Genomic DNA, 144,179 nt, shown 5'->3' on the forward strand with positions numbered 1-144,179 from the left:
CTTGACACTGTCTCACTATTTCCCCCAAAGACCCCTGTACCGGCTAGTGTAAAGTCAATGCGACACAAGCTGGTCACGTGAGAGGAGGGGGGGGACTCTCAACAGAGAAAATGCCTCCATAAGATTGGTGTAGGGGCGAGTCTACAGTGCATTTTCTTAGTGACTGATGCAGGAGGGCCCTGCCCATTGAAGGCAGTGCCACCCCAAGAGTGGTGGTCCAAGGTGCTATAAGAAAGCAGGCTGACCAAGCCGTGGTGAGCAAGCCAGTAAACAGAGCTCCCCTATGGCGTCTGCATCAGCTCCTGCCTCCAAGAATGCTGCTTTTCCTGTCCCGACTTCCCTCAGTGAAGGACTGTGATATGGTAGTATAAGCTGAAATAAACCCTGTCCTCCCAAGTTGCTTTTTGGTCATTTTATCACAGCAGTAAAAACTACTTCTTTAGGTTTCCTTTTTTTTCTTTTCTTTTTTTATTCCGAGATAGGGTTTCTTTGTGCCTTTCCTGGAACTCACTTGGTAGCCCAGGCTGGCCTCGAACTCACAGAGATCCGCCTGCCTCTGCCTCCCGAGTGCTGGGATTAAAGGCGTGCACCAACACCGCCCGGCGATTCTTTAGGTTTCCTAGTGAGAACTTAACTCAGGTCCGAGAATCTGAGCTTGCTTTACCCAGCAGGGCTGCATAAGGGAGTGATTTGCCCACGGGCGTGGTTACCAGGTGTTGGAAGGGGTTACACTTGACTTTGCGGTGTGCTTTGACCTAGCGAGGGGAAGGACTTTTGCCCCACCCCTTGGCATTGTTATAAAAAGCTCTTTTGACTAAACGGCATAGACTGTTGGGTATTGACACAGGTCTTTCTGAAGCTACTCTGTGTTTCTGTCTTTCTCTTCGCTATCTTTCTGATTTTTTCTTATCCCTCTCTCCTCATAAGAACCCTTCCTTGAAAAGGTGGGAGCTGGCCTCCCACAGACAACTCCCCACCTCCTCTTTCTACAGCTGCTTGCCCACCTCCATGCTCTTTTAAAAGCGTGATTTTTCTCTATCTTCTCCTCCTCCCAGCAGCTGCTGATACCTACCATTTGCCTGCCCTTGTTGTCTTTCTTTCAAACTTTGTTGGTTTTTCAAGACAGGGGTTCTCTGTAGCTTTGGAGCCTGTCCTGGATCTCGCTCTGTAGACCAGGCTGGCCTCAAACTCACAGAGATCTGCCTGCCTCTGCCTCTTGAATGCTGGATTTAAAGATGTGTGCTACCACCGCTTGACTTCTTTCAAACTCTTAATGGTCCCAGACTACTTTAAAAAAAAAAAAAAAAGTTAAAATACTTTAACTCTTTGGGTGTGGTCATAAACCTCAGGCTGCTTTCCCTGAAGTTTTCTAGTTATACGGTCTGACAGTTGCTCTTACTTCACTGAGTCAGGTTACATTCACAGGGAGAACTAGCTAAGCCTAAAATAGGGGAACAAAAGCTAGACTTGCTAGAGGAAGAGTCAGCATGTAAGCTTGTTAGAGGAGTCTGGCTACTTTGCTTGAGGTCATCTCTATTGTAGTTACTCAAGTTTTTTACATTTCTAATCACCGGTAAGAGTTACGATTATAAGCCTTTTGAGATTGGTAGGCTACAGCTGATGTTTTGTCTGCTAAATTGGACAGCTATTGTTTAAGGACTATATTCTCAGCCAGGCTGTAGTAGTGTACTCTTTTAATCCCAGCATTCGAAAGGGAGAGTTTTTTTTTGTTGTTGTTGTTGTTTCTGTATTTTGAGACAGGCTTTCTCTGTGTGACCTTGGTGGAGACCTGCCTACAAGTGTGCACTACCACTTCCCAGCCAGAACTTAACTGAAATCTGGTCTTTTGAAATTTGCAACAACTACTTCTGTTCAAGCCTGCTAAAACTTCTGGGGAAGGGGCAGGGAGCAAGGCATGCTTTCACTGTTACAGACCACAGCAAAATAAATTGGCTAACAAGTCTATCCCACTTCTGTTGATGTAGAATACTGTACAATTCTGGTTGGGTTTTTTTGTTTTTTGTTTTTTTCTTAGATTTATTTATTATATATACAGCATGTATTGTGGTGGTATTGTGTTCCCCAAAATATTGTGTACTCTAATAAATTTATCTGGGGTCAGAGAACAGACAGCCACTACATACAAAGGCTAGAAAATGGTGGCACTCACACCTTTAATCCTAGCATTCCAGAGATAGAAATCCCTCTGGATCTGTGAATTTAAGGCCACATTGGAAATAGTCAAGCATGGTGACACACGCCTTTAATCCCAGAAAGCCAGCCTTTAATCCCAGGGAGTGGTGGTAGAAAGCAGAAAGATATATAAGGCGTGAGGACCAGAAACTAGAAGCATTTGGCTGGTTAAGATTTTGACTGGTTAAGCATTCAGGCTTTTGAGCAGCAATTCAGCTGAGAGCCATTGGGATGAGGACACAGAAGCTTCCAGTCGGAGGAGACAAGACCAGCTGAGGATCCGACGAGGTGAGATAGCTGTGGCTTGTTCTGTCTCTCTGATCTACCAGTATGGACCCCAATAACTCGTCTCGGGTTTGATTTTATTAATAAGAACTTTTAAGATTCCTGCTACATCTGGTGCCCAACATTCGTGTTACGAATTCATGAAAAAGCTGTTTGCCTGTGGCCTTGTGAGCCTCAGCTCAGGCCCAAGCTACACTCAGCCGGTTGTGGTGGCGCACACCAGTAGGATTTGCTGAAGGAGGCAGAGTCAGGAGGATCCCGAGTTTGAGGCCGGCCTAGGAGGCTTGGGAGAAGCTTTGGCCTGGACTGAGCCACAAACAGTGGTGGGACCATGGAAGCAGTGGCTACTGCTCCACGTTGCCAGCTCCTTCTCATCGTGTTGGTGACTGCGGTGATGCTGCTACCTGGGACGAAGGGTTTACTGCTGCTGGTTCAGAGAAGAATTGCCAGGACCATCATGTTACAAGAAAGCATCGGCAAAGGTCAGTTTGGAAAAGTTTGGCAAGACAAGTGGTGGGGAGAAATTGTTGTGAAGATTTTCTGTTCTAGGGAAGAATGTTCATGGTTCCGAGAGACAGACATTTATCAGACTATGATTGCTTCAAACCACAGAAAAGGCAAAAAAAAAAAAAAAAAAAAAAAAAGTCTGCAGGAAACCATGACCATGCCTAACAGTGACTTTGAAATCTTCAAAAAGATGACAGGATCCTACAATGATGATTCCACATGGACTATGATAAAGCCATTAAGCCGATTAACACCATGGAAAAATCGACTTTGGACTACAAACTGGTCAGGACAATTTCGAGATGGCTAGCTGAGATGATCCAGCCTGACAGACTACTCAAACAAGGACTTGAAACAAGCCCTGAACTTTCCTATTATGCAGAGACTGGACAAACGATACAGGACTTGATGATTAACCCAAAATTTTTCTTTTCAAGATTCCCTAAAGATATCTTCACCCCTAGAAAGCAAAAAGAAAAAGAGAATAAGATATGAGATAGATCATCGAATCTACTCTGAGAAAAAAGATAAAGAAATAATAGGATAAATAGGTAGATCATTGAATCTACACTGAAGAGAAAGGGGAAGATATAAAAATGACAAAAGGTAGACTACTAAATGTATTATGAAAAGAAAAAAGAGAATATGGATATGATAAGATGAAAAGGGAGATTATGGAATCTACTTTTAAAAAGGAACTACTTGTTTTAAATAAGATAAGTAATGAAAATTTTTTGGTCTGAGTTTATCAGATGTTACTGGACTGGACATTGCTAATATATAATGGAGTTTTTTTGTCTGGATCTGTCAAATGTTAATGAACTAGACATTGTTAATGTAATCTTGACTGTATATTGCATATACTTATTGAAGATAGTTTTTCTTGTATTAGTTATAAGCTTTCTTAATTTTAGACAAAAAGAGAGGAAATGTGGTGGTATTGTGTTCCCCAAAATATTGTGTACTCTAATAAATTTATCTGGGGTCAGAGAACAGACAGCCACTACATACAAAGGCTAGAAAATGGTGGCACTCACACCTTTAATCCTAGCATTCCAGAGATAGAAATCCCTCTGGATCTGTGAATTTAAGGCCACACTGGAAATAGTCAAGCACGGTGACACATGCCTTTAATCCCAGAAAGCCAGCCTTTGATCCCAGGGAGTGGTGGTAGAAAGCAGAAAGATATCTAAGGCATGAGGACCAGAAACTAGAAGCTTTTGGCTGGTTAAGCATTCAGGCTTTTGAGCAGTAATTCAGCTGAGACCCATTCCGGATGAGGACTCAGAGGCCTCTAGTCTGAGGAGACAAGACCAGCTGATGATCCGGCGAGGTGAGATAGATGCGGCTTGTTCTGTCTCTCTGACCTTCCAGTATTCACCCCAATACCTGGCTCTCGGGTTTGATTTTATTAATAACAACTTTAAAGATTCATGCTACAATGTATGACTGCAGGCCAGAAGAAGGCATCAGATCTTGTTACAGATGGTTGTGAGCCACCATGTGGTTGCTGGAAATTGAACTCAGGACCTCTGGAAGAGCAGTCAGTGCTCTTAACCTCTGAGCCATCTCTCCAGCCCCTGTTTTTGTTTTTTTCAAGACAGGGTTTCTGTGTGGTTTTGGTGCCTGTCCTGGATCTTGCTCTGTAGACCAGGCTGGCCTCAAACTCACAGAGATATGCCTGTCTCTGCCTCCCGAGTTGCGGGGCATTTACTCACCAACCCCACAGTTCCCCAGAGTTTTCTTGAGTTTGAGCAGCAGGAAATATTGAATAGAAAGATTTAGATTATGGAGATAAACAGAAAATAAAGAATAACCTCAAGAGGGCCTGGAACCTATTCCAACGAGCCCTGTCTCTGCCCTAGGGTAATTATAGAAACAACAAGGGGTGGAGCAAAAGACCTCCCCCCAGCACAGCCAAGTGCAGACTATCTCAGACACCTGCACTCAGACCCGTGGTCCAATCATCCTTCTCTATGAGGACCTGCTGGGTAAAGCCACGAGGAACCTGAAAACGGACTCCCACACGGAGTGCTGGGATTAAAGGCATGCGCCTCCACCACCCGGCGAATACTGGACAATTTTGGATTAAGAGCCTTCAAAATAGTTTGGTAGGGCTCGGGAGATGGCTCAGTAAGGTGCTTGCTGTGTAAGCATGAGGAACTGAGTGTGGGTCCCCAGCACCCACACAAAAGGTCAGGCAAGGGGGCATGTACCTGTAACCCCAGCGCTGAGGCAGAGCAAGATGGATCACAGAGGCTCACTGGCCAGTCAGTAGAGCCAGCTGGTGAGCTGAGTTCCTAAGAGATTATCTCAAAATGTACAGAAGAGCAAGAGTAAGGTACCCAATGTCAACCTCTCACCTTCACACACATAGGCACAGGTGTACAAACACACCAGACAAAAACAAGCTCACTTCAATGAATACATAGTTTTTCAAGATAAAGTTTCTGTGTCGCTGTGGCTGTCCTGGAACTTGTTCTGTAGCACAGGTTGGCCTCGAACTCAGAGATCTGCCTGCCTCTGCCTCCTGAGTGCTGGGATTAAGGGTGTCCACCACATCCCACAGTTCACTTCATTATGTTTAATCTTCCTGTAAACTGGGGCCAAGTGCAAGCAAAGAAATGTTAACTCCCAGGTAATTTTATGTGTGGCTGCCGGTGCACATGTGGACAGGATAACTTCCTCAGGTGCTGTCTACCTGATTTTTCAGACGGGCTCTCATTAGTCTGGAGCTCACCAAGGAGGCTAGACTAGCTGGTCAGTTAGTCCCAGAGATGCTCCTGTCTACCTCACCAACACTGACATTACTAACATGGACCATGAACCAGTGCAGTATTTTAGAATTTCATCATTGTGTGTTTGTGTGTGTGCATGTATGTTGAAGTGCATGTGGAGGTACGAGTCCCAGTGTTTGGGAGTCAGTTCTCTTCCACTTTGTTGAGGCTCTATATACTACAGGCTTGCATTTCTTTGTTGGCTGCTGCTCACAGGCTGCCTGGCCAGAGCACCGACAGAAAAACCCTGTCTCGAAAAACCAAACCAAATCAAACGTAGGTTTGGGGGACAAACTCATGTCCTCATGAGCACTTCCCGGAGCCTTTTCTGGCCTCAAGTTCTAAGAAGCCCATAGTTATCAATTATAACTCATGCTCCCATGTACTGTGTCCATTTCTCAGTGGCTAAACCAGGATGTCAGGAAGAGGGGTTCTGGGGCTTAGAACGTTAGGGTCCAGGTCTCTACACAGACCTTTTACCTGTCCTGTGAGGCCACAGGACAGCCAGGGCCAGAGAAACCCTGTGTGGAAGAACCCAAACCGAACAGCCTGTGTTAGTGGTATCTGCAGACTGCTTCAGTGAGAGCTGTTCCTTTCTGCTGTGGACAGCACGTCCCCAAATTCCCCCAAATTCGGAAAAGCGGTTCAAGTCACCGTGAAGAAAGGCCAGTGACGGGCTCATGTGGACGGGCTCCCAAAGGTAGTTCTCTGACCTTCACAAGGGCACGGTGGCACCTATCCCCCCCCCCCCAAAACCAAACCACATCACACCTACTTTTAGGCTTAACAGATTTTAGAGGAAACAAACCTCCCAATTCTACTTTATTAAAATTATGGCTAACTTTCATTTTCTTTAAGTAGAGACTACTAGAAAACTGGTGGAGAGGAGTTGGGAGCAGGTAAGAAGTGTTTAAAAAGCAGAGTGAATCCGGTGTGCGTATCTGTAGTCCCAGCACTTGGGAAATGCCAAGGGCAGCTCAAGGCCAGTTTCAGCTTCGTAGTGAGTTCGAGGCCAGCCAGTCTTCGACCTTGGTTGTAAGAGAACAGAGCACAAAACCCAGTCCTTTACCACGGCCATCACTGTCAGTTTGAGGCTGACACTAGTGTAAAGAACCTGACTCCAGTTAAACGCTTTCCTGGGTGATTTCTAAGGCACTTGGATGGATGAGAGTCAATTATATCACAGTGAACTTCCCATTTCCCCAAGGAACTGATATTTTGGATTCACATTAACACATTACAGCCTTGGATTTGGTTGTCAATAAACAAACTTTATTAATAATTCCTTATGTATTAAGAAGCTGAAATTCAACGGCTAATTCATGCCATTATACACATTTTCTTGTTTCATTCAATTATCCACAAGGGTTTTGAACGCTCAAATTCCACCGCCCATAACAAATTAGTACTGCAGGGAAGTTTTTCTAATCAAGGGAAGCTATCACTACTGAGCCAATCAAGTTACATGAACTACTAAATGAACTTGTCAGTTGGAGGATTTTACTTGAGGCTTCCTTTCAAAACTTGGAAACAAAGGGAAGCTACAGAGTTCATAGGACTGACTGACTCTTGAGATTATTTTATTGCAGTGAATGGACAAAGCCAGCTTTATGAGAACAGAACTGCCCCTACCCATGCAGTCTTGGGCATGCCAGCACACCTCAAGAGTATGCCAGGCAGGAAGATGGTGAATTATAGACCAGGAAAGGGGACTCACAGAGCCAAGAGCTGGCTGGACACAATTCAAAACTGGAATAACAAAGGAACATACTTGGAGCATGTCAGTACCACCAAGATCACTAACAATAAAGACAGGTGTTTCCAACAAGTGTCTGACTTGGCTTCCATCTAACTGCAATGCCTGCATTCTGAGCACACACCCTAGTACCAATAATCTCAACAGGGAGTACTGAGGAAAATAAGGAACACACTCATGTTTCAACCACCTATCTTCAACCAACAGGCACAGGAGAGTTAAACTCAGTCCACTCCCTTCCCTGTGTAAATGTGGTGAGTGGATCCTACCACTGGCCAAGAGTGAGCGGCTCCTGAGGGGAAACTGCTGAATCAAGTGAAATCCAAGTAAAGGTCTTTAGTTACCAAGAGTTTCCAGATTTTTTCTCAGCAAAGAAACGCTCAGAATCTTCAGGCAAATTTATCCTGCCTATATCCTTGCTACAGAGTAAGACTATCTCAAAAAACCCAAACTAGAAACTTTCCTCTTTCCTAGATGTTATCTAAACAAACTGTCTCCATAATGCAGGAGCCTGAGTTATCTCATCAACAAACCATGTTCCAACCGTGCATACATAGGCAGTGGCTTATTCCTCAGGTTGGCTAAGGAATAAAATCAGAATTTAAATTCTCAGGTAAGAAAATACACTTTTTGAAACTTCTAAAGGCAAGGTATCTGTAACTAATGAAAACATTTCAAACTGGTTCTATAAAGCAAATCTTAACTAGTCCTATTTTTAGTTCAAAGGGAATAGATAGGTCCAAAAGTTTGGGAGTTCGGTATAGCTACTATGTGTTGGCACAAAGTATGTACTCATGATGTATCATGGAAGACATCTTAGAAGGCTGAATATTCTCAATACCAGGAAAGACTGGGATGCACACGCACTGCTTTTAAGGGTAGCCGGGACTGGCACCATCGCCCTTCATCGCTAAAATCTGCTGCTAGGAGACATGCAAGGTCTTCTTCTCCACCAGTGGGCACTGCTGCCGAGTCTGTAATGCAGGTCTCCAAGAAGACCTCTACAAACACACACTCCTTTGCTTTGGTCCTGAAAACAGCACGTGTTAGTAGCTAAGGCAAGTATTTAGGAAGCACATATTGATTTTGGAAAATTAGCTGAGAGGTAGACAGGAAGCCTCTGATTACAATGTGCTTTTGTTAAAAGGTCACGAACCTAGGGAAACACACCTTAAGAATGAATCACTCTTTTATAGGACAATTTAAAGAGAATGCTTTTTAATATTTTCAAGTATTAAAAAAACTCATCAAAAATGAATCACCTTAACAGTACTTCGCACATGTGAAATTCACGCCTAAGTTTGATACTATTTTGGTTATTTATGGCTACTTACAAGACTCACAATAGAATGTCCATTCACTGAGTCTTTTTTCTTTGGTAGAGTCTAATGGGACCATGCAGATGAACTATTTTATGCAAACAAGATGGTTCAAGCAAACTCATGGTGATATAAATCATGAGGGTTTTCCTTAGTGGAAAGGGAACGTAAGAGGATTCACACACTATCCCCATTGTGGTTTTAGCATCTTGGTCAGAGGTTGCAGAGTTTGAATAGTTCACACAATCCTGTAAAAATCATGACTGACTGCCTTTTAATAAATAGTCATTGTAAAGAATTACATTTACAGAGTGGAAAGTGAATACATAGCATTTCAAAGTCAATTCTGGAAGTACTAAGTGTACTGATCCACAGCATATACACTATCTGTTTAACTGTCCGTCATTAGCACCAATAAGATTCAACAAAATTACCTTTATTCCCATATCTTAAAAACAAAAACAAAAACACCCCCAACACATTTCTGAAAATCCTTAGTGAAGTTTAACTATATAGTCCCAGACCTTAAATATTCACATTGTTTTCTATGTCATACTGAAAATAAGTTCACTACTACTTTTCTGGATATTCTTTACAAAAGCTGATTAAAATTCCTGGCATCACTCCCAATGATACAGTAGCATGACCACCCCATGTCAGTTCACATGATGCTCTGTCGAGGTTTCACATCTAAATCACCAAGAACAAAACCCTTCCCTCCCTCGCCTCGCACTGTTTAATTCTATGCTAGTCTTTGAATATGTTCCACAGTAAAACTGTAGCTGCATCAGAATCACCATGTTTATGATACAATAGTATACCACCACAACAAAATCACATAGTAACAGATTACTGATGCAAGAAAAAACAGAGTGAGGATGAGCCTGCTAGGCTGAGTTCCCACAAAGAGGCTCCTGACATCCCAAGTTCAAATAACATTGACAAAATAATCAACAATTTCTTTAAAAAACAAACAAACAAACAGCTACTGGCAAATTAGGTAATTGCTAAATAAAAGTAGAGTACAAGGCTCAACTCTAATATTTACAACCACAACATACTTGAATAAAATTACAATTGTGCACAGATCAGTGGCTTTATAACAAAACAGTTCATATACAGAGGAAAACTATGATTCAATACAAGTTGAATCCGACCCATCTTAAGAGACTCAACAGCTAAGACTTACCACAGAAATAAATTCAAGATTGGGCAAGAGACAAGAGCCATATTATTGGTGCTTACACCAAAATGTAGACAAGTCCATCTATCCCCTGACCAGGCGTCAGGGGACAGTGCCAGCATCACCTCGATGAGAAAGAACCTTCTGAGATGTGCAAACAAATGTAAAACCTCCAGCAGGGTCTTGCCTGAGGCTGGCCTTTTTCCTTACATTTTCCTGATAATGACCATAAGCTATAAATACAGGTACAATGCACAGTCAGCAATGTGTTCTTTTTATTTATTGTTAGAATATAAAAGAATCAAGAGAGCAGAGGTTTCATTTCATTTGTATAAGGAAGACTGCATTTACCTGAAAAAGAAATACGGTATCTCTCTCGCTTTCACATACTCATTCACTCTCTCTCTCCATGGGAAGAGTATATTCAAGACTATGGTGTCACTGCAAACGTTAAAGGAAAAGAGATTCCTGTTCACTGCTAGAATCGGTAGTGTCAAAGTTCTTGAAGAAATGGACCAATTCTTCCCTGGGAGTTCCTGTGAGCTAAGTCACAGTCATCCTCATCCCCATTATTAACTGCTCTTCTCCAGCACTGCACAAGCCAACAAACATTTAAATGCACTTCACATCAAGTGTATGTAAACTTTATTTTTTTTTTCCTCTTCAGCCTTCAGAAATCAGGGGCTGATTCTGCAGCCAATCTGGTCAGAACCTCTGAAGGCAAACTGAGCACTTCCCAGTGTTAAGGGCCACCTGTGGCACCGCATCCCCGCCTAGTAGTGAAGTGTCCCCTCAGCGGCTTCCAGTAAGGCCTAGAGTTTAAGGTTAACATAAAAAAGTGCCACTTGTGTTTTAGATTAGTGATGGACTCTGACGAGAGAAAATAAAGTTATTCTGTATATTGTTATACTTACAAGCAGCTCCGATCCTGAGTATTTATGGTAATATCTACACATACAAAAATGTATGTACATTTTTCTCCACTTCCTTGTAAACAGTTGTCAGTATACTGTTTTATCCCTTTATCACTGAGACATGCAAACCATACATACAAGTATAAATACACAAAAGGAAACAGTTGACACTCATTCAAAGCCAAGCAACAAAAATAACAGCTACAGTATTCAAATCATAAATAACAACAGCTTGAGGCAGCTTAGACTCCTAGCAGCAGCCAGCCATTCATCCTAATGTTCTTAGCTGCATCTTCCATGCGTTTACAGGACTGTAACACTATGGTGTGTGGAGACAGACTCGTTTCCTATCATCTCTTCTTTTCAGAGGGGAGAATAAAGCAGCACTTACAAACACGGAAGCAGTGGCCCCACTGCTGGATCAGGAGGAAGCTTCCATTCCAACCGTTTTTAAATTCAAAAGAAAGGAAGAGTTGACCTAAACAAGTGATTACATATTCATTCCTTGGGCACTTAGCAGCGAGTCCAGCATGTCGAATGTGTCTTTGTAGTCCAAATGCTGGCTGCTTGTACTGTACTCGTGATTGGCCTCAGGACCGTGGGGCTCCACTGGTTTCTTGTCCAGTTTCACGAGGGTGCTGAGATGTCCGTAGCCCACCTGGTATGTGACAGGGGGAGGAGGGGGTAAGGGATGGTTAAAAACAGAGCTGTGAGAGGATAGATACTGCTTAACAGAGGAAGAACTAGATGAACTACCTGAACTTTTGGAACTTTTGCTCATTTTGGAGTGGTGGTTGTGGGAGGCATCGTTGACATGCAGCTTCTTCCTTGCACTGGAGCTGGAGGAGATGCCTTCTGGGCCCAGGCCTACAGGACTCCTCAGCACAGTGGGTGGCATCCCATCAGCAGCATGCTTAACGCTGCCACTGCCGACACCGCTGCCTCCTCCTCCACCTCCTCCTCCACCGTGCATGTGCAAGTGCTTGTGGCTGCTGTGGTGGCGATTGGCAAGGTGCTCCTTGTGCTTCTCCTTGTGGTCTCTGCTGATGTGTGGGCTCGAGTGCTTGCTCTTCCCGCTGCCTTCGTCAGAAGAGCTGTGTCTTTCCGAGGACGACACTTTGATCTTCATCTTCAGCTCTTCTTTACTGGGACCTTTATCAGGCGGTGGGATGGGAAGGCGTAACTTCAGCGATCCACTCTTTTCCTTTTTCTCGGCCATGCTTCTCTCAGGTTTGTCGGAGTTGGCGATGGCAAGTTTCATTTTAATGGGAGAAGTGACAGAGCTGCCCGCGACAGCCTGGGCTGGCCCATGTCTGTGCTGCTGCTCTGCATGGGCAGCTATGTAATGACCCCTTGTGTCCAGGTCGAGGGTTTCCAGCTTCCGCTTCTCTCTGTACTTATCTAAAGACATTTTCTGAGGTGCTAATCCGGGAGCAGCAGGGATGGGCCCATGGTGCTTGCTGCCCCCGGATTTGTGAGCATATTCTTGCTTAGCCGATGGAGGCTCGGCAACTTTGTCCGGCCTGTGATGCAATCCTGAATGCAGTGTCATTGAAGGTCCCTGCTGGAAGCTGAGGTACTGGCTCCCAGAGAGAGTGGACTCCTGTTTCTGAGTGTATACCGGGTCTGTCCTGGCTGAATCTGGATGCTGAGGCCATTCCTGGTGTGATGAGGACAAACTGTATGAGGTACTGGGCATTCCTGTTGCCAGTATCGACAGACTATCAGATGCACGGCTGTCCTGAACACAAGTACTTCCCGAACTTAGAGGTACTGGAGCAGGGAAGGTTGATGTTGAAGGTTTCTGGAAACTTGGGTTGGCAGGCCCACCAGTGACACTATCTACTAACAGGGAATTCTGGACCAGAGATGGACCGAGCAGTGGTGTCTCTGATGCTGGTCCATCTACTTTTGGTTTCTTAGCCATAGCCTAGTTAAATGAGAAACAAGACAATGACAGCAGGGGTTAATACAAGTCTTTGCTTGTAAGACTAGAGCAAGTACACAGAAATAAAACCACTAGGCTCAAAGGTCTAAGGCAACGATGAATGTCACAGAAGACTCGAAGTTTGGAGAATCAGATACAATTACATCCTAACCCAGCACTTGAGACAGTAACTTGTGTAGGCTTTAGCCTCACTTGTAAAGCTAAGGGAGTTTCCCCATGACTGATAATAATAATAAAAATAAAAAAAAAAGCTATGACATGGAGTCCACTGGACACAGGAGCTGAGTAAGTATGAGCACCTGCAGTCCAAGTGTGGTATACCATAGGAAAATACTGCAAAGCGCAGTATTTCATCATTCCATTTCAAACCGTTTGCTAGGTAATTGCCAGAGGAGTGACAAACTGATACATTTTGTTAAATCCTGCCAATTCTCTTACCCTCCAGTTTCGAATCCTCTTCAACCTACTAGGCGTTTTCTCCAATATTTGTAGAAACTCATGTGTTAGCTCTAAAAATAAAATTTAAATTTAAAGCTTAGACGGTGCCTTTAGGATCTGAACTTCTCTCAAGTGGGCAATATTTAAAAGGGGTCCTAAGAGCTCATCTCATTATAAAGAGAAAGAATAGCTTCACAATGAAGAATTCAACACCACTGTTATACCACGTGACCAGCATGGTGGTAAGACACACTGAGTCAACACTGTCCCATGCTTTGAGAGGCAAGCAAGGCACCCAAGGCACAACTGACTTGTGCAGCATCCTTGCCAAGAACACTCAATCTCAATCATGAAAAACTATCTAAAGGTTGTCATAGCATGACAACTAACCAAACTCAGCCTGCAAAGGGATGAGGTGTAGCTCAGTGGTACTTGCCTAGCACATAGGAGACTCTGGGTTCAATGCCCAGCACCCCAGACAATGACGACTGTATTATACCACCGTCACCAAGATCAGTCTATAAAAATTATGCTAAAGAGCATTCATCAACTAAACTCTACATCAACCATCAATTTCAGATGGAACTTCCTCAGTAATTCCAAGACTGTTTCCTTTTTAATCTCAGGAGCTTTTTGAGCAAGTCTAGATAAAATAAAATATTCAGTGCTGGGAACTCTGTTTACTTTTGGGTCCAGTGTGAATGAGGATGTTCTGCTTCAAATTTCCTGCACAAATTTTGTCTGCACATAGCAGACAAAAATGCAAGCTTTGCCTTTCCTAAGTATCTTATTCTGTCAAATTTTGTAATAACCTGTTAATGTAAACAAATAAGCTCATGCACTATAGAGTATGAGGTCTAAAATAGTGGCCTTTCTCCTATCTCTCTCTCCATCTCTCCATCCATCCATTGACAGGGACTCATGTATAGCCTAGGCTGGCCTGGGAGTATGGCCTCAAACTGACTCTCCTGACTCCAACTTCTAGGGACTTCTTTACTGAGATCTTTCTTCCTTAGAGCTAAACTACAGACAGAATGAGACACAAACCACTTTACACATATACCCATACTCACATGCAGGGAATCTTACAATTAGGCTAAATCTGAGCCAATGCTGTTTGGGGGCAGTTACTAAATATATAGCTTCAGGAAGTAATAATAGTAGAAATAGTACAGACAATTCAAGACAACTTGATCAAAACAAATTATGGTACTATTTTAATATACTGAGTTTCAACTTCCAAATCAATCCTGAACTTGAGCCTATACAGACTAGAAGTGGAGGAAAACCCAGGTGGCTCTGAGGTCAACGATGTAAGGTAAGTGTCCATATGGCAGATGACTCACTGCTCTTGACAGCCGAGGTCAGACAGTGATGACACAGTAACTGGACTTTTCAAGGACAGGGCAAAGGGAGCCAATGAAAAGGCCTTTACTGGTTGTTAGATTTGCTTTCCTCCAAATAAACTGAATAAAACCAACCATTTAAAAACAGCATCTTCAGCTGTTAGCTCAGCTTGTTAGAGCATGACAGGTGACAGGAACAGGAATATATATATCTATATCTATCTATATATCTCCCACTCCCGAGAGGAGAAATAAAAAGATTCACGGTTTATACACGGGGCAGGCCAACTGTAGCCAGTTAGGCAAATGTGACCTGCAGCCCCACTACTGACTCCTGCTCAGCTGATGTGGAGCTCTATTCCCAACAGAAACCCCACTGCCCCACAGACTCCAGAACTCAGGGCTCTGCACTTCCATAGTAAGTTAGTGTTTTTAATAGTAACCAGGTGAAGCCTGGCTCCCCACCAACCTTTCCCTTGTAAATAGAGACTGGGAGTCTAAAGAGAAGATGCCGAAAACCTGGCATCTGCTTCAGTTTGTTGTCTACTCTCTTTCCGAAACCTAGCACCTGCTGGAGAGTGCTAATCACTCATCTCAACAATCTGTCTCATTTTTAAATCGGTGACTACTGTTTCTTACCAGAGACCCTCCAATCTCAGGTTCACAACTGGCAGGACTTGTACTATTTATTCCCAACTAATTAATGTAAGAGAACATCGTAAGGGAAAAGCCCTTGGCCTAATGTTTCAGTTTATAGAGGAATTAGTACCCAGCTTTGAGCTTACACTTCTCAAAGTGCTTGGCATTGAGCCCAGGACCTGGTAGGTTCCAAGGACACATTTATTCCCTAGCTATACCCTAGTCCCAGTTAACACGGTTCCAACTCAACAAAATCAGTGTCCCTTAACAGCTCCTATCTAACAAACAAAACGAACTGTATGTAGTATCTCCAGCTTATTCTTTGTTTTACTTCTGTGAGACAGGGTCTCACTGTGTATTCCTGGATGGCCTTGAACCCTGGATCTATCTGCCTCTGTCTCCCAATTACTGAGATTAACAGTATGTGCCCCTACACCCAGTCTAGCTTATTCGTGTTCCATCAACCTCCAGTATTTAATGGGGTAAGGGGACAAATTAGAACAAGATACAGTGACTCCTCTTTTTTGAAAATGCCATAATGAAACTCATTCATTACATTACTTTGTACACAAACGTTAAGATAATAAAATTTAAAAGTTCTATTTACTGAGAAACCCTAAAAGGGCTTTCTGTGAACTGGTGGTTAGTAAACATTTGATGGTTGATGTGGTTCATAGGTTCCATATTTCAATGTACTCCTAATTGTACTTCCAAGTTCTTCCACCAAATTACTAAAAGGGAATTAAATCCAAGCTTTTAAAGAGATGTTATCTTCTGAAATCTGAATACTAATGAATTAAAGGACATCTGGGATTAACACTGGAACCACTGTGGTATACCTGTGGACTGACCAGCACTGGTAATACTTCAGGTAGGCAACACATATACAGAAAAAGCTTACAGTATATTCTTTACATAGAAAAGGACCTCTTCCCTCTGCTTACCATCTAGCAGCTCTAGGGTAACCGTAGGGTCCACATATTCCCACCAGTGCTTTCCATCCGTTGACACAGGGATCTCCCAATTGGACCATTTGCAAGCCAAATGAATGCACACACATGCTATGACCGTGGGTTTGTACTGGAGACAGAAGGTCGTAAGATGCAAACTGGTGTAGAGCAGGTTTAAAAGTGGAGGGCCACAACAATTCAAAATATGTAAGACAAAGAAAACATTGCCAGTAAGACCAAAGCAAACATAAAATGAGAAGTGCTTTTCTTTACATAATGATATTCTATTAAATTCAGAGCTAAAACTACTGAAAATTATAATAAAAACCCTTTACATAATGAAATACTTCCCTCATTCTCACCCCTCCATAGCATAGTAATATTTTATTTACATGATTAATATTAATAAATTTTTTGTTTTAAAACCTAACAAAGTATTATACAAAGGAAAAACTATATTTACAATAATCATCATATACAAAATATAACCTTTTAAACCTTTTTTTGTGGTAGGTAGTCTTGGTTCTTTTTTTTAACATTACAGCAAAAATATAAAGACGTTATAAAACAAAGCAATTTTCACAGCACAATCAAAGATCAGACCATTTGATGTGGCTTAACAGCAGAAATACTTCTTAGTAAGTCAGAGCTTTCAGTTCATGTAAAATTCTGTGTCTGTGCCAGCAAAGGATCAAAGAGAACTTACCTTTGGCCATAAAATTCCAAGGCTCAAAATAGGCCAATACTAGTAAATATTATCTTTCCTTTTCATTATGTCCCAACAATTGGGCACATGACATTTCATAGGTTAGCTTTTTAAACCAAGTTTTTTGAGACAGGGTCTCATGTAGCCCAGACTGGCCTCAAACTCTCTATGTAGTCAAGGACAACCCTGAAATCCTGATCTTGTCTCCATCTTCCAGGGCTGGGATGACAGGGACATGCCACCATGCCCAGCAAACTAAGTTTTGCTAATCCAAAAAGGTAGTTTGGTTCCCATTTCCACAGTGCCCACTTAAAAAACTTTCAACATTTAATACCAATCCAGAACAGAATTATACATTCAATTTTAGAGCCTCCTTCAAACTATTCTTCTCTTTAGAATAGATTAAACAATTACTAAAGAGCCACAAATACATACTACATTTTTACTTTCTATAAATGGAAAAGCGGGACTTAAAAAATAAAAAAAAAGATTGTATCTCTGCAAGCCTAGGCACTGATAATACTTGACTATTTCTAATTTGCTATTTGGAATATTATCTGGAACAAGTCCCAAATCACATAAATTTTACTTAAGAAACTTTAGCAATTATTTTAAAAGACTGGATCAATGTGAAAATTAAAAAAGAATGTCATTTAACTATAATTGTAAACTAGAAATAGCTTTATACTTACCAAGTTTCTAGGTTAAGTTTAGCTCTGTGTAATCTTTAGCTGCTATTCAGGCTACCAAGTTTAGACTTATGCACTCACAAATCGAGAATATGCCACCAGAAAGCACCACTACACTTCACAGTGTGCATTTAACCCCTCTGTGCCCAAAGTCCCTTGTACAATACACCGCAAAGCAACCAGGAAGGTACCACCACAGTAGATGGTCCAGTCTCCTGTTGCAACAAGGGCAAGAGACACGTTGAGGGGGCCCTGCATTAAAGGAAGCTATAGTGTGCTACAACAGTGCAACAAAGAGGGTCAGGATAACAACCTGTTGGTAGCCATGAAATAGGATGTCTGTGCCAAATCCTTGCTTGCTGTAAGAAAAGAAAGAAGAGCGAAGACAACGTCATCAGCTTCAGCGTATAAACACCACCCAACTCTCAATACAACAAGACATCAAAGATTTGTACACAAAAAGTAAAATTTACTTACTACTTACAAATATCACAAGAGCGCCATCATTTTCTATACTACTGACAATCTTCAACAACATTCACTCAAATGTTTCTTGCTATCCCCCATAGATCTGAGAAACAAGCCGATTTGCTTTTAGCTAGGCTAAACTTGTTACTAAGTTAAGCATCTAGTCAGCTAAAAGTTGAAATAAAGCATTCTCCTGGATTAAAAAAAACAAAAAACAAAAAACAAAAAGAAGAAGAAGAAAAGATTTTTGAAGTCTAATACAAAATACAAAGAGTTGCCTGCCAAACTTAATCCTGTCATCATTATTTAGGCTGGCTTAAATTTCCTTCAAAATGGAACAAAGCAGCCCCCACCCCCCACTCAGAGCACATGCTGTTTACACATGAACAGAATGTAGGCAGCCCCACTACACTTGTTTAACTTACAAACTCCAACTAGAGATAATACCTAGAAAGAGGAGTATTCTAGGGGGAATAAGGATGCTTCCTACACTGGTCTCCAACAGGAAAGGAATTTTTAACTAGTTTCTTAAGACATTAAATAGTTTTCCTTCCCTTCTCCTACCCCATATTCTCCCCAAAAAGGAAGGACCTCACCAGCCCCACCCCCACCCCTTCTGTTCAAAAATCACTGTTCACCTAGCGTGGTAGCCCCGAACCCCATCCTCTCTAGTCCCCAGACTCTTTCCCCTCCTGGTTTTCACTCTTGGCACCTGTAATCCCCGCTGCCCCATGTGATCATCAAGGGAAGGTTTAACAAAAGGGACTGGGTCTGGCAGAGCTGTGCTAAGGAAGACTGTCAGAGCACCAGAGGTCTTGGAGGCAGGGTGACTTAAGTATGGCATTCTTTCCTGGTGGGGAGGGAAGGAGAGATCAGAGTGAAAGATCCCTGTAAAATGACAACAGCCAATTCTGCAGCAAAGTAGCAACTGTCTCCTCTGGAGCGGGAGGTGAGGGCTTTACATGAATCACATCTACCCACCACCAAACAAACAAGCACCCCATAGAAGAATAAAAACATTCAATTGTGGCATCACATCTCCTAAGGACGGTATCTAAATTCAATACACAGGAATGAAGGGCAACTGTTCTTGTTAGTTCAAAGTCATAACAGAACAAAAGAAACAAAGACACTAAAGATGAAAGAACATCTTTAAAGGGAAGAAGCTCAGCTACCTCAAAGCTGAGTCAGATAGAGCTCTCCCCCACCCCTGCACCAACCCATGAGAGCACGCACGCACGCACGCACGCACGCACGCACGCACACTTTGTATTCTATTCAAGGTTCATGCTACATAGACTTTAGCAGAACATCAAATCTGTAGTTTTTGTGAAGTGTTAATTTAAAATACAGCTTATTTCCTAAGGCAATACATAAACCTTTGCTAAACACACACTAGTATCTTTCTTCATTAGGCTCTTGACTTAGAGCAAATTACATGGTGTGCTACTTTGCAAAGACGAGTTTATTCTTTCAAGTTTTCAGGGAGATCAACCTACAAGCTTTTCTTAACATCTACAACTAGTTAAGTTAGCTATTTAATTTTGTACTACCCTGTAACTAGGGAAGAGAATGTGCTACAAAATATATCTGTATGATTGTGAAGAACAGGAAGCATAATTAAAATACTGTGGTTTACAAGTGATTGACTGATAATGTGTGATCCTAGGATTAAATAAGAGTCTTAGAACTCTACTGTTAGCAAGGGTGCTGGTTATGAAGACTCTAGGCTTGTTTTCCAATGCTACCATTAGTAAAAGAAAATGCTATCTAGATATAAAACGAATTCAATTTAGAATGAATGAGACTATTGAGCTAAATACTAATGCACACACACACACACACGCACGCACGCACGCACGCACGCACGCACGCACGCACACTTTCCAAACCAAAAAACCCCAAGGTCTTTAAAAGTATTATCCATTTTTTTAAAAAAATAAACCTTAAAAGTCCTGCAAGTAAGAGACCAAAACCACAGGATCTTATTTTCAAAAAGAGAAAAAGAACAGAAGTGGTCCCTAGAGGCTGTGATGTGCCCACAAACAACCCAAACGGGAACCAGAGCAACACTGGCAACCTGTGGGAAGAGTTCTAGAGCCACAGCAAATGCAAAGGGCTGCTGCTCACATGTGGCTTCATAGGAACCACAGTGGTATATGATATGTTTTGTTAGTTTTCTCCATTATCACACAGAAGCAACCAAATGCACTTGGAGAAGCGCATACATACAGATGAAACAGCATTCATACAGTAGATGAGTACTATTTCAAAATGACATTTGCCCCTCCCTCCCACTTTTTGAGACAAGGTTTCTCTGTGTAGCCCTAGCTATCCTGGAACTCACTTTGTAGACCAGGCTGGCCTCAAACTGACAGAGATCCACCTGTCTCTACCTCCTAGGTGCTGGGATTAAAGAAGTGTGCCACAACTGCCCAGCTTATATTTGCCCTTCTTAATAAAACCCAAAGACTAGAAGAATACATTGCATCCATACCAATCCTAGAGGGAAAAAACCATCAACATTCATCCCAGGTGGCTGAGGGACCACTCACCTCTTACTAATTGGGTGCATTTCACTACATCTGTGTGTGGGTGTTCAATGGTGATCTCAAAACCTGAAATGAGAAGCACTTTTTTTCCCAACTACTTACCATTACAATACTTGCCTGGGCAATGCAGTTCACCATATGATCATGTATAATACACTCTTCAGTATTAAAGGGAAATCCAAAGCCAACATTAAAGCTTCTCATTGCTGACATGTCCATTACCCTCCAGAATAAAGGATAACTAATTTCTTATGTCTTAATAGGAAAACAGACAATTATTTAAACATCAAGGCCAACCTGATCTGAAATTTAGAATTTTAATTTTAATTCATCCAAGCTATGTTCAAATCATCAAATAGTTATTACCATGGCTGTAGCTTACATATTCTCTTTTTAATACTCAAAATCCTTATTTCAAAAGATGTGGGAAAAATATTTCTCCTAAACATACCTGCTGCCCACAGCAGCATCAATGAACTTAACATAGAGCAGCTCTCTTCACTTTCGTGGTAAATCACAGGAGCACAGCTCCATCTCCTAACTAGAACCACGCAGACAGTGAGCTATACAGGCAGACATTTCCAAAGAGACTTCAGAAATTCAAGGAAAAATGCTGGCAAGCTTTCAATGAATATCCAATCAGCTCTTCCATGTGGCAGGATATTTGTTTTTATTATCTAGTATCTTTAGAACGCTAACAAATGGGTAATCAGGATTTATAAAGGTGTATTTTATTTATCTCTCTCCTGTAATTAACTAGCAAAATAACATTAGCATAATAACTACAAATAAAGACATGTAGTTTTAATGTACACGTAAACAGTATGCATTCATTCTCCATGTTTAAGAACGTGTCATTAGACATGCACATCACACAGGCACTATTTTTGTTAGTGGCACTGGGGATGGAACCCAGTCTCACAAACACAAAGTTGAGAGTTCTTCTACCTGACCCCTATCTTCAGCTCCTATGTAATGCCTTCATACCATAAAAATACATAACATTAATAGCAAATAAATATAACTCATAAATTTTGTAATCAAGACAATATGTCAAATAATTGGATGAAGAGGCAATACTCTTTCACTTTTTTTTATCTTCTAATAAAACTTAATTCTTGTGCTTTAAATACGCTACTTTTATAATAAAAATCTGCCAGCACATGTAGCTGTATTTCTACTTCCTTTTTACTTTGTTTGACAGAGTTACTGTGTATTCCTGGAAGTCGTCAAACTCACAGAGAGCTGCTTGCCTCTGCCTCCTGAGGGCTGGGATTAAAGTCATGTACTACCATTCCTGTTTGTACTTATATTTCTATTCCACATTTGAAAATGGAATAACAGTGAAATAGAAACAAAAAGTTTGCAGTCTTTCTTCCATATATGTGGGATGGAAATGTAAAAGGGAAGAAAACTGCCCCAAGCTTACAACGGTGGTCAGAAGTCTATAGATTTAAATTTGGATTTCCTCAGAGCTTGTATTTATCTGACCTCATCCTGCTAGGTTCAGCTCTAAGAACCACCTAACTTTGGATTAAGTCTAACATTCTTGTTTTTGTTTGTTTGTTTGTTTGTTTGTTTTGTTTTTTTGGAGAAAGGGTTTCTGTGTAGCTTTGGCTATCCTGGAACTCATGGAGATCCACCTGCCTTCGCCTCCCTCCCAGTACTGAGATGAAAGGTGTGCACCACCACCACCTGGCCCCAAACTAGTTTTAAACAACTTTCTTCACTAAGAAGCTATTCTAGAAATTTTGTTTAGAATATTGTATTAGTGAACACAAAACAATATGAGCACATACCCAGTGTTTGTAGCATTATGGTTTCAAGTAAAACCAGTTCTTGAGTCTGCTGAAGATAAGCCTGTCAGACAAAAATGATATTAGATGTTTAGATAAATACAACACCACTAGAGTCCTGGACCGTTAGAGCTCATGAGGATTACAGTACAGCTGTTGCTTGCAAATATGTGGCAAAGAAACTGAGGGAACAGACCGCTCTTGGGACAAGTCTAAATGGAACCACTTTTAATAGCTAGGAAACAAAGGCAAAGGAGCAAATAAAACAGTGTCATGAAGCAGGGTAGGTTAACCCGCAGTCTGCACAGCACAAGTTCACAGGCCCTGGTGCTTCTAGACACCAAGTACAGGAGCGTCAAGCTGAGGAAGAGCACTTAAATCTGCCTTTTGAGAGAAAACTTACCAACTTGTATCTGTGAGTTATTTTTAAAATTAACTTCCCTAGAAAAGGCAAATCTTAAGTCCCTAGATCATTTACACAGAGATACAAATTATCACAGAATCTTCCCCTTAAAATTCAAGGACCAATCTCCCTTTCATAAAGCTCTTGGAAGAAAGAACATAGAAGTTTTCTTGCCACCCCAGTCTTATGGACCCTAACAACTGACCCAGGTGAGAAGGAAGCAATATATCACATTTAAGATGGCATGGTAGCTACATGCTACCTCAGGAGGCTGAGGCAGAATAGCTCAGTTTGAGGCTAGCCCAGTCTACACACAGAGCTGGACCCTGGTGTACATCTGCTCTAAATTCATGTACACACACATGCATGCTTTTTCTGAGAACACACTAAACCCAGAGAGTGAAATTACCTTTAATGTCACTGACCTGATTTTAAAACTAGCATGTACACACTAGAGTGAGTTTATTCTATTAACTATGAGAACCATTGTTAAACAATTACAAATTGCTTATTATTCAATGTACACAATGGCATTTTGTTCATTTAAAACGTAGCACCAATGTATCAATCTTCTATTAGAGCCTAAACTTAGGACTTTAAACATGGCCTAAATCAAATGGAACTAACATAACTTGGTAGTCATTAAGTGGGTGAAGATTCCTGATTGAATGACTTGCCCATAATGCTAAAAAAATAACTGCAATGGCCCACACTTGCAGCTCTCATTTTAGGATGTCAGAATTTGAGAAGAGTCACCAATCTTAGAGTACACTGGAGTCTCTATTCCTTCCTCTACCAACAGTTTCATAGGAGTTATTCAACTTCTAGTCTTAGGCACATCTACCAACAGGTCACACAGGACCTACCCTTTCTACTGCAGGTGAGCTGTGAGGATAAGTCACTGTGGTGGTTTGAATAGGAATGACCCCATAGATTCATGTGTTTGAATGCTTGGCCCGTAGGGAGTGGCACTATTAGGGAATGTGGTCTTGGTAGAGGAAGTGTGTAACTGTGGAGGTGGGCTTTGAGGTCTCATATATGTTCAAGCTATGCCCAAATACAGTTTTTATTTATGCTGCTGTGGATCAAGATGTAGGGCACTTGGCCCCTTCTCCAGCACCATGTCTGCCTGCACGAAGCTATGTCCTGCCATGATGACAATGAACTCAACCTCTGAAACTGTAAGCTATCCCCAATTAAATGTTTTCTTTGTAAGAGTTGCCATGGTCATAGTGTCTCTTCACAGCACTAGAGACCCTAAGACAGTCAGTCATTCACCAACACTTCAAAATAACTGTGAATCAAGTAGCATGATTCAAAATCTTATATAATTCAGGATGACATACGAGTTCATGAAGCATACAAAAAGTTTTCCCGTCAGACAGTTCCTGGTGTCAAATTTATAAAGAAAACAAAGACAACAAAAGCACCTCCCTCCCTTTTTACATACATCACATTTTGTATCCAGCAGTGGCTCTAGGGGGTGAAGACAAGCGTGTGCTACTTTGATAACATGTTCAAGCTTTCGAGCCTGTTCTTCCACTTTTGCAGCCAAAAACAATGCAGTAGGTGATATTATCTGTAGAAGAGATTGTTATAAATGGTCATTTAAAAGCAAATTCATTTTGGGAACAGTCTCTACTTCCTGGGGTTGGGCAGGCAGAGAAAGGGATATATTATTACAGCATGAAGTACACACTGGGGTTGAGCTAAAAGGAAGACTGATGGGAAAGCTTTCCCTTTCTTCGTGCTGGGGATGGAACCAGAGAATTGCACGTTTAAACACATGCTTTGTCATTGAGCCGCGCATCTCCTGCACTGATCTCATTCATTCTCCTCTCCTCTTCATAGACCAGTGTGGCAATTGGATACACTGGGCATCACCTTCTTTGACACTGATGTGAAAGTTCTCAGAACTCAGCACCATAGGACCAGCCAATATTGAAAGTTTTAAATAATTATTCATTGTATTTATTTTGCAAATAAAAAAGAATCTGACCTTGGTTAAGTAAAAAACAAGCAAACAAACTTTGGTATTAGTATATACACAGTGGAGGTAAAGGAAAAAAATAACACCAAGTGATACTACAGCTTTAAAAGAGTTAAGAGAGCAGGCCAAGCACACTGCATGGCCTCTTTTGGCTTGACCACTAATTTGAGTGCTTGCTAAGTCCAGCATCAACTCTCTGTGGCTAGGAGTCATGTTATCTTATTTATGGGGCAGTAAAAGACTTTGGGGCACAACACAAAGAGAATTCTGAAAATGAATGGGCTACATAGAATCTTCATTACTTCACTACAGTTATAAAAGCAGTTAAAAACAAAATAAAACAGGAGAAGCATAATAAAGACCAAGAGAGTAGAACCTTTGCTAAGAGGAGATCTGGAAAGTACCTCCCCACCCCTGCCCCGACAAAGTATAGTAAGGTAAATTCTTGGGGTATAACGACGTAGCATTGACTATGATAGAGACACATAAATTTCAATAACTACCTACTCCTGGAATTAGTAATAAACCAAGCAGTTATTGGCTCAGAAAACAAACACACTATAAATTAAAATGTTTTTTTAAGATTCTACCCTAAAGAGCTGGCGACGCCCCAGGAGCTTAGAGCATTTGTTACTCTTGTAGAGGACTCAGGTTTGATTCCCAGCACCCATACCTTGGCTCACAACCAACTGTAACTACAGTTCCAGGGGGCCCAATGCCTTCTTCTATACCCCAAAGGCATGGTGCACAGACATACATTCAGGCAAAACATTCATACACACACACACAAAAAAAAAAAAACCTTAAAGTTTTTTTTTTAAATTACACACAAAAATTTCCCACAGAATGGCAATTTCTTTCTTTTTTTTTTCTTTCTTCCTTTTTTTTTTTTTTGGTTTTTCGAGACAGGGTTTCTCTGTGTAGCTTTGCACCTCTCCTGGAACTCACTTGGTAGCCCAGGCTGGCCTTGAACTCACAGAGATCCACCTGGCTCTGCCTCCCAAGAGCTGGGATTAAAGGCGTGCGCCACCACCGCCCGGCTCTTTCTTTTTTTTAAAAAGATTTATTTATTTATTATGTATACAGCATGTATGACTGCAGGCCAGAAGAGGGCACCAGATCTCATTACAGAAGGTTGTGAGCCACCATGTGGTTGCTGGGATTTGACTCAGGAACTCTGGAAGAGCAGTCAGTGCTCTTAACCTCTGAGCCATCTCTCCAGCCCCAGCAATTTCTAAATGCTAAGATGCAGGTACCTACTGTTCAAAAGGCAAAGGAACATGTGGCTGTTACCTGAGGGATCATTCATTTCACAGAAATGACAGGAGGTGGGGAATGAGGCAGACCCTATCACTAAGGGATCTGTGACTTCAGCTTAGGGAGAATAATACCCTTTCCTGCTAAGGTTGGCCACTGGCAGGAGATCCACATCGGACTGTGGATCTGCAGGGGACTGTTCCAGTTTAACTGCACAGAGAGTAAGCCGAATAGAAATGATTTTGAGAAACTTTCTGAAGAACTTTTGAGACAGAGTCTCACAATGTCGTCTTGGCTGGCCTCTAACTCAAGGGATCCTCTACCTTCTAAGGGAAGGGATTAAAGGGGTGTGCACCACATTGAACTTTGGTTTCTATTACAGTTTGTATGTTCAATAACCCTCAAAGGTCCATGTACTCAAGGCCTAGGGTAGCACAACAGATTTTTAGGTTACCGGAGGCAAGTCCCCAAGGAAACTGACCTTTTCCTCCAAATCGACAAGACAAGTAGTTTGCTGTGCCTTGGATGTTTTCTTAGCCAGAATCTCAAAGCAATGGCACCAGAAACATAATTCTTAGTTTTTTTTTTTTTTTAAATAACAGTAACAGAAACCTGATTAATACTAATTAACAGCCAGAAATAATGTTATGATGTAATGCTAAGGAATTTCAAATTATCAAGAATGCTTCTAGTAAATGAGTCTGCAATCAGTTAAAACACAGACCAATTCATTCCTCTGAATTCCTGTTCCCTATCACTGGGTAGCTGATGTGAGTATTTCCTGAGTGTATGATGCGGCCAATGATACCCAAAGGCACCAGTATCAAATTCCAAGCACTCCAGATGCCACTCTGAAAATCCACGAACCATCAACTGTGGAAGAAATTCAAGAAGTCCTCAAGTAAGTGCTTCCCCACAATCTTGCACACAATCTAGGAGGAGAACAGCTAGCTACCCTAGCCTTCAAATGCTAACACGAACAAAAGGAAAGCAATAGCAATTCAAAAAAAAAAAAAAAAAAAAAAAAAAAAAACCAAGGCAGATGTGAATTTCCTTCCCAACTACAGAAGTTCTCCTATTTGCCCCAAACATTTCTCAGCTAACTCACAATTCCCAGTCATATCTCCCTATCCTCTTCACACTAGCAAGCAGACTAGTCTCAATATCAGAAATAAAAACATAGCCAAATGGTGGTGGCTCACACCTTTAATCCCAGCCCTCAGGAGGCCAGCCTGGTCTACAGAAGAAATGCCAAGACAGCTTGGACTACACTGAGAAAACCTGTTTTGAAAAACCAAAATAAACAAGTAATAAAAACCATACAATTTTCAAGCTGCACAACTTTTCTTCTTAAAAGATAAGACAGCCTCAAATGGATTCCTAAGTATTACACTACTTTTTTTCCCCCGTTTTTCTTTTTGGTTTTTTGAGACAGGGTTTCTCTGTGTAGCTTTGCGCTTTTCTTGGAACTCACGCTGTAGCCCAGGCTGGCCTCAAACTCATAGAGATCCGACTGCCTCTGCTTCCCGAGTTTTAAACCATGAAGCATACAAGCAGTTATGCAGGAATCTTTGGGACAGACGCCTGGTTTGGGCACCCATACTTTCTCAAGAAAGTCTTCGTGGACCCCATAAACAGCTTAAGCCTTGTCTTCTGAAGTACAATACTAAACCCAACACTCTTCCCAGGTCCTGGAAAACCTAACTTCATCCCACACCTCTACAGATTGTAAACATCCTACCCTATTAGGGCAGCAAAACAAATTCAAATAGGTTTCTAGACAGATACCTTGACTAAGGGAGGTGATTGCACCAGGTACTACTGCTTTCTATATGGAAGACTGACTTCTGGACATCTTAGAAGAATTCCTGAGGTTTGGGCAACAGAAGCATTACTAGCAGCTATGTAGCTAGCGTTCAAGGCTGAGTGTTCTGAAAGCTGCCAACTTTCTTTGGCACAGGTTAACATGGTTTAAAGCCCAAGAATTCACAGCATTATTTGAGAAGTATAGATAGTTTGGTTTCTGGGACCAAACAGAAACAGATTCAGTTCACTGGAGAGAGGCACATACAATACTTCAGTGTTCTACTATCCAGTTCAAGAAACTTTCTCAAATTACTCCAACTAAAGGAAAGCAGGGGGAAGCCAATTGTTTATGTGTTTGTTCGCTCATTTGAGACAGGGTTTCACTATGGAGTCCAGGCTGACCTGGAACTCATAGACCTGCCTGCCTCTGCCTCCTGAGGGCTGGGATTAGAGGTGTGCACTGCACCATCATGTGCAGCTCCCCCGGCCCTTTTTTGAATGTTACATTCTCAAACCAAGACAAACTTTCACAGAAATGTACTATACAAATACTGGAGAGGAGAGCAGAGGTGCTGAAGCCAGCTGGAGCCAATTAGCCAGGCTGTCTCACTGCAGTCTGAGTAGCACAGGCAAACTCTTCTGGGGCTCAGGAAATAGTACCAGTTTATATTCCTGGGGTGAGACTACAACCAACTAATATATGCATGGCACTTTAGGAAGCACTCCATGGGAATATGGCCAAGATATTTCTAAGTGAAATCAAACAACTGTGTACTGTTAGTTCTGATCTTAAATTTAAAAAAAGCTTATGTTTAAAATGCTCTTGTTTCTTGCTCATCTTTTTCCTTCAAGTTAAACTCAATTCTTCAAAGGGTTTGTTGCAGACCTAAGAATATTGAAGCACTGGAAGGAATCCTGACACTTCCTATCACTTCAATATTCATGCCCATGGTCCTCTCTCCCTTCGGCCTATTCCTTTATGTGTTTTCATTCCTCCTTGATCGGACTCCTTTCTCCACCTGCTCTCCTCCCGCTCATTTCTGGTCACTCACCCCTCTCTGCCACGACACCCTCTCACTGTTGCCATTCTTCACTCCACTGCTGCCTTCAACCTTGATGGTCAGAGGCAAAGTCAGTTGAACTAACAGAAGGCTGGGGTAATTACTAAGCTGTAGAAAGTTTCAGATGACTCCATTTGGTCCTCATTGATTTCTAGTCTTGATGAGCATGAATGCCACAACTAAATGAACTGAGAAAAGTCCCAGAGAGCCCAGCTTGCCATGCCTGCAAATAAACTAGCAGCAGGCTCACTCTAATTGGTTGTGTTGTATTTTTAAGCTCTCAGAGCAGGGAAGACATTCCTCCCCTGTCCTTTTAATTAACTGCCCTGTATATTTTCCTATCTCTGCCACCCTCACTGAGACTAGAATAACTATTTTTTTAGTGTCTTTTAAGAAGCCTTCATTCATTAATAAATACTCACCTAGCTTTAATCACAGCTAAAAACTGGGAAAGCACTTGCCAGAGACTATACATACTTTAGGAAAAGTGGTAAAGGCACACACAAAGACCTCAGAATAAGGACAGAAGTAGAACTTCAATATTAGGGAAGGCAAGGGAACATCTACCAACAAGCACTAGAATAAACCAGAATGTTTATTTGTTACCACAGGAAAGATTTTTAAGCCTGAACCAACTGAACCAATACAGCAGTATGTTTGAAAGTGCTCACTGCCTTACTTCTGATGTAAGGAGGCCCTGGCAGAGGAGCAGAGAGCATCAGTGACTCATTCATATAATTATGCACACAATACTGTCACACAAGAAAATTCACATTGATTTAAAATAATCTTCAGCTTGGAACAAATTATTACATTTAAAAGGTAGCTGGTTTGATAGGCTAAAAATTACTATTCAATACTGTTAAAAGCAGCACAGAAAACAAGAGCTGGTGCTTATAGACTGAGTGCTACAAACAACATATTTAATGTGTTACACAATCTGTCACCTGAAAAGTTGTCCAGTGGGGATTATTTCAACACTATGAATCTGTTTCTAAGAAAACTGAAAAAACGTTAACTTATACTTTGTAGGATAGATGTCATTTCATAGTTGTCTCCTGTAACAGAGACAGATCCCACCAGCCCAGGGAGTGGGCAAAACCACACAGCACTGGAGAGATGGCTCAGCAGTGTCACAACACTGGCTACTCTGGCAGGGGACACAGGTTTGATCACAACAGTCTGTAGCAGGAATCTTAACAGGTCTTATTAATAAAATCAAACTTGAGGCCAGGTATTGGGGTGAATGCTGGAAGATCAGAGAGACAGAACAAGCCACAGCTAACCTCACCTGGCCAATTCCTCAGGTGATCCTGTTTCCTCAGACTGGATGCCTCTCTGTGTCCTCATATCCAAATGGCTCTCAGCTGAACTGTGCTGCTCAAAACCTAAAAGCTTAACCAGCCAAATGCTTCTAGTTTCTAGCCCTCACGCCTTATATACCTTTCTGCTTTCTACCACCACTCCCTGGGATTAAAGCTCGCTTTCTAGGATTAAAGGCATTAGTCACCATGCTTGGCTGTATCCTCAAACAGATGAATTTCTGCTTCTGGAATGCTAGGATTAAAGTTATGTGCCACCACCGCCTATCCTCATATTTAATATTGTGGCTGTTCTGTTTCTGACCCCAGATAAGTTTATTAGGGTGCACAATATTTTGGGGAACACAATATCACCACAACAGTCTGTCACTCTAGTTCCCAGAGACCTGATGCTTTCTTCTGGCCTCTAGGCACACAGGTAGTGCATGTATATATAACATATGCAGATAAAAACACTCATATACATATAAATAAATAAATCTTAAATGTTGACATACTACTACTGCATGTATAAGAACATCAATGTGCAGGCTTTCAAATATTCTTACTTACAAGCCTTACTAAGGACACACCTCCAGTTGTGTATTGTGAAGACAACAATAAGAACTCACCAAACCTAACTGACAAACTGATCTTAAAATTCACATGGAAATAAAAGATCAGGAGAAACAATCTTTAAAACACAACAAAAACCAAACACAAACACAACTTGGGAGACTCACACTCTTTGAATTCCAAACCTACTCTAAGGCTATATTCGTAGTCATAACTGTGTGACTGGGGGTGGGGTGGGAGCTGAGATTTTGGTAGGGTCTCATTAGTGCTGCCAGAAGTGGAGACTTCACTAGGCTATCTGAAAGTCTATGAGGTAATCAGGGCAGACACAACACATTGTTCTGGGACAACTGTCTGTATATTCACATGTAAAGAAAGGAAAATGGCCGGGCGGTGGTGGCGCACGCCTTTAATCCCAGCACTCGGGAGGCAGAGCCAGGCGGATCTCTATGAGTTCGAGACCAGCCTGGGCTACCAAGTGAGCGCCAGGAAAGGCGCAAAGCTACACAGAGAAACCCTGTCTCGAAAAACCAAAAAAAACAAAGAAAGGAAAATGTCTACTTTAGATCATAGACAATAATGAACTGAAAATGTGCCAAAGGCCTAAATCCAAGAGTTGACTCTATAACAGAAATAAAAGTCAGATGTGTAGTATATGTCTATACTCCATGTACTTGGGAGGCGAAAGCAGAAGACCAAGGGTCCAAGGTTATGGAGTGGCTACATAGTGAATTCAAAGTGAAGTGAGCCTGAGACACAGGAGACCCTACAGCAATAAATACTGCTTTATTCAGCAAAAATAAATGCTTTGTCTGTTTTGACATTATTTACTTATTTATTTTTCATACCGAGAATTAAACCTAGGGTTCCTGCTCTAATCACTCAGCCTTTTTACTTTTTTGTTTGCTTTTTGAGACAGGGTCTCATTGTAAGCCAGAACTGGCCTCCAACTTCTACACTAAGAATTTGAACTCCAGATTTGCCTGCTTCTACCTCCCAAGTGCTGAGATTCCAGGCCTGCATCCACAGCAGGTTTGCCACAATATATTTTTTAAGGAATGTCCTTATCAAATGCAACAACGTAGACAGAATACTGGACTAAGTGAGATGAGCCTGAGCAAGAGCAAGTATTGCCAACTCCCACTGACGCAGAATACATAGACAGGGCAGATTCCTAAAGGTAAAGGCAAGAACAAGGAAAGTGGGCAGATGGCTACCAAGGAGAGGACACAGAATAAATTCTTAAAAATTAAAAAACAAACAAACAAATCCACAAATATTAGTGTTCCTAGATTAGACGAGGGGTTTTCCAATATGACACCCATATGACATCAATACAAGCACAGAAAAACTAAAATAAGAAACTGGATGTTTATATTACAAATAATATTGTCAAGAAAGTGAAAAATCACAATACATAAAGAACACACACACACAAAAACAAACAAACAAACAAAAAACAAAACAAAACAAAACCCCCAGGCTAATGTAATGTGGAGCTACTGAAACCCTCAAAAAGCATTTCTGAGGTAAAATGGTGTGACTAGTTTAGAAAACAGTTTGGCAGGTTCCTTGAAATGTGCTTCACAAAGCTATCTAAGACACTGAAGTCTAGAATTAACATACAATCCAGAACTTCCACTAAAATACTGAGTGCAGCATTGCTCATAAAGCTGACAAGCAGAAACAACCCAAATGTCCACTAATGATAAATGGGTGATGGTGCAGGCACATGATAGACCAAATATTCAGCAGTAAGAGGAAATGAAGTTCCAACAGCGTCATACCACAGATAGATCTTTTAAAAACGCTATGTTCAAGATCTTATCATTCATAATTCCACTAACATAAGATATATGCAAATTTATAAAGACAGAAGTTAGTTTTAGCACTTACTAGATCTGCAGAGAGGGAAGGGGTGGGTGAACACTTGCTACAGGGCAGTTTCTTTTGAGTGGGAAGAAAATACTGTAAATTGGGATTGTTGAAATGGTGGTATAGTATAACACGATGTGCTTTGAATTATGGGCTCTAAGTGGATGAAGTCTATGGTCTGTGAATTGCCTCTCAACAAAGATACTTTTAAACGAAGCTAATGTTAGTTGGGCATGGTAGTGGATGCCTTTAACACCAGCACTGAAGAGAAAGAAGCAGGTGGATCTGTGAGTTCAAGGCTAGTCTGGTTTACAGTGAGTTCCAGGCTAGCCAGAGATACATAGTAAGATTCTGCTATTAAGAATAAATAAATAAGAAAGCAACCAATGCTAAAGATATCTGATCTCTTCAACAGCTAGAGTAACATTACAAAACAACCATTAATGCCCACCTTGGAGAGGTTCAGAAAAACTCAGCCTCTCTGACCTCTTGGACATTTAATGATTGCCCTAAATCTTTAGAAGCTTTTCTAAAGATTTTTTTTCTCTGTGTCCTCCAAGTTGTTTTTTTTTTTTTCCAAGCACAACTCACTATCAGTTTTCACTATCTTCAGATTTACGCAGAAAATAGTAATATTTCCTATTTTAAAAACTTCTATTTAAAATTAGTGTTAGTGCACATTTGTGTCTATAGAGCACATTACTATAGCTGAGCCCCAACAGTTTTGGTTGATAATCCAGTATCTATAAACTAAAGCAGACTTTTCCCCCTCCAGACAGGGTTTCTCTGTGTAGTCTTGGTGCCTGGTGACTGTCCTGGATCTCACTCTGTAGACCAGGCTGGCCTCGAACTCAGAGATCCACCTGGCTCTGCCTCCCGAGTGCTAGGATTAAAGGCGTGCGCCACCACTACCTGGCTTAAAGCAGACTTCTTAAACAGAAAAACTCAGCCACAAATAACAAGAAACTTGGAAACCTCTTAAAAATAAAATTAATTCAAATGTACTTTATCTCAATAACCTAAAATCAATTGTAAACCTGTTAAATATGATAGTTTATATTTCTGACATGTTAGGCCTCTAAAATGTGGCATTTTATAGCAACAGTATCTCAATTCAGATGTTAGTATTTCAACAAGATAAAATATAGGCCTTTTACAAAAGCAGTCCTTAGGAATTATTTCACACCATTTGAGTTCTGTAATTCATTCATTATAAATCAGCTCCCTAGTGTAATTAATCACCACATTTATATGTGACATAGCCACTGTTGGTTAGTGCCTATTATGACCTCCCAGTTTCAATCCAGGAAGATGAAGCAAACATCTTCATCTTCACCAGTATAAACCAGCTCAAACAACTTGCTCCTAGTCACTTCACATTAGACTCCTGCTAACTCCTAGGTAATTTTTTTCTCTCCTACTAGGAACCTTCTTTAAGGGACACCATTGTTTATGTCTTCTGTATTTATGAGCAAAGTGACAAATCCCATTTCTGCTTGTCATACTGCTCTGAACCCAAATTTGTAGAACACAGGTCCTGCTGTTATGCAAATGAATGCACTGTTACCAAGCATAAGCAACCAGCTTCACATTTTTATTAGCGTATACTCTGTACAATAACTTCATATTTAAAACATTAACAATGAACAAGTAATGCCATAGCCTTAAGAGAAAACCGTAGGGTTAGGTACCATAGGGGAGGCTTGCTAAGATGAAAGATGCCAGGCCTTCCCACAAACTCTTAATTACGTAAGTCAGGGTACAGCCAGGTGAAGCTTAATTGTTATCAAGCCAGCTGCCGACACTGATGGAGGCAGCTGCTGAATCACTTTTCCTACACCATGACTTTTATAGTGCTTTCGGTGGGAAATTTCAGGGCTCTGAAGATGCCCCAGGAGCAGCTACCTAAGGCGGGTACAGAGATATGGAATTCACATCTGAGTTAGACTTGTTTTTGTCACTGTAGCTGTGTGACTTCAGACAGACTTTAAGCTTTATGATTCCTATCTTCCCTATCTTCATGGAAAAAAGAGAAAGAAGACACCAACGTTAAGTAAGTGTTTAGGAGCACACAAGAAATCCCTCTTCAGGACAATGTGGGACACACCTATGAGGCCACTCTAGTATGGGTTCCAGGACAACCAAGGCTACAAAGAGAAACTGTCTCAACAAAGAAAAAAAACAAAACAAAAACAAACAACAAAAAAAACCAACCCCTTCTCATGAAATTATTAAAGAAACCTAAGCAGAAGATAATGACAGCAAAATTAAATTTATATTATTTCGTTAACACATTTACAACAAACAAAATTAAAAGACAAAGTAAAAATACCTCACTAACAAGAAATGTGGAGCAAGCTCAAATAAGCTTAGTAACACACAAGTTCACAGGAAGGCAGTGTTTATTATATTAAATTTAAACTTACAATTTTTGAACTACTAAACTGTCCTTAGAGTTCTTAATTTAAAAAAAATCATGTTCATAAATTTTATTAAGGTCCTTGGAGACTAAGACATGTGATGACTCATTATAAGAAATGAAATGAATCTGCAATTAATTTAGTGGAGTCAACAGTTTTAACTGGCATCCATTCTGCCCTTCTCTCAATTCTTTAGGCTAATCCAGAATTCCTCAATCTCAGAACCAGTGAAATCGCCCCCAGCAGAGGTGGACCAGCTGCAGCCCTTTGTGCTTATAAACTGTTGAAAAGCATTCCCAGCTTCTGTGCACTAAACAATAACCCCACCCCCAACAACAAATATCTCCTGGAGGACACAACTGATGCACTATGCCTTTTGATGCCATCTTACAGATTAATAGCTCCTGGCTTGAGAGGTAGCTCAGTTAGAGAACATGTCTAGTATGTATGAGCTGAATTCTTACTACTGCAAAAGTAACTAACTATACCACACCTCATCTAGAAAGTAAAATCCAAGTCTGTGTGTTCCCATGCTAATGCTATGTGCTAAATCTAATGCTATGGGAAAAGAGAAATTTCTGTGACACAACACACACACACACACACACACACACACACACACACACACACACACTCACTCACTCACACAGGCAAAAAATATTTCAGAAAGGAGGCCCCAAAACGGTTAGCAGCTGATACTGTAAGTTAGGGGAAGATTTATTCTAACCCCTATATTGTTTCATTTACTACACACCTATAATTTTCAATAAAGAAATACTTTAAAATCAGCAGTTCTCAACCTGTGGGTTGAGACCCCTTTGGGGGGATGGCATTGAATGGCCCTTTCACAGGGGTCACCTAAGACCATCGGAAAACACAGATATTTACATTTCAGTTCCTAACAGTAGCAATGAAAATAATTTTATAGTGGTCCCTACAACATGAGGAATTGTATTAAAGGGTCGCAGCATTAGGAAGGCTGAGAACCACTGCTTGAAATGGATCTATGTGGGAGTATATTTATCAAGAAAATGTAGGTGACATTTCACTAGACCTGGGAGCCAAGACTGAACCTCTCTGACAGTCTAACTTGGAGAGCCTCTTCTTCGAGGGCTTCTCTAGGAACTAGTGATAGAATAGTGAATAAAGCCCCCAAATAAAACACCCCACCCTAGCAGCTTAACAGGCATGTTCTACAGAGGAACAGAAGAAAAGGAGTAGTGTTTCCTTGATGAAGAACAGCCTTCCTGATTCCTGAGACTCTCACTAATTAAAAACGAAGTCACTAAAGAGCATAACTATTGTAAATAAGAAAGTAATAATTTTTTAGTATAACAGGAGACTGAGGTAGGAGGTCTAGGAATTTGGGACCACCCCAGGCTACATAGTCATTCCAAGACCAGCCTGAGTATAGGGTCACCCCGCTCCTTCCCCAAAAGTTCTAGCACAAGCAGATGCACATCTGTTTTGTGTAGCTGGAGATCAAATGAATATGTATAAATGAAAATGAACTATGAAGCTGATGTATTCTCATAAGTCAATACCATCATTCCTGAAGATTACTGGCCCCCAATAGTTACCCTACCTAACTCACTCTTGGGTCCTTAAACAAGACAACAATACACTGAAGTTTGCATATTATAGGTAGTTCTGGCTGCAGCAGCCCTAGAAAGGTAGTAATCTAAGTAAAGAAACACATTATGGGGCTGGAGAGATGGCTCAGCGGTTATGATCACTTGCTGTTCTTCTAGAGGACCCAGGTTCAATCCCCAGTACCCACATGGTGGTTTACAACCATTCCTAACTCCAGTTCCACAGGATCCAATGCCCTCTTCTGGACTCCCAGATAACAGGCATGCATATGGTACACAGACATACATGCAGTCAAAACACTCATACACATAAAATAAAAATACATCTTTAAAACATTCTTTTATCTTTATTTGTGAGTGGAGGGAGGGAGGGGAGGGGAGGGAGGGGGGAGAGAGAGAGAGAGAGAGAGGAGGGAGGGAGGGAGGGAGGGAAGGAGGGAGGAGGGAGAGGGGGAGTGTGTGTGGGGGGAGAGATCGATCCTTCTTCTATGTGGGCCCCATAGATCCAATTCAGGTCATCAGGTTTGGCACAAGCACTTTTACCTCTTGAGGCATCTCACCAGCCACTAGACTTCTCTTGACTTGATCCAAGGAGGGCATTCTTTATTTACCAGTCCCAAAGGTGGGTTTATTCTTAAGCTGTATACAGTCACTTATTTGACTCTCCAAGAAAACTGACCACTGAATGACAGTTTCCGGGTCAAGGGCACAGGCTAAGATTGATTCCATTCTTAAATAAACAGCAAATAAATGCTTTTTTATTTTTAAATCTGTCTATCTGGGACACTAAAATGAAGCACTGAACATTGAAAGACACCATAGTATCATAGATACATGACAGTTTAAGACCTTACCGTTTGTCCCAGCACCTCAGCTTATCCCATTAGGTAATTTGTCAAATGATACTTTGTGTTTTTCCTTAATATGACACTTGATTATAACTGTCTAAGAAAAAAGTTTCCAAGAATGTAGGAAAGTAGGGATTCAAGCAGGACTGACAATCAATCTAAGATCATGCCTAAAGGATCAGGTGTGCAGGTGGGCTACTGAGGCTATGCAACTGATGCCGAGTACACAATACAAATATTAAAGCCATCTTGGATGCCACAAAAACAGAGGCAAGAAGAGCTGCTTCCCCAAACAGATATTTTTATCATCCTGCTAAAAAAGACTCAGTATAAAGTGCTCAAGTACTCCTTCATGTGTAAAAGATTAAGAGGGGCAATAAAAAATAGTGAATGGCTCTGTCAGTAAGAATGGTGAAAGCAATGATACAAATGACTTGGCCATGACTAAGTCAATCTGGAAACACAGATTCTACCTTTAAGAAAGACGTTTGTTTAAAGCACACAAACCAAGCCACCCAAACAGATGGAGGGATGGAAGGCTCAAAAAGCAGAACTTGTGGTGAGATCTTTTACTGAAAATAGAAAAGTAAACCCATCACAAAAAAGAATTCCCACAATTTTGACTTGTAGTTTCTACCAACATTATCCAGGGCTACTTAAAAAAAAAAAAAAAAGGGCTGGAGAGATGGCTCAGAGGTTAAGAGCACTGGCTGTTCTTCCAGAGGTCCTGAGTTCAATTCCCAGCAACCACATGGTGGCTCACAACCATCTGTAATGAGATCTGGCTCCCTCTTCTGGTCTGCATATATATATGCAGGTTGATCACTGTATACATAATGAATAAATAAATCTTTTAAAAAAAAAAAAAAACACAAATTTATATAGTGTTCAATATTAATTCATACTTTTGGGGAGATATGAAATAAAATCTCGATTCTCTTAGCTTGAACATTGTTATCAAGAGGTTCTTTTCTCCTCTACACCAGTTACCGAACTAAGAGTGATACAAAAGAATCAGGAAAGAGCAAGACTCAAGCAGATTAAAAGAGCATAGAAGGGGTTGGAGAGCGCACCAGCTGCTCTTCCAGAGGTCCTGAGTTCAATTCCCAGCAACCACATGGTGGCTCACAACCATCTGTAATGAGATCTGGTGCCCTCTTCTGGCCTTCAGGGGTACATGCAGACAGAACACTCATACAGAAAATAAATCTTAAAAAAGAAGAAAAAGAGCATAGAAGAGGGTCTGCAAGAGCCCCAAATCTACTAAAAATATGCACCGTCTTAAAAAAATTTGCAAATTTGATGAACCAAGTTAGATTTAAGATAACTGAACTTAAACCTGGAAATTTCTGCCACTTCAAAAGTAACAATGTAAGAAACTTCTAAAACTGTTTCCTTAGCAACTGAGAACCTAATGACTATCCACAAACAACATCGTCCCTTATGCGGCCCATTTTCCTACATCTACCTTTCAGAATAACATGATCAAAACTATAATAAATGGCAAAGAGTAAAGAGTGGTGAGAAACTGAAGTGGGAGCTAAACATTTCTAATACCCACGGGCACTCGGACTAAGAAAACTCATTGCATGTGACTCTGAAAGGAACAAACATCAACTCATAACTTTGATAGCTTTAAAATTTCAAATCAGGTCTGTAATTCTACAGGCCTATAATTCCAGCACTCAGGGGGGCTGAGGCAGGAGGATTCTGAGTTTGACACCAGCTTGCACTACAGTGATATGGTCTCAAAATAAACAAACTGATTAAAATAACTACCCATTTATAACGATGTGCACATGATATCAAGACCCGTACAAAACTACCCAAAGGTCTATTGCACCTGGAACTGACAGTATATTTGATGGGCGAGACGGAGGACTGACATTGCCATTGCCAAAACTGGTAAGGAGAGAAGACAAGCCACCCAGACCCTACCTTCTTCACACCGTGAGAAACGTCAAGGAAGGATTCCTCTCAACAGCCTGCCCTCTCAAAAGCATCACTTCTGCACAATGTTTACACAAATCTCAATCCCTAACAATTGAAACAATGAGTCCTATAACAATTAAGATGCAGCCTCCCCAAGGGCAAGAACATACTCTGTATCAGATTACTGAAATTATTCTAATATAAACCACCCCAGCTGCAAAGTGTAAACGAATAAAACACCGCTGCCTTTTTGAGCTAAGAAACATGTCCGCCCCATCCCCCTCAATAGTATATCCCAAACACTGGGGAGGCCGAGGCAGGGATCTCTTTGAGTTCAAATCATGGCCAGCCTAGTCTATATAGTGAATTCCAGCACAGCCAGAGTGACACAGTGAGAGCCTATCTCAAAAACAAACAACAAACAAACAAAACAAAAAACCCCCTCACAAAACCAAAAGCCAAACACCAAAACCAAACAAACCAACAACAAAAAACAAACCAACAAAACAAGTTCTGCTTTGTTTTGTTTTGTACTCAGAAGGTCTGGCAGAGGCTAAACACCACCAAGCCGTACAGTTTAATTAATAAAACACACACACACACCCTCCTGCATTTGAGGCAAAATGTTTACTACATAACTCACATTTACAGTAAACTCAGAACACTAAAGCCAACAGCAAAACCAATGACCAACTAACTTTTCCTGCATTACCTATTCACTTTAACATTCGGCGACTAAGACGGTAAAACAGTACTTACATTTCTGTTGAATTTGGTGAAAGAATGGTGCATATAAAACCTGTGCATATAAACAATCGCAGTGTTTATTGTAAGCTGAGAGCTGAGATGCAACGTTTAGGAAATAATCTGAGAAAAATAGTTCTAAAAACCAAATCAACTTGGATGGAAAACCCCCGATTAATTATAGTTCCTTTCCATTTACTCAAAATCCAACCCCTAACCTGTAAGTAAGTACATAAAAAAGTCTGCGGGGGGGAAAAGAGAGAGACCAGGCTCGATGCCAAATTACTCTAATATGCTACGTAAAGAGCGCCCGGGAATTATTTGCAATGACTACAGCTTAGTACAGCAGAAATAAAGTAGTCGAAAGGCGCGCGCCACACACCCCAAGAACATAAAAGATCCCCCCCACGCGTTCCCACAGCCCAAGAGAGCCGCCCCGGAGCCGGCGAGGAAGGCTTGGAAAACGCTTTCTGTGAAATAATCTGGGACCTTCCTGCGTCTCGAAGCCTTTCCCGACTTCCGAAGGAGTGGAAGGGGGGGCCGTCGCTCGGCTTCGCTCGTCCCGGATCCCCCTCTCGCCGGGGCAGCAATGCTATTCCCCAGCGCATCACGCGCTTCCCGGCACAGGTTACACAACGCGGGCTGCCGCCGGCCGGCCTCCCCCGGCTCCTCTCCTCCTGGGGCTCGCCACGGCAGCCCGGGCCCAAGCCTTCCGTGTCTCCCTCTTCCCCGAGGCCAGGAGGAGGCAGAGACAGCAGCGGCGCCATGTTCGCAGGACACTAGGCCCGGTCACCCGGCGAGCGCGACCGGGGCGTGAGGGACGCAGGGCCGCCGCTAGGAAAAAGGATACACATTGAGACGTTGCCCCATGTCTTGGATGAGGTTGGCCGCCTGCTGGCGATGCGACAGCTCTTCATCCGCTTCCACTCCGCAGCGGCGGCTCGGCGTGTTCTCCAGCTGTTCTCGAGTAAAGAACCAGCGAGAAGAAGCTCCACGGCCCGACGCCATGACACTTCCTCCTCCGCCCGCACCCTGAGCCCGCCCCCTCCCCGCCGGCCTCGGGGACTCCGCGCCAAGGCCTCGAGGCCCCGCCCCACTGCGCTCTCCGTAGAGTGCGCCACGCCCCTTCCGGTCCTGCCGCTCCTAGTGCGCACGCGCCGGGCTCCTCCCCGCCGGCGCGCACTGGTCTTGGGCTTTCTCTTTCCGGTCTCCCGCCTCTCTCTCCTCTCTCTGGCCCGCGGGACCACAATGCTCCGCGCCTCTTGTCACTGGGAAGGCGCCGAAAGCAGGGGTCACTCGAAAAGAAAAGGTCGCCTCGGTGCATTCTGGGTACGGGAAGGGAGGAAGGCGAAGGGGCGGGGCGGGCGAGGGGAGGTCACGCGGCTGCGCACTAGGGCTTGGGCGGATGCTCTCCACTTTGCGGGGTGTTTCCCGGTCTGTGAGTTTGCGGGTTCATTAGAGACGGGGAAGTCTGTTTCCCGTGCGGCTTCACGCCGCAGCCTCCACTCTCCGCACAAGTTCCTGGGTGTATTTTCTTGGGTGTGTTGGCTCCTGTGCCCACGAATGACTGCCGTCCCCCCGGGCGGCTCGGGAAAGGAGTCAGCTAGGCAAGACTGGGAAAAAATAACGCTTTTTCTATCTATGGTCGGCACCTCGGTGTCTTCTGTAGTTTTCAGTAGGCCGGGCGGCGATGGCGCACTCCTTTAATCCCAGCACTCGGGAGGCAGAGCCAGGCGGATCTCTGTGAGTTCGAGGCCAGCCTGGGCTACAGAACGAGATCCAAGGGCAGGCACCAAAACTCCACAGAGAAACCCTGTCTCGGAAAAACCAAACCAAACCAAACAAAATCGCTAGTAGATGTTGGAGGTAAACGCCTTTAAAACGTTACTTTAAATAAACCTAAAATAAACCCAAGGGTTGGGTTTATTTCATTTACTATTTTAAAACAATGTACCTGTGTCTCGGGCTGGCCTTGAATTCACTATGTAGCCAAGGATGACCTTGAACTCCCGATCCTCGTGATTCCACCTCCGAAGTGCTGAGATTACAGAAGGGGCGGGGGGCACCACTCCAGATACCTTTCTTTTTAAATCCCTTGCCAAACATTATGCAATTAATAATTGGAGGACATGACTCTCTAGCCCTTCCGTACAGATTGGGTGTATGGTTTTAAACCTGTGTGTGGTTTCTGCTGCTCGGGCTTTGCGGAAGGTTGGGGAGAAGCCGAATGTCATAACCCAGGTTGTCCAGGAACTGACAGAGGCTGGAGGATGACTTTGAACCCTAGATCCCCCTACTCTCACCTCTGGAGTGCAGGGATTATAGGCCAGTGCCTGAAGAAAAAATTCTTTGGGATTTTATAAAGTAAGATCTCTTACAACTGATGATTAATTCCATCTTTTTGCAAGAAAATGCCACTTACTTGGTTACATGTTTTCTGCCTCTGAGTTAATGCCTATTGCATATGACCAATTTATGTTTAAGGTTTTAGCTGTGTGCTGAAGACTGCGGTAGGGTAGTACACACTGGCTTCTGAAAACAGAAGTGAGTGCTAGTGAGATGGCTGAGCAGCTAACGGCACTTGCCGACATCCTTTGTTCACTCTCCACTGTCCATATGGTAGAAGGAAAGAACCAAGTCCTACAAGTTGTCCTCTGACCTTCACGTGTTCAGTGACACACAGTCATGCACAATAGATAAATGTAAAGAAAACGACCCTATCTAAAAAAACTCCTAAAAATAAATAAAAGGGCTAGTGTGCTTGTAATTAAAACTTGAAGCTTTTGTTTGTCAGTATTTTTGGGGGTTTCTGCCCTCAGCCTACTGCCTGCTCCATCATACTAGGCTAATGTCTTGGTTATTGTAGGTGGTTATTGTGAACAGCTACCTAAATACCTTGTTAAAGATATTATAGCAATTAGCACATCTTGTTTCCTAGATTGATGAAAAGCAACATATTCTATCAGTGCCTTCCTCCAACACCCATTCCTACTGAGATAAAGGAGAAAAAAAAAACCAAAAAACAAACAAACAAACAAAAAACCCAACAACAACAACAAAAACCAAAAAAGAAACGGAGGAGAGTTCCTTCAACTTGACAGAGAGTATCTACAGAAGACCATTGTTGCTGGAGAACGTCTCTCCAGGTTCCACCAAGCCCTGCAGTCCCACAATCCATGTATAAAATAATCACTCAGATGCTTATATTACTTATAAACTGTATGGCCATGGCAGGCTTGATGCTAAGATGCTAAGATCCAGGACAAAACAAGGCTGTGTCCTCTCTGTTGGTTCCTTTCAACATTGCATGAAGTGTCTTAGGTGATACAATAAACAAGGGAAACAAACTGAAAGCCGATTGGGAAGGAAGAGTTAACTCTATCTCTCCATAGATAATATAATTAAAACTTAAAAAAAAAAAATTGTATGTGTTGCTGCCGGCACACCAGAGCACACATGTAGAGGTTGAAGGACAATGTGAAAGACCCTCTTCTTACCTACCATATGGACTGTGGGGAATGAACTCAGGTCATCAGCCTTGGTGGCAGTGACCTTTATCCACTGAACTATCTTGTTAATCCATTAAACCCCATTCATTTATTTTTTTTAAACATTTATTTTTAAGTGTATGTTGGAGTGCCTACAAGCATGAATGTGCACCATGTGTGTGCATGGTGCCCACAATGGCTAGAAGACACTGTCAGATTTCCTGGAACTGGAGTTGTGAGCCAGGTAATGGCTGCTGGGGTCTGAACCTTGGGTCCTCCAAAAGAGCTGGAAGATGCTGAGCCATCTCTCCAGCCTCAGCCTTTCCATTCCTTTGGATACACAAAACTAACTGACCTTGGCCTTCTGTGCTGCTTCTCTAATTGGCCTCACGTGATCTCGCTGCTTTACACTAAGAATCTCTCCCTTTCTCACTTCCATTCCTAGGAGTATTTCTTGGCTTGTCCTCCCCTGCCACAAGACTTAAATTTATACTATTCTGTTAATTTTTTTGGACAGCTTCAATATGAAAATCTAAATGCTTCACTGTGATCTACTGATCTGACTAAATTTCTGGCTTCCTCTGTTTTTGCTTGCCCACATGCTCCAGTCTCTTTCTAACTCCAGCACCTCTGCACTGTTGCCAGGCAGGAAGACTTTTCATGGTTAACCAATCCTCTTTACAGTGGATTTCTTTTGTCCTCCTTACAGTAGCTTTCTTTGGCTCCACAACTGAATATTTTACTTCCACTCTGTCTTCTAGTCACTGTCACATTTTCCTTAATGTCTTTAAGGTCATTAGCAATAAAGAGAAATTTCCTTCTGTCCTCCTGGTCCTCCTCTCATCCTCTATTCTCTTGCCTCCCCCCTTAATGTTTCTCACTTTTCAAATTTCATCCCTTTTTTTTTTTTTTTTTACAACTATACCCCCTCCCCATCCAGTGCCTAGAACATTCTTGAGTTCCTGGCACATAGAAAAATGTGAAGATGAATATGAGCATCTACCATGTTACTAGAAATTTTGGGGTGCTTCACTGGGGTGCTCCATGTTACCTGGGAAATTGTGGTCCCTTCTCAGGTTTCTTAGTATGCTAATAAAAAAATTTAAAAGACTCAGAAGAAACTTTAAGGACAACTTTATTTTGTCCTTAAACTTTAAGGACAAGGGTTTAAGGAGAAAAAAATGCAGGGCCACCAAGTTATAAACCTTGGTATCTACCTGGAGGAGGAAGATGATGAGAAAAAAGCCATGCTGTTTGTAAGCTACATGGCTGAAAGAGGAGAGCTAACAGAAAGAAGGAGAAATTCCTGTGTGTGTGTGTGTGTGTGTGTGTGTGTGTGTGTGTGTGTGTGTGTTAGCATGCCTAGGCTTCGGCAAATATCAGAAGCTGATAGGCTTAATGAGGCTGCCTGGCTTTGGCCCTTAAGCACCTGTGCAGAGGGCAGAGCATCTGGAAAGGAAAAGTACACAACTTCATTCAAAGCCTAATATTTTTCCATCCCTTTAGCATAATTGAAGGCAGTTGTTCTCAACCCGTGGGTTACAACCCATTTGAGGGTCTAATGACCCTTTCACAGGGATCATCTAAGATCATCTGAAAACAGAAATATTTACATTAAAATTCATAACTATCAAAATTACAGTTATAAAGTGACAATGAAAATAATGTTATGGTTGGAGTCACCACGACACGAGGAACTATATTAAAAGGTCATAGTGTTAGGAAGGTTGAAAGCCATTGCCTTAAGATGAGCCCACCTTTCAGAGGGGTGATTCCTTAGCCAGGCAATTGACCAGGCTAGCTGTAATCTTAGGTCTCTAGGCCATTAATTCCTTGCCATTTCCCTTAATGGACCTTTAACACTACTGTAAATACCTGCATATATTTGTGACATTGAATAAAGTAATCAGGTCACCTGATAACCAAGCAGTCATATCCTGTGGTTGGTCTGGACTGTCGTCTTGGGGAGGATTGATAAGTGCCTAGCAGATCAGTACGGCACACATCTGGGGGTGTTTGTGAGGGCCTTTCCGGAGAGAAATCACTGGGGAAGGACCCCTCCTGAATGCAAGTGGAACAGAATAAAGGGACAAAAGATACCCCCCTTACCACAGGTACCCTCTCTGCTCTCCAGTCACTGACATGAACTACCATGTTCCACCCCATCATACCGGGTACTGAAATCTCTGGTACTGAGGCGGAAGAAAACTTTTGGTTCAAGTTGTTTCTGTCTTTCTGGATTACGCTGTCAGAAGAGTAACTAGTAGAGAAAGTTGGTACCAGGGAAGTGGAGCTGTTGCTGACACTTGACTGACTGCGGTTGAGAAGAACTGATTGGAAGGAAGATGTCGGGAAGCCGGCCCTGGAACGCTCGGGAGTATGCCGACAGAACTCCTGGCAGAGAGCCAGTGAGAACGGGCGAGCCTGTAGCTGGGAACAAGGGCGCTCCTGAGAGTTGTTTTATGTTGCCTAGATTCTGTCTATGCTCCAAGTCTATGGGAGGCTGGATTGATTGGTAATAGACTAGTTAAACTGGAGCAGGAAATTTGAAGGCAGCCCATTATCCCAGCTTTGAAATGGGCATCCTCACTGCTTTTAACTAGTTTTTTAGTGAGAACTGGGAGCAAGAGATCAGAGAAGATTTGAAAAAGAATTGGGTCAGAAAAGGATGGTGTTCCAAGTTAAGGCTTAAGAAAGCATGGTGTTTGAAGCGATTAGGCTCTTAAAAAGAACCCAGGAGGGTGTGGGCGCTCTGTCGGCAGACAGTGCATTGAGGATGTATAAAGCCCTGGTTCTGTCCCAAGACTGCATAAAAACAAACTGGGCATGGTGGCACAGCCTGTAACCTCAGCACTGGTGGTGGTGGTGAGGTGGACAGGAGGAGTCAGAAGTTCAAGGACATACTTGGCTACATTGTGAGTTGAGCTCAAGGTCAGGCTAGGATACTTGAGACTGTCTTTTAAAAAAAGCCAAGTATCTTGCACCAGGACAGTAGAAAAGATACTTTGAGCCTATGCAATCAATGAGCCCCCACCCATTGCAACTACCAGGATACAGAGATGCAAACTAATTGGAAAGACTGGCCCTGGAGTAGAGAACTAACCCAGCGCTTTCTAAGGCTGGACGGGGAACTATAGGATTTAATATTTGCCCTGCCAGGTGTCAGTCTTGCTTTGGGCAGATCCTTCCTGGATTCTTCACTTTGGGAATGGGAATGTTTTGATAGGTACTTGGAACTATATACCTTGATGTTAGCAGAGCACACAGCTAAGTGTTTGCCCCAGTCTCCGGAAACTGGACTAGAGCTTTGGAGCATTGGGGTTGGGGAGGGATTGAATCTTATGGTATAAGGAGATGTGTTGGAATGTCAGGTTGACAGGGGATGGACTTGGGATGGTTAATCTTGAGATTAAAGCCCACTTCTATGTGTGTCTGTGAAGACCCTTCCAGAGAGGACTAAGAGACAGTGACCTTCCTTGAATGTGGGTGACACCATCTTATGGGCTGGGTCCCAGATTGAAAAAAGGAAAAAGGAACAAGTCCACAGGCATTCTCTTCCCCTGCCGCTGTCCCACAGTAGTGTGAGCTGTTCTTCTCTGCCAGGCCTCCCTCCCCCACCACAATGGACTGAAACTTCCTTTGAGGTTTTTGTGTGTGTGTGTCCTTTTTGGTCACAGTGAAGCAAAAGAAACTAACAAAAATATTATGTGTGTAGTTCTCAGATATGAAATATTTGAAAAGGAGTAGACATTTCTTCCAAAGATTTGGGGAAGGAGAAAAAACAGTAACATATGCTTCCGATTGTTGCTTTGTTCAACTTTATTTTTCTTTCAAGACAGATTGGAGTAGTAAGTAGAGTTGGGGAAAATTCTAGAAAGCAATGAGAGGAACCGGAAGGAGGGAGGGTATTGAAGCACAGATGGCAAAAAAAAAAAAGAGAATGGGAGTCAGGGAGCATGGATTAGGTCTCATCTTTCTCTGTTGCAGAGCCGCCACAAGGTATGCATTAACAGGGAGCCTAGTTTTGTAGAATAACAGGAAGAAAAGCAAGTATGACTCCCAAGTTAAGAGTGCAGTATGGAAAGATTATCTGATGGGAGGGAGAGATGCTGCATGCTACCCTACCCCAGGCCCAAGTCCCTTTGCTGCGACTCAGGTGGACCGGTGGGCCTTAAACGAAGGGTATCATGGTGTCACCCACTCACTCCCAGAGCTCACTCTACCTCCTGCTCTGGTAAAAGTAAACTTACAGATGAAATTCCCTTTAGAACAAGTTTCATCCACCCCGAGTCACACCTCTGTCCCATAGCTTTTTCTTCTGATCTACCTCCCCTCTTCTGTTTATTTACTTACTTATTTATTTTTGAGACAGACTCTCACTATGTATCCTTGGCTGGCTGGCCTAGAGCTTGCTACACAGACCAGGCTATCCTCAATCAGAGATCCACTGCCTACCTCTGCCTCCTGAATGCTGGCATTAGAGGCATGCACCGCCATGCCCAGCCCACCATCTTTTTACTTTTTAAAGAAGTGTCCATCCATCCTCCTGGACTCAGCCCAAGTTCTAAGATCTGCCAAACTCTGGGAGACTAAAATAAATTGGACTGAAGTGTCTTTGAGCTTTCTGGTGGATCATTCAGCAATTGTTCCATGAGCATTTGCCTTACTTTCTTAACTGGCTTTTGGAACATTTGAGTTTGCACATATCCTGTGTGTAGTTTACAAAGACAAAAATGTTCCCAGGGAATGACTAGACTATTGGAAAGGGTTACAACTGGAAAAAAAAACCAAAACAGAGATTATTTGGGCACAATTCCCATATCTTTGATCAAAATAGAGAAACCACCTGGGCTTTCTAGAATAAGGCTGGTGTTGGATTTTCTCTATGTAGATAATTAATTATACATTAATTTTTAATCTCCTTCAAATTAAATAGTTTTGATTTGCATATGTAGCAATGTACTGCTTTTTAGTACATTACATTTCAAAATAAAGACCTTATGAAACATCTTGTTATTAATAAGTTAGAGTACTTGGGAATGCTACCCCTCACCCTGCACCCCTTTTCATTTAAAGACAGTCTCAGGTAGCCCAGTCTCGCCTGGAATTTGAATTCCTGATCCTCCTGCATTGTCCTGAGGGGGATATTCCATTTTTTGGGTAACATAATTCCAAATAGAATTTTAGTGATGTGTGTATGACTCATGTTCAAAGACAGAAGTGATGTAGCTTCTTGGAAGTTTGTTTTTCGGTGGTTAATTGTGACATTCAAATAGTTTTCTCTCAAGACCCAAAAAAGCCAAGGCATTGCCAGCTGTGAGTTTATCCTGAATAAAAGAGAGAAAGAGAGAGAGAGAAGTTTTACTTTAAAACATGATTGGCTTGATAAAGCACTTATTAGAGTCATTGATTACTTTTTTTTTTTACATTTGCGTGTCGTGTGTGTGTGTGTGTGTGTGTGTGTGTGTGTGTGTTCTCATGCAGAGGCTTTATGCATTTAGTTATACTGGGCTTATTTTAAGACATTAAGATTTTGTTTTTCATCGTCTAGCGATGTCAGAGATTGAGTCAAATGAAAGTTGTAGGCAAATGAAGTAAAATGGGCTCTCTGTTCAGCTCAGGAAGAAGACTGAGGTCCAAGGCATGTACCTTTGTTTCTTCGTCGAATTCTCCCATGGACTCTATCAACTTCCCGGGCTCCTGCTCCCCTAGTGGAAAGGGGTAGTCAGTTCCCAGAATGACTTTATCCTAAAAGGAGAAAATACAACTTTATTTGTAAACATGAGAACATTAAGGAGCCTTCTGTACACTTAATTTGCTTATCATATACACCAGTCTGGTAAAACAAGAAACTTCTTCCTAATTTAATAGAACCAGAACTGCTCTCAAATGTTAAAGATTTAAAGGTTCGCCTTCCATTTTGCTATTTCTTTGTCCCAGCAGGTGTCACTATTAGGTCTTCTAAGAATTGTAAATCTACTTCCAGTCTTGCTTCTGAGTATGCGTGGGCACAAGTGTGGAGGCCAGAACACAATCTTCGGTGTCTCATTCCTGAGGTACTGTCCACCTTGGTTTTTGAAAGGAGGTCTGTCACTGTCCTGGAATTCATTAAAGATGCTCATCTGCCCAGCCTGTGATCCCCAGGGCCACCTGTCTCTGCCTTCCCAGTGCTTGGAATACAGGTGTGTACCATCACACCTGGATCTTTTTAATATGCGTTCTGGGAATCGGACCCAAGTAAGTATGCTTGTATGATGAGCGCTTAACTGCGTGAGCTATTCTACACCTCAGCCTGTTTATTTTCTTAGTAATTGAAATACAGAATACTGAAATATAAGAAGTGGCTATTTACTTGATAAAACATATGGATATATTCAGATGAAATGGAATAGTCTACCTTTCTTATAATGACACATCCCAAGTGACCCTGTAAGAAAGTAGAGTTGGAAAGAAAAGTTTGGGCTAAATGGTAGTCTAACTCCTCATAGCTTTGTAAATAATTCACAGAGATCCGCCTGCCTCTGCCTCCCGAGTGCTGGGATTAAAGGTGTGCGCCACCACCGCCCGGCTGAGAATAATACTTTTATAAGTTCATCAGTACCATACAGTGTTGATACAGGCCTACATTATGTAATAATAAAATCAAGGCATTGGGCTATCCATCAGCTAATCATTTAGTGCTTCTTTGAGGTGAAACAATTCTACCACACCTATTTTGAAACATACAAGAAATTTCTGGCTAGAGTCACCTTATGGTTCAGAAGAAATCCAGACCTAGTCTCTCTTTTTAACTGTAACTTTGTTCCAACCTCTTCTCTATTGCCCACCCCTCCCAGCCTTTGGCAAACATTGTTCTGTGCTGTTTCTACAAAGCTGACTTCTGGAGATTGCGCATATGTTCAGTCATGTAGTATTTCTCTCTTGGAGCCTGCTTCATTTCATTAATGTTCTCTACGTCTATCCGTGTGTATGTGTGTGTGTATGTATGTGTGCTATATGCATATTTATGTGTGTGTGGGTACACATGCCTATGCGCACATGTAGAGGCCAGATGAAGATGCCAGGTGTCCTGTTATGGCATTTTCTACCTTATTCCCAGGAGACAGGGTCTCTCACCAAGCCTGGAGCTAGGCTGACACGAAGCAAGCTCCAGGGATCTTCCAGTATCTGTCTCCTACAGGGCTGGGGTTATAGTCTGCCTCAGCTTTTTACATGGGTGCTTAGGATTTGAACTCAGGTCTTCATACTTGCACAGAAAGTGCTCTTACTGCTGAACCATCTCCCCGACTATCCATGTTATGTGCTCTAAATGAAGGTCCCTCAATACAGTGAGTGTCATTAATGACAACCCACAGCTCGAATTATATTGAATGGGAAAAAAATGAAAGGTTTTTTCTTTAAGATATGGAACAAGCCAGGCTGTGCATACCTTTAATCCCAGCACTTGAGAGGCAGAGCCAGGCAGATCTCTGAGTTTGAGGCCAGCCTGGTCTACAGAGCAAGTTCCAGGACAGCCAGAGTTACACAGAGAAATCCTATCTGGGGAAAAAAAAAAAAACAAGAGAGAGAGATGTGGAACAAGACGAAGATTGTTCACTCTCACCACTTATAGTCAACAGAGTCCTGGACTGTCTACTCACAGCACCTAGGCAGGAAGATGGAGGAAGGGCAATTCAGACTGGACAAGAGAAATGAAACTGTCTCTCTGCAGATGATATGATCATATGTATAGAGAGCCCTACAAGCTCCACAACTCTTTACAATTAATTAAAGAATTCAGTAAAGTTGCAGGCTACAGTATCAGTTTGAAGAAATCAGCGGTATGTCCACACGACAGCAGCAAAGCTGTCTGAGACAGGAAGCCCACTTAGACTAGTTACAGCAAAATACTACAATACCCGGGGATACATGTAACCAAGGAGGGGAAAGGTCTCTGTAGTGGAAACTATATTGATGAAAGAAATCAAAGACACAATAAGTGGAAAGGTGCCCTGTGTAAATGGGTTAGAAGAATTAATATAGTTAAAATGGCCATACTACCCAAAGCAATTCAGATTCAATCCAGCCCCTCTCAAAATAGCAGTGACATTTTTATTTGTTTGTTTTTGAGACAGGGTTTCTCTGTGCAACAGCCCTGGCTGTCCTGGAACTCTCTTTGTAGACCAGGCTGCCCTCAAACTCGCAGAGATCCAGCTGCCTCTGCCTCTCCAGTGCTGAGATTAAAGGTGTGTGCCACCACACCGGGCAGCAATGGCGTTTTTTATGGAAAGAGAAAAGCAATCTTATAATTGCTATGGAACCACAAAAGACCCTAAATGGTCATAGTAGTCTTGAACCAAAAAGACAAAACAGGAGTGAGCACCTTGGTTTTAAAGTATATTGCAAAGCCTCAGTTACCCACACAACATGCTATTAGCATACAAACAAGTACTCAGGCAAATAGAACAGACTAGAAGTAAACTGCAGTCATTGAGCTTCAACAAAACCAGGCGGTGTTTCCATACTGAAGAAAGGACCATCCTTGATGATTTTTTTGTGTGTCTATGAGTATGAGCATATATTTTCATCTCAAAGAAGAATGCAATGTTTTCAGTTTAGCAGTGTGGATGGAACTAGAAATCATCATGTTAAGTGAAACAGGCTATCCCAGAGAGGTAAGTGCCAGCACTCATGTGTTGTCTATAAAGTAGCTGAGCTCATAGAAGTTGAGAGTAGAGTGTTCGTCACCAGAGACTGTAAGAATAGGAACAAGAGCAGGGGTGGGGGGGTTGATTAATGGAACAGGGACAAGAAGTTCTGATGTATGCCAGCTGGGGTGTTGCATGCCCGTAATCATGCCTTAAGAGGCAGGCAAATTGGGTGTTCAAAGCCAGCCTGGGTCATATAGTAAGCTCCAGTTAACCTGGGCTATGAGGTGAGACCCTGACTCCAGAAGCAATGACCAACCCAGCAGCTAAAGAACCCCAGGAGATCTGGCATGTTACACAGTCAGTGGGATGACTATACATAATAATAATGTTCTGTATATTTTAAAAAGCCAGGAGAAATGACTTGTAATGTTTAACCATAGAGATATGCTTGAGTAGACATGTTTAACATGATAGAAACATTATACCATTTACACATATACCAAAAATCATACCAGATATATGTATGTGTACTATATATATACATAGACCCACACCCACACATATAGTGTTCAAAATAACTTAAAACTTAAAAAATACTTCAATTGGTAATATACACTGGAGGAAATGGTCATTTAAAAAATAGAAATTTAACCTGGGTGTTGGTGGCACATGCCTTTAATTGTAGCACTGAGGAGGCAGAGGCAGGTGCATCTCTGTGAATTTGAGGCCAGCCTGGTCCACAGAGTGAGATCTTATGGGTATGTATGTATATATATATATTTGATGGCTAGGGAGATAGTTCAGAGAGTGCTTGTTGCCCAATCACAAGGAACTGAGTTCAAATCCCCAGTACCTCAAATGAACATGTTTGTGCATGTGCCTATAATCCTACCGCTGTGTGAGGCAGTAAGAGTGTTGGGGGCTTCCTAGCTGCCACCCTAGCTCCAGATTCAGTGAGAGACCTTCTCTTAAGAGAACAAAAACAGAGTGATAGGATAGAACCCATGATGTCCAACAAATGCGCGCGTGCGCGCGCACACACACACACACACACACACACACACACACACACACACACACACTACAGTTTCAAAGTCCATGATTGACTACCAAATCTATGTTTAGATTTCTGTATTCATTTGTATATGAAGCCAAGCAAATACACCTGCTGCGGAAGCCCTCAAGACACACAGTTATGTCTCCTCGCATCTGTGCCAGCAGCTGATCTTGTTCTAACACTCTGCTTGGTATGCACCGGGGGTTCATCTCCTCTTCTTGCTAAAGCTGTTTACATTTCCAACATACAACATGATTTTAGAGTCCCACGCTTCTACTAGCCTCGTCAGCTCCATTAGCATGAAGATGAAATCCAGGCATTAATCTTCTAATTAGGAACTCTTCCCTTCCCAGCATGCTGGCGTTCTCAGATATAAATATGCTTTAGGAAGCAGTCTGTCCTGCTTTAATATGGAGAAAGCAAAGGCGTCTGAAGCAGAAGCGAAAAGCAGTCTTCCAGTGTTCTGCAGTTCATCCCTCCTGATTATTTCCCTGGTTTCCTGTGTGTGTATGTGCGTGTGAATGTGTGTGTGTGTGTGTGTGTGTGTGTGTGTGTGTGTGTGTGTGGTGTGTGTGTGTGTGTGTGTGTGGTGTGGGGGGGGTGTGTGTGTGTGTGTGTGTGTGTGTGTGTGGTGTGTGTGTGTGTGTGTGTGTGTGTGTGTGTGTGTGTGTGAATGTGTGTGTGTTCAGAGGGTAGTGTCAGGTGCCAGTCCTTCTTGACTTCTACTTATTTCAGACAGGGTCCTTCTGTTGTTTTTCTGCTGCATATACCAGGCTAGCTGGCCCTTGGGCTTGTAAGAGCGTTGGGGTTGAAGATGTTCACGCTGTGTATCAAGCTCTTAGACGGGTTCTGGGGATTCGAACCCAGGTGCCCAGGGATGCATTGCCAGTGCTTTACCCGCTGAGCCGTCTCATTTCCCCAGTCGCTCAGACTGATTTTTTTTTTTTAATTTTTAAATTCTACCACAGACCAGCAAACTCATGGTTTGAAATGTTTAAATTATTATTTCGACTTGTTCTCAACTTCTTTCTATAGAAGGTTCTATATCTGCTTGTAACTTTCTGAGTTTTAAACTTAAGAAAAGTTTAAAATTATCCAAATGCATGCCTTTTATTGGTAACTGTCTTAGTCGCTGTTCTGTTGCTGTGAAGAGACACCATGACCAACACTTAGAAAGCATTTAATTGAGGGCTGGCTTACAGAGGCTTAGTCCATTATCATCATGGTAGGAATCAGACAGGCATGGACTGGGGGAGTAACTGAGGGATACATCCTGATCGGTAGGCAGAGAGAGAGAGACAGACAGACAGACAGACAGAGAGAGAGAGAAAGAGAGAGAGAGACGGAGACGGAGACAGAGACAGAGACAGAGACAGAGACAGACAGAAACAGAGAGAGACTTTTGAAACTTCAAAGCCCACCACCAGTGACACACTTCCTCCAACAAGGCCACACCTCCTAAGCCTTCCAATCCTTTCAAGCATTTCTACTCCCTGGTGACTAAACATTCACATATGTGAGCCAATGGGGACCATTCTTATTCAACCAACACAGTAACTCTTGATCGTCTTCAGCTTGATAGCAATTTTATAAATTCATTGGCTTTGAAATTGGTCTAAATCTGGGCTACCATCCTTAATGTTTTAGTTTTTTTCTTTTTAAATCCATCGTCCTTAGATTCTTTCATTTTGAAATAAATCCAGTTAATAGTAATTATTTAGCCATTATTTTCTTATGAGGTGACTCTGCCCATAATAATTCTTTGAACTAGCCAGGTGGTGGTGGTGCATGCCTTTAATCTCAGCACTCGGGAAGCAGAGCCAGGTGCATCTCTGTGAGTTGGAGGCCAGCCTCGTCTACACAGTGAGTTTCAGGACAGGCACCAAAACTACACAGAGAAACCCTGTCTCGAAAAACAACAACAACAAAAATTATTTGAATTGGAATTGGACTTGTAAGAAAAATCTTCTTTTGAGATGGTTGGGATATAACTTTGACATACATGCTTATAATCAACTTGAAAATTGCTTTAGTAAATGTGTGAATGAGTTGAAGGAACAATTTGTTGAATGGGTGTGGGGCTGGAGAGATGGCCAAGTGGTTATAAGCTTGTATTGTTCATGCAGAGGGACTGAGTTAGTTCCCAACTGTACCATGAATCTTAAAAGGTCTTATTAATAAAAACAAACCCGGAGCCAGGTACTGAGGTAAATGCTGAAAGATCAGACAGGCGGAACAAGCCACAGCCACCTCACCTCGCCAACTTCTCAGCCGATCCTGTTTCCTCAGACTGGAAGCCTCTGAGTCCTCATCCGAATGATCTCAGCTGAACTGCTGCTAAAAGACTAAAAGCTTAACAAGACCTCTAGTTCCTGGTCCTCATACCTTGTATACCTTTCTACTTCCTGCCATCACTTCCTAGGATTAAAGGCGTGTGTCGTTTCCAAGCAAGATATGAAATCTCAAGTGCTGGGATTAAAGGTGTGTATCACCATGTCTGGCTGTTTCCAGTGTGGCTTTGAACTTACAGAGATCCAGATGGATCTCGGCTTCCAGAAGGCTAGGATTAAAGGTGTGTATGTCACCATTTTTTCTGGCCTCTATGTCTATCTAGTGGCTGTTCTGTTCTCTGACCCCAGATAAGTTTATTAGGGTGCACAATATATTGCGGGACACAATATCAGCACACCCAGCACCCATCTCAGGCTACTCACAATGCCTTGTAACTCCAGCTCCTGGGGATCTGACTTCTAGCCACTGTAGAATGTGCTACTCGTGTGCACATAACCACATCCCCATATATACACATATACAATAAAAACCCAACATCTTTTTTTAATGTTTGAATGTATGAAAGAAGGAACCCTGATGTAATTAGTCCTGAAATATTAGGTACAAGAAAGTAGGCACAAGAGAACTAGAAATGAAAGTCTTGTTAATGTGGAGCTCTTGTTTTGAGGGAAAGGAGATTGCAGCAGGGAGGAAGTAAGGGGAAGAGACTCCTCAAGATTTGTGTGGTTCTGCAGGGAGGAGAGCACACACCCACCCATCAGTTGATAACCTCTCTGCTTGATAGATGCTTAATAAATACTCGAGTAAAAATACTTTGAAAAGTTGCTGCTTCTTCACTCGTCATGATGGTTAATATCGATCATCAATTAGACAGCATCTAAAATCACCTAGATGACAAGCCTCTGGGCATGTCCATGAGGGAGTTTCTAGATTGGGTTAATTGATGTGAGAAGACTCAGTCTGATTGTGGATAGTACTATTCCATGAGCTGAATGAAATGGAAAAGGCCAGCTGAGCACCAGCATTCTTCTCTTCCTCCTTTCTCACTATAGATGCCATGAGACGTCTGCTCTGGCAACAATGCCTTCCTGGTTGTGATAGATGATACCCTTGAACTGTGAGCTGAAATAAGCCCTTTCTTCCTGAAGTTGCTTTTTGTCAGACATTTTATAACAAGAAGGAAAGTAACCAATTCACCTATTATCTTATGGCTGCAGTTTTCCTATGTATTAAATGAATCATAAGGAAGAATCCGGGGCTGAGGAAGCCTAAGCATGGCCTTACATAGACAGTTGCTCTGCTGTCAACTGGCGTGAGCTCCCTGGGATACACAAGACTGTGTCAGGTTCTCATCACATCTGCTCCCAGAAGAGTCTGTTCCCTGGGGATCTACTAAGATTATGAACCAGTTTCTGAAGACATATGTCTGAGTGTGCTAAGGTGGCATTTCACATCTACTGTATTTTAGAAAGCCCCATTTAAAGGTTCTGTGAAGGCCAGCTGTGATAGCACAGACCTGTAAACTGAGGCACTTGGGAGTGAGTATGAGGCAGAAAGTATGAGGTAGGCAGTACTGATCTGTCTTAAGAGGGGAGAAATTAAGCTCAGCATAAGCAAGCAAGTGAGCATGCTCACATTCATTTCTTACTGCTCTCCACTGTGGATGTGATGTGACCAGCTGACATCTAACCAGACACAAACCTAGACCTACCTGGGAAATTTCGATTGAGGCGTTGCCTGCCTCAGATTGGCCTGTGGGCACTGTGTTAGTGGCTGTGAGAGGGCCCAGGCACTGTGGGCGGGGCTGTTCCTGGGCAGGTGGGTTTGTGTGGTGTAAAAAGGTACCAGCAAGTGGTGCTCCTCCTTGGTTTCTGCTTCAGTTCCTGTCTCCAGGTCCCTGCACTGCTTCTGTCCTAGTTTAGAATGCACTCTAACCTGTCAGCCGGATAACCTTTTCCTCACCCAGTCACGTTTGATAATGGTGTTAATCACAGCAACAGAAAGCAAATTAAAAACTAAAGCAGGAGAAAGAGAGGGAGATGGGAGTCAATATGATCAAAGCACATCATATACACGCATGAATATGTCACAGTGACTCAGTGAGAGAATACTTTGGAAAATAGCTTTTGTTTTTAACATGTAGAAGCTTAACTACCTCCTAAGCAATAGAATAAAGTAGACCAAGCGGACACCACCCACTTTGTATTATGATTGTAAGGGATCTAGAGCATTTAGAAGGGTATGTATCAGTTATATACAAAAACTATACCACTTAATATAAAACAATTGGGCATCTGAGAGTTTGGGTATCTTTTGGGGTCCTGGAATCAATTCTCTTTGTGTACCAAGAAGCAATAGTACATATTTCAGATGTTTTACTAACTCAAACTTTCCTTTTCCCTCAAAAGTGTCTCACCTGTAGCAGTAGCAGGCTGCTAGTCTAGCCTGCTGCTTTCCACAAGCCATCCAAATGGGACCCCAGCTTACCTTTCCTATGACATCTGTCAACAGCTTCAGAGACCGAGGATCATGAACCAGGGAGTCTGTGTAGAAGGAGCCAAGGTATTTCCTAGGGTCAGATGAATTGTCCTGGGCACAGAGATCTGGTCGCATGTTGAATCCATGGGCGATTCTTCCTATTGTGAAGGGGAAGGCACCACCTGCAAAGAGGCAGAGGCAGGAGGATTACAAGTTCAAAGACTAACTGCTTGGTTTACAGAGTGAGTTTAAGGCCAGCCTGGGAAACTAGTGAGAGACTGTCTCAAAGTAAATTTAAAGGGCTGGAGAAACAGCTTGGCAGGTTCTTGTTGTTACAGAAGACTTCTGGTACCCAGCACCCATGACGGGTGGCTCATAACTACCTGTAACTAGCTCCAGTGGCTCTGACAGCCTCCTCTGGTCTCAGAATGCACCTGCGTGCATACACACGCACACACACGCGCGCGCGCACGTGTGCCCCTTTCACCCCCCCCCACAGACATATCAACAACAATAATCTTTTTTAAAAATTGAAAAGGGTGCCAGGCGGTAGTGTACATGCCTTTAATCCCAGCACTCAGGAGGCAAAGCCAGGCAGATCTCTGTGAGTTCGAGGCCAGCCTGGTCTACAGAGCAAGATCCAGGACAGGCACCAAAACTACACAGAGAAACCCTGTCTCGAAAAACAAAACAAACAAACAAACAAAATTCAAAAGGGCTTGGATGTAGCTCGGCAGAGAGTACCCACCTAGCATGTGTGAGGCTCTAGAGTCAATGCTCAGTAGCACTAAAAAAAATGAGTAATAAACAAACAAACAAATAAATAAATGAAAAATGGATAGGGAGATAATTCACTTGGTAAAGTGAATGGCTGTGCAGTGACATGTGAGGACTTTAAATGCCAGACATATGTAATACAGCCAGGCATCCACCTGTAATCCCAGTTCTGGGGAGGTGGAGGCAGAAGGATCCCTGGGCTTGCTAGCTAATCAGTCTAGCCAGATTGATGAGCTCCAGGTTTAGTGAGACACGCTGTCTTAAAAAAATAAAAAATAAAAAGGTGGGTGGCACCCGTGGAACAATACCCAACATTGGCCTCCTTGTCCTTGGCCTCCACATCCATCCACATGCAGCCACATCCATGCACAAATAAACATGCTAAATACACACATGAAAGAAGAGACCAGAACCATCTCTGTCCTCCAAGCACTGTCCTTTGTCCTTTCCTCGCCCATGAATGCACGGAGGAAGGGTCACATGAGGACCCAGGAGAAGGCCACCATCTATGTGCTAGGAGGACAGCCCTCACCAGAAGCCAGCCCTGTCAGCACTGTAGTCTCCGATTTCTAGCCTCTAGAACCGTGAGAAAATGTTGCTTTGAGTCACCCTGTCTGTGGCATTTTCTTAGGCCACTCTGAGCTGATGCAAATAGAGACTCACCTCCATGTGCAAAACACACCTTGAGTTTGGGAAACTTCTCAAACACCCCACCCATGATCATGGAGCAAATGGCCATGGTGGTCTCCGATGGCATTCCTAGAAGAGGAAATGGGTTGCGTGGTTCAGGGCTTGTTAACTTAAGCAAGAAGCTTAGCGACCGTGGCTGCAGAGCAATAGCTAAGTTGGGGACTTGTCGTGATGTGAAGCACGGGGCCCCTCTGCCCAGAAATGATTCAAATGTATCCAGGGCATTACTTAGCCAAGAAGAACCATCCAAAGGTCCCCATTTGCTGTTTCAAGGGGAGGGGTCTAAGAGATGGAACCGGCGAAGGGCTTGGCTTTGGTCCTGATGAGGCGGCAAGCTTGGGTTAGCTTGGGATTCCTGTTTGGTTTGGGGTTATACACACCTCTCCGTGTAACGATGCCCTGGGCAGCCCAATCCCTTCACTTGCACACACTGTGCAAACACACATGCACACCTCTCCAAACAGTAGTGAACTTAGCAACCTCAGATCCTCTAGGCCCCCACTCTGCATCAGATTACATATACTCTCCTCTCTGAATGATGTTGTTAAGTTTCCCCAGCCCTGGTAACAATCAAATTTAGGTCATTTCTAGGCAAATGTATTCCCAATATATCCAGCTAGGGAGAATAAAGGACCTATCTGGCCTGAATTGGTTTGGGGTGCATATACAGTAAGGCAAAACTGTGTCTTCTAGTAACTTATTAGGGAGAATCTTACATTAATTATCGTATGCCTACATATAACTGGTCAGGTATATAATTAAAATATAATGCATTATGGGAAGTGACATTCATAGTAAGTGTTGGGTCCCCAACCTTAAAAGGCAGCCAGTGATTATGTTTCAAGATGAGTCTGGGCTCACTCAGCTCAGGCTGGACACAGAATTGCTGGCAAATAGATACAAGCTCACAAGCAGCCAAGAAAAGCCTCTTCCCTTGTCTCTTTCTACCTCAGGCAAATGGGGGCATCTAGTTACACACCAAAGCCTACACCAACCTGCAGGCTCCTTCAGTCCCTTTTAACATGAAGCTATGGTGAGTTTCAATGCCACTCGGCTCTTCTGGACCTAACCCCCCAGGCTATTCCAACTTAGACATTCTTCCTCCCCCAACCCTGCGGCTACCTGCTCCCTTTAAAACCAACCACTCCCCCAACCCCCACCCCGGCCTTCCTCTCTGTTCCTCTTTGCCTCCTGGGAGGTAGCCTTGGCAACTTTGAACTCCCAAAAATGCCTCTGGCTATTCTCTCTACCACACTAGAGTTATGTGGCAGCTTCATATTTACAATAAACCTTTTCTTGCCATGCACCATGGATCAGTCCAGTTCAGTGGTTTCACTGCACCCTTACTTACAGTAAGAAAATAAACACACGGCCCAATCTAACACACAAAACAGAGAACCAGATTATCAGTGTATCTACCGTCTATACTATCTGTTCACTCCTAATAAAGTTACTCTGCACATCCACCTGAGTCCTTATTGTCAGCTCTTTGGATAAGGGGCCGTGAAGCGGGAACCCCCTGGCCTGGCCCTGACTCCCAGTAACACTGATTCCTTCTGTCTTCTTCTCAGGGCTGCGGACCAAGCCCAGGTCCTTGTGCTTGCTAGACAAGTGCTCTCCCACTGAGCTGAGTCCCTAGCTCTCTCGTTTTAGTCTGGGTGCATAGTGTTAGGCTTCTGGGCAGAATGGCAGCTCCTGGGATGTCCTGCCCTTGGCCTGGGAGCAGTTGTTTGGTGTTCTCGCCTGCGTTCCTTCGTGGAGGATGTGCTTTCCTGTCTTGTAGGGCTTTTGTGTAGTTTTGTACATAACGATCTCAGTAAAGTTCCTGGTTATGACTTCACATTGGAGGTGCTCAGCAAAATTAGTCAGCTCTTTCGGCTCTATTTCCTCATCTGTGAACTTAGGGTAGTTGTCAGGTCCAAATTCTGCCAGTTAGACAGAAGCCAACTTTCCTCAGGAACTTATGAAGTCATTCCCCTCTACCAAAGGGGCCATTTCATTCATTCATTATCAGAAGGGACAAGTGGCTATCTGTGGTGCCTATTACCATACCAAGGCACACGCTGGCCTCCAGGCTCCCTCAGTATCACAAGTACCTGTTACACACTTCAGAGTCCATCCTGGCATCCTGGCTCTTCTCACTCCCTCTTACCCTGAACTTCCTGCCACTCAGAAACTTCCCTCCCCCCAACCATACCTTGGGGTCATCACACCTTCAGTTTATACAGCAGTGATGGTTGGTTCCTAGCAATGGGTTATTTCTAGGGTTCTGTGATAGTATCTGGTACAACACTACAGCTCACTAAATGTTAACAGTTACTATTAATCCTGCCAAGTCTCTGCTGCCGCTTGGAGCTAAGGCTGAAAAGCTATTGGGTTGATGTGAATTTCTTCAAATGCTTCACACTCCTAGAAGCAGCAGTTGGCTCATGTTGGATGCTTTAGCCCCCAAGGAGCTGACAAAGTTGGAGAAACTGAGTCTTCAAGTGACTGCTCATTAGCTAGGATGTACATTTAATAGGAGAAAATGCAGTCAGGTAGATCTGTGAAATTGGATTTAGCTGAGTAAAAGCCTAATCATGGTAGTTGCTATTACTCTCAATCTAATCCCACTTCCTTCCTCTGGCAGAACAGAGTCCCATGGATAACTGGAAAAACCCAAGAGTTGAAGCTGTGCTCCCGACCCCAGTCCAGCACAAACCTACGAGCCAAGGCAGCCAGTATTTGGCCATTCGACCATCCATCTGCATATCCCAGGGATGCACGAACAGAGAACAGTTCAGCCTCTCAGCTGCCTTAAATAGAGCAATGAGAAAGAGGTTATTGGGGGCCACCACTTTTTTTTATATCTCATTCTACGTTGATCTGAGCAAATAAGCTCAAATACTTTGAAATTCCTTCTTGATCAGTATAGAAGATTCCTTGACCAATTATTACTGCTTGAACAAATAAAAAGAACTCTCATAATTAACCATAGGTTGACGAATTTAACATATTGCTTGGTGAAAGGAATTACAGGAAACATCCACCACTCAATGGTGTGTGTGTGTGTGTGTGTGTGTGTGTGTGTGTGTGTGTGTGTGTGAGAGAGAGAGAGAGAGAGAGAGAGAGAGAGAGAGAGAGAGAGAGAGAGTCTTTCACTAGCCTGAAGCTCACTGATTTGTCTAGGTTGAGTGGCCAGTGAGCACCAGGAATCCATCTGTCTCTATTTCTCCAGTTCTGAGTTTATAAGTGCATACCAACATGCCCAGCTTTTTTACACGGATTCTGGAATCTGAATTCAAGGTCTTGGACTTCCAAGGTAAGCACATTATTGACTGAAAATCTCTCCAGCCCCAACTCAAACATTTTGATGAAAAGCAAATGCCTAAGGTCCAGTTCCACACTTCAAATGCAGGGGAATTTTTCCCACTGGTGCCTGCACAGTGCACCCCTTCAGGATGACTGGGAGGGTATCCTTGGAGTCAGGGCAGGAGGGCTCCCTCCTTCTCCCCTCTTAGAAACCTGGAGCTACAGAAAGTGAGGAAATGAGAGCCAGGCATGTTTGTGTATACCTGTCAATGCAAGTTCAAAGCCAGCCTGAGCTACACAGGGAAGGCCAGGTCAGGTACTAGTGCACAGACAGACCCCATATCAAACAAACAAGTAAGTACATACATACATACATACATACATACATACATACATAAATTCAGGAAAATGATGAGCTAGGGATTAGGCCCTTGCAGATAGAATGGAGTAGGCTGGTCTGATCTAAGTCGTGAAGACAGTTGGATCCAACAGTGATGGGGTGTCTGGGTCTGTGGGTACTCTCACTGTTCCTGGAGCCCAGTGAGTCTCTCAGCACTCTCCCATGAATGAAAGGAATTTACTGAAGAGAGAATTCTCAGTGTCTGAGCTGGGTAGGTACTAAGATGAATACTATGGGCTAACCTGCCTCAAGAGCTTGTGGGAAATGGAAAGACCATGTGGATGGAATGACCTTCAGTCAACAAAATGTTTGACTAAATCCCCTCAGTAATTTTACTGGTGAGGTTTTTTTTTTTTTTTTTTTTTTTTTTTTTTTTTTTTTTTTTTTTTTTTTTTTTTTGGTTTTTTTTGTTTTTTGTCAACTTGACACAAGGTAGACTTTTCTGGGAAGAGAGAACCTCAACTGAGAAACTGTGTCCATTAGACTGCCTGTAGGCAAGTCTGTGGGGACCTTTTCTTGGTTAATGATTGATGTGGGAGGAGACAGCCCACTGGGCAGGTGGTTCCCCAGGTTGCTTTGGTCACGGTGTTTTATCACAGCAGTAAAAGGAACGTTAGCACAATAGTCATTAATACTAGTGGTCACCAAGGTTCTAAACAAGCTTTCATTAGGACATTTTCTTTGTAAGCATATTGGGACACAAGTCTGACTCATCCTACCTCTACACACAAATATTTGTGCTAACCCAGCTGATGCAATGTGACGTGTGTGTAAGTATTTTTTAATATGGCACAGTTTTGGATAGCTAGGGATCCTAGACCTGACAGGCAAGGGATGAACTGGAGATCTCCAACTCAGTGGGCTCTGCAGAGCCCAGCGACATAAGCTTCTGAAGGCACGGATCGAACTACTTCCTGATCGTGAATGCAAGCTGGAAAGAGAATACTGACTTCTTGGGATGCCATAGGCTTCCCCAAAGCACCTGATCATGGCACCTTGTGAGATCTGACCTCTGGGGCTCAGATGGCTAACTCAGCAGTTAAGAGAACTGGCTGCTTCTCCAGAGATCCCTGAGTTCAATTCCCGGCAACCACATGGTGGCTCACAACCATCTATAGTGGGATCTGCTGCCCTCTTCTGGCATAAAGGTGTACACGCAGATAGAGTGCTCATATACATAAAATAAATAAATAAATCTTAAAAAAAAGAATGAGATCTGACTTCTCATTAGGATAAGACTTGATTGAATTCTAATTAACATGAAAAAGAATCTCCTTCTATGTGTGGTGCATGACAGAGAACACAAAACCTCATACTCTGAAGATTACTAACATTCACGGAGCGCTTAATACCAGTGCTGCTACCAGAATCTTACAGCAATTAGGCTGAGCACACGACTCGGGTAGGAAAGCGCCGGCTGCGCAAGCATGAGGCCCAGAGTTCGGATCCCCAGACCCCACGGAAAGCTGGGCCCAGCAGCACGTTTGTAACTCCAGTGCTGGGGGCTGGAGGCAGGAGCATCTCTGGAGCCCTCTGGTCTAGCCAGTTTAGTGGGGTCAACAAGCTCCAAGTTCAGCGCAACACCTCGTCTCTGAAAATGAGGGGAAAGGGCTGGCGAGGCGGCTTAGCCGCTAAGAGTCACTGTGGCTGCTCTTCCAGAGGACCAGCATTTGGTCCCCAGCACCCACGTGATGGCTCACAGTGGTCCATATCACCAGCCCCAGAGGATCTGAAGCCCTCTTCTGGCCTTGGAGGACACTACACACATGTGGTGCACAGACATCCATGCAGGCAAAACACTGACTGATACATATACAATAAAATTTAAAATAAGGTGAGGAGCAACTGAGGAAGACATTGGATGTCAGCATCTGACCACACACACACACACCACACTACACACAAACAAGAATTTTACAACTACTAACAATTTTAATCATTTATGAGACACGCACTCTGTGTGTTATACATGTTCTCATGCCTGCCTCCATAAGGAGAAGAGAGAAACCACATAACTTAGTCAGGCCTTGGCTTCGGATGAGTGGTAGAGTCAGGCAGTCAGGCGCTAATATTCTGCCTGCCTCATACCAGCAATGAAATAATTTTGTACCTGGGTGTACGTTACTAGGTTTATTCACTTAGAAGAGAGGTCTATGGGAAAGGGGCGGGGGCACCGGGATGCTGCGGAGTGCCGGGACTCCCTTGAAATGACAGCCCATGACAGCACCAACTCGGCTGTCAGTTCTTCCCCTTTGTTTGAGCACGTTACTGACGCATGCTAGAGAGGAGCTGGCCAGGCCAGCCTTGCTAACCAAACAAATAGATTGTCAGGCCAGGGACACTGCAGGTCAACTCTGGTCCCTCAGAGACTGGCATGCTCCCAAACAATCTCGTTGGAGTGATAGATGGGTTGCACTCGGCACTCAGATGGAAATGTCTGTGTGCACTCCTGCGGCCGCTATTGCTTTCTAGCCCCCCAGGAATTTATAAGCCCGGTTCCGATGAATACTAAAAATGACTTGTAGCTGAAGACTCTCGCACACTGTGCTGAGGCAACTTGGATGCATGAGTAAATAAATCCTTGTTCAAAGCTCACTGAAATTTCCAGAAAACATTCTCTGCATCAGCTGAGCCTCTGCTGCTAATTCGTTCAGAGAGTGCAGCATTGAGAAGGGTAGTAAATCTTTAGAGGCGGTTTCACAGGCAATTCCCTGCATGGTGGGCAGTCGCCACAGACACAGACATGGGAAATAGTTTGCATGTGATTAGAGCTCCATAAATATTAAATGAATAAATGACAGAGAGGAGAATGCCTGGTGAGTCTGCAAACATCTACTTAAATCAGTACTGAGGATTTTTGCATTATGATGGAAATAATAGGAAACTCTCCCATACCATTATAATTGTGAGAGGAGAGTGAGATTTGTAAAAAAAAAAAAAAAAAAAAAAAAAAAAAAAAAAAAAAAAAAAAAAAAAAAAAAAAAAAAAAAAAAAAAAAAAAAACGCAATTGAGTGAAGAATCGTGGATCTTAAATCCTGGTACCAAGGAGGGCTGATCCAGTTACAGGATAGGGAAGGAAGGGTGGTGGAGAGGATGGTGGGGTGGGAAACTGGCCACTTCAGAACTGGATAGTATCATTTTGAAAACGTTTTTAATTTTGAGCTATTTTAAATATAGACATTATAAACAATAACACAATAAACACTCATATACTCACCATCTGAGTTTATTAAATGCTAACATTTTCATGGCATTCTTATCTATATATGTAAAACCTCCATCTATCTATATATGTATCTATTATCTATCACCTATTTATAAGCTATGATATATAGATACCATTCACCCATCTATTGATATATCTATCTATTTATATTTTTCCCCTTTCCCCCTTTCTGGCCTTCCTCCTTATCTATATATGTTTATTTTTAGGATTTTGAGACAGGATCTTGCTCTGTATCTCAGGCTTGCCTGAAACTCACTATGTAGCCTAGGCTGGCCTCAAATTCATGATCCTTCTTCCTCAGACTCCTGAATGATCAGATTATAGGCTGTGCCTTCATGCTCAGTTTCATTATGTATTTTTATTATGTATTGCCAAAATACACCTTTAGCTGCCTAAGGTTCTTTCTGTGTTTGGTTTGGTTTTTGGTTTTTGAAGACAGAGTTTCTCTGTAGCCCTGGCTGTTTTGGAACTTGCTTTGAAGACCAGGCTGGCTTCAAACTCAGAGTTCCGCCTGCCTTTTCCTGAGTGCCCAGCTTCTTCCTAAGATTCTTAGTCGAGGATTGATGAATTAAATAAAAACACAACAACACACTGGAATATTCTGCAGTTTTAAAAAAGTCATTGACTAAGATAATCTTCATTGGGCTGGGGAGGTTGTCATACAAGTGTGGGGTCTATTCTTCATGTTCTCAGAACCCATATCACAGTTAGGTGGCTGTCTGATCCTAGTATTGGGGAGCTGAAGACAGGATACTTGGGCTGAGCTGGCCAGACCAGCTGAAACAGGCAAACAGCAAGAGACCTGCTTCAGTAAATAAGGTGGAGAGCTATCTAGGAAGATGCCTGATGCTATGCACCACATGTATGCACACATGTATGCCCACACACATGCAAACATGAATATAAGTATGCATGCCACATGAGCGCGCGCGCACACACACACACACACACACACACACACACACAGATACAATGTTTATTTTGTTTGTCAATTTTCAATTAGGAGATGAATTCTAATTTTGTTAAAATATAGACATGCCAAATTTTTAAATGAAATGAGACATAACAATGGTTACTATCTTTAGGTGGAATGATTGGCGTGTTTGTCTTTATATATATATATATATATATATTTGTATTTCTACAGTCTCTTCAAAATAACTTCGTATTTTTGAAAAATATTATTTGTTTCATAGCAAAAAGAAATGTGTGTGTGTGCATGTGCGTGTGCGTGTGCGTGTGTGTGTGTGTGTGTGTGTGTTGTGTGTTGGATTATGTAAAGTGCTAGCAATGAGGTGACATTTAGGCTTCCATGTACAATGAAAAGGAGTACCTGTGCGATACAGGAAGAGATATTTCATTTGAACTACCCCAGGACAGGCCTGGGAAGTGTCCCATCTTCTTCTGTAGAACGGCTCACTCTTTTGGTAGGATTTTTGGTAGATTTCTCCATCTTCTACCTACATCTAAAGTCACTGGCCTCTTGTGGTCCCTCCCCACCGCTAAATGATCCCTTCTTGGTCCCCCACCAGCATGGTGTCTGCCAGGCCAAGGCTGTGCCGCTGCGTGTTAGCTGAGCAAATGTTGGCCGAGCAAAAGCAGCAGTACTCACGGTGTAGACAGGGAAGAGTTCCGGGTCATTCAGGTCCCACATGTTGATGTGGGAGCCAATCTGGACGCCAGGAAATCCTAGTTCTCTCACACAACGCTCCATCTCCTCGACGGCCAGCTCTGGGGCTTGCATAGGCAATGTCCCCAAACCCACAAACCTTCGAGGGTATCTGGCAACGGTGGCAGCTAGGTCATTGTTTAAAAACTGGCACAGCTCCAAAGTATCCTTAGGTTTGGCCTGGTGAGAACAGAAACAGTTCCGTGCCCGTCAAAACTGACTTTATCAGATGTTCATTCCCAACAACGTTGCCTCTTAGATGAAAATATCCACCCGTCTTAACGATTTTATTCTTTAGAAAGAAGAAGCACAGACTGAGAAAACAGAACTGCGTGGATACTGCTGGTTAATTAGAAGAACGGAGGCCAGAAGCTGTGGCTGAGCCTGATGGGCTAACTCTAGTTTAGACATGGAACGACGATCTGCCACTACCAGCAGCAGAAAGACCTTGAAGGCCTTCCCAGTGTCTGAAGCTGCCGTCAAGGCTTCTGTCTTGGCTCCTTGAAGGCTACCAGGCCTGCTTCCATACTGGTCCTGTTTCCTCTGTGCTCCCCACCCTTCCAGTGGGCTCTGACCCTGAGGCAACGGCTTGATTTCCTTTCTCCCAATCCTATCTCCAGCTTCTGCAGTCCTGGGGCCACAGGCTCAATGTGGCCATGCCTAGCTTTTTAAAGCGGGGTTCTGGAATCAGAACTCAGGCCCTCATGCTTGAGCAGCCAGTGGTCTTACATACTGAGTCATTTCTGCAGCTCCCACACCCACTTCGCTATGTGGGTTCTGGGGATTGAACTCAGGTTCTTCGTGCTTGCCAAACAAACACTTTATCTCTCCAAACCCACATAGAGGTTTCAAGATGTTTTCTTTTACATGTAATCGGGAGCACAGAGACCTGCGTCACGCCTGCTGGATTTGTGAACACAGATGGGGAAAGCATGGAGAATGGTGGTGTTTGCATTGCTCTTAACTCACACCTCAACCGCAGCAACTACCAGGTTAGCGAGTTCTTAGCTTTGTACCCAAAGTTCCCTCTGTGGTCTCCAAATCAATCAATAAACTCTTAGTGCTTGAGAACTGTTGACCCGTGGAAAGGGGCCTAGGACTCCCCTTCTGTACATTTCCTCAGGAGGCATAATATAGTTGGCCATTATTATCCTGTTGCAAACTTCTTACCTCAGAGGGCACCGCCTTATCAGCAGTTGAGCCATGGCATGGCAGGGGTTAGTCTGAGAGGTGAGCTCTGGTGGGGACACAGTCTACAACTGAACTGTGGGGTGAATCCAGAATTGGGTCTGACAGCCACATATTGGCTGCTGTCCTGAAGCAAGAACAAGGCTAGCAAGTCAGTCTGAGGAGCATATGCTGCCGGCCTATAAAGGAGCCGCTGGAGTAGGGGTGTGGCTCAGTGGGTAGAGCGTTGCCCAGCATGTAAGAAGCCCTGGGTTCCAACCCTGGGTTCCAACCCCAGTGCCGTATAAACTAGGTGTGGTGTAGTCTACCTGGATCCTAGCAGAGATGGGGGCAGGGAGGATCAGAAGTTCAAGGTTATCCTCAGCTACAAAGCAAGGCTGAAGCCATCCTGGGCTATCGGAGAGTTTGTCTCAAAAACAAACATCCAAACAAAGAGGAGGACAGTCAGGGGAGGGGCTTGATGGGACCAGCTGCAAGATTTAAGTTGTCTGTCACCTTCTGGGGAGCTGGACATGAGCCTTCACCATCAGAGATGGTTTGAGGTTTCACACTCACCCAGTAGCTAAACATGACAGGAACCGTGGAAAGAGCCTGGACTGTCACTCCTAGGGCACAAAGAGAGACAAATCTGTGAGAAGAAGAGCCTGTCCCAGGGCGAGGAGGCCGGCGGCTCCCACCCCACCCTGCCGCCTGGTCCTCACGGTTCCCCGCAGGCACGATCTCTCTCCCCCAACTCTCAGCTCTGCAGAGAGGGAAGGTTGGACAAAATTGGATCATTCAAGAAGAATGACCTGACTCTATTTGCCAAGGATTTCTTCTATCCTCCTTTTGACAAAACTTCGTTTAGGCAAGGCATTCCTCCACCATTTAAAGAAAAATAGCTTACGTTAATTACACAGCAATGCATTTCATTAGGACGCTTTTATACATGTATATAATGTATTTTGATCATGGTCCCCCCCCCCATTATCACTCTTCCTGGTCCCCTCTCATTCCTGCTCATCCTTTCCTTTCGTCTTCCCAGCTAACTTTTCTTCTACCTCCTTGTCATTTTTTTTCCATCTTTTTTTTCTGGTCTCCATCTTTTTTTTTTTTTCCTAGAGCTTTCCATTGTAAGTCATACATGACAAGTATATCTCTCAAGTCCTCTTAATTCAGCTCCTAAATTAGCCTGGATGGTTTCATGCAGTCCCCAGAGCTCGGTTCCACAGTCTCCGACCCAGGAATCTGAAAATCTGTGATCTGAAGAGAGCCTGCCTCTGGGGGTCATGGCAGGAACTGAATGAGTTAATGTGTGTCAGGGGCTCAGAACTGTGCTAGGGGCAAAGACAAGGCTTACTGAAAGGTCGTCATGACTGTTGTTGCCTCAAGGAGAATAACTGAGATAAACATACAAAAAATAACAAAAGCCAAAGGAGAAGCATGCGCTTTTGCTGCAGCCATAAATGACGCTTTCTGACTCCTGGGAGCCAAGTCTGAGCGTCAGTGTCTTCCTCTTGAGAGGGTGGGCCCTTGCTCTCTCTCCACATTTACAGAGAAACGTTGTTCTTTGTCAGAGGTGTAAGAAACATGTTCTTCTCCAAGCCCCACCCCTACACAACCCCTGTGTACACTGAGAACAGGCCACACAGGTCCTGTAAGTGACCACTGAGAACCAGGGCCACACAGGTGTCCTGTGGAGTAGCCCACTGAGAACCAGGGCCACACAGGTGCCCTGTGGAGTGGCCCACTGAGAACCAGGGCCACACAGGTGTCCTATGGAGTGACCTACTGAGAACCAGGGCCACACAGGTGTCCTGTGGAGTGACCCACTGAGAACCAGGGCCACAGGTGCCTGTGGAGTGGCCACTGAGAACAGCACACAGTGCCCTGTGGAGTGGCCCACAGAGTTGCTTCCAACTTTCCACAAAGCTGGACTGGAATGTTCCTTGAGTACATGTTTAAACAGTGACTATAAAAATAGCCCGTGGACAAAAGTACATGCCACCAAATTCCAAACTTCAAGACAGCCCTATTCATTTGGTGCTGCCAGAGTGCCTCCTTTTTTTGTGGACTTTGAAATAAAACACATTTCTACTTGGACCTGGGGGTGTACGCTTGTGATTCTAGCACTCCTGAAAGAGGACACAGGAGAAATAAGACTTCAGGGCCACCTTGGTTACATATAGTGAGTTCAAGGCCAGCCTGGGCTGTACATGAGACCCTGTCTCAAAAATCTGAAGTACTGGGGCTAGAGAGATGGCTCAGTGGTTAAGGGCACTGACTGCTCCTCCAGAGGACTTGGGTTCAAATCCCAGCACCCACATCACAGCTCACAACTGTCTGTAACTCCAGAGAGGACCTGACACCAATGCGTGTAAAATAGTATTATTAATAACAATAATAATAATAATAAATGATAAAAATAAAAAAATCTGAAGTAAGCAGTGGGCCTGCACAAGCCTGGTGCTGTCCACAGTCAATGACAGACTGACTCATTGCAGCGGGGCTCACAGGGTTAAACCCACCTTGCCGAACTACTGGGATAGACTGATAGATTCTGGGGGAGGGATGGTTATCGTCTGCAGTTGAGTAGCCAATAGTGAGCCCACCAGACTCCAGTGCATAGTTCTAAACCTCCTGGTTAAAAAACAGAGGCTCACAAACACAACAAGAGGACAGGAACGAGACTCGTAGGGAGGAAGGGCGTTGTCAGAAGACGATAAAAGAGAGCATGTGTGTGCATGTGCTTTCTAAAGTTTTTCTAAATTTATTTGTGCCTGTGTGTGTGTGTGTGTGTGTGTGTGTGTGTGTGTGTGTGTGTGTACCATTTGTGCCACAGCATGCATGTGGTGGTCAAAGGACAACCTTATGTATCAGTCTTCCCCTTCCGCTCTGTCCCTTGCCACTGGCTGTCCACAAGATTTTGGAGTCTGTCTCAGTTACTATCTCACCCCAGGGGCACAGGGATTGTAGTACCCCGGCCAACTGGCCTGTGGGCTTCTGGGGTCCTCCTGTCTCTGTCTTCCATCTCACTGCAGGGATGCTGAGATTATAGACACCTCTACTACTGCATCTGTCTTTATGTGGCTTCTGTAGATCTGCACAGTGCTCCACTACTGCATCTGGCTTTACGTGGCTTCTGTGGATCTGCACAGTGCTCTACTACTGCATCTGGCTTTACGTGGCTTCTGTGGATCTGCACAGTGGTGTGGCCAGTGCTTTACCCACTGAGCTGTTTGCTAAACCAGAATTAAAAAATATTTTAAGTAACAACATGCACTGTTATCATTTTGGTAGTATACCACTTTGTTTTCAAACTAATTTAAAGCTTTCAAATCCATGCTCTAAAAGCATTGGTTCGCAACGGGCCTCCTTCCTCTACTGAAGTCAACATTGTGGCTGGCGGGGAAATGGGAATCAGAAGTTGCCATCCTATAAGTCACATCAAGTGATCATCACCTTTAAGGGTGGGTGCTGCTTTACAGCAGATGGAAACATTGAGAGCATTTCACCTCGTAAGTACCTTTCTGGTCCATTTCTCTGATACGAGCTTCTGGGTCCCAGCAGTTCTGTTGGATCACTCTGAAGACCTTCCCGTCTTTCATCATCCTTGCTTCTCCCTGAGTCAGGAAAACCACATCAGCAAAGGATAAATCCTGTGTTCCTGAGTGTGACCATCCAGGTGGCTGTGTGTGGAGGTCAGCCTCGGGTGTCCTTCCTCTGGGGCTGTCCACCGTGGCTTCTCTCACTGGCCTGGAACTCACAGAGCAGGCTAGGCTGGCCAGTCAGAGAGCCCCAGGGACCCACCTGTCTCTACCTTCTCAGTGCTGGGATTACAAGCACACATCACCAGGTCTGTCTGTTCACACGGGTACTGGGGAATAGAACTCGGTTTCTCGTGCTTGCCGAGCGAGACCTTCCCTGATGGAGCTATCCCCTCAACCTGGATTAATCCTTTCCAGAATGTTTTGGAACATGTTTCTTCTCCATATAGTTTTAGGGATTTTTTTTTTCCTTAATCAGTATGGAGATAAAAATTCAATTGCTTAATGGAGCTCAGCTTTTCTGTCTCTTGCCTTTCAGGCTTGGTATTGAAGGGTTCTGCTGTGTAGGTACGTACAGCAGCTGAACACAGAGACAAGCCCTTTCTACCTTTCTATGTGACTGAAGATGGCCCGATCCATCATCTTGCTGATCTGGCTGTGAGACCCAGGAGGGCAACTTGTGTCTAGAAAATGTCATATCTCTGACACAATAGGGCTGGAAAAGACCTTTGAGATGGAGCATAATCTGGCTCTCTAGGGAAGCAATATATGGGCAGTGAAAGTAAGTAAGTCTGTGTAACAACACAGGGTCAGCTGATTCAACATCTTCATCGTCTGATTTCTCCTAACCAATCCACTGTTGTAGATTGTTATTTTAAGATGTGTTACATTTGTTCGTGCTGTGGGACATTTGTTTAATGATGCAAAGATGGGTTGCATTCTTTTATGTTGCATTTGTTTAACTCTGTGAAGCTGTGTTACTGTGCCTGTCTAAAACACCTGATTGTTCTAATAAAGAACTGAACGGCCAATAGCAAGGCAGGAGAAAGAATAGGCAGGGCTGTCAGGAGAGAGGATAAATGGGGAGACAGAGAGATCTAGGAGTGAGAGAAGGAGAAAGACTCCAGCGGCCAGCCGCACAGCCACACAGCCACACAGCCACACAGCCACACAGCCAACTATAGAGTAAGAAGTAGAGAAAGGTCAAAGCCCAGAGGCAAAATATAGACAGGATAATTTAAGAAAAGTTGGCAAGAAACAAGTTAAGCTAAGGCCAGGCATTCATAAAAAATAATCAGCCTCTGTTTGTTTCATTTGGGAACTAGGTGGCAGCCCCTCCAAAGAAGGAAAAATAGTAAAACAACCAACTACAATCCACTAATTTGTTCAGTCCTAATATACTGTAAAAACCTGTATAGAGGGCCAAGTCACATCCTTGGGGCAGAGCAGTAGATGCTAAAACTGGTTCCAGGGTGAATATAACAAAATTAGAAAAAGTTTTTATGAGTTTTTTGTAGTGGTGTTTCAATTCTGGTTTTTATTTCATAGACGTTGCTGTTTGAAGTCACCCCTAGTTTTCCTACTGTTTCTGAGAAACCGAAGGACTACTTCCTCGCCTACTACAAGGTTAATGCAAGCAGGGAAGAGCTGAGTTTTGTGGATGCCCAGCCTACAATCCGCTAAGCCAGGGACACCATCCCTGGGTGGTCCTCAGGGATGTGCAGGAGAAACTCACCTTGCCCTGCTGTTCGAGCTGCACCCAGCCTCCATAGCCGAACCTCTGCCGGGAGGAGAAGTGTGGTTAGACTTAACCAGTAAAGAAAACAGGCCTGGAGCCAAGGCGCATCCTCCAGACCCAGGATCCCAAGCTCTGTCCTGTCAGACACCATCTTTCTGTCTGTTCCCTCCTCCATACTGGCTCAAGATTTTCATTAAATCAATTCGCCTTTAAACACAGAGAAAGAAAAACTCTGTGTCGGGGCTGGGGATATAGCCCAGTTGGTAGGGTGCTTCCCTAGCATGCACGAAGCCCTGGGTTCCATCCTCAGCACCAGATACATTGGGGATGGTGGCTCACATCTCTAATCCCAGCACTCAGGAGGTGGAGGTCTGACAATCTGGAGTTGAAGGTCATTCCTGCCTACATAGGGAGTTTGGGACCAGCTTGGGCTACATGAGAATCTGTCTCAAAAAATTGGAAGAGACATAGAGGAGGAGGCTAGTTTAGTTGTTGTTTGAGAGTTTTATTATAGTTTTATTGTTTTTTTTTCCCCTTGAACTCCTGGCTGAATCCATCACCCTGTCTCAGTCTCCTGAGCACTTGGGATTACAGGTTTGTGCTACCTTGTCCAACTCAAGTGATATTTTAACTTACCGGGGACTTCATACCTTCATTATGTGTTCAATAGAACTCCTGAGGAGGCCGGGCAGTGGTGGTGCACATCTTTAATCCCACCACTCAAGAGCCGGAGGTAGGCGGATCTCTGTGAATTCAAGGCCAGCCTGGCCCACAGAATGAGTTCCAGGATAGGCTCCAAAGCTATACAGAGAAACTCTGTCTCGGAAAAAAAAAAACCCAAAAACCAAACCAAACAAAACAAAACCCCCAAAAACAAAAGCTAAAATAAACCCCCAAAACTCCTGAGGAATGAAAACAGAGATCTATTTTCTTAGAATAGTAGTTTAATTCAAATCATGGGATGAGATAGCTCAGCTGGTAAATGAAGGCAGAGGACCTGAGTCTGAGCCTGTTCACTCATGTGAAAAAGCTGGGTGCTGTGGCACACGTTTGGAATCCCAGCAGACCAGTCTGGAGCAGCTTTCACGGTGGACTTCGCCATATCACTGTTGCCAAGTTACCTCATTAGAGATCAACCCAAAGCATTTCCCCCCATGACTTCCTGAACCAAGATTCTCCATAACAGCGGGCAGTGAGTCCTGACTCCCTAGAAACCACTGTACTCTGTGCTCGTGAATCTGGTGTCTTTCCGCCTCACGTTATCTGTTTTAAAAATGTATGTGTGTGTTTATGTGGATGCACATGTGTGCGGAGGTGTATGGGTAGATGGAGGCTTGGAAACCTTAGCTGTTGCTTCTTAGGTACCATCCACCTGGAGTTTTGAGACAGAATTTCTGCTAAATAATGAGCCCCAAGGATCCACCTGTCTCTTACTCCCCAGTTCAGGGATTAAAGGACTGCTTTTTTGTTTTGTTTTGTTTTGTTTTAGACAGGGTTTCTCTGTGTAGTCCTGGCTGTCCTGGAACTTGCTCTGTAGACCAGGCTGTCCTCGAACTCAGAGATCCGCCTGTCTGGCTAAAGGATTGCTTTTTAATGGAGGTTATGAAGATCAAATTCAGACCTTCCTGCTTCTAAAGCGAGTGTTTCACTAACTGAGTCATCCATCCCCTAAACCACGCAAATTTTCTTTAAGAATCCCGACCCTAGCCAGGTGGTGGTGATACAGGCCTTTAATCCCAGCACTCAGGAGGCAGAGGCAGGCGGATCTCTGAGTTTGAGGCCAGCTTGGTCTACAGAGTGAGTTTCACGACAGCTGGGACTACACAGAGAAACCCTGTCTTAGAGGGGGAAAAAAAAAGCAACAAAGAAAAGAAAAAAGAAATCCTGATCCCACCCCTGTTTGAAATCACCATAGCAAGTAAAAACAAAAGATCTGTGAAATACTAGTTCTCTATAACTCTTAGTTAATCATCATCCCAGATGTGCTGACTGCCCTTTTCTTTCTTCATTGCGCAAGGTGGTGGAGCTTGTGGGGGTGTGTCTATTAATATTTAAGAAGAAAAGGCAGGTTCGAAAAGCAATGATATAATTTCTTCCAAAAATACTTAAGGTTCCCAAACAAAATAGCACTGACTTATTCTGTTGGAAAGTTTGGAGAAACTGTGAGAAAAGATCAGAGACAGGCATTTTGAAATAGGTTCCCTACTAAAAAACAATGTGAAGTCAAACGACTTTCTGCTATTGTTAATGCTACTTTAACACCAGCTCTCGAGGGCTGAAGATGTGGTTCAGTAGGTAGAGCGCTTGCCTGGCATCCACAAAGACCTGGGTTCCATCCCCGGCACTGCATAAACCAGGTATGGTGGTGCACACCTATGATCCCAGAACTCCAGAGGTAAAGGCAGGGAAATCAGAAGTTCAAGGTTATCCTCGGCTACATAGCAAGTTCAAGGTCAGCCTAGGACATATGACATACTGTCTCAAAAACAAAACAAAACAAAACAAAACCAGACACAACTCATTCTACTCTGGTAATATAGGCCACAGATAAAGGAATAAAGAGAAAGACTCTAGCCCACACAGATATTAACTCCCTTTACCTCACTCTCATCCTTCAGGGAATCACGGCCATTGGAGTCTAATTATCCCAATACTGACTAACCATCACTCCCAGGGAAATGTCTACTATGTTAAAGATCTGGTTGCTTCACTTGTGGGCTGGGATCCCAGGAGGAAGTTCCCTCTGTGGGTTAATCTGAATGGGAGAAGTGGGGAGGGACTTGATGTCAAGGGGGACACCGAGGAACAGAGGAAGTAGTGATATGTTGGGGGCCAGACTTCTCCATTGGATGGGGTTAGATTGCTCTGGCGTACCCACAAAGCTTTGGGTTCACTTCTAAATATCAAGTGCTTCGCCTGTCAAGCTGGGTTAATAGTGTAGATAATAACTACACATGTTGTGACATTTTGTATAAATCATCTCTCTTTTTTTGTGTATTTGTGTGTGTGCTCATGTGTGAGCATACATGTGTGCAGGGGCATGTGCATATGTAGAGAATTGTTCCTCCTCAGGTTCCATCCACTTCATTTTTTGAGGCAGGGTCTCTCTCCCGTTGGTTTGGGGTTCACCCATTAGGCTAAGCTGACTTGTCCACAAACCCCAGGGGTCAGTCTGTCTCTACCTTCCTGGTGCTGGATGACATGGTACACGTCACCATGCCTGGCTTTTTACATAGGCTCTGGAGACTGAACTCAGGTCCTCAACTGAGGTAACGCCTCAGCATTGTTTTTTGTTTTTCGTTTCCAAAGGTACAAGGTGTTATGGCTGTTACTGTTGCTCTTATTCTTATGAAGGGTCTGCCTATCTGCCTGCAGCATGCAACTAAATACCCCTCCTCTTTCAGTGGAGTAGGTGAGCAGACGGGGAGGTAGTAGAAAAAGCCACCAAGACTTCTGCTTGGAAGTGCACTCTTGTTTGCTGCTTAGGAAGTTTCCGGAACATACATCTATGTACCCCCAAATTCTTTATCTCCCCTTTTTCCAATCAGTTTTTAAAAATGCCTTTAGGGTCCAGATGGTGGGGCACCTGAAAACTGTCAGCTCTAGATGTCCAGTTCTCTGCTTCACATGGAGATAGGCTGTGGAGGGGGTGGGGTGGGGGTCGGGGGGTGGGGGTAGGAGACAGGAAAGGGAGGTGAGAATATGACAGCCCACTACGGAAAGCTTTCTCCTCCCCGCAAAGAGCAGGCTCTGTTCTAGGCTCCTCTGGTTGTCCAAGACGGAGAGTAGGAGGGTCTTAATTCTTAGGATTTAGCTGGAAACAGCCTCCTGTGCTCAGATGGAGAATTTTCTTGGGACCTAGTGAGATGATCTCTTTCTAAGGATGCCAGAGAATGTGTTACCCAGAAACAGTGGGCATTGGCTTAAACTGTTGGAAGGGAGTTGTGAAGACTGGCTTTAAGCTCAGATCTCACAGTAAGGATGCAAGTAGAGGCCGGGATGTCATACACATCTGTAACGCAGCACTTAGGAAGCTGAGGCAGGAGAATCGTGTGTCAGATTCCAACCTGGGCTACAAAATGAGACCCTATCTAGGGGGAGTGGGCAAGGTGGGGAAGAGAAAGGGAAGAACGGATGAAGCATTGGATTCTTTGTGCAGTGTACCTCCATGTGGTTGGAACTGAAAATTCCTCTCTGACTTACTCTGTCTTAGTCTCTTTGGGATACTCTGACACAATGTCTCCCACCAGAGGCATCTAAATGCAGACATTCACATTCCCGTTCCTGCCAAGCCTCATGCCAAGAAAAAAGTGCAGAGCTTCCTCTGGACCGTTTTATGAGAATCGCCCGGTTCCTCGAGGTCTAATTGCTTCCTGAAGCTCCACCTCCGGGTACTCTCACTTGCAAGCTCGGGTTTCAGTATATGAATTTTGAGAGGAGATAACATTTAAACCACAGAACTTTCTAAGCCCTTTCAAGATTCCCATCTAGATAAGGAGGTAGAGACCCTGGAGCTTGGGATCCTCCTGGTGCGACATTCTCTAGGTGGATGATGAGTCATGCTGGCCAGTCTCTCAAGGAGAATACAGGTGGGAAAGGTCCTCTAGAACCCACTCTTTAAACTGTGGGTCATGATCCCATGTGGTAGTCTCTTAATGGGTGTTATGAAAATTTCAGCAACAGCAAAGCATGCAACGATCAAAAATCAATTCAAAGTCAGATGTGTAACGAATCCGAGGTGGTTCTGGCAGTCTGTGCCCGAGTTGCGTTGTGCAACTTCCCTGAAGCCTTGGTTCTGAACACACAACCCACGTACTTTGCACTGTGCAGGCTGTCACACTGTGCCACTCCATCGAACAAGCCCCTGACACATCTCCGCTGAGACTTGAGACCATTGTATGCACTCAATTGCAGTGAGTGACTGCTGTACGTATAGTTTCCAGCTCTTAGAGAAACATAATGGATTCACTATGGAAAACAAAGACTTCCAATATTTCTCTGCTGTCATTCCTCAGCTGGTAAGTATCCTGTGAGTGTATTTTTGGATTGGACTATGTTCGAGTACTTGTTTTAAATATTGCTGTCCCAGGGCTGGACATAGAGCTCAGTCTGGAGAGTGCTTGCCTTGTGTGTATGAAGTCCTGGTTCGATCCCCAGCACCATATACACAGGCATGGTGGCTTATGCTTCTAATCCCAGCAGTCGAGAGGCAGCAGCAGGAGGGTCAAGAGTTCAAGGTCATCCATCCCTGGTTACACAGAGAGGCCAGCCTGGGCTATGAGACCCTGTCTCAAAAAGCAAACAAACAACAAACAAACAAAACATTTGCTGGCTTGGAATTCATAAGATGGCTTCAAGAATTTTGGCTTGGGGTTAGGACAGAATTCATAGTGCTTTGTGGAATGGCCCTAAAAATACTTCTGCCATTCTATACTATATATTTATGTGATATAGCATTCTCAGCACTGTTATAGAAACAAAATACTCATCAATTCCGAAAAGCATTGAAGATGTTTTATGTCCTGCAGTGTCCAATGTTCAGCCAAGGTTTAATTCTTTATGTGCAAACAAACACATTTATCTCATGAATATGAAAATTTGCTTTTTATCCTTAGTACATATTAAAGAATTGTTTTAAAGTAAATTTCAGTACATGTTTGATTTGCATACCTATTTTATACACTAGTATATGTCGGATGGCATAAAAATGTCTTGGTATAAAGGAGTCCTGAGTGGGGAACTCTTGAGAAACTTCAGAGCAGAGCCCACCAAGGGAGCTCTGAGCATTTCATGTGGCTTTTTGTCTGTACTTTATGAGGTTCAAACGAAGAAAATCTGTGCCTTTGGAGTTAATACTCCTTGCTTCCACTAGATTGAGGGATGTCATGAATTTGAGTGTGTGTGTGTGTGTGTGTGTGTGTGTGTCTGTCTGTCTGTCTGTCTGTCTTTGTGTTTTCCTAAAACTGTCAGGTTAGGGAGTATGATACATTGCACACATCATTTATTCAACATAAGTGTTCCTCAGATGATTCATCATAAGCCAGGGGTTGAAAACAGTATTGGAAGAAGAAAGACACTACCAGTAGCTTCCATAGGGCTCCTGGGAAGTGGCTGGGACATTCCTCTCATAAAATCATTAACATCATGAAGTGTTGTTTACACTTTTCTAAGATGTACCCAGGACAAGAAGTTCCCAAGCAGACACGCTCCACTGCGGGGTGTGAGGTCAGTGGGGCTCTCTGTTTCCATTGACCACAGTGGGATAGACTTTCAGACAGCTCAGGACTATTCCCACATTCCAGTCTGTTATTTCTACCTCCCAGATCACTTACCAATGGACAAAGAAATGCTTGAGATCAAAAGTTTGTTTTTTTCCCTTTGAGACAGGGTCTCATATAAACCAGGATGGCCTTAAACTCTCTGTGCAATGGAGGATGACCTTGAACATCTGGCCCTCCTGCCTCCACCTCCTGAGTGCTGGGACAATGGGCACGGACCCGCTTTAACACAGTACTGGAGACTGAACGCAGGGCCTCACGCATGCTACGTGAACACTATTTCACCTGAGCTACACACGAAGCCTGAGGTTAGCATTTTTATATGAGATAACAGTGAGAAGAAAATGTGCTTGCACAATGAACCACTTCTTATTAGAGTTTGTGTTAACTCATTTTTTTTCCACCTTAAATAAAATAAAGATTAAACATTATCAGTAACATGAAAGTACTCCAGAACAGGAAAGACGGGGTAAAACCAGATACTGTCCTAAATTAACTTCTAGGTAGTTACAAGTTTCCTCTGTGTTCCCACCTTGCTTTTTCAGTACCTCTCCTTCCCTCCTTCTCTTCCTCCCTCCCTCCCTCCTTTCCTCCCTTCCTGGTCTGGAATACACTCTGTAGTTGTCTTCTTCAGCTTACTGACACCAACTTCACAAGTTGTGAAGTGGGCTGAAGAGATAACTCAGAGGCTAAGAGTGTGTGTACTGCTCTTCCAGAGGACCTGAGTTCTGTTCCCAGCATCCTGGAACTCCAGCTCAAGGGGAATCTGATGTCTCTGACCACACACACACACACACACACACACACACACACACACACACTTCCCCTTTTAGCACCTCTCCTGGAATCCAGGGCTTCCCACATGCTAGGCAAACACTCTATCACTGTGCCATGCCCACAGGTCCACCCCACCTTTTTTTCTTCTTACAGAGAACACTATTTAGAGAAACCAATGTACAAAAATTCCATGTCACAGCCTGTGGGGTTTTCTAAGATACCTGCTTCCCAGGTCTCCCTAACAGGGTTCACAGCTTAAAGATCAGGCAGGAAAGGTTTCAGACAGAGCTCTGAAATAGACTGAAAAGACATTTCACAAAGCTATCTCCTGGTACCTCTAGAGCCTATTTTAAACATTTTGGAAACTGACCACATTCTATTTTTTTTTTAAAAAATGGTCTTTTAGTTGCAACCGTGACTTTCGATCTTTGTAGTTGGCAGGTGTCGTTCCAACAGCTGAACACACTATTTAACAGACAGCAAAGCTGCTTGACTTAAATCATCCAGGGATTTGAAAGGATGTGTCATGTGAGGAGGAAAGAAACGCTCCAAGAAGCCCTTTATTTCTTTGAGCCATTGCTCCACTGAATTGAATGTAAGAGTCATCTTTGGACAGTAGGAAATCACAGTTACCAAGTCGCTTCAAAATCACTCCCCCAAGAGCGAAGAAGAATGACACTCAGTTCCCTCTCCAAAGAAGAGCGAGGTCTATACACAGAGCTGTTGAGACTCTGGAAAAGGTCCAGAAAGAATCCCGCACATTAGTTGCCATTACCTTTTCTAGATCGGGCCATTCCTTTGGAAGAATATGAGTGTGGATGTCAATTTTCATCTCCACAGGATCAGAGGAGACACGTGTATGTACAAAAAGGGGAATTTGATGTCAAGAGATCGTCATGAAAGGCAGAGTTCATTGACTTCCTCCGTCCCTTTATGTCTACCTTCAGGTACCAGTCAGAAGGCCTGGCCAGCCCAGGTTTGGTCCATGCCAGCTGCCCTATTAAAGTTCAAGATTCTGTTTATCCCCTTGGCTTTGGTTCAGTAGTCTTTGGTAACGAGGACTCAGCACAAAATTTAAAAAGAAAAAAAAAGGCAGCAAGAAAACAGGAATGTACTCAACTTCTGGGGCCAAAAGGGCAGCACGCTGCCTTGACTCAACAGAAGCTCAGAACTTGACTAATTTGGAGGTGGGGATGTTGCTCAGTTGGCAGGAGGCTTGTCTAACATGGGTTCCATTCACAGCACCACTTAAACCAGACATGATGGTGCACACTTATAATCATGGCACCTAGAAAATAGAGGCAGTTGGATCAGAAGTTCAAGGTCACCCTTGGCCTTATAGTAAGTTCAAGGCTGGTCTAGTAAATATGAAACCCTGCCTCCAGGAAAAAAAATTGACTAATTTTGTATTTTAATATTTAAATTTTATCAAGATACATTCTGTTAAAAATCAACTAGCATGTATTTAGACATAAAATAATTCAGGGGAGTTTTAAAGAAAAATCGTATTATCGTCTAATTCATCTCTTCTTATATTTGGTTTTGTTACCCAGAAGTAACTCATGTTAATGGTTTTTGGGTTTTGTTTTTGATCCAGTTAGCTATTTCCATGTCTTTAAATCATATTTAAAAACTGTTTGTTAGAGCAAGGAGGTGGTGGCACACTCCTTTAATCCCAGCACTCGGGAGGGAGAGGCAGGCAGAGCTCTGTGAGTTTGACCTGGTCTACAGAGTGAGTTCTAGGACAGCCAGGACTACACAGAGAAAGCTGTCTCAAAAAAAAAAAAAAAAAAAAAAAAAAAAAAACAGTAAAAAAAATAGAAAGAAAGAAAGAAACTGTCTTATTCACAAAAATTTAACATGTTGAAAACATAGTAGGGTAAGTTTTCTCTTTTAATTATTTTAAGTGTGTAAGTATTTTGTCTACATGTATGTCTGTGTACCCCATGCTTGTCTGATACCCTCAGAGATCAGAAGGGGGCATTGAAACTGGAGTTATGGATGGTTATGAGGGCATTGGAGCTCCTAGAACCGGAATTACAGATAGCTGTGGGCTACCATGTGCGTGCTAGAAACTGAACCCGGGTCCTCTGGAAGAGCAGCCCACGCTCTTACCCACTGAGCCGTCTCCCCAGCCCCGGGAGTTTCATCTTCCCTTGCATCATCTTTATGGTTACATTTCGTTCTTTGCCTCTGGTTTTCTACTGGTGGTTCATTTCTCTTCTTACTCACTTAGACGTGCAGGTATTTAGCAGGCACTGGCTGAGAGCTCTGCTGAAAAAAATGGTAGGGGAAGTTTCATCTTGCAGAAAGCGTCTACCATTCAGGTTGTACTTTGTCCTCTTGGACTTTTCAGTTCATTCATTCACTCATTTATGCATGCATTTAACAAACACTTCTGGGGACTTCCTACGTGCTGAAGATGTAAGGTTGAATGAGATGAGATGATGTACTTCCTATAATAATAGATCACTGTATACAGCCTTGCGTAGGGATAGGAACCAATCAGCATTCCAGCTGAGGGTGGGTTGTGTGGGCCAGGAGGGTGTCCACTGAAGCATAAAGTGGGACTTAACAGTCATGCCATCAAAGGGAGCCTGGGATAAACCCGTCCTTTTCCTCATCTTGGAAAGGAAAATGTTCAAAGGACCCTAGGGGCTCCGACAGAACGTTACATCTACTCTAGGAATGTTCCCTTCTGCGCAATCTCTTCAGTACAGAAACCGAGTATTCAAAAAGCCTTCTGGCTGTAATTCACCTGATTATGGATGAATTATAAAAGCATATTAGTGATTGATGCTCAGCGTGAGAGGGAACAAGGGGAAATTTCAATGCTCTTGCCTTTCCTTGTTTCATGAGACCCATTCTCATACTGCTTGGGCTGTCCTCCAAGTCCCTGTCTGTGTAGGATGGATTGCCTCGGACTCTTGATCTTGCCGCCTTCACACCTCATGCTGACATTACAGGCATATAGCACCGTGTGTAGCTTTTTTTTTTTTTTTTTTTTTAAAGACAGGGTCTGGTGTATTCCAGGCTGTCCTTGAACTCCTGGCCCTTCTCTTTCCTCTTTTTGAGGGTTGGGATTACTAGCCTGCACTACCAGACCCCGTCTGCATGGTTTGGATGGAGTTCAGGGCCTCTGCACACTAAGCCACACCCCGGTCTCTCCCTCCCCCATTCTCCTTATTGGGACCCCATTGCATCCCACCTCCATGTTCTGCTTTGTCCACTCCCACAGTCAGGCCCTTGTCTCTCTTCACGATTCTTTCATTGCTGCTGCTGGTCACTGGCTGCAGTGGCGGCTCCCTGCGGTTTGTCCCAGAGACTGTCTGGACCCAGCACAGTCTCTTTGAAACACAACATGCCTTTTGGCATAATGCTGTTTGTGGTTTTTCACTGCGAGGTCCGTGAGAAACCCAGAGCTGCTGGTGTCCATTGAAACCCGCAAGAAACAAGCACCACTAGTTGAGTCTCGGCCCCTCTTGTCTCCGTGCGCTGCCTACTGTGCCCTGGTCCCCAGTCACGGGCCGCATTTCCTGCTTCCTCACACAAAATTCTGGCACCTTCCTGTCTCTATTTACAGCTTCCTTGGTGTCTGATGCCTGCAACAAAGGTCTTCGTCCTCCTTTCTAACTCTAACCATGACTCAGTATTTAGCCTAAGCATCATCATCATGTCTTCTGATCACTCCTATCTCCCAGAGATAAAATGGACCACTCATACATCACCCCATCCTCCACCCATACATCACCCCATCCTCCACCCAAACATCACCTCGTCCTCCACCCAAACACTTCCCCGTCCTCTATCCACACACCTCTCTATCCTCTATCCATATACCTCCCCATCCTCCACCCATACACCTCCCCATCCTCCACCCATACACCTCCCCATCCTCCACCCACCTTGCCTACCCCCAGACTCATGAATAGAAAGGACCCCCCAGAAGTGTGAACAAGTTCTAGCTTAGATGTCTTCAAAGACACCAGAAGTTCTTCCTGCTGCTTCCCCTCCACCCCGCGCCCCTGGACTTAGGCACCCAGAGACTCTTTGTCTCTTTCCCCTTCTCAGCAATGGCGGCGGGTGTGTTGTTCCACAGACTGGCTGACTTTTAGGCGTGTCTGTGGGGGACCGTCTTGACTGCTAACTGAGGTGGAGAAATCCAGTCCACCGCAGGCAGCACCATTCACTGTGTTTGGGTCCCGGACTGTTTAAGTGTAGAGAAGGTGAAATGAAGTGTACACCAATCGGGGCTCAGTCCAGTTAAAGAGGCAAATTATAATGGAAGGCAGAGAGGGGAGTTTTGCTCGGTGTGGTCACAGTGTGAAGAGGGGCAGAGAGGTTCACTGACCCTCCCCGACTCCACCTTCTGGGCTCCTAACAGGGGGGTTAGGTTTAGGGCAGCATGGATGCTTAATTAAGAAGTGCTGGTCAATCAAGGTGTGGTCCCAGCCACTTGACCCATCTTTATCTGGGCTCCAGTCTTAACTAATACAGTCTCCTCTGCAATGAGGTCTGACAAGTTGGAACTGTCTGAAATCTCTTCCTGGGAGGTAAGTTCATTCTCTGGCAGGCACTAGGCTTCAACCCTTTTCTTTCTCCTTAGCGTGAGATTCCTGGGGAGCTTCCAATGTCTTGGAGTGCCTTGCTTCAATATTCCAATACCCAAAAGAAGGGCACAAGTGGTGCCCCTTAGCACAGTGGTTGTCACCCCATGGGTCACAACCCCTTTGGTGTGTGTGTGTCGAATGACCTTTTCACAGGGGTCGCATATCAGATATCCTGTATATCAGATACTTACATTACAATTCACAACAGTAGCAAAATTACAGTTATGAAGCAGCAATGGTGATTATTTGGCTGGGGATGACCATGAGGAACTGTATTAAAGGGTCGCAGCATTAGGAAGGTTGAGAACCACTGCTTTAGAATGTCTTTATTTCTGCCAGGCTGCTGACAAGTCTTACTGTTTGGAGACCACCTGATTCAGTCTTCCGCTCTTAACTTTGTCTGTGTTCAGAAACTGCTGAACTAATAACTTTTTGAGTAAACACCACAGGAACAGGGACCATACTTGTCTGTTGATTTTATGTGCTGCCTTGTCAAGGTCATGACGCTCAGACCTTACACCAGACACTGCTCTGCCCTTTTCTGCTGATGTAGTTTTAAACTGTAGGAACACTTAGATCAACGGAGTTTCAGCAAACTAATCTGTTATTCACAATGGGAATGAGCTTCATCCTGGGAGCTGGATGAGACTTCATTTAAAAAAAAAATAGCAACAGACTGATTTTCTCTCCTCCCACCCCTTGTCTATCTGTCTATCATGTCCCTTATTGATGGTAATATGTTCCAAAAATGTGTTTGGCAACTTTGTTATTGTGCAAACACCATTGAGTGTATTTACACAAACTTAAATGGTATAGGGCAAGCAAAAGACTTGGTAACACAGACAAGATATGAAACTGCTGCCACTACAGCATCATTGTGTTGTTGTTGTTGTTGTTGTTGTGTGTGTGTGTGTGTGTGTGTGTGTGTGTGTGTGTGTGTGAGAGAGAGAGAGAGAGAGAGAGAGAGAGAGAGAGAGAGAGAGAGAATATGCTCTAATTGGTAACTTGACATATCTTAGAATCATCTGGGAAGAGTCTCAGTGATGGATTGTAGATTAGGTTGACCTGTAGGCATGTCTGTGGGGACTGTTTTGATTGCTGACTGAGGTGGAGATGTCCAGTCCACTGCTGACAGCACCGTTCCCTGTGTTTGGGTCTGGACTGTGTAAGTGTAGAGAAGGCGAAGTGATGAGTAAGAATGGCTGCATTGCTATCTCTCTCTGCTCTTGACTGTGGATGGGATTTGGTGACTGTTCTGAGCCCTGCCACCTTGTCATCCCTGCTATGATGAACTATGTATGACCTGGAACTGGAATTGTGAGCTCAAATAAACCTTTTCTCCCTAAGTTTTTTTTTTTTGGCGGGGTGGAGGGTTTCATTATGTAGCTCTAGCTGTCCTGGATCTGTAGACCAGGCTGGCCCCAAACTCACAGAGATCTGCCTGCCTCTGCCTCCCGAGTGCTGGGATTAAAGGCGTGCGCCACCACTGCCCAGCATCATTGCTTTTCTTTTCAAGATGTTCTATCACAGTAACATTATCAGACAAAGTTTCCATTCCCAGAGCTCTCTCTGGCTCTTTTTATATTTATGCAACTAAATGCTCAAGGGTTGAAACAGAAACTAGTTATTGGATTTGAATTTTAAAAGCGTTGGCCTCAGAGGTAGATGGAAGACTTTAAGCCATAGACTTGGGAAGGACTAGGGTAGAGACTAAATGTTGACTTGGGTCTGACTAAATAAAGGTCTCCTAGACAGGGGAAGAAGCTCAAATAAGGGACAGCAGCTTGTGGACGCTGTGAGTCCAAGCTGGAGTGGGAGAAGAATCCCTAGATGACTTAAGAGGTCTTGGTCTAGGAATGGACAAGAGCTTTATGCTCATGCAGAGGAAGGAGCCAGAAGGCAGGATGGAGGTTGTGCCTGGACCTACCAGGCTCTGTGTGGGTGAGCAGAGTAGCCACAGCTCAACACGGTGAGAGAGCTTTAGGGTGATGGCAGAGGAGGATGGAAGCAAGCCAGGTATCAGGAGGCCTGGGGGAAAGAGGTGACAGATGGGGGTGAGGCCTCAGGCCCTGTGTGTGTGTGTGGTTAGAGAAGCACAGAACTACCCAACATCAGCGATTACCCACACTAAAGACTACTCTTCCTTCCATTCCTTTGCCTGTTGCATTAGTTACTTGTCTTGTTGTAAAATACCTTACAAAAGCAACTTAAGGAAGGCGTGGTAACTATGCCTCACAGTTTGGGGGCAGGGGTGTAAGGCAACTGGTCACAGTCTTTCTACCTTAACTAACTTAGTCTCGAAACTCCAACCATGCTTGCTCCCTTTGGTCTTTGTCCAGTAGGAAGTGAGGCCATGGTCTGAGACAGAATTTAAAGTTTACAGTCACGCCCTTCACATGGCTGGTGACAAAGGGCAGCCTCAGCACTATAGTGCAGCTGGACGGTAGGGATGTCTAATCGTCCAAAGTCTAGAATAAAGCGCAGTCACCTGTACTGGACAGCTGTACTGAAGGTATTATCCACGCTTCTTATCTCTGTTTTGTTTTTCCTTCTGTGTGCAGGTGCATGGGGAAGTCAATGCAGGGTTTCTCCCATAAATGCTCTCTACCCCACGTTTTGTTTTTGTTTTTGTTTGTTTGAGCCAGGGTTTCTCTGCGAAATAGTCCTGGCTGTCCTGGAATGCCCTCTGTAGCCCAGGCTGGCCTCGAACTCACAGAGATCCACCTGCCTCTGCCTCCCGAGTGCTGGGATTAAACCACCACCTCCTGGCCTCTACGCTGTTTTTGAAAGGGTCTCTGACTGAACCTGCAGCTCGTTGATTTGACGAGGCTGGTTGGCCAGTGAACCCCAAACATCTTCCTGTCTCCACTTCCCCAGCCCGGGACTACAAGTGTGTGCCGTTGCACCCAGTGGCTTTTTCGTGGTGCAGGGGATCCAAACCCAGGTTCTCACGCCTGTGCAGCAAGCATTTTCCTAACTGGGCCGTCTCCCCAGCCCCTTTGTGAACACGTGACAGTACCTCAAGCGTTTGCATTGTCTATAAAAACATGTTTAGGAAGAACTTGCACTGTTTCACACTGTTAGTGTTCCCAGAAGTCACCATCACCCCTGTCACGCTTGACCATTAAACACATAGATGACGTCACTCAGCTGTTTAGTCACGTTCCCATTTGACCCTCAAACCCACAGGAGATGCGGCTTTCCTGTTTGCCTCAACAACCGAGTCAGAAACCTTACAGCCCTGTGCGTTCTACTCCAGGCATTTCCTGAACTACAGACTGTCCAGGATCTCCTCCCATTTCATTAGTTTTGCTGGATCAGTTACCTAATAAGAGTCTGCACTGGGCAGGAGAGACGACCCAGTTAGTACAGTGATGGCATGTAAGTATGAGTGAGGACCTGAATTTTTTTTTTTTCCCAGAGCTGAGGATCGAACCCAGGGCCTTGCGCTTGCTAGGCAATCGCTCTACCACTGAGCTAAAATCCCCAACCCAAGGACCTGGATTTGATATCCAGCACTCAAAGTGAAAACAGCTGGTGCATACTTGTAATCCCAGCACTGGGGGGCAGAGACGAGTGGATCCCTGGGGCCAGATGGCCAGGGAGCCTAGCTTTCTCGGTGATTTCAATGCATTCAGTGCCTGAGACGTGACACTGGATGTTGTCCTCTGGCTTCTGGGCTTCTGTGCATAAACGCACATGCACGGGTGCAGGGACTTGGCGGGGGTTGGGGGTGGGGCTCAGGAACCACCCCTTACTAGGACTGAGGAAACAGGTTCTTTTCACTTCAACTCAAATATAGAGTGCCAGCCCCAAAGCTAGCACGTTTGAATTCGATTCATCTGTTTCCTCCACTATGACTTTGGATCAGGCACCATGAGTTCCTCTGGCGAAATCTCTTCATTCACTATTTTTGGAGTTGATGACTAATTCAGAAATGAACAGTAGGCATTCACAGAGTCGGAGATAGTGTGCCAGGCCCTCGGGATATCAGTGTAGTGTGCCAGGCATTCATAATATCCGTGCTGGAGCTGTCAATCTTTGCCCCCCACCCCTTTGCTACACTGTGAGGTGGAGAGGCAGAAATAAATTCATGTGAAATCCAGCACCTGGGGTGGAAAGAACGAATTCCATACTAAGAACCCTGAGGCAGAAAACAATTTTTTTTTACCTAAAGGGTTAAGGCTAGATTTGGAAAGTTACAGTTTCTCCCTGTGAAATTTCAAATGTCAGTCACCCAGGGGACTCTAAAAAGACGGGTATCGGCCTCTCCCCTGACACTCCCCATCAGTTACCTTTAACTTCAACTTGGCACACTCTAGAGTCACAGAGAGGAGATTATCGAGGAATTGCCTAGATCAGACTGGCCTGCTGCATGTCTAGAGGGGAGTGTCTTAATTATTAATTGATGCAGGAGGGCCCAGTCCTCTGTGGGAGGCATCACTTCTAGGCAGGTGGTCCTAGGATGTATAAGAAAGTTAGCTAAGGTCTGGAGAGATGGCTCAGTGGTTAAGAATGCTGACCTTTCTTTCAAAGGACCCAGGTTTGATTACCAGCACCCACATGGCAGCCTACAACCATCTGGAACTCCAGTTCTCCTGCCCTCTTTTGGCCTCCGTGGGCACGAGGCCCACAAGTAGCACACAGACTTGCAGCTTGCAGGAAAAACATCCATACACATAAAATACAATAAATAAAATAAAAAATATTAAAAAAGAAGGCTAGCTAAGCAATGAGCCATCAAAGCAGTATTCCTACACTGTTCCTGCCTCCAGGTTTCTGCCCTGATTTCCTTCAGTGACGGATTATGGCCTAGAAGTGAAAGCCAAATAAATATTTTCTTCTTTTAAGTTACTTTTGGATGGAGTGTGTTCTTACAGTAACAAAAGGAAACTATAACACCCCCACACACGCGCGCACCCCCCCCCATATACACACACATCCAAGAATGCAATGCGTAGTCAAATTTGAATTTCAAATGAGTGGCAGATAATGTTCCCAGTGTAATGCTATTTCAAATATTGCACAGAGCACAGTTATAGTAGAGTGTTTCCCTGCTTAGTGCTGGGACTGCCGCTTAGTGGTGGTGTCCTCAGAGGTCAGAAAAGGACATTGACATTGGAGTTATGGATGGTTGTAGGCCACTGTGTGGGTGTTGGGGATGAAACCACGTCCTCTGAAAGAGTAACAAGTCCGCATAATGACTAAGCCGTCTCTCCAGCCCCTGGAATTTTCTTAAGTTCTTTGTGTGGTTGTGATGTTTTGTATAATATTAAGGACCTGGCTTAATATTATACTATCCCAGGGGCCCAGAAGGTACACTACCAGCTGCGCAGGAATGAATCTAGATACACTGAGTTCTTTAGTCCATTCACTTTATTCTTCTAAGCCAATTCTATCTGCACAGTTTCAGCCCTGTCCTCACATTCAGCTCCTCTCTGTGCCCAGTTTTCCTGTCCTCATAGTTTTAGTAAGCTCTTAGGCTTTTGACCTGATCTTCCTCCTCCGTCTCTTTGTCCTCCATCTATATCCTTTCTGGCTCCTTACCCCTGGCCCTGATAAACTCTACAAGAGATCTGCTTTACCCTTTCCTGAACCTCTGTCTTCCTCTCTTCTCTCCGGCCATGTGCTTCTGTGTCCACCTCTGGAATTCCACTCCAGTCCTTACTGGTTATGTAAAACACCCTATTTCCTAGGCATGGAGGAAGGGGATGGTCTGAGCTTCATTTGCACAAGAAACAAAGCTGTGCATCTCCAGCCAGCTTGTCTCCTAGGCTCAGCAGGGGAGTTAGTTACCTAGAAGTTCAGCAGGTCTGAGGTGCTGAACTGTTTGCCAAATGGTCTGGGAATATTTGGTCACGCAAGAATTTCATAGCAGAGGACAGCTGAAATATTAAAAGCTGGATTGTGAGACCAAAATGAGCCATCTTAGAAATAAGACAAATGCTTTCACCCTAAAATTAAGGCCTAAGATTTCTCCTTTTGGGAATAGGCCATTAGTTACTGAAACCAGTCAGTTCAGATTCCAGAAACCAGGAAGTGTAAAAGTACAGCATCACAAGATAGTCACGAGGTAATGCCTGCTGGACTATGGAATGTCCTCTCCCTGGTTTCCAGGGTAACTGACCACAGAAATGCCCCCACCTGAGGGCAGCCAGTGAGAAATGGTGGCGGGCAACCACTCCCTTAGAAGTAATTTCTAGAAGTCCCTAGAAGCGAGCCAATCAGAATTGTATCCATACTAGCACCCCTAAATGATGTAACCTTGTGACTTTTCCCTTTAAAAACTGAGCTTGCAGACAGGTGGGCACTTCCTCCAGCCTCCACTGCGTTGGATGTATTGGACGAAGTCCTTGCCTAGGCTTGTATTGCTTTTGGATATCCAGAATTAAACCTTGCTTTTGTATTCCGGCATGCTCGTCTTTGGTGGTCTCTCTGGGGGTCACGATCTGGGCACAACAGGATAACACCAAATATTCATAATAAATGGCTTGCCTTTTGACAGACCCTTGGCCTGTCAAAGTATAGCTCTAACACACAGCTGAATCTCTATAATATATTCTTGCAGCCTGCAAGAGTGATGTTCACTGAGGAGAAGAAAGATGGGGCTGGACCTGCCAAGGTGTTCTCTGTAAGCGTTGGCAGAGGAAGAGCTGAAATAGGAAAGAGAAGGATGAGGATTTTAAAGACAGACCAGTTGGGGTTCATCCAAACTCCAGTAAAATCATCCTATTTTGTTATCTTATATTCTGTATGTGAATTGTATGTTTGTTTTGATTATATTTCTCCACGTGTATGTGAGTAGGTGGGTGCATGTGCATGTGCAGATATGGAGGCCACCAGAGGTCAACCATACAGTATCATTCCTCAGGAACCATAGACCATGGCCTCCAAATTCCCAGTGTCCCTGAGTGTCATGGTGGGGTACTGGTCCATTATCTCAATGACAGAGTGTGCTGTACATTTAAATCCATAATCCCAGACAGTGGCTGTTTGTGGTTCTGTAACTGGAGCTTGTACATGTGAGCTGTGAGCTGGGATTTTGAGGTCCATTCTGTTTTAGAGGGAACCCAGGAGTGAGTAGGAAGAGGAGAGGCACACAAATCGTGGACCAGGGACCAGAACCCTCTGGCATGTTATTTTGGGCTCAGAACTTCTATGGATTCAATAATTTCTTCCAACATTTTTTATTGAAATGTTGAAAATGTTTTCCTTGTGGGCTGGAGAGATGGCTTAGTGGTTAAGAGTACTTATTGCCTTTCTAGAGGACCAGAGTTCAATCCACAGCATCCACATGATGCCTCACAACTGTCTGTGACGTCAGTTCCAGGGGATCAGATGCCTTCTTCTGGCTTCCTTGGTCACCAGGCACTCAAGTGGGGCTCAGCCACCCATGCAAGCAAAACTCCCACACACATAAAATACAACAACAACCTTGAAAACATTTTCAGGGGCTGAAGAGATGATTCTGGGTAAGAGCACCGGTTGTTCTTCCATAGAACTGGGGTTTGATTCCCGGCACCCACAAGGTGGCTCACAGTCTGGAACTCCAGTCCCAGAGGGTCCAGTGCTCTCTCCTGGCCTCCGTGGGCACCAGGTATGCATGTGGTACACAGACATACATGCAGGCAGCACATCATAGGCATGAAGTCAATAAATACTTTAGACACTGTTTTCATACAGGTGTGAAAACCTCCATGCCTCTCGACCCTCCTTCCTCTCCCATCACCCCTCACCATTACTGCCCTCTGTCCCCCTCTGCTTTCATTTTACAAAGACAGTCACTGTTTTATGTGACCGTGTGCAATCTAGGGACCATAATGAGAGAAAACACATGGCAGTTGTCTTTCTGAGACTGGCTTAATTCTCTCAATATGATGATCTCCAGTTGCATCCAATTTCCTGTAAACGACATAACTTTGTTCTCCCTTAAGGTGTTGTGCCCAGATCGTGAACCCCAGAGAGACCACCAAAGACGAGCATGCCGGAATGCAAAAGCAAGGTTTAATTCTGGAAATCCAAAAGCAATACAAGCCCAGGCAGGGACTTCGTCCAATACATCCAACGCAGTGGAGGCTGGAGGAAGTGCCCACCTGTCTGCAAGCTCAGTTTTTAAAGGGAAAAGTCACAAGGTTACATCATTTAGGGGTGCTAGTATGGATACAATTCTGATTGGCTCGCTTCTAGGGACTTCTAGAAATTACTTCTAAGGGAGTGGTTGCCCGCCACCATTTCTCATTGGCTGCCCTCAGGTGGGGGCATTTCTGTGGTCAGTTACCCTGGAAACCAGGGAGAGGACATTCCATAGTCTGGCAGGCATTAACTCGTGACTATCTTGTGACTCTGTACTTTTACACTTCCTGGTTTCTGGAATCTGAACTGACTGGTTTCAGTAACTAATGGCCTATTCCTAAAAGGAGAAATCTTAGGCCTTAGTTTTAGGGTGAAAGCATTTTGGTCTTATTTCTAAGATGGCTCATTTTGGTCTCACAAAGGGTGAAAAAATTCAGTGTGTGTGTGTGTGTGTGTGTGTGTGTGTGTGTGTGTGTAGCTCACATTTTCTCTACCCATTCCTCTGTTATTGGACACTTAGACCGGTTCCATAACTTAGCTTTTACAGTGAGGCGGTCAAAATGGACGTACGAATAACTGAGATGTGTTGATTGAAGTCCTTGGGGTAAACACCAGGCTGTGATGTAGCTGAAGGAACTAAGGTTTCGACTTCAAACCAGGCCTTCTATGTGGTCTAGGGTCTATTTGTCGAGGTGGTCGTGTAGGTCATGCATGTGAAGTTCTGAATGAATGTGTGGTATTATTGACACGACCATGGCCGTGTTAAGGACTCATAGGAAGGACAAGAGAGTTCTCGAATCTCTGAGATTCGACAGCCTCTGCTTTCCAAGTGCAGGGTTTAGAGGTGAGCACTACAGTGCTCAGCGTCAATTTTACAGACTTTAAAAACAGTGGATTGCACTCTCCCCACAAAAGACCCCCACTATGTTCCACTGAAGAGTCTAGAAGAAAAAGAATACATGCTCATTGTCTTAGTTAGGATTTCCATTGTTGTGAGAAAACATCAGGACCAAAAGAAACTTGGAGAGAAAAGGGTTTGTGTCAGCTTCACAATTCTACCTCACGGTCTGTCATTGTGGGAAGTCGGGGGAGAAACCCAAGGCAGAAGCTGATGTAGAGGCCATGGAAGAGTGCTGCTTACTGGATTGCTGTCTGTGGCTTCCTCAGCCTGCTTTCTCAAACACCCCAGGACCATTAGCCTAGGGATGACACCGCCCACAGTGAGCTGCACCCTCCCACATCAATCATTTATCAAGGCAATGCCACACAGACTTGTGTTACAGGCCAGTCTTACCGAGGCACCTTCTCAATTAAGAGTCCCTTTTTCTGGGTATGTCTAGGACCATCAAGTTGACAAAATCCAACACATCCCTTAGCTAGCTTAACTCTCCTATGCTCTTGTAGCCTTGTGATGAAGGTCGAAGATGAGGTGCTGGGCACACTTTACTAACAGAGCTATCTCCGCAGCCCTGGACTCAGTCATTCACTTCATAAGGCAACCCACGAGCAAGAGCCTCTCTATTTTTCTCATGGTGAAATTGAGGCATGTTGAAGCCTCATTTCCATCAAGCCCGGGGACCATAAATACACTTCCTGTTGTTAGCAGGTCAGGGAAATGATAGGAAGATCTCGTCTGCTGCTTGAGAAGCCACTCTTTGGAGTTCTTGTACTTTTTAGGGTCCATGGAGCTGCTTTCAGGAGTGTCTGAGGGAAGCCTTGGGAAGACAAGAAAGAACGATGGGGCTACAGGTCAAGGTCATGAAGGCAAGCTGTGTGAAGGGGGTTCTCTTCTCAGGGCTGGGGAGACAACAGTGGGTAAAACCCTTGAGGAGAGGAGGCTGAGCTCTGGATCGCAGAACCCAAGGTAAGTCAGGTACAGGAGTGCCCATCTGTAACCCCAGCGCTCCTGTGGGGAGCTGGGAGGTTGGGACAGGGCAGTCCCTGAAAGTCTGTGGGGCAGCTGGCCTGGTGGATGCAGTAGTGACTTCTCCGACAAGGTGGAGGGCAAGGGCGGGTACTAAAGGTTGTCTTACGACCTCCACACAGGCAGGATGCACACGATCACCTGCTCTCTCTCTCTTTCCCTCCCTCTATCTCTCTGTCCTCTCCCCTCCTCTCTCTTACATGCTTTGCACACACACACACACACACACACACACACACACACACACACACACTCACACCCAATCTCCCCCCTCTCTCTCCTTCCTTCCTATCTTCCCTCCCTCCCTCCCCCTCCACACACACACACACACAGATACACATGGACACACACAGGTAAAAATAAATTAATAAGTGTCCTTTTCTTGATGCAAGATTAACAAACTAATCATGGAAGCACACGACTCGGAATTCTAGACTCCACGGGAAGAAGATGATGAAAAACCACAGACGTTGCCATGGCAGAGGAGACAGGGAGTTGACTCCAAGGCTATCTCCTGGCAACCATTTGACGAGGAGCTGCACTTGACTTTGAATTACAGGCAAGGCAGCAACCACTTGGGGATCCTTTGCAAGAGAACTTTAATCAAGCTTACCTGGATGCCCCGAGAGAAGTCCAGACTTATTAATAGAAATTAAATACAATTTCAGGCACCCTCCTCCAGTGAACCACTTCCCTAGTCTGCCTAGTTATGAAAGCTTTAAAAGTTCTGCTCCATGAAGGCATTTTCTACTTCCGTTTTCTTTTATTATTGGTATTCACACTTATTTATTTAATTGTGTGTGTATATGTGGGTGGCCACTTGTGTGTGATGGCACATGTGTGGGTCAGAGAAACACTCTGAGGGAGCAGATCCTCTCCCTCCATCATGTGGGTCCTGGGACTTGAACTCAGGTCATCAGGCTTGACGGCAGACTTCTTTGCCCACTAAACCACCTCACTGGCCCTAGCATGCTCTATGCCAAGGAAAAGTTTGCTAGTCCTTATCTGCAAATGCCCCTATCCAAGAGGCCAGAGCATGAGGTTGAGGATCCTAAAGTACTTTCTGGAATGTTGACCCAAATCCCACTGTAGAAGTAACTGTCTTATTCAATAAGAAACACGGAAACAATGCAAAGATGAAAGCCTAAGAGGTCAGAGCTAAGAGCCTTACCCTTACACACACACACACACACACACACACACACACACACACACACACACACTTTAAAATAATAAAAATACACCTTTAAAAAAGGAGCATGTATTCTTCCTGTAGAGCATCCAAATTTGGTTCCTGGCACCAATGTCAGATGGCTCAAAGCCTCCTGTGACTCCAGCTCTAAGGGATCCAATGTCTCTGGCCTCTGTGGACATCTGTCCTCAAGTGTACATACCTCTACACACACACACACACACACACACACACACACACACACACACTTAAAATTAAAATAAACCTTAAAAATATTTTTCTAAAAAGCCTAAAAATACAGAGAAAATGTGGCACTAAATGAACTACAGAAAGGATACCCAGAGATGAGCAAAAGCTAAGCAAGGGAGTTGAATGTTGATTTGTTCGACCTTAGATGGAAAGGTGTGTGTTTTTGAAGACTCATATTTTCTACTACTCTGCACATTATCTGTGAATGACCCGATGACCCAAAGCAATGTAGTATTGATTTGAGGGGTTGCAAATACATTTGAGTAAGTAGGCAAATTCACAAATACAGAATCTGTAAACAGTGGTGATTGACTGTTTAGTTTGATCAACATGGTGATACGGAGGAGGGGGATTGACTTAAAAAATTGAATTATGGGCTGGAGAGATGATTCAGCGATTAGGAATGCTTACTGCTCTTATGGAAGACCTGAGTTTGGTTCCTGGAACCCATGCCAAGCCGCTGACAAGTGCCTGTAACTCTAGCTTCAGGGGATCTGATGCCCTCTTCTGGCCTCCAAAGGCACCTGCACTCCACACACCCACATCTACATAATCACATAAATCTAAAAGAGGAAGCAATTGAGTTAATGATCAGGATTGTAAGTATGCCTTCTTTTATGTGTGTGTACATGTGTGTTTGCCTGTGTGTGTGTGTGTGAGTGTGTGTAGGCCAAAAGGAGGTCAACCTATTGTTCCTCAAGATGCTATCCATCTTGTTTTTTGAGACAGGGTCCCTCACTGGTCTAGAACTCACCAAGCAGGCTAGACTGTCCATCCACTAAGACCCAGGGATCTGCCTGGCTAGCTGTTTCCTCGGAGCTGGAATTTTAAATGTGTGCTGCCACTCTTCGCATTTCAAAACCTGGGTTCTGGGAACTGAACTCAGGTCCTCATACTTTACAAGGCAAGTGCCTTGCCTCTTGAGCCATCTTTCCAGTCTACAAGGATGCCTTCCTGAGCTGGCCACACCCTCTTACTCCTAACTGTGCCCTGCTGACGGTGTTGAGTGTTCATCTCCCTTCTCTGGTTAGTGGGGCGGATGAGTCTGGACTCCTGGGGGACCGGCCAGGGGTAAAGTGCTTCTTTTGTTAGAAGTCAAGTTAAGAAGCCGCCTTTGGCAGTATTTTGGTCTTGGTGAACTGGGTGGGATGAGGAGCTGGGGCAGGTTTAGAAGGAAGGAAACCGGTGTGTTTGTGGTTGCGTGCACACACCTTTGAGTATGTCCTCCTTGAGGCATGGCGTGAGTGTGGAGCTTAGAGGACCACATAGCGGTGCCTGCTCCCTCCTTCCACCATGTGTAGCACGGGAAATCAAGCTCCGGCTGGTCGAACTTAGGTCTTTAGGCTCGCAGGCAGCAAGCGCCTTTCCTAGCTGAGTCATCTTGCCAGGACCAGTGTCTTCGTTTTTAAGATTAGCATACAAAGTGCGGGGTTTCTTCTTGGCCTCTGCATCACACGGCACACGGCACTACACCTTGTTCTCTCTCTCCCTTTTGCACTGCCTCCCTCCACCAGCTTCTGTGTTCCCCCTAGTTAGATGTCCCCTTCTCAGAAAGGGAGGCCACCATGGTCACACAGAGTATTTAGGAGAGAGAGCATTTAAGCTGAGCTCTGAAGCATTGAGAGAGATTAGGGAACAAAGAGGAAGACAGACTACTCCGGGAAATTATTTATTATTTATTTACTTATTTACTTATTTATATTTATTTAAGACAAAGTCTCGCTTTGTATTCTGGTTGGTCTGGAACTCAGATATATAGACCAGATTGACCTTGAACTCATACAGATCCATCTGCCTCTGCCTTCTGAGCACTGGGATTAAAGTGCTGAGGATTAAAGATGTGTGCCACCACACTCACAGGAAATTATCTTATCCATACAGTTTAAAGGGAAAGAAACAGAAAATACTTCTTTACCTTCTTAGCCAAAAGAAGCACAGAGAGGACTTATTTTCACTTATGTTCTGTTTTTGAGGCGAGGCCTCACGTGTCACCTAAGCAGGCCTGGCACTCACTAGGGAGCCCAGTACAGCCTGGAACCCATGGTCATCTGCCTGTTCAGTCTCCTGAGCACTGGGATAAGGTTTATAGGTAATGTAAATTTCCCAGCAGAAATTCTTCTGGCACTCTGTTTTGAAGAAAAGAAGGGAAAACACTTTTTGGAGGCAATGGAAAGGAGAGGTGGTGGATGCAGTTCAGACTCTAGAGTGCTTGCCTAGCATGCTCAGAGCCCTGGGTCTCATCCCCAGCACCACACAATCTGTTGGTGGATGTTTCTTTCCCACCCACCAGCTCCCAAACAACTAACACAGAGACTTAATATTAATTACAAATGCTCGGCTAATAGCTCAGGCTTGTTACTAGCTAACTTTTACATTTAAGTTAACCCATATTTCTTGTCTATGCTTTGCCACCTGGCTTGGCACCTTTTCTCAGTACGGCATGCCCATCTTGCTTCTCTCTGCATCTGCTCTTGACTCTTCAGACTCTGTCCTTCTTCCCCACAGCATTCTCAGTTTGGCTCTCCCACCTAACCTTATTCTGTTCAGCTATTGGCCAGTCAGCTTCTTTACTAAACCAATCACAGTGAGATATATTCACACAGTATATAGGAATGTTCTACACAATCTGGGCATATTGTCACATCCCTGTCATTACAGCACTCCAGAGGTAAAGGAAGAAGAGTCAGAAGTTCAGTGCCATCATTGCCGATGTAGTAAGTTCCGAGGTCAGCGTCAGCTACCTGAGGACTTGCCTCAAAACACCACCACCGAAAATGAAAGGAAATAAAATAGAATGACAGTGAAGTTAGTTTTGTTTGCTTTATTAAGAAAACCGGAGAGTTGAAAACACACACACACACACACACACACACACACACACACACACACACACAGACACACACACACAAAAACAAAAACAAAACAAAAAACAAAACAAAACAAAACAAAACAAAAAACAAAAACCCATAGGTACACAGATAACCCAGCTGGGGCTAGAAGGGTGGCTCAGCAGTTAGGACATGAGACTGCTCTTGCAGAGGACCTGGGTTTGATTCCCAGCATCCACACAGGATTTCACAACTGTCTGTAACTCCAGTTCCAAGGGGATCTAATAACTTTTCGGACACTGCATGAATGTGGTGCATAGACATGCATGCAGGCAAAAACACTCACACTCATAAAATGAAATAAATCTCAGAAACCTCCACCAAGGTAACTAAGCTGGTGTATGTGAGGGGGCACAGAAAAGAAACTACCAAGATGGCTGCTCCATCGGGGGAAGGTTTTTATTGTGGATAGGAGAGAGAAAATATCCAGAGGCATCTCCAAGAGTCCAGAGCAGAGAGAGAAGAAGAAAGAGATCGGACACATCCAGAGCTATCTATAAAAGGGGCCAGAAAATGGGGGATGAGATGAGGGGGTCATGCCAGTTATAAAGAATTGGGGGTGGGGGGAGCCTGTGAGCTGGAAGAGGCCGGAGAGTTTGGGGTGGAAGGGGCTGTGTGTGTGAGAAGGGCCAGGAGGTTAGCCCAGGGGCTTTGAAATGTCTAACGGCACTTGTGAACAGGAACTGTAGGATTCCCGGACATTAGCATGGACTTCGATATGCTTCTAGGTGCCACAGGTATATGTCAACAGCGAGCCACATACCCCTTCTGCCAGAGGTGAAGGAAATGACTCCTTTTGACAGACAGAGAACCTGTGAGTTCCTGAGGAGTGCTGGCTTTTATCTGACCAGCAGAAATCCTTCTGTAGTCCAGGTTGAGCTGGTTTCTGGATATATGCATTGCCTGAGACCTAACACTAGTAGCCAAATGTTCATATTTTGAAATTGAATTTTTTTTTTTTTTGGTTTTTCGAGACAGGGTTTCTCTGTGTAGCTTTGCGCCTTTCCTGGAGCTCACTTGGTAGCCCAGGCTGGCCTCGAACTCACAGAGATCCGCCTGCCTCTGCCTCCCGAGTGCTGGGATTAAAGGCGTGCGCCACCACCGCCCGGCTTTGAAATTGAATTTTAATCATTTAAATGAATTTTCATTTTCTAGACCTGCAATTCAGTGAAAAGTGCTTGAAAACTGACATTCAGTAATTTTCATTCAGCTTTTAGGAACCAAAGGGGATACAAACATTTTCGTTTTCTAAATTTCTACAACATGATATCACTTTAAAAGCAGTAAAAATGAAACTGAGAGGAAGTCCTTAACCTCCACATTCCTTGGGTCCATCATCGGTCACCGGTCTCTGGTCTGTTTGTGACATGTGTAACAACAGCCAGACATGTAACAACAGAGAGAAAACCTCATTGTTGGGCCGGGGTTGCTCATTCCGTGGATGCTTACCTAGAACGTCTGGGGCCCTGGACTTGACCTCCAGACCTCATAACATGGGTGCAGTGGTGAATTCCTGCAACCTAGCACTTGGGAGGTGAGGTGGTGGAGGCAGGGGGATCAGAAGTTCAAAGTCTTGCTTGGCTACATAGAGTTGGAGGCCAGTCTGGGGCTAGGTACAGGAGGAGAGAGAGAGAAGAGAGAGAGAGAGAGAGAGAGAGAGAGAGAGAGAGAGACAGAGAGAGAGAGAGACAGAGACAGAGACAGAGAGAGACAGAGAGAGACAGAGAAAACAGCTCTGACAGCAGCTGCAGATCTTCTAGCAATTCCTGTAGGGTTTCTGTGTCTTGCCTACAATTTTGTGATGCTGTGTCTCATAGCAACATACACTTGGATCCCTCTCTTTGTTTAACCTTTGTTAAGCCTCCTCCAGAGTTTTCTACCTGAAGTGATTCAGATGTTAGTGATGGATGTCGCCCCCTAGTGGACATTCCTCAATCCTTCTGCTCTATGGACGACCCTCAGTCACAGTGTAATGCTCAAGCCACTCTGTCAGGCAGGAGAGATGGAACCAGCCTTCCTGAGCCTCAAGCTGGTCCATCAAATTGGCCATGACAGACAGAACAGTGTCCCCAACAGAGATGCCCATTTCCTAAGCCCAGGATCCACAAATACATTACCCTGCAGGACCAGAGGGGCTGTGCCCACGTCTTCACGGATATCAAGGAGGAAAATCACCGGGACTGTCCGGGTGTGTCCAGTGAGAGCACAAAAGTCCTGATCGACAAGGAAGGAGGAGGGTCAGAGACAGAGGAGGTGTGAGGACAGAAGGACAGAGAGAGGAAGGGCACCATGGGCCAAGCCCCACCAGCAACTTCCTCCGGGTAGAAAGCACAGGAAGTAGATTCTTCCTTGAGGCTCACAGTGGGAACCTATGCTTACCTGGGCTTTAATTTAGGTCAGTGAGACCTGATAGTTCAGAACTTTAAGCTAACACATGTGTTCTTTACATATATGTATGTATGTATGCAGGTATGTAGGTATGTATGTATTTTTCCAGGTTCAGTGAGAAACTCTGTTAAAACAAGGTGTAGAATGATTGATGAAGACACTCAAAGCCCACCCCTGGATTTGTTGCATATGTATCATCTTGTGTGTTACTCAATCTGAAAACCATCCCTATAGACCATGAGAGTGGGCAGAGGTGAGTGTAGTACAGATGGGCACTTATGAGAGTCAAGGAACACCCCTTCTAAAGAACCTCACTCTCCATATTTCACACAGCTTCAAGAAACACACCAGTCTGATGAAATGCTCACAGTACAAGACTGAAAACAACATCTGCATATCTGCATCGCACGCTGACCAATCTTTTACGATCTGAATTTAGCTCTGCCTGGATGCCTAAATGTCAGCCCGGCTAGTTCTTCATCTCGGATGTTTGTTAATTCTAGACGTTCTCACAGGTACACACCTTGTGATGTCTACACATTTAATAGCGGAAGGCGAAGTGGGGATCGCAGCTCCTTACAAGTCTAAATTCCGTGAGATTCTGATGTTTGCTGTGCCTTTGGTGTTATCAACGCTTCAGGGGACGTGCAGATGCTAGCGAAGCTTCCAGAAAAAAAGGCATTAGATTTCCGGGAGTAGCATTTGTGGAAAAGGAAAGAACAAGTGAGGAGGTTCTAAAAATAGAGAGAGGGATGTAGAAGGAAGAGACCACTTCTAGTTTTAGATAGACGTCAGAGTACTTTTCTCAGATTCAGATTGAAGAGAAATTCCTTCTTAGTGTGTCAATGCAGCCATTGCAGCAACATACTTTTAGAAAATCTGCCAGCAAACTTGTCAAACACCATAGAACACGGAGATCTACATCTAGTGGGCAACTTCATGACAAACTATGTTTCTGATATAAATTTCTTTTTTATATTTTTATCTATCTATCATCTATCTATCAGCTATTTAATTTTTTTTGAAGCAAGGTCTCATGTAGCCCAGGCTGGCCTTGAACTTTTGAGCCTCCCACCTCCACCCCCCAAATGCTGGGATTACAGGCATGTGCCAGCACAGTGCACCTTGGGATGACTAGCATTAACTGTTCAACTTGCCAGGATCTAGAGCCACCAAGGACACAGGCCTCTGAGCATGCTGATGGGAGATTATCTCTGTTAGGCCAACTGATATGGGAAGACCTGCCCACAGTGGGTGCACCTATTCCCAGGGTTGGGATTCTGGATTGTACAAGAGCGAGAGAGTGAGCTGAGCACCAGCATCCCTCACCCTCTGCTTCCTGACTGGATGTGGAATGAAATGACCAGATGCTTCAGGATCCTGCCACCTTGACATCCCTCAAATGATGGACTGTTCTCTCACACTGCGAGCCAGAGTAAGCCCTTCCTCCCTTAAGTCGCTTTTATCAGAATATTTTATCATGGTGATAAGAAAAGTAATTGAATTCCTAGTGTGAGACACTTAGTGTAGGTGTGCTGGATATTGGACTCAGCACTTCATGCATGCTAGATGAGTGTGGTACCAACTGGAGCCACATACCCAGTCTGGGATACAGAGAACATCTGCTGCTACAGGCCATCTTCTGGAGTGCACACAGAAGAGGCCTCTGGCTGTATACAGGAATACTGAGCCATATTTTGTTGTCTGGCATTGTAACAATGTTGCCTACACCAACACTGCTAGCTTTTGCCACATTGCTGGGCAGATTAGGAAAACACATCCTTGGTTTAGTTGGGTGAGTCAGTGCCAGGCACTTCACACAGCAGAGGGGGGCCCGGGCTTGAATACTCACCTTCTTCTCTTGGCAATGTGCCTTTTCTAGGGTCTAAATTTTCCCCATGGAGAGCTCCATAAAACTTCTCATGGAGGACTGAAGACACAGACCCAAAGTAGACAAGTTGTCTAGTCTGTTGAAGACTCAGCCTCCATCCTTAGTGCCACCAACCAACCAGCCATCCGTCCAGACAACCAACCGTCCATTCATCCATCCATCCATCCATCCATCCATCCATCCATCCTCTCAACCAATCATCCAGTCAACCAGCCATCCAATCATCCAGCCACCAGCCAACCAACAAACCAACCAGCCAGCCAGCCAACCAACCAACTAACTGTCCAACCAACCATCCAAACATTCAACCATCCAGCCAACCAACCAACCAACCTGCCAGTCAGCCAGCTAGACAACCATCCATCCATCCATCCATCTACTCAACTAACCATCCATCCAGCCAACTAACCAACCAACCAACTGTCCAACTATCCATCCATCCATCCATCCATCATCCATCCACCCTCTCAATCAATCATCCAGTCAACCAGCCATCCAATCATCCATCCAGCCAGCTAACCAACAAACCAACCAGCCAGCCAGCCAACCAACAAACCAACCAGCCAGCCAACCAACCAACCAACCAACTAACCAACCAACCATACAACCATCCAGCCATCCAGCCAACCATCCATCCAATCAACCAATCAACCAACTGTCCAACCAACCATCCAACCATTCAACCATCCAGCCAATCAACCAACCAACCAACCAACCTACCAGCCAGCCAGCTAGACAACCATCCATCCATCCATCCATCCATCCATCCATCCAGCCAGCCAGCCAGCCAGCCAACCAGCAAAAGTCTCTTGTGGAAAGAGTACTTCCAACACCGTCATCTGTAAATAGCACCCTCCTTGTACAGACACTCATACCCTTGTAAAATGTAAAGGAGCCATTATCTGTCTCCAGAGAAACAACTGACAGGGTGGGGGTGGGTGAGGGGCTAGGAAGGGAGTGAGGTGCTGGCCTCATGTTATGGACAGCCACAGAAGAACACGCTTTCCTTCTTCATCACATCTCAATTTCCTCTACTTCCTTGCACAACCAAGTAGAATCTTCAGGAAGGGTTAGCCTGGTGACCTTATATGTGATCATATTAGACATTAAAGATCAACTCCACAGGCCACATAACAGGTAAGGATGGCTTCAGTAGCAGCAGACACAAAAACATGTCCAGAATGATGGTGACTATAGGGGAAATGTATGGTCTCATTTAGCAAGAAGTCCTGAGGTAGTGTAGTGTGGGCTCAAAAAATCAGTGCTAAGAGGTGTAGCTCAGTGGTAGAACATTTAGCTGAGCTTGTGGGAGGCCCTGGGTTATACCCCAGTGCCAGAAAAATCAGGTTCTTTCTAATTTGTAAACTTATCATATTAATTTAGCTGCCTTTCTGTTACAGAGTGGCGGCGGCGGTTCCAGATTTTGCACACTGGCATGACAGTGTCTAACAGAATGAGAGGATTAAAAAAAAGAAAGGATTCTTGTTTCATTTGTGTGTGTGATGAGTGTGTGTGTGTGTGTGTGTGTGTATGTGTGTGTGTTGAGTGTGTGATGGTGTGTGTGTGTGTGTGTGTGTGTGTGTGTGTGTGTGTGTGTGTGTGTTAGGTAGGTCAGAGGACATGGATTGAACTCAGGTTCTTAGTCGCAAGCACCCTTATCTCCTGATCCATCTTGCTGGCCCCAGAACTTTGTTTAACACACTTTTTGGTTCCTCTTCTTCCCTGCACACACCTGCCACCACATTTCCTTTCTGCCTATTTACTGAACTGTGTCCCAGGCCCATGTTCAGACCACTCACTCACAGACAGCCCATTAGGATGGGCTCTGGGTAAGATCTCTATCTGGTGTGTGAGTGTGAGCCGGGCTTTCAAGGAAGTGGATTTCTGAGCATTCAGGGGTATCATGCTCTGCTGAAGAGTGGCCTTGATTTCCCTAGTCACACAGGCATTTAGTACCTACTTGTGGAAATAAACTTGAAATTTGTGTGAGCTGACATTCCTGTTTTTTTTTTTTTAAAGCCACACCTGTTTAAAGTTCCTATGAGGCCAACTGACTGATTAAAATTTTTGTGATTATTAAAATTGTTGGGATGTTGCAGGTCCAGAGCCAAGTTATTTTGGACTATCTTAATGCCCCTTAATAGTCCTTCACTGCCTCCCTCTGTTTCTGAACTAATATCTACCCTTGTGACTACTTGTGTAGATACCCTGGGACAAATCCCACTGAAATGTGCAGGCAGACCCCCAGCTCTCACCAATACAAACACTAAGGTGTCACCAGACAGCGCCGGAGGCCTACAGAAGAGATTCCCTGCTCTGCTGTAACTGGTTTTTCCACGAGTGTACTGCTGGGCAGTGGTGGCAAATATCTTTAATCTCAGCACTCCGGAGGCAGAGACAGGTGGATCTCTGAGTCAGAAGCCAGCCTGGTCTACAGAGCAAGTTCAAGGACATCGAGGGCTACACAGAGAAACCCTGTCTTGAAAAACAAAAACAAACAAACAAAAACAAGAAGAAAAGAAAATGTTTTAATTTAAGACTTTCTCCTGTTACCATGAAAACTTTTTGAGACCGTTTTAATGATGGCTCATGGTATTTGGAGTATTCTAAATCTGTGTTCCCAGACCACTCATAGTCAGCTCCAGAATCAACCATCTCTTGCTCCTTTTGAGGTGGGAGCTGTGTTTTCAGGCTGATAGTTTAAAATTTTATTTTATTTAGTTCTGAGATAAGGTCTTGCTGTGTAGACCAGGCTGTCTCTGAATCCGCAATCCTCCTGCTCCACCTCTGAGTTCTGGGACTACAGATGTGCTTTACCATGCTTGGCCTGGAATCTGTACTTCCTGGGGATCATTTTTTCATCATCACAGCTGACCCCTGTGTTTTCTAAGGATTGGCTTCCCGATGTCTGGCTTTCCCATGTCCACAGGAAGGCTCTGCAAGATGAACTGAGTTCATCATGCATGCCCGCAGGACTCGGATGCTCCCAGGACAGACATACATGCTCCATTCCTTCCCAATGGAGGCCATGTCTATTCCCAGCAGGGTCCCAATACAAAGGTCCTTCAGGCTTCCGGAAGTGCTCCCCTTCCTGTCCCTAGACCAAAGCACACACACCCCAGCCCCACCCCCACTCCTGTCCTGGAGGTTTCTGCGAGTATGGCTCCTTGAAGTGTCTACATTTTCACCCAAGGAGAGCTACTCACATTTCCCCAAATTAAACATCTCACCACAGGTAATTTTCATCTTGATTCTTTTGGGTGCCCGGACGGTGGCTTCTCATCTTTACACTCACATCACTTTCTATTTCAGTGCGGTCTGAGAATGTCACTTGTGACGTGGTGTCCTTTTTGGGAGCGCTGCAGAAGATGCCAAAAGAGAAGTGTGTTGCAGATAACCTTCTGAGGTCCCCAAGAGGAACACACACCTACCAGGCAGGCCCTCCCATCAATGGGGAGGACACAGGGTCTGGGGTCACTATGTCGCACCCCAGGGACTCTGCAGCCTCTTTAATATGCCCCCCAAAATGACAGAGAGTGTCTATATTTTCATTATTGCTGTGACAAAATATCTCACAAAAGCAACTTAAGGAAGGAAGGGATTGGTTTGACTAATTTGGAGTTTACAGACCATCGTGGTAGGAAGGCCTGGAGGCAGGAGTGTGAGGCGGCTGGTCACATGGCAACCACAGTCAGGAAGCGGAGAGATGGATGCCGGTGCTTGGTTCACTATTTCCTTTTTGCTCAGCCCAGGACCCCAGCCCATGGGATGCTGCCGCCCACAGTAAGGGCCAATCTTCCCACTTCAATCAATCCAATCTAGAAACTCCCAAATAGGCATGCCTAGAGGTTTGTTTCCATGGCAATTCTGGATCCCATTAACTTGACAATCAAGATTAACCATTAGATTCTTAGTACCCCATGTTGCAGTTGTGGAAACTGGAGGGACTGGTCTCGATGGGATGTGAAGCCTCACGTGCTCCCTGGACATCCGCTTTTACTAGGGCATCCTCCACGCTCTTGTGGAGTCAGGCTAGATGTCCACAGGCCACTGTGGTAAGAGGGGACTGACCTGCATATGAACAGTAGCCCTGAGCCTGGGGGCCTGGGACTGTGCCACGGTGGTGCCACCATGCCCTAGCAGGAGCAGCCGGGAGGATGGAGGGGGCAGCAGGATAGGTTATGTGTGGCAGAGATGGACACTATAGGGATGGGGCTCCTCTGCCTCCTTTGCCATTAGGCACTGGGAGCAGCTGCTCCTGGAGACTCTCACTTTGAGCTTGGCATTTTCAAAGAAATTCTGGCTTAAAAGCAGCCAGATTGTGAGTTCTCAGCCTTGAACCTGGTCAGAAATAGAAAGATTGACAACTCCCTTCTCCATGCACTGTTCTGGGAGCTGAAAAGACATAATGAACTCCCAGAGATTTTTTTTTTCCTTCTTCATCTGAGAGGATTTTCTCTTTCTACTGGGAAACCTGCAGAATAGCTTTTCCTCACAGCTTGAAGGAGAAGGTAGGTTACAGTTAGCACTGTAGTGGTGCCCCCTTTACCCCATACTAGGCAGTGAAGCCTGCAGTGAGGTTGAGATGCATGAGGCAGCCACACTGGTTCCAGGAATTCCACATGTATGTGTGTGTGTGTGTGTGTGTGTGTGTGTGTACATATATGTTCATCCATGTGCCTATGTGTATGCCTGTGTGCATGTGTATGATTATATGCATGTGTACACTTGAGTATGTCTTGTGTGCATGCAACTATGTGTGTGCATGTCTATGTACTTCTGTGTCTTGTGCTAAGGATCAAACTCAAGCTCTCTCACACGCTCAACAAGAACTCAATCAACAAGCTATATCCCATGACCTGTTTATTTACCAGTTATAGAGAGTAGCCATCCTAGCTCCCGTTTGGGCCTGATCCGGCAGAGACAAGTGGTCACAGGCCCAGGGCTGTCCCTATGTAGAACAACATCTCTGGGAGGAAGGGTTACTGTATTTGGGAGGGAGCTCCCTCTCAGTGACCCACACCCCTCTCTCCCATCCCCTGGCCACCTCCCAAGGGCCACCACCTCCTTCTCACGTCCCTTTTAAAACTAGAAAAGCTAAAACAGCTGTGTCTTCCAGGCAATGGCAAGAGACTGAGAGAAAATGTGTTCGAGAGTTAAATGTGATTACTTGTGATGAATGTGAGGGTAGATTCTTTTATCTACTTCGTCTTCTTTACTTGAGATAGGCTCTCACTATGCAGCCCTGGCTGCCCTTGAAGTCACGACAGTCCTGCCTCAGCCCCCCAAGTGCTGGGGATCAGAGCAGGGCATACACACCGACCTATACTTGATATTGATTCTTCCCGATCCTCTTCCTGCAGGAGTTCGTCTTCCCATCCGTTTACTAAACTCGATCATTACAGTTTTAGTCTCCTCCTTCTCTTCCTCCTCTTGTGGTGATATTTTATTTGTACTGAAATGTGATTTTATTTGTATGTTAATAAATAAAGTTGCCGGGGGGTCAGAGCTAATAGTAAGCCATAGCGGAGCTGGGCGGTGGTGGTGCACGCCTTTAATCCCAGCACTTGGTAGGCAGAGCTAGATAGATCTCTGTGTGTTCAAGGATACAGCCAGCATTGGAGACACACGCCTTTAATCTCAATACCAACCATAGAAGACCTGGAGGTCTGTACAGACAGGCAGTAATGAGACGGTCATGTGGTTGGGTTTACAACCAATGAGAAGGCAGAACAGAAAGTCTATATAAAGACAAACACACAGGAAGTAGGTCTCTCTTGGCTGAAGAGGATCACTGAAGCAGGAAGGGAAGACTCTTAGCTCTGACCTCTTGGGCTTTTATCTTTACATTGGCTCTGTGTTTCTTATTTAATAAGACGGTTACTTCCACATCCTCTCTTTCTTTCCCCCTTCTCCACCTTCCTGTTATTCCCTCCCCTTTCCCCATGCATGACATCTTCCTTCCTGTCTTCTTGCACGGTTTCACTGTGACCAATCTGGTCTTGAACTCTGGAGCTCTGCGATACCCTTCTAAGCACTCCGATGACAGACACGGGTCACGATGGCAAGCCCTGGCCCTCGTCTTAAAATTGACTTAGACCAGAGGCGCTCAACCCCAGATCATGCATCTACGGGGTAACCTCTAGACCTGTGGCTCAGAGAACATCTCAGAAGAGCCGGAGGACCAGGGCATCTGCTTCAAGAGCATGTTTTCTCTATATGACAGGGAAGTAACGTGCAGGAAACCTCAACAACATGGCTGGCCAAACAAGATCTGAACAACGAAGTAACACTTGACATGCTAATGTGGATGTGGGAAATCTCTCAGGGTCCCACCCAAGAGGAAGAACAACAGGCAATTAGTGACTGCAGAGAGATGGGCATTAGTCTTTCCAATGGATAAGTCTCCTAATTGAAGGTCCAATACCAAGTGGTTAGCCCTAAAAATGTATGCATATAAGCAACACTGAATAGACTCAGCAGGTTATATATACATATGTATGTATATATATATATATATATATATATATATATATCATGAATTTGAGAGGAAATGGGGAGAACTTGAGAGGAGTTGGAGGGAGGAAAGGGAGGGGAGAAATGATGTAAATACAGTACATATATATGAAATTTAGAAACAAATTTAATTTAATAAAAAAGAAAGTGAAATAAAATTGACTTAGAAGCACTCCACATATTAAGAAAAGTAACCACTCAATCATTGTATTTCTCCAGCCTGGCGCCTGTCTGTTTTACTTTGCTTGTGATATCCGTTACTGTGCAGAAAATATTTTATTTTATCAAGCCAAATACATCAATAACTTTATGGCTTGCCAGCTTTGTATATTACTTGGTGTTTCCATATTTACATTCTCATCTTCTGTTGGAATTTGTTCAACTTTTATAATCTTGATTCTTTATATTTCAGTCTGGATTCCTCTGGAATTTATTGGGTTCAGAGGTCACATGGAGGAGACATTTTTTCCCCCCCAGGGACAACTTTGCTGTTCCAATGCCATGCACTGAAGGATTCATTTTTCCCATCTGGTTTGAAGCACCATCTTTATCTAATAATCACTTTTCAGAGGCATTTGTCTTTATTTCTATATTTGTTTTTATTCAATTGAATGAAATTTCTATTCACGGGTTACTATCCAGGTATTCTGTTAATCGTTGTGAATTATTGTATATTTTTTACTAAAATTCCTTCCCTGGCGGAGAGATGTGGACATTTACTCCTGCTACCTAAGGTCCTAACGACAGACAAAATTATAATTTGACCATAGTTCACCCTGGGGAACCAGTGAGTTTATTGGGTTTACTTACAGCGCATGGGTGAGGGGTCATCCTATCAAGGAATGTGAATGACCCCAAAGTAGCTCATTGGAAGGTCTTCATCCATCACGATGATGGCTTCCCCATAGTGCTACAGACAGAGCCCACACCCTTAGTCATTACATACATGCCCATAGGCCCACACGATCTGGACCAGGGGTTCTCAACCTTCCTAATGCTGGGACCCTTTCATACAGTTCCTCATGTTGTGGTGCCCCCCAACCATAACATTATCTTGTTGTTACTTCATAACTGTAATTTTGCTACTGTCATGAATCCTAACGTACATATGTGATATGCAGGATATCTGATATGTGACCCCCAAAGAGGTCATAACTCATAGGTTGAGAACTACTGGTCTAGACAGTGTTTCACTGAGACTCTCTTTCTGGGTGATTCTAGGTTATGTCAAGTTGAAAACTGACCACCACATTCATAATAAAGTTCATGTTATGTAAATGCTTGTTACACTGTATTGTTCAGGAATAATGAGGAGAAAAAAATTTCTCTGGGCTGGGGAGATAATTCAGTGTGCTCCCTTTGTAAGCACAGGGGCCTGAATTCAATCCTCAGAACCGATATTTTAAAAGCTGGATAGGTGGTACACATTGGAGAAGGAGAGACGGGTGGTTCCCATCTAGAGTATTTGGTGAGTTCCAGGCCAGGGAAAGACCCTGACATGAAGGAAAAATAAAGAGTAGACAGTGTCTGAGGAGCAGCCTATGAGGTTTTCCTCTGGCTTACACACACACACACACACACACACACACACACACACACACACACACACACGGGGTTCGGAAGAGAGAGAGATCTATGCAGGTTCAGTAGAAGTACAATTTAAAACTATAAATATCTCCTGTGGCCTGTGGTTGGTGGAGACACAGGGACAGAGCCCTGGACCTGAGGGCTGACAGCAGAAGGTTTTACATACAAAACCTCTAAAGTAAATAATGCTTCCCATAAACGTGTCATCTCTCTAAGTGTTCTGTCGCCCGTCATGACCTAGTTTGTGCTTTATTATTATTATTATTATTATTATTATTAGAAAGAGTTTATAAATGTAGCACTCCCCAGCACAGGCACAGTTCATATACATACGCACTTGCCACTCCTCAAGAGATCTTAGAGCTCTCTGTGTAGATGCCGCTGCAGTGGACTCTGCCCCCAGCACAGACACTCCAGTACCATCATACAGTGAGCTCCTTGTACCCAGCCCTGGAGTACTTACTTGTCTTCTAGGGCACATGCTCTTCTGGTGGTGTATGCTAAAGCTGGTGTTTATACGAGACATAAAAAGAGGGGCTGGGTGGTTCGCTGGCTCGGTTGGTAGCGTGCAAAAAGCCCTGGATGTGAAGTCCTGGCTTCGGTCTTCAGCACTCCATTGCTGGGCGTTGCGGCATACACCTGCAGTACCAGTTCCTGAGATGTGGAGGCAGAAGGATCAGAAGTTCAGAGTTAGCCTCAGGTACATAGTGACTGCTAGGCCAGCCTGGGCCACATGATAGCTTGTCTCAAACAAAATGAAGTCAACTTTATTATTTAGAAGAGTTTTCAGTTTGCATAAGACTTAAACATTATCAAGTGTTGCTGGAGGGCTTCTCTCCAGGTTCCCTAAGCCCCGCAGTCCCACAATCCACGTATAAAATAATCACTCAGACGCTTATATTACTTATAAACTGTATGGCCGTGGCAGGCTTCTTGCTAACTGTTCTTTTATCTTAAATTAACCCATTTTTATAAATCTATACTTTGCCACGTGGCTGGTGGCTTACCAGAGTCTTCACGTGCTGCTTGTCCTGGCGGTGGCTGCAGTGTCTCTCCTCCTTCTTCCTGTTTCCCCAATTCTCCTCTCTCCTTGTCCCACCTATACTTCCTGTCTGGTCACTGGCCATCAGTGTTTTATTTATATAGAGCGATATCCACAGCAATCAAGGGCTGCCCCGTATCCCCCACTCTTCTTTCTTAATCGCTTGCTTGGTTCATTTACTGCAACCATGCTCCGCCTCCTTTGCAGGTTCCTGCTGGAAGGGTTTACTCCCTTTAAAAAAGTCTTTTTAAATGATTGATTCTTTTTAATTATGGGTATCTGTGTGTGTCTGTGTGTGGGTATGTGCACATGAGTGCAAGTGTCCTCAGAGGCCAGAAGAGGGCATCAGATCCCCTGGAGCTGGGGTGGCTGGTGGTTGAGAGCTGTCCAATGTGAGTGTTGAGAAGTGAACTCTGGTCCTCTGCAAGAGCCATGCCTCTGCGCTCTCTCTCTCTCTCTCTCTCTCTCTCTCTCTCTCTCTCTCTCTCTCTCTCTCTCTCTCCTCCCTCTTTAGGACCACTCACTGTTGTGACTGTGGAGAGAATCTATGGCTAATACCTATCTAATTGTAAAAATCAATATAATTATCTATGTGATAGCAGAAGAACAAAAGTAGCACCATACATAATTAATGTGCATTTGCCATGATAAATGACCACTCAGGGCTGTACTGGAAGCCAGCAGTACTCAGATGTCTGTATCTACTGATGATTTAGGAGCAGGAGGATGACAAGACTCTAGAATATTATTGGCATTGTTTTTTCTTCATGGTTAGTGTGTTGAGATAAAATATATTCCTAAACACACATGAAATTCCTTGGCCTGGAGCAGGTATACGTATGATGGGCACAGATATGCTGACTGCTGACTCAGATGTGGTGAAATGGGACTGCCTTCAGTGTCCCAATTTCCCAATATTAGAAGAGTTCTGTCTTAGTTAGGGTTTCTTTTGCTGCAATGAAACATCATGGCCCAAAAAGCAAATTGGGGAGGAAAGGGTTTATTTGGTTTACACTTCCATATTGCTGCTCATCACCAAAGGAAGTTTGGACAGGAACTCAAACAGGGCAGAAACCTGGAGGCAGGTGCAGAGGCTATGGAGGCCATGGAGGGGTGCTGCTTACTGGCTTGCTCCCTATGGCTTGCTCAGCCTGCTTTCTTACAGAACCCAGGACCACCTACCCAGGGATGGCACCACCCACCATAGGCTGGGCCTGCCCCCGTTGATCACTAATTGAGAAAATGCCTACAGCCAGATATCATGGAGGCATTTCCTCACTTGAGGTTCCCTCCTTCCAAATAACTCTAGTTTGTGTGTCAGATTTACATAAGACTAGCCAGCACAAGTTCCATCTCCTAGACTTGCATGCGAGTTGTGTTTCTAGAAACGTCTGTGTACATTCAAAAGATGGCAACGTATTTCATGTTCACATATAAAACACAGTTAAAGTTCTAATGTGATTGGAAGCCCCTTTTCACAGAATCGAAGATGGCTTACATAGCTCCTGTGTGGCCTCAAAGAAAGCACCCGCACTTCTCCAGGATGTCCCCTAGGGGGCGGAGCTGCTGCTAATTGTGCGGTTGCTGAACCGGGCGGGAATGCTTGGGAAACGTTGAGCAAGGTGCCCGGCACACAGGTCTCGCTCCAAAAATGCAACTAATATAATCTCCCAGTGAATCGGCAGGGGCTTGTTTTGCAGGGAGCTGGAACATAAAAGGCAGGAGACGCTTACAGCAGCTCTTGCTTCTGAAACCTCTTCCTTGCCTTCCAAGTCCTGACTTGGCTCGAGTACCGAACACGCGGGAGCACGATGAACCCTAGTTTGTTCACCTGCACCTTTACATGTGAGATGATGCTCTGGATACAAAACCAAGTGAGGAACCAGAACAATGATTCTTCTTTCAGCGAGCCTGCTGAATAGCGTGTGTGTGTGTGTGTGTGTGTGTGTGTGTGTGTGTGTGTGTGTGTGTTCCAAGACTTCTAGCCAGTTCTCAAGATCAACTGAATCAGAGCAAAGGAGAAATGCTTGTTAAAATAACGAACAAATAAACACAAACAGACAGATTAGAGGTGGGGATGTGGCTCCGTGCTAAAAATCCATCCTCCCCGACCCCAGCACCACAGTGAAAAAGAAAATGTGATTTTTCCAGAAGCAGAATAAGGAGGGAATGGAGAAAAAAAAAAAAAGAAAAGAAAAAGAAAAGAAAAAGAAACCCTCGCGCTAAGGTCTGGGCCAACTCTGTCGCAGTCTGTGACATCGACCTCCAGCAGTGCGGGTCTGCGTAGTTTTGTTCTTGGTAGCCAGGTGATTCTTTGAGAGCCATTGACAGGACATCCAGTGGAATAACCTGGAGCAACTCCCTCCCCGCAGTTCAGGATGTGAGAGAAGAGGGGACTCTGTACATTGGAAGCATTGTTATCGAGGGCAGCGTCAGAACCAGGGGATAGAAACTGTAAGCGTGTGTGTGTGTGTGTGTGTGTGTGTGTGTGTGTGTGTGTGTGTGCACGCGCGCGCGCGCGCCATGGAGCCTAGCAAGCATGGCGTGATTCTTTTTCTTTTGGGAAAAGATGGGGCTGTTGAAATGACCTAGTTCGACGCTTTCAGTTTTATAGTCGAAATTATTGTTAAAAGCACACACAACACACACACACACACACACACACACACACACACAACGAAAGGGGACTGGGATCACTCAGATCTGATCCCAACAGAATATGACCCCCTTTTCATCTCCGGAACCCTGCAGAGACGTTTAAATCCTGCCCTGACTTCCATGATCACTGGCAGAGCAGAAACCAGAAAGGAAGCCGGTTACTCTGGAGAGAAAACGGGGTGGATTCCTCAAAATGAAGAAATTGGCATGCTAGAGCACTCAGATTAAATTCAGAGACTGACATCAACCTATTGATAAAATCTGAACTCTCTAGAGCTCGGATGTGAACGCCATCCAAAGCCGGTTCGCCGGCGGTTCCTCCCGGGCAGGCCCTGTGGACCAGGTCTCGGCTTCGTTGGGAAGACCCGCCCCAACGCCCAAGGGTATGAAGTTGTCAGGTCAGAGATGGAAACATGGATGAAGCACCAGCAGGCATCGGAGTCTTCAGGGGGGACCGATCTTGGATGTCCAGAGAGGGAAATGAGCTGGTGACGGATGGAAAAGGCCCAGGGATAGTCGCAATGAGGGGAAGCCACTATTCCAACAATACCTCCATCTAAGTTGCTGAAGAGAAATTGGGAAGAGAGGGAAAACCTTTTAAAGGCAGGGGAGGTATAGGCTTGGGGACAGGTGAATTCTGATACCGGGCTGGGCAGGCGGGGACCAGGTGCAGCCCCTGGAGCCTGCGTGGATCCGCTAGAGAAAGAGGGATGAGCTGCGACGCTCCCTCTCCTGCCCACGCGCGCGCGGCCACCGGCTCGGACGACTGCAGAGCAATTAGGGTGGAAGGGTTCCTCCCGGGCACCAATCCGCGACGCGAGTGGGGGGCGCGTCCTCCGCCACGCCCTCGCTCAGCCCTGCGCTAGCCGCAGGCTGGTCCCCACGCCCCCTGACAGTCCCTCGGCTTCCGTGCGCCTGGCCTGTCCCGGGGTCCTCCTCCCTCTCCACCCGCCTTGGTGCATCGATTCCGGTGCCCGGGCTCAACGCCTCGGGGCGGGTCCCTGCCACCCTCACCTGCCCCCGGGGGCGGAGCGCAGCGGCGACAGCGCGGCCCCAGCCTCCGCCACACGCCACGAGCTAGCGGCGGACCTGCCGCTCACCGCGGTCGGGGTGAAGCTCTCTCTCCGCGCCCTCGGTCCGGGTCACTTCGGACTCGTGTCCCTGCCGCGCTCGGCGTCTCCTCGGGGGATCTGCAGCCCCGGCGCCATGGAGCCGGCCCCGGGCAGCGATCGCCGCAGCCCCCCTGGCCCCGGAGTCCCGAGGCCGCCACCGCGGGGCCACGCGCCCTCGACCGCCGCCCCCGCCCCCAGCCCGGCGCCGGCGAGCTCCTCGGTGCAGCCGGACGAGGAGCGGCAGCCGCGGATCAGCGAGAGCGGCCAGTTTAGCGACGGGCTGGAGGATCGAGGTGAGCTGCCACCGCCCCGGGCCCCTTCCCCTCCGCCTCTCGGAAGCCACCTGTCCCCGGTACGCGGGGCTCAGCTCGGAGAGCAGAGGCCACAGTCCCACCTCTCGGGATCCGTGCGGGCCAGGCAGCCGCGCCTCCTGGGACCCCCCTTTCAGGTTCCCGATCCCGGCGGATCCTAGACCAGCCTTGTCCGGTGTCCGCGGGAAAAGTTTGCAGACAGGGTTTTGGGTAGCTTATAGGGGACCGAGGGGGTTCATCTCCGTGCCGGGAGACGTGGGTTTCAATGCATCCCGCCACGCGAGCCCCGCCAGTCACCCGGGGAAACTTCTTTTTGCTTGCTTAGACTGCCCCATAAGGTGGCAGCCAGGGTCCTCTTAGCCTCTGCACTCGCTCGGGCCGGACACTCCCTGAGGTCCTGGGTCATAGCGGTCACCGTCCCACCGTGGTGCTGGCAGAGAGGTTGGGGTTTGGGGGCTTCTGGCCGCCAGCCTGGTCTGCACAGATGCTACCCAAAACTGATACTTCCTGGAGAACGTGAGTCCAGCTCTCAGAGTCCTTCCGTGGACGCTGGCCTTGGACCCGTGCATCGCCCGGAAGGCATCTTCACCTCCCGTCCACGGTCAGTCTCCTTAGGGGGCCTGCATCGAACGCCAGGGCTCCCCCATTCATCCTGCCTGGCTCTCTTTCCCCATCCTGCTCTCGCGGCCCTCGGCTTGGATCCTTTGCGGAGACTGCAATCTACTACACCTTTTCCTCTTTCTTGCTGCTTCCGAATTGGACCCCTCAAAAATTATCAACGGTTCCGCTAAAACCGTGGGTGGCGGATTTTGGGGTCTCTGCAGCCAGGCCCTTCCCAGGCAGCGGGCTCTGTACACCTCTACTCATTTTTTTTCTTTCTTGGAAGCTTTCATCTGTCGACTGTAGAGTGCTTATATTATTTTAGTTCCAGCAGGTTTCTGTCCTATTCTTAGTACCTGGTACGTCTCTATATTCCGGTTTCGTGTTGGGATGCAGGATCTCTTCCTTAGAGATGCCGAATTGTAGCATGTGAAACAGGATGACATGGAAACAGATTTCCCTGAGAAGCGGCAGAGATGCTGTGCGGGGAACTGGAGCTGCTCCAGCTTGGAACGAGTTCTGCACCCGTGTTGCAGGTTCATTTCTTGTTCCCACAGAACTGGATAGCCTTGGAGACAGGAGAGTGGGTGGCATCGTCAGAAACCCAGAAGAACCTCTCACTTTAATTAAGGGTGTGAGAATTACCTTTAACCCGTGGTAACTCCTATTGCAAGGTTTAAACATTTTGCATTGGAGAAAGACGGATACCTGGCGTTGGGCTTAATTCTGTAGCATTGCGGGTTATCTGTTAAGAGCCGGTCAGTCTCTCCCAACCCCTGCAGAAGGACAGACAAGAAACCCATGCCAGGATGAATTGATATTTATCAATATCTAGAGGCCATGCTTCAGCGTTAAATTACAACAAAGCACAACAAAAACCTCTTCTGAATGCATTCTTTAGGTTTTCTGTCAGTGGTCGAATGAACTTCATTTTCTATTATATTGTCTCCATGAAAGCATTCGCTGTTCATAAACCAGTGCTGTGTGGAAGCTCACTTATCACACACAACCTCTCTGTTAGGATGAATGGTGTCTCCCACAGAACCCAGGGTTCTATGCCATTTTTGAGCTGCTGAAAGTCGCTGTGACATTTCTTTTGTTCCACCCATCCCTGGCCGCAAAGAGTTAATGATAAATGAAGACTCCAGTTAAACAAATCAGAAGCCTCCTGGGAGGTTGGTTGTAATATTTTACATGTTTGTGTCATTTTATCTTTCCTATATCTTTTTCTTCTTTTTTCTTTTCTTTTTTTTTTTTTTTTTTTTTTTTTTTTTTTTTTTTGCTATCTCTTGGGAATGGTTCATGGGTTGTGACCTCCTTCCTACCAGCGACAGGAACTGGGGAAGAGGAACAGCCCCTGGTCTCCAGCTCTCCCTGGATGCAGTGGCTTTCTGTAGGCCCAGTCCCCACAGGGTGTGGGGGAGGGGCACTCCTGCTGCACCTTCCATATTATTATTTTTTTTTGTGTTGACTTCCTCCTGAGGTGGTAGAACCCTAGGGCGGACCCCTTCTGATTCCTATTGGAGAGTTGCTTTATAACTGATAGTTTGGGATTGTGGGAGACATTTTCTTCTTAGAAGTGATATGGGCTATTTCTCAGAATTCCAGCGAGCTCAGAATGTCCCAACACTGCTGTGACAGCTGGGTGAGCCTGTGGTTCAGGAAGCAAACAAGCACTATGTAGTTTAAGACCTTCAGGAACTAACACACACACACACACACACACACACACACACACACACACACAGAGAGAGAGAGAGAGAGAGAGAGAGAGAGAGAGAGGGAGAGAGGCCCAATTGATCTTAGGGGTTCCCTCTCCCCTTCTATAATATCCATTTTCTATCATTTTGTTCCAAACCTTTGTGGGCCCACCTTATAGAGCTATAGACTTTTTAAAGCACTTTCCTCTAGCTGCCCATTAAATTAAATGGGCAGCTAATTAAAACAAACAAAACAACAAAAACACCTTTCTGCAGAGAATTAAAGCTCAGTGGCCTGGTGTGGGGACTCGGGCCTGGAAAACCAGCGCTTGGGAAACAGGAACAGAAGGATCACTGTGAGTTCCTGGCCAGCCTGGGCTACACACCAAATTCTGGGCCAGTCTTGAGTGCAGAGTGAAACTCAACCCAAGGAGAGTAAGAGCAATAAAACGGGATAAACGGAGGAGAAATCGATGACAAGTCGTTCAGACTACTGAGGAAATAACGTCTTCCGGTATATTGCCCCCGCCTTCCTTCATTAACACATCCCTGGCATTGTGAGACCCACTTTATGGAATTGGAGTTAGGTTAAAATTCCACTGTTGGAAGCCGTCTGTGGGCAGGGAGGCTGCAGCGCTTGCATGTGGACCTGAGGCCTGTCCTGGTTTCTGTTGGGCTAGCCTGCCTGGCTCCCACTTGTGATAGATACCTTGCTGTCTGAACCCCACCCTTCCCCCACATCCCTGTGGCTTGTGAGTGTGCAAGCATCTGGCATGGATGCAGAAGGGCCAGTGTGGAGACCAGTCACTTTACTTTGGGGGCGTAGAAAATGCCCTTTCTTGGTATCAGCCATGCAGGCATATAGTATGTACATGTTATTTGTGTGTGGGGGGGGTGCTCGTGTGTAGAGGGCAGAGGTAACTTCAAGCGTTACTCCTCATGTGCTGTCAGCTTATTTTGGGAACAGATGCTCTCACTGATCTGGATCTGGTTCATTCCACTCCCTGGCCAGTGAGCTTCCAGGACCTGAGCGTGCACTGCCATTCCTGCGTTTTCTTGTAGGTTCTGGGGCTCGAACTCAGGTTCTCCTGTTTGTTCGGCAAGTACTCTACCACGAAGCCACCTCCTGAGCCCCCCAGCTGCAGTTTCTAGAAAGGAAATGAAGAGATAAGCACAGTTGCATCGAAAGAGAAAACTCCTTCCTCTTTTGAACAGCGTTTGCATTATAGCGACTTTATGTTTTTTCCCCTCCTCGACCTTAGAGTCTCCCAGGGGAGCCACCAGGAAGGTCAGATCTGGGGAAGAACTTCCAGTCCTCCCAGCTCAGAAAAGCCCAAAGCCACTGAGGCAGGTGGTCCAGCCCCCTATGGCTTCCACTTGAATCTCCCAGAAGGAGTGCCGTCCTGGTGGGAGGCCAGAGGAAGTGCTTACAGGCGTGGTCAGGGCCAGGTGTGCTGGTGAAGGCAGCCAGTTCTGGAAGGAGAATAAAAAATGCGGCAGAACGGGCAGAACGGGCAGGGGTGTACCCGGGAATGGCTGTCCCTTGTGGTAAAGTGAACCAGCTTCTTAAAGGGGTTGTACTTTTGCTCCCACTGGACAAACCTCTGGAAATGGGTGCTGTCAGAATGCCTGGCAAATGAACCATTCGTTTGAGCTGGTACGAAAGTGGTGTAGTTTCACTTCTCCTGAAACCAACGGACCAGGAAGAAAGCACACACGCATATGTTCTCTCTCTCTCTCTCTCTCTCTCTCTCTCTCTCTCTCTCTCTCTCTCTCTCTCTCCCCTCTGTGTGTGTGTGTGGCACACGAGCGCACAGGTGTAGGTCAGAGGTCAATGTCTAGTGTCTTTCTTGACTGCTCTCCACCACACACACACACACACACACACACACACACACACACACACATTTTTTTCTGTAAAGTAGGTCAACTTAAAATTTCTTTTTAAACCCAAAGGTGTGTGTGTGTGTGTGTGTGGCACACGCCTTAATTCCAACACTTGGAAGGCACAGACAAGCGGATCTCTGTGAGTTGGAGGCCAGCCTGGTCTACAGAGTGAGTTACAGGACAGCCAGTGCTGTTACACAGAGAAACTCTGTTTTGAAAAACCAAAAAATAAAATTCTTCTTAAATTTTATTCCACTTCCTTTTTAAAAACAAAAACAAAACAAAAACAAAAACCCTGAAACACCAGTTTTGGAGTCCTTTACATAAAAAAAAAAAATCAAATTAGAATATAATTACATAGTTTTTTTTCTCTTTCCTTCCTCCAACCCTTCCCATGAACGACCCTTTTTATTCTCTCTCAGATTTACACGCTCTGTTTCTTTAACTGTTATTATGTATAAGTACAACCTACTCAGTCAGTCTAATGTTACTCGTATGTATGATTTCAGGGCTGATCACTTGGTAACTGGTTTTCCGGACTCCTCCCTGGAGAAGGCTGTTTTCCCTGCTCTCAATGTTCCCGGGGTTGCCTGTGGTTCTTGGTCTAGGGGTGAGACCTCATATGATTTCCCCTTCCCTGTTAGCATGTCTGCTCTTCTCATCCTTGTTGAGATCTTGTTTAGGCAGCCATGTTGATGAGACGTCTCTGACATTTCTAGGAGATGAAATCTCACTCTGCCTTGTTTTTCAAGACAGGCTCTCTCACTGAACTTGGAGTTGCCTTTTCAGCTAAACTAGCCAGCAAGTCCCATGACCCTCCCGCTCCCACCTCCCCAGCACTAAGGTTATGAACGTGTCTGCCTCTGCGTCTGTCTTTTATGTGGGTTCCTGGGATCTGAACCCAGGCCCTCAGGCTTGGCTGGCAGGCCCCTTACCCACTGAACCATCTCTCTAGATAGACTTTTAACTCATTGGGGAGAAGGGAAGGGAGCTTTCTAGAGGTGTATGGGCCTATTTATTCTAGGTTATAGCTTTCCTCGGACACAAGAGTGATTGCAGTCAGAAGTAAAATTTTCTAGATATTTTTCTAGAGCCCTGGAAGAAAGAGAACTGTGATGTTGAGTTATCATTTGAAGGCACCAGGACCCACAGCAGAATGTGTTAAGATAAGAGGCCTGTCTTCTTCCCATCCAAGGGCACTTATTTATTTACTATTTGGAGATAGATGTCATGTAGCCTAGGCTGTTCTCAATCTCACTGAACAGCTGAAGATGACCTTGAACTCCTAATCTTCTGCCTTCATCTGCAGAGGGCTGGGATCTTAGTTGTCTACCACTGTGCCCATTTCATTTGGTGCTAGGGTTAGGACCCGGCCTTGTGCATGGTAGGCAAACACTGTACCCCATTTCTGAATTAATGAAGGAAGTCTGAGGACACTTTCCCAGTGCATTGGTGAAGATGGGGATGATAATTCCGGCTTGCTTTCTCATTTACCCTCCCGTCCTATATAAGCAAGCGCCCTCCCCACTTGGTTCTACTCACTCTGATGTCTACTGGGCTGCCTGCTCACAAAGCACGTCTCCAAAGTCCTGCTGGTTTTGTGTGAGCCCTTTCAAGGATGACTGGACTGAGGTAGTTTAGCTGGGTCTTTGTTATAATTCTCTCTCTCTCTCTCTCTCTCTCTCTCTCTCTCTCTCTCTCTCTCTGTGTGTGTGTGTGTGTGTGTGTGTGTGTGTGTTGAGACAGGGTCTCTCCACTATGTAGCTCTGGTTGTCCTGGAACACACTCTGTAGACCAGGCTGGCCTTGAGCTCACAAAGATTGGCTTGCTCTGCCTCCTGAATGCTGGGATTAAAGGCACATGCCACTATATTCAGCTGTTACAATTTTTTAAGAGGATCCAGTTTTGGGCAGTGGTGGGGCTCATAAAATGATTCCCCAAAGCAAGCTACTTTGGCTGCTGGGCACTTTGAGCCGAAGGTTTCTGGAAGGCCTTAGAAGCAAAGCCTCTTCTTGTCCTTTTTCTTCCTGTCTCCTTTGCACCCCAAGGCTGGCCACAGAAATGAATTCCAGGCTGGGGAGATGGTCCAGTTGGTAATGTGCTTGCCTTGCAAGAGGAGGGCCTGAGTTGCATCCCCAGAACTCATGTGAAAAAATGCTGGCTGTGGTGGCCCATGCTTGTAACCCCAGCACCGAAGAGGTGGAGATGGGCAGGTCCCTGGGACCCACTGGCCAGCCAGCCTGAGCAGAGTAGATGAGCTCCGAGTGAGAGACACCGTCACAAAATGTGTGGCAGACAGTGTCTGAGGGACAACACCTGAGGTTAACCTCTGACCTCCAAACACGTGCACACACATGTGCACATGAACCCATACACGCCAGTGTATACATGTGCGCACGCGCAACACACACACTTGTAGCACGAATTTTTTTTTTTTTTTTTTTAAGATTTATTTATTTATTATGTATACAGTGTTCTGTCTGCACACACCCCTGCAGGCCAGAAGAGGGCACCGGATCTCACTACAGATGGTTGTGAGCCACCATGTGGTTGCTGGGAATTGAACTCAGGACCTTTGGAAGAACAAGCAGTGCTCTTAACCTCTGAGCCATCTCTCCAGCCCCCACGAATCTTAAAAGGTCTTATTAATAAAAACAAACCAAGAGCCAGGTATTGGGGTAAATGCTGGAAGATCAGAGAAACAGAACAAGCCACATCCAACCTCACCTTGCCAATTCCTCAGCTGATCCTGTTTCCTTAGACCGGAAGCCTCTGAGTCCTCATCTAAATGGATCTAGCTGAACTGCTGCTAAAAGCTAAAAGCTTAAAGGGGCTCTAGTTCCTGGTCCTCATGCCTTATATACCTTTCTGCTTCCTGCCATCACTTCCTGGGATTAAAGGCATGTGTCACCATGCCTGGCTGTTTCCAGTGTGGCTTTGAACTCACAAAGATCCAGATGGATCTCTGCCTCCAGAATGCTAAGATTAAAGGTATGTGCTACCACTACCTAAACCTACGGTTAATATAGTGGCTGTTCTGTTCTCTGACCCCCAGATAAGTTTATTGGGGTGCACAATATATCAACCACACACACTAAAAATTCCAAATCTTAAAAAAACAGCCAGGCGGTGGTGGCCCACGTCTTTAATCCCAGCACTCGGGAGGCAGAGGCAGGCAGATCTTTGTGAGTTCAAGGCCAGCCTGGTCTACAGAATGAGATCCAGGAAAGATGAAAAGCTACACAGAGAAACCCTGTCTCAAAAAAACCAAAAAATCCAAAACCAAAACCAAACAAAAAACCCTCCCAAAACCAAAAACAACAAAATAGGGTAGAAATCCAACCCTCTTCCCTCAAAGATAACCATAAGCCTAAGAATTACTGTTTTGCACACCCCCAGGTGTAGAGCTGGTCATAGAGAAACTCTCTGGCTGCCCTTGTCTACTGGTAAATGAATCAAACGCCCTCATTCCAGAAGGCATCCTGTCCCAGGCTCATCCCATCCGTGTCTTACAGGGAACCCCGAGACTTGGAGCAGGCAGGTCTTGTTGAGTCTCTGCCTCGTTCATCTCGTGTCTAATCTCGTCTCCACAGGGATATGCATTTTTCATTGAGTCTGAGCATAAAAATAGCTCCCCTTGGCTTTCGGGTCTTTATTTCCGAAGCCTTCCATGTCACATAGGATCGATCTCTCTCGCTTCACCCTTCCTCTCCCTCCCTCCCCTCCCCTCTCCCACTTCTTTCTTCTCCCTCCTCTTTCCTCTCACCTTTTCTTCTGTCCTTCCCTCCCCACCGTCCTAACTGTGGGTCTTACTAATTTTTGAGATGGAGTCTCATGTATCCCAGGCTGCCTCGAATTCCCCATGTATCTGAACGTGACACTGAACTTCTGATCCTGCCTCAACCTCCCGAGTGCTGGGATTTCAGTCATTCACCACCATGTCTAGTTATACAGTGCTATGGATGGAACCCGGGGCTTCATGGGTGCCAGGCTGCTGACTGCTGACTGAGCTACATCTCTAACCCATCACATGGGTCTTTGTCTTAATACATTTGATATACATTTTTCCCTCATGTTAACCTGTCTTATAGGTGTGTCAGTCATGACCCTAATTATAGAGGAAGAATAGTCTCCCATCCTTTCTGTTCCTGTAGTGGTGGTCAGTCAGGTGAATGAATGGTGCTCAGGTGTGATACATCTCACACTGTGGTATTTTACACACGGTGCCTAAGCTTTACCTGTTTATTCATCATGGTCTGTAGCTAGCGTGATGAGGCTGCCCAATCTCTGAAAGATACATTATGTAGCCAGAGCTGGCACAATTGGCTTTTAGTTGTATAAGATGCATGACTGATATTTTGGCTCTCTGGTAACTAAGCAAGAGAACATACAATCATCATCATCTTCTTCCTCCTCCTCTTCTTTTCTTCTTCTCCCTCCTTTTTCCTCCTCCTTTTGCTTTTTTCTGAGACAGAGATTCTCTGTGTAGCCCTGGTTGTCCTGGAACTCTCTCTATAGATCAGGCTGGCTTTGAACTCAGAGATCTGCCTCCCAAGTGCTGGGATTAAAGACATGTGTCACCACTGCCTGGTTACAATTTTGTTATTTTTTTTAAATACTGTTATTATTATTATTTATTTATGGTATGTGTATATGTCTGCATATGAAGAGGACAGAAGGACATCAGATCCCCTGGCACTGGAGTTACAGGCAGTTGGGAGCTGCCTGATATGGGTGTTGGGAATCAAACTTGGGTCCTCCACAAGAGCAGTGTGTGCTCTTCACCACCTCTCCAGCCCCTACAACTTTATTCTTTTGTTTTGTTTTTCGAGACAGGGTTTCTCTGTGTAGCTTTGCGCCTTTCCTGGGACTCACTTGGTAGTCCAGGCTGGCCTCGAACTCACAGAGATCCGCCTGCCTCTGCCTCCCGAGTGCTGGGATTAAAGGCGTGCGCCACCACCGCCCGGCACAACTTTATTCTTAAAGGATAAGAAAGAAGTACAAATCAAGATCAACCTGGAGATGGTTAAGTGAGCATCGCTGGTGAGGTGTCACAGATTCCTGCTCTTGTCAGGGGCTCCTTATGAGCAAAGCATAGGAGATAAAGAAAACCTGTTGTACCCGAAGCCTTCCTAGGATGCATTAGCAGTTTTACTGCACTTTCATATTCCGATAGTATGTGTATGTGTGTGTGCATGCACATGTGGGTGTAGTTTAACCTCAGAAGTCTTCCCTTGGGAATGCTATACACCTTGAGACAGAGTCTCTGATTGATCTGGAACTTACCAAGTAGGCTGTACTGGCTGGCTAGTGAGCCCCAGGATCTGCCTGTCCCTGTTTCCAAAGTGCTGGGATTACAAGCATGTGCTACCATGCCCATCTATTTCACAGGGATTCTGGGGAAACAAACTCAGGACCTCATGCTTGTATGGCTAGCAGTTTATTGAATGAACTATCTCCCTAGATCCCTGAGAGAGTTTAAAAATTTTTAATTAATTGATTAATCAGTTATTTGCTTAATGTGTGCCCCATACAAAGGAGGGAGAAAACATGCTGTGTAAACTGGGCCTGATGGCTACTGGTTACCTGGGGGTCCTGAGAGGGCATTTGTACAGGCTATGATTCCTTGGTTTGTATAAATCCCACACTGCTATTGGGACTGTACTAGTGGATCAATGCTCACAGCTGAGGAGCCCAGATGCCTAATTAGCTACTACGGTTCTTTCCTAATGGAAGGGCTTTGTTGGGATGAGAAAATTCTATTGAGCCAAGTGCAGAAGAGGTCGGACAGCATAGTGTGACCTCGGGAAGTGGTGAGGTGTGTGTGGAGCTCTTCTAACCCGGAGAGCCTCTGTTGTCCTGTGGAAACACTTATTGGATGCTGCTGGGGCCTGTGGTTTTAAAAGGGATGCCAGAACACTTGATAAGTTTGTTGCTTTGCTTTGTTGTTAATGCTGCACAATCTCCGAATTGTAGAAACACAGTGTGGGCCCGACAGAACACATCTTGGCCCACGGCCTGTGGGTTTGCCATCTTTGGATGAGAGGCTATCGCTCTGACTGTGTGTGTTCAGTTGTATGAAAATTCCTTACCCCCTTTCCTCCCTGTTTCTCTCAGGTTTACTAGAAAGCAGCACCCGGCTGAAACCTCATGAAGCCCAGAACTACAGGAAGAAGGCCCTGTGGGTATCCTGGTTCTCCATTATTGTCACCCTGGCCCTGGCGGTGGCTGCCTTCAGTGAGTATCAGGGAGTCTTGCCAATCAATACTCGCCCGCTGTCTGTCTTTCCCTCTAACCCCTGTGGGATATGCTTTGCTTTTAGTTGACTGTTATTGATGAGTAAAAATTTTTTTAGATGGTTGGATAGTCAGGGTACTTATGAATTAGTAAAACGGCTTCACTCCTCTGCAGAGGGAAGAGGTATGAGAAAGAAATGGAGAGAAATAACTGAGAGCTTCAGTCTCATCAGTATGCAGGTCTGTGGAAGTGGATTCTGGCTGGCACCAGCCGAATAGTGAAAATAGTCTCTTGGCAGATGCCTTCAGCTCAGGCTGACATGACGAATCCACATCCCGGAGACTAGGGTTTTGAGCCTAATGTAACTGGATGAGTGCAATATTGCAGCAAGCGCTTTCCTTTCGCTCCTGATTGTGTCTTGTGCAAGGTCAGGAATGAAATTGTATGTATGCTTTTAATGAAAGGAAAATAAAAAGGTCTTCTCTCAGGGTTTTAGTGCATGAAAATAAAATAATTTCTTACGATTCTGAGATGTTATGAAAATGGAGCAACTTGTCTGTAGATGAACTCGTTTGGGGATCTGGAATTTCTAGGTGGGTTTCTCCATTGACACTCAGTTTATGAAACATGCTTGTGCTATTTATTCTTATTAATTGTGCAATGGTTCATACGCCTAAGCAGCGAGCTACAGCTCCATCTTGATAGGAATTGTACTGTTTTTTTTTTTTTTTTTTTTTTTTTTTTTGATTCTCCTTTTCTTTTATGGTAGAAAACAAGGGAATATGTTTTTATAAATTTTGTGATGAGAAGAAAGATCTGTGTTCTATGTGCTAAGCATCCCACAAGGTGCTTCAGGGGAGGAGGAGAAAGGACCATGGTCACTAGGCGACATGGCTGTGTGCAAGTTGTTTAAAATTCTCTTCTGCCGCCTTTGATGGTGCTGCTGGAAGTTGGGCTGGATCCCAAGGGGGCAGGAATTAGAATTTGACCAAATGCTCCCTTCAAAACTCAGCATATATTATTAGAGACAATTTATGTTGGAAACACTATAAATTTATTCCAATTAAATTGGAAATAATAGCCTGGCTCTAGAAAAGCCAAATATTCCGAATAGAGAAACAATACGTTTCAGGGAATAAACATTTATCAGTGAGCTAGAAGTCTAATCAGAAAGAATTCTGACTTTTGAAAATATATAATAGCCTCTCTCTCTCCCCACGCCTTCCCCTTTTAATACTGAGACCAAAATAACAAGGCAATGGATGTCCCTTGAGGGTAATTTGGTTGTTGTGGCTGGTAGGGGGACTGGAGATCAGACATGGTGATTTACATATGTGAAGAAGGAGGGATGGGATGAAGGGGGGGGTGATTTACAGACAGAATGACGGCTCCTCGGGGCGTGTCCCCGTGCCCTGTGAAGCTGTGAGGGCGGCAGCGTCCTCCTGATGTTTGAATGAGGACCTGAGTATGAGGTTGTGAATGAGTCTTTCCTTTGGAATAATAGTGCTACGTTTGATGTGCTTAAGCTATGTAATATGGGAAAAAGAGGAGGAAAACTTGGCTTCATTTATAATACCCAATCAGGTGGATTATTCTGGAAATGCTCCATTTCCTTTGATGGAAAAAGTCTTTGTGAGGCCAGGGCTTTATGGAAGAGTTTCTTCTTCCTTTTCTTTTGAAAGCCATCTTACTCCTTTATCACAGAACCATTTAAGTTACATCCTTTAACTTCCCTTTTAAAGACTCATTTTTACTGATTACTTAACGTGTATGCCTGTGTGTGCCCATGTGAATTTTGTATATCCCAGAAGGCCCCCAAAGGGCATGGAACCCCCTGCAGCTGAAGTTATAGCCAGTTGTGGGACTCGGATACTGGGGACTGAACTCAGTTCTCTGGCAAGAGCAGCGAGTGTCCTTAACCACTGGCCCATCTCTCCAGCCACCTTTAACTTCTTGCCTGTAAGACGTGGATGCTGCTGTATTGTTTATCATGACCTGTCATGTTCTGTACATGCCTTTCATTTCACTTGTGAGTTGCTTCTAACTGCTTCTGATTTAGTTAAACCCTAAACCATAGAAGATAAATAATATTTTGCCTCATTTAAACTAGAGTGACTTCAATGTGTGTGTGTGTGTGTGTGTGTGTGTGTGTGTGTGTGTGTGTGTTTTGGGGGTGGAGAGTTCATGTCTACATGTGTGTGCTGCAGGGGTCAGGGGGATGTTTGGAGTAGTGCTCTAGCACACTCCACACTTTATTGCTTTTATTTAAAAAAAAAAGATATATTTATTATGTATACAGGAGAGGGTGCCAGATCTCATTACAGATGGGTGTGAGCCACCATGTGGATGCTGGGAATTGAACTCAGGACCTCTGGAAGAATAGCCAGTGTTCTTAACCTCTGAGCCATCTCTCCAGCCCCCACTTTATTGCTTTGAGATGGGGTCTCTCACTGAACCTGGAGCTTGACTGGCAGCCAGCAGGCCCTTGCAGTTCCTTTTGCAGCCCTCCACTGTACTGGGGTGACAGGCCCTCGAAGCTCCACTTAGCTTTTTATGTGGGTGCTGGGGATTCAAACTAACGTCCTCACGCTTGCATAGCAAGCACTTTACCTCTGCGCCGTCTCCCCTATGAACTCGTTTTGGTAATACTTGGTGAGATAATGATTTGGACGTGCTGATGCATCAATATGAAACTATGGTAATGCACCTTGGAATATTTCAGAGGGAAGTCCTAGTTCGATTTTAAAATAGATTTCAGTGTATAATGGGCAGGCAGTGTGGAAAATAGCAATCTTCTTATGAACGAATGTGAAAACAGGTCTGTTGTAATAATGAGGCCAGAGAGAGAATAAAAATTCAGCTGCAAAACTCAGAGTTTTGACAACCTTGATGTCTTTTTTACGATGATGGGAGAAAATGTATTCTGACTTTGGTTTTGAGATTTGAGTACATTAATTTTTAGGAACTGGATACCCTGCTTGGTTCTGCGGGAAATGAAAAAAACAAAAACAAAAACAAAAACCCTCTTTCTAAGATAGCGTCTTGGTTTCTCTTTGTTGATGTGATCAAATACTCTGGCCAAAGCTGCTTAAGGGAGAAAGGACGTGTTTTGGCTGCTGGTTCCAGGGTAACGTCCGTCCATCCTGGGGGTCAAGCCACAGTGGCAGGAGCTGAAGGCAGCTGTCTCCCCTCATCCACTGTCAAGGCTCAAGGCCACACCAAGACTCCAGCCGAGTTCCTTTTCTTCAGTTCATTCAGCATAGCATCTCTACGGAGGGAATGGTGACCCTCACAGTGGGCAGGTCTTCCCACTTCGGTTAACACAATCAAGATAATTCCTCACAGGCATGTCCAGAGGCTCATGTCCGAGGGGAATCTAGATTCTCTCGAGTTGATAGTTAATTAACACCAACCACCAATGGAGATACATTGCTCCATTAAAACAAAACAGCAACCTCAACTAAATAGCAAAGTACTCAAAACCAAGATCTCAGGATTTGAGACAGACCCCCAGGCCCCATGTTAAAAACAAACAACAAACAAGTTGGGTGTGGTGGTGCACACTTGGAATCTTAGTGCTAGGGAGGGGAGACAGGCAGATTCTGGGGTCTCCTTGGTTGGCCAGCCTAGCCTACTTGGTGAGCCTCAGGCTAGTGAAAGACCCTATCTCAAAAAACAAAATGGAGCTGGGCCTGGTGGTGCATCCCTTTAGCCCCAGCATCTGGGAGGCAGAGAAAAATGGATCCATGAGTTTGAGGCCAGTCTGGTCTACATAGCGAGCTCTAGGCCAGATAAAGCTACATAGTGAGACCCCTGTCTCAAAAAGAGACAAACAGGTGCTTGGGGAAAGACATCTGAAGTTGCTCTTTGTTTTCTACAGACATGCACATATATGTCTCTATGCACACATGTGCAATCACACATACAGGCACAAATAACACGGTATGTTAGCAGACTTCAGAACTAGGAAAGCAAATCTCTGAAAGGAGTTATTTCTTTATTTGTATATGTGGGGATTTTTCACATGTGCTTGCATATATGTCTGTGTACCATGTGCATGCCTGGTGCCTAAGGCCAGAAGGAGGTATTGGATTCCTTGGAGCTGGAGTTACAGATAGTTGTGAGCTACCATGTGGGTGCTAAGAATCAAACCCAGGTTCTCTTGTCTATCTTTCCAGCCCCATAGGTGAGAATTTTAATCTATTTGATTTTAGCTTAAACTCTTGACCTTCAAGCATGGTAATGCAATGTGCATGCATCCTTTTAGAAAGCGTCTCCATTGACTTATCGTTTTTGTGCATGTGTGTGATGTGCAGAAGTTGGAGGACAACTTTCAGATGCCCATTCTCTCCTCCCACTGTATGGGCCCCAGGGACTGAACTCAGGACCTCTGGCATGGCGGCAAACCCCTTGATCAGCTGAACCATCTCGAAGCCCACATCCTCTTTATTTTTATACTCTAAGGGTAATAGAAGTGAGATAGCTGAAATAAGATCACATGACTTGTCTGTATTAGTAGAAAAGTCTGGGAACTTCCTAAGGTGTCCCTTTCCTCAGTGGAGACATGGTCAGATAGAAAAGAACCAAGACAACTTACTGGCCATGTGGTGACACACATCTGCATTCCTAGCACTGTGAGGCTGAGGCAGGAGGATTGAGAGTTTGAGGTCAGCTTATGCTATATAAGTGAGACCTTGTCTCAAAAAAAGAAAAGAAAGATGGAAGGAAGGTGTCTGAGAGTCCCCAGGGGGCCTTCCTGGGTTCTAAGAGTAAAATCCGAGTATTTAGAATGGTATTTATTTATATATTTATATTTATTTATTGTTTTTCCCTGTGTAGCTCTGGCTGTCCTGGAACTCGATCTGTAGACCAGGCTGGCCTTGAACTCTTAGAGATCCTCCTGCCTTTGCTTCCCAAGTGCTGGGGGTCCAACTTGGCCTGACCTGGGACCTTAGGAACTTTAGCAGGATTGGAGCCACGTTCTTTGGTCTAGCTTGGAATCACAAGACAGATTGCTTCTCAGAGGGCCCTCCCCAGCTGCGTGGTCTCAGCACCTAGAAGTGGCTGTATGATGATGCTGGCAGGAATAAAGATGGTCTAAAGAGAATTTGTACCCCTCTGTTTTGGTTATCAGATTATTGAAATCATGCACTCCAAGAAACTGGAATCTGCCCAGGAATCTCCTGCTAGAGAAGGAGAGAGCTGGAGTCTGGTGCTGGCCAGAGGAGGCACTTGTACCCTAGAAAGAGTTTCTTTCACACAGTTCCGGTGACAGGTCAGGCCATGTTACAGGGGAGACTGGAGCCCAGACAGTGATGATATGGAGGGGCGGGACCACACCTGGACCAGGACTCTTCAGCTGTGCATATTTCTTGCCTTCTTTTTAAACCTAACCCTCATGTGGGGAGTCTGAAGTGGTCTTGGGGATCAGCAGATGTCTTGGTTCCCTTTTCCAATGTGGCTATGTTGAGTAATTCGCCGCTTTCTGCTTCTCACTCTTACGTATTTGCTTAATTGGCCTGCTGAGGATGGGTATCGGAACCTGGCTGGTTAAGGCTACCAGGGCCCAGACTCTGGCCCTAACAACACCTGACAGAGATCTCCGCACGTGCTGATTTTCTCCTTTCGGGTCCCCCTTTCTCTCGGGCTGTGTGGTTTGTGAAACTCTGGTGTTTGTGCCTCTCCTCCTAAAGGGCTTCTCCACTGGAATACTTCCTGAACCAAAGTCTGCAGCATCTGGCACAGATTCTGCAGGTGGATAATTCTTTGCTGGATTTGCTGGTCTTCTATTTATTTTTTTTAAAAAGAGAAGCCGGTGCACATGACAACCATTCATGATCCTAGAGCAGTGGTTCTCAACCTTTTTAATGCTATGACCCTTTAATACAGTTCCTCATGCTGTGGTGACCCCCCCACCATAAAATTATTTTGTTGCTGTTTCATAACTGTAACTTTGCTACTGTTATGAATCGTAATTTAAAAATCTGATAAGCCATCCTTATGGGGGTTGCGACCCACAGGTTGAGAACCAGTTGCCTAGAGGTCCTGGGTGCATCTTCCCTGTCCATTTTTCTCTTTCTTCCGTATGCCCTCTGCTGGCTACTTCTGACCCGTATGTTGTTTTCTTCTTGCTGGTCTTCTAAGCGGTGTGAGCATCTTCTCAGGAACAGCCTCCAAGCGGAACATTTGCCTGCTGCTGACCTGGGCCACGAGGCGGTTCGTGGGGATGTGGGCAGGAAGTCTTGAGCCACATCCTGGGGGTGTTGGTGGGATAACTTTGCCCTGTCAATGTGTTCTGTGAATGATAACTACAGGGGCTGCTCCAGGGAGGTGGAAACGGAAGAGAGAACGGGCCAGAAACCCACTCTGGGAACTTCGCCTTGAGAGTTCCCGTCTCTGGACTCTTCCTTCCCAGCCTTGTGGTCATGTCATCAGAGGTGCACAGGCAGGGCCACCCTCTGAGCCGCCAGCCCTGGAGCTCAGGAACACAGGGCAGCATTTCAGTCTGACCCATGGCCCGGGAGGCCTGCTGTGACCTTACTCTTGGTTCCTGTTTGGACTGGTCTTTGCCTATCCCGCAGCTTATGGGGACTGCAGTTCGTAGATGCTTCTGTGGTCTCCAGGTGCTGCTACTTTCAGGACCATGAGCTTGCTCTTCTCTTTGTCCGAGATGTCCTGCTTCCTGGCTTCTGGCCATTTTATTTCATTACACTGTCCCTTACTTAGTTCTACTTTGTTTACTTTTTGTTTAGTGTGTGTGTGTGTGTGTGTGTGTGTGTGTGTGTGTGTGTGTGTGTGTGTGGTGTGCTTGGGTTCTTGTGCACAAGTGTGCACTGTGTCAGTCAGTGCTGGTGTCTCCCTCAGTCATTCTCTGCCTGGTTTTTTATTCTTGCTATTATTTGAGATTGTCTTTTTCCGGACCTGGATCTCACTGATTTGACTTGGCTAGGCTTGCCAGTGTGTTCCAGGGGTCCACCTGTCTCTCCTTCCCCAATACTGGGATGACAGACACAGGCATTATTTTTCCTTCAATGTGGATACTGGGGATGCAACTGGGTATTCATCATGATTGTCCAGCTGGCACCTTATAGTCATCGCCTCATCTCTATTTTATTTTATACAGAGTCTTGCTATGTAGCTCAAGCTGGCCTCAAAATCCCTCTCTCCCACCTCAGCCTCCTGAGCGCTGGGTTACAGGTGCATACACTAACAGTCATCTTCTCACCATGTTTATCTAACCCTTAAAATAAAAGTGAAAAGGTCACCTCTTCCAGGAAGCCTTCCAAGGCCCTCCGGAGTGATGTGAATGTCCCTCCCCCATGGACACTGAAGATAAGACATGTCACACAGCACTTGAATCACAGCAGTATTGCTTCAGTGACCGTCTACACTCACTCCTCGGTACTGGATTCCTGATCTCTCCAGTCTCTAGTTCTCCACCCTAACGCAGGAGGTATTGGTTGCAGTGAATTTTGACATCTCCCTGCTGTGGCTGCCACAGCGGATTGAGAGTGTGTTTTCCAGTGTGGATTCCAGACAAAGGAATGGTGACTTCCTCAGGTGCAAGGGAGCTAAAAGCCAGGCTGCACCTTGGGCTTTGTTGACTGTGTAGGCAGCTGGTTCCAGGGGCCCCCACCCCCACCCCTGCCCGCCCCGACTGCCTCTTTCCTTCCTCCCCTGGGACTGAAGGCTCCAGACTTCCACTGAGGGAGACTGGCCTCCACTGCTGCTAGGACGGTGCCTCATCCCCAGCTTCCAGCTCACAAAGAGCTGCTGTTTGCAGCCAGGAGTGGAGGAGGGGCTGTAGCAGCTGCCTGCCTGCCTCCATTCTCTGCACACAGCCTTAATTAAAGTGTGGCCAGGGTGCATTAGCACAAGGGCCAGTGTTACACGGGGGAGCCGAGTGGTGCCCTCTCGACGACTGTCCTTCTAACCACACCAGGCCTGTCCTAAGCGCCCTGCTCGGGTCTGCAGGGGAGGAGCTGCCCTGAGAGATGGGTGAGGACTTATCTGGCTGCCTCCCTGTCTATGAGCACCCGTGTTTGGTAGCCAGCTGCAAGAGAAAGGTTTTCTGCTCTGCCTAATGCATGGGCTGTGGCTTACTTGGGCCTCTGGGAGCTGCCCCTGTAAGGTGAATTTCTGGGGTAGTTCCTGGACAAGATGTGACTTCACAGTGTCCTGTGCTGTGTTCTGGGATACAAGGACATCTGGCAAAAACAGATGAAGAGTGTGTGTGTGTGTGTGTGTGTGTGTGTGTGTGTGTGTGTGAGAGAGAGAGAGAGAGAGAGAGAGAGAGAGAGAGAGAGAGAGAGAGAGAGAGAGAGAGAGAGAACTCTTTCCAGCCCCTAGTCAAGAAGGATGTGGGGCTGAAGATGTGGCTTGAGTTGGAAGAGTTCTTGCCTAACTTGAACCAGGACGCCCTAGGTTCAGTTCCCAGCACAGCAATAGACCGGGTGTGGTGGTGCATGCCTTTAATCCTAATACTCCAAAGGGAAAGGCAGGAGTGTCAGGGGACAAGGTCATCCTCAAGCTACAGAATGACTTCCAGACCCTTTTTCTGAAAAACTAAAGGGGTGCTGGAGAGAGGACTCAGTGCTTTAAGAGTACTTGCCATGGGGTAGTGGTGGTGCACGCCTTTAATCCCAGTACTCGGGAGGCAGAGCCAGGCCAATCTCTGTGAGCTCAAGGCTAGCCTGGTCTACAGAGCGAGATCCAGGACAGGCACCAAACAAACCAACAAAGAGAAACCCTGTCTTGAAAAACCAAAATAAATAAATAAATAAATAAATAAATAAATAGTGCTTACCACTCTTCCAGAGGATCCAAGTTCAGTCCCAGCATCCAGGTCAAGTGGCTCACAACCACTTGTAACCCAGCTTCAAGGGATCTGGCCTCTTCTTCTGGCCTTTTCAGCACCTGCACATATATATGTCACAGACACACATACATACACCCACAAAAACAAAAAGCCAAAAAGAAAAAAAAAAACCCAACCCAAAAAGAAAAGAAAGAAAAACCAAAGGAGGGAATGTGTGCCTTAGCATCTTTGCTTGTTGTTGTGATCAAGTACTGGGACAAAAGCAACTTAAGGGATGAAGAGTTCATTCTGGCTACAGTTAAGGGTACCATCCATCGCAGCAGGGCAGTCACACCGGCGGGAACTGGAAGCAGCTGGTCACATTGCATCCAGAATCAAGAGGCAGAAAGAGAGAGAGAGTGATGCCTGCCTGCCAGGGGTTAGCCCGATTTCTGCATTTCATACAGTCCAGGATAACCCTGTCTAGGAGAACGGTCCCACCTACAGTTAATGTGGGTCTTCCCACATCAGTGAATATAATCAAGACCCCCCCCCCCCCCCCCCACGACATGCTCAGAGACTCATCTCCTGGGTGGTTCTAGATTCCGTCAGCTTGACAGCAAACATCCACAATCAGCAAGCTCTCCATCCCCGACTACTGTCCATGCCCAGTGGCCATCCATCCTTCCCGCTCGTGGCTGTGTTCCTCCAGTCCTTAGTGAGTGAAAGACACTGGGGCAATACCGCACAGGACATCAAGAAGGAGAGCTGTGTGTCCCCACAAGAGCTCAGCTCTCAGCAAACAGGTGATGACAGGCACGGAAGCAGAAGAGAAGCTCCACCGCGCTCAGGAGGAGGCCTGGCTATCTTGGACATGCATGGCATGTTTAGCTGTTTGTCCCTGTGACACTGAGTTGTCGTCTATGAAGTTCACACCTGAGAACTGCACAAATGAGTCACAAAAAAAAAAAATTGCACCGAGTATTTCATAACATTTTAGGTGACTTTATGGTTTTGTGTTGGGCCCCATTTGTAGCTAAGTTCAACTTAGGGGGCCCATGGGATCTGGTTTGTTACTCGAATGCTGGAATCTGAACTCTGGTCCTTAGATTGAGTATCTGGTTGCCTTTTTCTCGTAGAATATTTGTATTTTTTTTTTGATGTAATGTCTCTTTATTCATGTTTACTTCTCTTTAGATTTGTGTGTTTGTGTGTGTGGGTGCAAACACATAAGATAGGCGCTTGTGAGGAGGCCAGCTTCTCACCTTATTCCTCAGGTGCTGGGTATGGATGTGGACCTATCTCATTGACTTGGAGTCCTTTAGATAGACACCCAGCAGTGGCATGGTGCGGTCATGGCATAAAGGCTTTTTAACACACCCAAAGTATGCACCAATCATTTAGCTGTAAGCAGACTAAAAAAAAAAAAAAAATCTGTGCACTAGAAAATAACATGTAAAGCAGAGAGACGAGCTGTGAAGTAGAAATGTACAAGATCATGGTTGCACGTGTGTGTGTGTGTGTGTGTGTGTGTGTGTGTGTGGTGTGAAGAAAAAGTCAGAGGTTGACTCCAGTATTTTCTGGTATCACTTTCCATTTTATTATTATTGGGCTGTTTTTGGGTATGTGTGTGTGGGGGACGGAGTCTCTCACAGAACCTAGGCTGCTGTTTAGTCTAGACTGACTGTCTCTGCCTCCCCAAGACACACTATCCAGCCCAGCTTCAGCTTCATGTAGGTGTTGGGGATCCCTGCCTCAAGTCCGATCTTAGCACAGCAAGAGCATTCCCCTGGGAACCGGCTCACTGGCCCCTCGCACGTTAGTTTGTGACAGCTAAGGCTAGGAAGCAGAGGGCTGCCCATTAGCAGGAAAATCTGAGCCACCCTCCTGCCTTCAAACAGTGCGGCTACACTTAGCGGCCGTCTTTGGCTTTATCAGGCTCCACGTACCCTTTTATAACAAGTATTTTAGTATTCTCATTTTACTATCTTAAAATGAACTTCCACCTTATACACACCACCAATAAAAATAATGTTGTTTCCTAAATATAGTATAATGGAGAAAAAAAGAAAGGCTTTTTTTTTTTTTTTTGAAAAACAGGTGCATAAGTAAACATATAAATGCTTAGAGTGATGATGCCGACGGAGACAAGTGAGTTAGAACAATGTAGGGGGAGCCAGGTGTGGTGGCGCACACTTTGAATCCCAGCACTCAGGAGGCATGAGGCAGGTGGATCTCTGTGAGTTCGAGGCCAGCCTGGTCTACAGAGCGAGATCCAGGTCAGCCAACGTCACACAGAGAAACCCTGTCTCAACCGCCCCCCCACAAAACAACAACAACAACAACAATCAAACTACATAGGTAAATTTGGAATTAAGAGAGGGAGAGTCATACCATATTGTTGACATTCTTCTTTGTGTGATATTGTGAAAAAATATATTTGTGTGTAATGCACACAGCCCATTAGGAATGCAATAGCTACACAGACAGACTGTGTCTTATGTGTTCAGTACTTTGAATGGGGTTGCCCTGGGTGGCTGAAATTTTGGGGTTGCTTTCATACCTCTTTGTAAAGGTCTGAATAAAAAAACCAAGTCTGCATTCTTTCTTCAGGAGTCATTACATTCATAGGGGGAGGGGTGTGTGTGTGTGTGTGTGTGTGTGTGTGTGTGTGTATGTGTTCTTTAAAACAACAGAAGAAAACAAAACAAATTCTTCTTAATTGATAAGGTAGAGTTGGGTTCTAGGCACAATTTTCTATTGGAATTAGTGTGTTTTGAGCAAGAAATACAAAAGAGCATCCTTTGTCATGTATAACGCTTGCAAATGTAAATATTTATAAATAAGACCCCTGGTTCCACCCTACTCAGTAAATACTTTGTTTGTTTGTTTTGAGACGGGGGGGGGGGTTTCTCTGTATACTTTTGGTGCCTGTCCTGGATCTTGCTCTGTAGACCAGGCTTGCCTCGAACTCACAGAGATCGGCCTGGCTCTGCCTCCTGAGTGCTGGCATTAAAGGTGTGCGCCACCACCGCCCGGCCCCTACTCAATAAATATTATGATCCCAAGTCGAAAGTTGTGACCACCACTGACACCCTACATGTGTCTGTCTTGTCTATATTCACAGGCACATCATCGCAAGGCTCTACTAACTGTATAACACACACACACACACACACACACACACACACACAGGAGTGATATGATGAACAAACGCAGAGGCGGGGATAACTTGAGGGTACTGAGATGAGAAGTTGATGAAGGGTATTCGAGGAGCTTCCACCAGAACTGTGATTTTTGTGATAAAAATGTTTTGGCGGCAAATACAGTGACCCGTGAGCATTTGTCACAGCTGAGTAGACAATTTGTTGGTGTCAGTTTACGATTCTGCTCAGCTCAGGCTTAGTAATCGAACCACAGGCCCCACTGAGTGGCTCTGATACATCTGAATCCCTTCCCCCCTTTTTTTTTACGCAGGGAGTTTCTAGCCTGGGCTGACCTTGACTCTCTATAAACATCTCTAAGGATGACCTTGAACTTGTGATCCTCCTTGTCTCTACCTCCTGAATGCTCTGATTACAGATTAGTGCCTGTGTGTGCCGTGCTGGGACTTGAACCCAGGGCTTTGTGCACACCACCCCCACACACTCTACCAACTGAGCTACCCCTTCAGCCCGCTTTTAAAAATCACTGTTTTTTCATGTTTGTTTTTATTCTATTACATGTTAATACCCTTCTGTTTCCTCTCCCTTCTCTTTACATATCTAATTTGAAATAACAGCCTACCTATAAGGAGATCATTGGCTTTGTCCTTTTCATCTATTTCCAATGAATTTTTCTTATACTTCCCTACACTGGCGTTTTTCATGTGCTCTCCAGAGCTTCACTCTGAGGTCTACAAATGCACATGTTCTAAATAATCTCTGCCCGTCCCCACAGTGATGCCTCACCTGAGAAACTTCTCCCCTCTCTTCAGGGAGAGTCATTGGAACAACATTATCTGAGCTCTCCCCTGAATTTTGGCTGAAGTTAAAAAATCTTCGGTTGATATTTCCTTTCCCAAGTATCCTAAACACACTACCCCATTGCATCACGGTACAAAGCATTGCTGACAGTGTTGGACGAGAAGTTTCATTTTCTTTCTCTCAAGGGTAACTTGAGTCTTTTCTTGGTTACCCAAATAGTTAACGCTTTTAAAACCAAATCCAAGAGTCTTGCTGAACTATGTCTTGCCAATAGCAATTTCAGCTTTTCCAGATATAAGGCGTAACTTCTTGCTCTTTTATTTTGTAAAAGTTTTGAGTTATGGATGTTTGCTTCATTCTCATTCTTCAAAGAGTTCTAATCTATGTGGATGTTGGGTTGTCTTTGTCTGTCCTTGATGTCTGTCCCTGTCCTTCAAATTCCTGTTTGATTTAATGAAATTTTCTCTGTTTTCCATCTAGATCTCTAAGAGTATCCCTATTTGGTTTTATTCATATTCTTCTGTAAATCTCCCACATTGCTGAAATAAAAATTTTCTTTCTTAAAAAATATATTTTTTAACTGGGCAGTGCTGGCACACAGCTTTAACCCCAGCATTTGGAGAAGCAGAGGCAGGTGGATCTCTGAGTTCAAGGCCAGCCTGGTCTACAAAGCAAGTTCCAGGACAACCAGGGCTACATAGAGAAACCGTGTCTAGAAAAACAAAAACAAGAAATATGTATGTTAAATATATATTTTTAACAGTTTTATTTATTTTTCTTTTATGTGTATGGATATTTTGCCATGCATGCAGTTCCCATGGAGGCAATAAGAGGGTGCTGGATTCTTTGGAACTAGAGTTATGGATTGTGAGCCACCATGGACTCTGGGAATTGAACCCAGGTCCTCTGGAAGAGAAGCTAGAAATCTTAACCACTGAGCCATCTCTCCAGCCCAAAGTCTTCTTTCTTTTCAAAGTCCTTTCTGAGTCTCACTTCCTGCTTTAAAAAAGGGTTCATTTCTTCAATTATTTATTTCTAAAGTTTTAAATTCTGATTTTTGCATGTTTTAGACTTACATATGATTTCTTAATTACTGCTTACTTACTTCAAAATATTATGTTCAATCCAGGTGTGGTGGCTCACACCTGTAATCCCAGCACTTGGGAGGTAGAGGCAGGAAAATCAGAAGTTTAAGGTCAATCTTGTCTACCTAGCAAGTTCTAGGCCAGCCTGGGCTTCCTGAGACTTTTTCTAAAAAAGAAGAAGAAGAGAAAAAGATACTCTCTTCATCTTTATACGTGTGTGCTTGCCGAGGGTGCTCTTCTGGTGTGTGGCTTCTCATCCGTTTTTACTCAGTGGCATATTTGAGGTGATTCACTGTCTCTGTGCAAGTGAAACAAGTCTTGCCCTATGTTTATGAAGAGGAAGTCCAGAGAGGGATTTGAACATTATGGTTCGTGCTTTTCCTTGTACACACAACAGATGACAAATGTGGCCCGCCTACTCTTGCTCACCCAACAATGTGATGATAAAATGTGACCTGCCTACCTTGCTCCAAGTTCTCTTTGACTGAGATTCTTGGGTCCCAGCAGTTAAAAACCTTTGCTGCTCTTCCAGAGGACCGGAGCTCTGTTTCCAGCACCAATCTATGGAGGTCCATAAACTCTAGTCCCAGGGGATCTGCTACCCTCTTCTGGCCCCCTTGGGGCACCTGTGTTCATAGACACAGTCCCCCACCCTCACCCCCCAACATACTCAAACACATAATTAAAAATAAAAGTAATCAAAACAGAAAAAGGGCTGAGACCTCCTCTTCCCCAGTTGTCTCTGGTTGGCTCACATTGATTCGACTTCCAGTAGCTTCTCTTCAGTGTGGTCTCCGTCCCAGACAGGAGCTTCGACTCTGTACCAAAGTGTGTTTGAGTGTTTTCACATCATCTGCCGTCTCTGTGGTCCAGAAGTTCTTGCTTCCGGGTAGAGCTTGAGCTTGAATTTACCTCAGTCCTTTGTCCTACTCAGACTGACCACCAGCTGCTCACTCTGGTGGTTACATGGGTGACCTGGGGATGCGCCTCCTTCCCCAGGCCTCTTTTTTTTTTTTTTTAATTTATTTTTATTTTTATTTTTATTTTTTTTACCATTGAGGGGGAATATCCAGGTTCTGTGGCTGTCAGGGATGTTATATACTTAATGGCAATGCCCCTTGCCCAGTTTTTCTGTGGATGCTTGATTTTTGACTTTTCTAACCTGTTATTTTAGTCTGTTAAATTCTATGTTGTATTTATTGTCGATTCTGGTAGATTAAATTATCCTAACACCATCTCTTTAAAAATTAAATACATCTTTATTCAGTGTATGTATGTGTGTGCATGTGCCTGTGTGTGTGTGTGTGTGTGTGTGTGTGTGGTGTGTGCGCCTGTGGTGTGTGTGTGTGTGCCTGTGGAGTGTGTGCGAGTGTGTGTGCTTCTGTGTGTGTGCGTGTGTGTGCCCATGTGTGCCCGTGTGTGCCCGTGTGTGTGTGTGTGTGTGTGTGTGTGTGTGTGTGTGTGTATGCCATGGCATGCCGTTGGAAGACAGGCACCCAATTCAGAGACTCACTCATCTTTTGTACCATGTGGGCCCCGGGGTGAAGCTCAGGTTGTCACGCTTGGGGCAGGCGCTTTCCCTCACAAAGCCACTGCCACCGAGTTTGCGTTGCTCAGCTGGGCACATTTCCCCTCACGTCGTTACCCATGGACGTTCCCGGCATGTTTATTAATTACATTCATAGTTGA

General features: G+C 44.7%; 3 protein-coding genes and 3 long non-coding RNA genes across 13 annotated transcripts in view; 4 read left to right on the forward strand and 2 right to left on the reverse strand.

Annotated features, from left to right (window-relative positions):
- Window positions 1–8,719: 8,719 nt before the first annotated feature.
- Window positions 8,720–41,317, reverse strand: Ccnt2 (cyclin T2). Of its 6 annotated transcripts, XM_028874931.2 has the most exons (10): window positions 41,122–41,317; window positions 40,287–40,368; window positions 24,320–24,448; window positions 22,470–22,530; window positions 20,674–20,736; window positions 17,964–18,009; window positions 16,250–16,413; window positions 13,321–13,391; window positions 11,691–12,864; window positions 11,427–11,592 (listed from the first exon to the last, which is right to left on the reverse strand). In XM_028874931.2, exons 1-10 carry the CDS (start codon window positions 41,277–41,279, stop codon window positions 11,525–11,527), a joined length of 2,016 nt encoding a protein of 671 aa, XP_028730764.1. In that variant the 5' UTR covers window positions 41,280–41,317; the 3' UTR covers window positions 11,427–11,524. The 6 variants fall into 6 exon arrangements, 5 of the variants coding, with proteins under 5 accessions (XP_028730763.1, XP_028730766.1, XP_028730765.1 ...); XM_028874930.2 differs by having other exon boundaries at window positions 8,720–12,864; XR_003735089.2 differs by lacking the exons at window positions 11,427–11,592; window positions 11,691–12,864; window positions 13,321–13,391 and having other exon boundaries at window positions 16,325–16,413; window positions 17,654–18,009.
- A 170-nt stretch (window positions 41,318–41,487) lies between these two features.
- Window positions 41,488–51,248, forward strand: LOC119089167. The gene is made up of 3 exons (XR_005093036.1): window positions 41,488–41,600; window positions 43,897–44,003; window positions 49,703–51,248. It is a non-coding gene; the product is annotated as an uncharacterized LOC119089167 (long non-coding RNA).
- Window positions 49,011–82,683, reverse strand: Acmsd (aminocarboxymuconate semialdehyde decarboxylase). The gene is made up of 10 exons (XM_028874928.2): window positions 82,554–82,683; window positions 74,721–74,765; window positions 72,964–73,060; window positions 70,014–70,063; window positions 68,214–68,450; window positions 62,385–62,478; window positions 59,657–59,752; window positions 58,226–58,398; window positions 49,409–49,507; window positions 49,011–49,086 (listed from the first exon to the last, which is right to left on the reverse strand). The coding sequence occupies exons 1-10, from the start codon at window positions 82,608–82,610 to the stop codon at window positions 49,015–49,017; spliced, it is 1,020 nt and encodes a 339-aa protein (XP_028730761.1). The 5' UTR covers window positions 82,611–82,683; the 3' UTR covers window positions 49,011–49,014.
- On the forward strand, window positions 55,885–62,654 carry LOC119089166. Of its 2 annotated transcripts, XR_005093035.1 has the most exons (3): window positions 55,885–55,927; window positions 58,147–58,300; window positions 62,313–62,654. It is a non-coding gene; the product is annotated as an uncharacterized LOC119089166 (long non-coding RNA). The 2 variants fall into 2 exon arrangements; XR_005093034.1 differs by lacking the exon at window positions 55,885–55,927 and having other exon boundaries at window positions 56,550–58,300.
- LOC119089168 lies at window positions 79,502–82,800 on the forward strand. 2 transcript variants are annotated; one of them, XR_005093037.1, is made up of 3 exons: window positions 79,502–79,741; window positions 81,111–81,309; window positions 82,619–82,800. It is a non-coding gene; the product is annotated as an uncharacterized LOC119089168 (long non-coding RNA). The 2 variants fall into 2 exon arrangements; XR_005093038.1 differs by lacking the exon at window positions 81,111–81,309.
- Window positions 82,801–116,959: 34,159 nt separating this feature from the next.
- Tmem163 (transmembrane protein 163) overlaps window positions 116,960–144,179 on the forward strand; it is a 178,327-nt gene continuing 151,107 nt past the window's right edge. Inside the window, exons 1-2 of the mRNA XM_028874927.2 lie at window positions 116,960–118,201; window positions 128,524–128,643. Of these exons, the coding sequence (XP_028730760.1) occupies window positions 118,003–118,201; window positions 128,524–128,643 (319 nt within the window). The 5' untranslated portion in view covers window positions 116,960–118,002. The remainder of the gene's footprint in view (window positions 118,202–128,523; window positions 128,644–144,179) is intronic.

Source organism: Peromyscus leucopus, chromosome 15 (genome assembly GCF_004664715.2).
Source record: "Peromyscus leucopus breed LL Stock chromosome 15, UCI_PerLeu_2.1, whole genome shotgun sequence".
Taxonomy (NCBI): Eukaryota; Metazoa; Chordata; class Mammalia; order Rodentia; family Cricetidae; genus Peromyscus; species Peromyscus leucopus.

Bases quoted from the DNA above. Each gene is read 5' to 3' on its own strand.
- Ccnt2 (XM_028874930.2), bottom strand. From the start codon at position 41,279: ATGGCGTCGGGCCGTGGAGCTTCTTCTCGCTGGTTCTTTACTCGAGAA. The intron at 22,531-24,319 runs GTATGTAAAAAG...TTTGTCTGACAG, and splicing joins TGCTGGATACAAAATGTGAT to GCTTATCTTCAGCAGACTCA. The intron at 13,392-16,249 runs GTAAGCAGAGGG...TTTTATTTTTAG, and splicing joins TACCCTAGAGCTGCTAGATG to AGCTAACACATGAGTTTCTA.
- Acmsd (XM_028874928.2), bottom strand. From the start codon at position 82,610: ATGAAAATTGACATCCACACTCATATTCTTCCAAAGGAATGGCCCGAT. The intron at 59,753-62,384 runs GTTTGTGCTGGA...TTCCTCTTCTAG, and splicing joins CTGGCTGCCTTGGCTCGTAG to GAATGCCATCGGAGACCACC. The intron at 49,087-49,408 runs GTACATGCCTTG...TCTTTTATTCAG, and splicing joins AATTCGACGAAGAAACAAAG to GATAAACTCACAGCTGGCAA.